This window comes from Malania oleifera, chromosome 2, assembly GCF_029873635.1.
Source record: "Malania oleifera isolate guangnan ecotype guangnan chromosome 2, ASM2987363v1, whole genome shotgun sequence".
Lineage (NCBI taxonomy): Eukaryota > Viridiplantae > Streptophyta > Magnoliopsida > Santalales > Ximeniaceae > Malania > Malania oleifera.
The window spans coordinates 80,466,875-80,611,053 of NC_080418.1; the positions used below are offsets into that span (position 1 = coordinate 80,466,875).

At 36.3% G+C, this 144,179-nt stretch overlaps 1 protein-coding gene and 1 pseudogene across 1 annotated transcript; both read right to left on the reverse strand.

The window, feature by feature from the left end:
• Window positions 1–26,602: 26,602 nt before the first annotated feature.
• On the reverse strand, window positions 26,603–28,653 carry LOC131148262 (uncharacterized; annotated as a pseudogene).
• A 17,826-nt stretch (window positions 28,654–46,479) lies between these two features.
• LOC131148893 (protein PAT1 homolog 1-like) lies at window positions 46,480–111,270 on the reverse strand. The gene is made up of 5 exons (XM_058098850.1): window positions 110,869–111,270; window positions 109,912–110,060; window positions 82,268–82,324; window positions 63,748–63,823; window positions 46,480–49,235 (listed from the first exon to the last, which is right to left on the reverse strand). The coding sequence occupies exons 1-5, from the start codon at window positions 110,921–110,923 to the stop codon at window positions 47,134–47,136; spliced, it is 2,439 nt and encodes an 812-aa protein (XP_057954833.1). The 5' UTR covers window positions 110,924–111,270; the 3' UTR covers window positions 46,480–47,133.
• Between the last annotated feature and the right edge of the window lie 32,909 nt (window positions 111,271–144,179).

Genomic DNA, 144,179 nt, shown 5'->3' on the forward strand with positions numbered 1-144,179 from the left:
GTTTCCCCTCCATTCCATTGGAGGTCTATAAAAGGACTTCCTTCGAGATAGAAATGGGTACATCTATGTGGGGGCAAGGAGAGCATTTTGAGTGATATAAGAGGGTCTTGTAAGGGTATTTATTTAGAAAGAAAAAAAAAGGAAAATTCATTTCCCACCATTCTTATTTAAGACATTTGGGAGTGACTTGAGAGAGAGGGGTCCTCACTTTATCTATAGTGTGATTCTCATCCCTAAGGTCAGTTCCTAACCCTTCTCCCTTTCAAATTCCATTCATTTCAATGAATGTTAGTATGTATATATCATGCATGAATGTTCCTTCATGTCTTTTGACTAAGATTTTTTTTTTTGTTTTATATATTAGTTCATATAATTGATCATGTTTTAGTAGTGTTAGAATGTTTGACTTTCAATCCCGCAAGAGAAAACATGCCAAAATGTTAAAAAAAAAAAAATGCATGCATTTACATTTTGTACATCAAACAGGACTGGTCTATTCAGAAGGTTGAACAGCCCCTTGGTATTTGAAAAAGTAGTTGTTAAGGCTACCAAGTGATCAATTGGACCTCTACAAATGGTCATCCTTCGAATCCAAATAGTGCATTTTTACACTTTTCTCTTAATGATTTTCTCTAGGATTCTTCAAGTTTTTAAAACTCTGCACTTAGTAGAGTGTAGTTGGTCGAGTTTGCTTGCTGTTGGATGATGGTTTTTATGGTATTTTTTCCATTAAAAACCAAAATTTTCACTTCAAAAGCAAATTTACTCGAACTTTCCAAAAAGTCTTCAAGTTTTTTAAATATTTTTCCAAAATTCCTTGGATTCATACATCCATGATGCAGCTTTTGGATGTTCACTAAGTTTCGAAATGTGACCTCAAGGTGGGTTTGTAGTTTTCCCACCAAGAAAGAAAAAACCACAAAGAGTTTTCAAGTTTTTACAATGGAAAACATTTTTTCGAAGCAATCTACTATGAAGTGGTTTGAGGGTGGAAAAACAAAAGATTCTCTAAGTGTTAAAACTTGATTTCAATATCTATTTTATAGAGCATTCATTGAAAAATCAATTTTATAGTCAAAATATAAATCATTTTTTCAATCAAGCTTCAAGTATCTTAGAGAGTTTTCAAGCAATTTCAAAGAGATTTCCTAAAAAATAGTCACTACAAATATTTTCTAAAAATTGTTTTGAAAATGTTTTTGGAGCTATAAGTGGTTTGTTGACTTTATGAGTCCAATCCTGTTTTGATAATGACAAATCACTTGGTATTTGATCTGTGCATTGAGATTGTGAGCAGTAACATTACTTAGCATGCACGGAAGGTGATTAAGTCATGGAAGCCACGAGGATTAAAGCATATACAACCTGGCATAATTCATAGAACTAAAAGAGTAGAAGAATGAAGATGCAGGCGTCAAATTCAAGATCGTCATGGGAATGGGTATTTAGAATTGATTATATTTACATATTTTATATAATAAAGCTAGAAGCTCAAAATATGCCCTACATATGCATCTTATGAAAATCTTCTAGGGTTAAACATGAACTTAGAGACCTTACTTTGAACCCCGAAATTTTTTTTATAAGAGATAACTCATTTTGAAACTAAAAATAAAAATTCTGAAGTTGGTCTGCCCAGACGACTAAGGTGTACCCTCAGAAGTCTAAAGATGCAACCTCATACGACTGAAGTTTTTACTTCAAACGTCTGAAGAATTTCCTTAAAAGACTGATGAATTAGTTCAATCATCTGAAGAATTAATTTTTGAAATACAGAACAGGCAAAACACCTTCAGATGTCTGAACCGTCAAGTTCAATCGTCTAAGCTGGTACTTCAGAAGACTAAACCTACAGTTCATTCGTTTGACCTTGTGTCCAGACTATAATTTTTCGTGTTTTAAGGAACATCAGACGTCATGGACTTAGATACCTTACTTTGAACCCCGAAAAATGTTTTATAAGAGATCAAAGCAAGAGAGCAAAACTGATTTTGAAACTCAAAATAAAAATTTTGAAGTTGGTCTGCCCAGACGACTGAGGTGTACCCTCAAAAGTCTAAAGATGCAACCTCATACGACTAAAGTTTTTATTTCAGACGTTTGAAGAATTTCCTTAGAAGACTGAAGAATTAGTTCAATCATCTGAAGAATTAATTTTTAAAATACAAAATAGACAGAACAACTTCAGACGTCTGAACCGTCAAGTTCAGTTGTCTAAGCTGGGACTCCAAAAGACTGAACCTATAGTTCAGTTGTCCGACCCTGTGTCCAGACTATAATTTTCAGTACTTTAAGGAACATCAGATGTCAGAACGTGAGAGCTCAGTCGTCTAAACCTACGGAAATTATAAAATTCTGAACTTCAGCGAGAAAACACGCGGATTATTTTCTTAATCTAATTGATCTAACGGTCAAAACTTAACCTAAGGCCGAGATTACTTATAAAAACAACCTCTAAACCCTAGTGCCTCACTTTTGGCATATGCTTGGGGAGCTTTGACAACCTTTTGCATAAGATTGAGAGACTTGAACATACTACTGAACTATTGCTTGTACTCCAACTGATACACATCTTGTTTTTGGGCGTTTTCTATGTTGATCATAATGATATTCACGCACGTATTTTGAAATCAAAGGTGGCATTGAGGTTTGAGTATTTTGAGCATTTAAATCTGATTTTGTGTTTCCCACATTCATTATTTTCATATACTTTTTGGGAGCATAAATCAATATTTCAGTATTGTATATCGATTGATTGAATAAATAGTTGAGAAAGTTATTTTTAAAATAACTAAATCTTTGAGATATTTTAAAACTATTTTTTGTTCAAAGAGTTTTTATTTGGTTATTTGATTGGAAATTCTAAGAGCTTCTTGAGACATATTTTTAAGGAGTATTTTTAAAGTATTGTTTAAATCTTTGCAAAATATTCAAAGTCATATTTATTCAAAGATTCGATAGTAACAAATTGTTTGATGGCAAGAATATAAATTCGAGCATTATTTAACATTATTTCCAAGGATCTTGTTGTCGAATCTTGCTTAAAGTTATTTGAAAATAAACCCTAAGATCTCCAAAGTTCTTATTTTTAAGAAATCAATTTTTGGGATGTATTGATTAAAAGGTAATTTTGTGAAGCATATCATTAATATAACGATTTCATCTTTACATTCATACTGAACTTCAAGTTTTATCATATGAATATGTGTTAGGATTTCTATTGTACTCACTAGATTGGTTAGAAGCAATATTGAGTTTTGCAAAATTGTAACTTCTATATTGTAATCACGGTTCGGGCTGTAAACCGACTTTGAGGAGAAAATTGTATCTCTTGTAAGCAGCAAAGTAGGAGGAAGTTGTACCTCTGGTAAGTAGTGGATTGTAAGGGAAGCTTCTTCCCGATTAAAGGAGTAAGTATTTAGTGGAATCCTTGAGTGGGTTGCTCAAGGCGAGGACGTAAGCCTAGTTTGCTGAACCTCGTAAAATCGTGTTTGTCTTCTCTCTTCCCTTAACTTTTTAATTTCCGCCTGCATTTCATTATCAGTTTTTGCATGTTTGTATGTTGATTAATATTACATGCACTTGATAATTAATTGGGCATAATTGAGTTTATTGAGAAAATTATTTGAATTAATTTCAAACCTCTGTGATTATTTTTTAAAACAATGAAATAGGGATTAAGCAGTAAAATAAACTTAAATAATTTTAAAATACCCAATTCACCTCCTCTCTTGGGATAACATCGTAATTCACAGGCTTAATTCCTCCATCAGGGGATATGTGGGCAATCTACCTTGGTAGATTCAGCCATAATAATAATTGGAAAAAAAAAAAACTCCATGTTTTCTTTGTTCATTTCATTTTCTTTTTTTTTTTTCTTTTTTTGTTTTATATGATTTTGATTGAGAATTTGTTAAGGCATAAGCAGTGGAATTCTTATAGGGCTTTTTGCCTCTACATGAATTCCATGAAAGCCTTTTTAAATGGGGTAAAAGGTGTGAGAATCTTGAGTTTTCTACAAATGGAAGAAAACAAAACCAACACAACTTGGTCGACTGTTTTCTAGAAGCGATTGACCACCTAATACAGCAAGCCTTATTTTGGGATATTTTTTAACTCTTTCTTCAAAATCCTCATTTTAAGTGGAACACACACTCACATAGGGTAAGTGTTGCAACCATTCTTCGAATGTTTGTTTTAGGGTGATAGGTCTTTCAAATCTCAAATTGAAGAGATTTGAAAGTCTATCTTCCATATTCACAACAGTACTCCTGATTGAATTTTTTTTTTGACAGAAATGGTTTTTCCTTTATTTTACCTTTTTAAAAAAACAAAATAAAGTTGTGACTTCATTTTAAATAAAATGGGTACGTAAGATAACTTAAGGGTGGTTATGTTACATACTTTGGTTTTTACAAGTGAATATGTTGGTAGCCTAAAATGGGTCTTCAAAATTCGATGTCAACAGCCTCCACAATGACGAGATTATTCAATATTTGAGTACTTGGTAATTAAGAAACATGAAGACTTCAAGATTATTGCTTAATTGATTTCAAATGGGTCGATAGGATGGGTGTGTAGAAGCGCCAATACCTTTCCCTCATATAAGCGTACTCTCAACCCTACTATAGTTATACAAATCCAAGACTATCAGTTCTTGGCTTAGGTTTATCGTAAAGATGAAAACTAGTAGAAATTTAAGTGAGCAAACAATAACTATGAAAAATCAAGTTTGGCGAATCCTAAATATTTTTGAAACCCAAAATCTCATTCTATTATTTTTAAAATTACTTGATCGATCACTATTTTGGGTCGACACAAGAATACACGTTGACAGCTTAGCAACTCCTCTGGGGACCTTAGAGAGTCAAGCTAGTTATTAACCATTGATTAACCTAAACTAAATTAATTAAGACTCTTTAACTCTTCAATTATGGTTTGTTTGATATTGGTTTTCTGCTTAACCCCTTCTTGCACACAATTTTACTAGCCATACACTCGGTTTGTACCTTTAGGTTAGATAGGGATATAGGAATGTTATCTTTGAGGGGTGCAAGCTTTCATGAGCAAGCAAACCATTCTGCTCATGCTGAACCCATTCCTTAACCTAAAACTTAGGAGGATCGAGAAAGCAATTAGCACCCAAGCTAGAGCAGTCAATTAAAATAGTCTCTAAACATTTACTAATTAGGGATAGAAGTAAAAGCCACACATAGTCTTTTCTTTCCTTAGGACCCCCTATAGGGATTTCTATGTGAAATTTGGATGTTTATCCTTTTGTATACTGCTTCCTTTCAATAATTGTGAGAGTTATCTCTAATTAGTCATTCTTTTGTGTTATCCCTTGTTGTATTCTTTTGGACTTAAACTTATGAATGATATTTTACATATCAACTTTCATCTAGATGATTATTTTCATTTTCCACATCATAGCTTATAAGGAGTCTTAGCCTCCATTGTAGGTTTACTTTCATCAATTTGGGGGGTTCCCCCCCCCCCCCCCCCGGCCTTTCAATTTCATAAGTTTAAGAACTCCTTCAACCACTAGTCAACTTTTGACCATGCATAGTCCCATTCCTTTAAAATAATTGAGATCAAAGAGCCCACAACATATCGAACTCTTAACATAAAGCCTTTGCTCATCAAAAACTAGGGGTTCCCCTTTACTTCTTCTTTTATGGCACAAGACATTCTTTCAATTTCTCAAAAACTCAAATTTATTTGAAAATATTTTTACAATAAATATTCTTTTAAAATTGAATAATGTTTTAAACTGCTTTTCTGAAAGCTCCCTTTTCAAGATAGTGCCCCATTGCAAGCATATTAATAAGTGCTCTCTACATAGCCCAATCAAGACACGCTTAAGAACAACACGCCAATCAAACATGACTAAGTAATCAAAGAACTCAAAAGTCAGCAATGTCTGGGACAAGTGTGTGGATGCCATGGAAAGGAGCATCAAATTGATATTAGAAATGGTGAAGAATCTAGACAAAGCAAAGGCACTGAAAATAGTAGCAGAACTAGGGGTTATCCTTGGTCAAAACCCTAATATTGCGTCACCTTCTCAAGATGCATCCCTTGAGGTAGGCCATCACCCATCTCACTTTTCCCCTAGCCCATCAACTGAAAAACCTTTGCTAGGTATCTAGATCCCTCCCCAATATATTGACATCCCTAACAAGGAAGCATCCAAATAGAGAAAGAAGCAATCTATCTCAAAAAGGGAACACAACAAAGTGGCTAGCAAAGTTAAGATCCTAGAGGAGAAAACCATAACAATTTAGGGCACTAAATTTCTGGGTCCCAAGTGTGTTTATCCTTACAAAGTTCAAAATCCTTGACATCAAGAAGTATAATGGGCAAGTTTGCTTGAAGATGCACTTGAAGATGTACTACTAGTGCATGACATCATACAAGACAAATGAAAAGTTGATGTTGTACTACTTCTAGAGTAGTTTTTCTAGATCTGCCCTCCGACCTTTAGTAAGATCAAAATCAAGTCAAAGGCTAGAGAAGTATTGAAGCATTCTTAAGGCACTACTACTTCAACATTGATGTTGCTCCTAATTGAGATGAGATGAGAAGAATGGAGAAAATAGAAGATGAAATCTTTAAGGATTACATACAGAGGTGGAGCGAGGTGGCTTCACAAGTTTAGCCTCCTTTAACTAACAAGGTCTAGATATCCATTTCTATTTTCAAGAGGAAATTCTTTCATAAAATGATAACATCTCCAATTACCGACTTCTTAAAATTGGTGTCTAGAGGAAGAAAAATAAAGGATACCATTTGGACTTAATGACTACTTGGAGGCACCGAATCAAGGAAAGGCTCTTTTTAGAAGAAGGAAGAAAATATTGAAGATGTTCACGTAGTGACTCAAGGTTTTTCTTGCGATCAGTCAGCTCAACGCTCTTATCAACAGTCTTAGTGCTTTGCAATGGATATAACCTCGGTGGTGTTTCTAACGAATCAAGCAAGCAAGTCAACCCCCTTCAATGATACTCCAAACAATAGGCCAAGGAGGGCTCAGATTAGCTTCCTACCCTGATCAAGTTTCTATCTGTTTGTGTGTATGTTATTAAAATTTCTTATTTTCTTTTCTTTATTATTTATTTTATCTTTTTATACTCCCATTTTCAATCATTAAAGTTTCATTTTAAATAAATTCTTTCCTTGTTGATACACCAATGGCATATCCTAAAAGTGTTACACATCACGCATACAAGTTACACTATAAGGGCAAGATAAAAATATCAAAATAGGCCCACGAAAAATGAAAGCTAAAAAAACCTCAAAATTAATATCCAATTGGAAAAAGACTAATTAAATGAAAAAGTTTCAACAAGATGGCAACCCCGAACTACAGAAGTACCTGATTCTGTAATGGGTATATAGGTAGCTTCCTATGAAACAAATTCATTCCATATCTCATTTGAAGCTCCAACAAAGAACATAAATATGTTAAGGGCAACAGGGTATTCATCGAGATTTGAAACTAATTTCCCTTCTTTTTATTTACCCTAACCCAAGCCTATGTTTGTCTGTATCTAAAAGTCCACCTTGGTCATGGTACTTAAAAATATTACGGAGAAACTTTGTAAAAAAGAGAAATAAATAAATAAATAAATAAATAAAGCTCGCTAGGTCAAAAAACTCGCAAGGCTACCTAGGAAAAAGTCAAAGCCAAAAGGAGATCCACAATGTAGAAGCACTTAGTGAGAAAATCATCACTCGAGATCTTAAAAGAACAACTATGTAGTGATCCTTGATTCTTATTAAATTCATGTAAATTTTTATTCAAGCCAAACACATCCAATTCTTTCTTTACCCAAGATTTTCCTACATTACCTGCTTTTAAAGTCCATTCTGACTAATGGCTAGCGGCTCATAATATGAAAGTCTCTAGTTGTGCACCACTTTCAAGTACATGTCATTCTTTTATCATGATTAGCATTGATTCGTGACCTGATTACATGTTGTGTATCATTCTTCAAGCCCCAATTGGGATTAACAAGCCTTGTCATTGCCAATAGATTCGCCTTTTCCATAAATTTCTTACCCCACTTTGAACCACTATCATATTATCTCGACATGTTTGTCCTATTTCTCTTTATCATTCCTATAGAGATCTGAAGAATTATAGTATTTAAATAATAAAAGAGGGAGAAAAGGAAATTTTCGAAGAATGCAAGTGGCTTATTGGGATCGTCGACGGGGACACCTGTCTCGTCGATGATAAATTACCGAGAGGCCTATTTGTAGAGCCTGAAATTCATTGATGATGAATAAAGGTTCATCGATGAACTCTCTACTTAGCCTTGTCAACGAAGTGACGTGTCTCGTCAACAAAGACTGGTCTATAAATAGGCTCAAATCCGATTTCTGCGAGGAAATCTCATGCAAAACCCTTTTCTCCCTCTCTAAACTTCGACTCCCTCACCTTCTCTTTAGAAATTCGGCTCCAATTCTCCCTGGTTCAACGATTAGAAGTTACCACGGTGATCCTGGGGAGATTCTCTACAACATAGCCGAAGCGAAAATTTGATTTGGGAAGTTTGGGAATCATCCTAAAATTTGGGTAAGTTAGTTAATTTTAGTTTTATTAGGTTTTTGGTGTTTCTAGACTGAGGAGAATATGTTAGGAAAGACAATACTGAAGTTTTGTTGAGGGAAATGTTAATTTCAAGGTGTTATGCTGGGAACATTGCAAGTGTAGGATTTGGTGTTTTGGGGGCTTCTCAATAAGCTAGGTAAGGGATAAACTAAGTCAACCTTCTTATGAAAATATATTTATTATTTTACATTATTTAATTTCAGATAAATATGTATATTGTAGAATTATGTTTGGGAATACTATTGTTGATCAGAAATATGATTTTCATGTATAATGTTAGAAATATGATTTTAAGAACAGATTTTATGTTTTGAATATTACCCTTTCTGTGGGCATGAGTAACATTTGCCATAGAAAATATGTTAATGGAATATTATGTTTTCCCAGAATAATTATGTATTACTAGTTTTCAGGAAAAACCATAAAACAATGCAAGAATTATGTTCTAAAATATTATGTTAAAATAGTACAAAGATTTCATGATTCAGTATGTTATGATATGTCGATGCAGATGCCGTGATTTACGTGATATGTTATGCCGGTGCAGATATTGTAATTCCTGTTGGCATAGATGCCATAATTATGCAAGATATGACAGGATTTATGAAACATTAATATGTCAGTTATTGCTATGGAATATGAAATAGCTATGTTCAGTATATGAAACTTAGTATATAATATCAGAACCCGGATGGTATGGTTTAGTTCAGTTTCAGGAGCACAGTACCGTAACTATATGTTCAAAATTATTATAGTGCTACCACATGACCAGTAGTGTGGGAGATGGCAGTTGATGTGGCTTTAGTGTAGAGCGGAGATGTTCCCCTGGTAGTCCGGGACCAAGAGGGGCAAGTCCATTGTACTTACAGACTTATAATTGATCTAGTATGGTCGGCTAGCCATTGCTAGGTCCCACCTTCGAGCTGCACAACCTAGTCATGTGGGGATAAGATATGACATCAGCTAGCTATCCATCATGTGTGTTACTTCAGTATTGTACAGTTATATAAGATGATTTTCATGTATAGAAATCTAGTATGCTTTATTATGATATGACAAATCATGTTTTACTCAATTCTTCTACAGTTAAACTTTACCAAACATGCTTATTATATTGTTTATATGTATAACACGAAAATACTCATAGTGCCACACACTGATGTTAGTTTATTTCCCTTACTAAGAGGTGTCTCGCCACAACTATATAAACATTTCAAGAAGTCTAGGTAGAGGAACAGATAGAACTCCGCAACAGTAGAGTCCGACTAAGCTACCCTGTTATAAAGGTGAGTTATAAAGCCAAGGTTGGATTTATTTTTGGGAAGTGGCCCTAGGCTACTTTTGGACTTTTATGGATGATTGTATACATATGACAGTTTTAGTAGGACTCTGGTATTGTGATTAGTTGTATAGTATGGTTGTAAATTACGTTTCTTGCTGCTTAGGTATCAAAGTTGCACTTCCTGTATATCCCTGGTACCCACGGGTCCAGGTTGATTATGTTTTATCAGTTGAACAGGATTATTATATTAAATGTTATTATGAAAAAAATATTATTATTATTTACGGTAAAATGGGCAGGTCATTACAATTCCCCCCATTTCTTCCTTATCCAAGTACCATCTTGAGCTAAGCAAGCGTTAAAGATTCTACTAACAGTGTAAAAACAAAGGAAAACTTAAAGGTCGGGCAAAATATTTAAACTTGAGGACTAGAGTTTGGACAATGAAACTCTGGCATAAAATTCATAAGTTCTCCCAATTACAAGTTTGAAGCTTGGTATCTTGATCAAACATGGATTTAACCAATATGTTGTGATGAGGCATTTCTTGAAAATGTTGGTCATTATTGTTTTAAAACTTTGGGGGCTCATTTGCCTTTTCAAGCTATTTTTCAAAAACAATAGAAAATGAAAAAAAAATATTCATAATTCTTCCATTGGAGGCTTGCTTGCCTTTTCAGTCCTTTATATGCAAAATTGAGGGGAAAAAAGCACAAAATTTGAGTTCACCATTATTGCTTCAAGCAAGCTTTGATCTTATTAATTCACCACTTAAGGGAAGATTGATTTATGTCATCATTGTAGGTTGAAACATCCTATTATATCCTTTGCATCCCATATCATGTGATTATCACTTCGTAAGTTGCAACTTTGAGTCATTGTCCTTACAACTATTTCGACTTTCACTATTGACTTTGCACATGGTTTTAAAACTTAGATCGGTGATCGACCTAGTGAAGATATTTGGTCGATCCAACCAGTCAAATCGATAATACATGCATACATACATATATATATATATATATATATATATATATATATCTATGTATGTGCGCGTGCGCGCATGTGTGAAAATCCATATATTTATATATAAATTTTTACAATATATTACATTCATTAAAAACAATATTGTAAATATATTGATAATAATCATTTACTAACGAATTATAATAGAACAATTAATAAAATAATTGAGATAAATTTATACTTTTTATTTTTTTTATAGTAAAATATATTTTAAACTCACTATAATTATTTTATATTATTAACCATACAAATATTAGAAGGTAGAGAAGAGTATGGTTTTAATTATTATTTATTAAAGAGTTAAACAGTTAAAAACATATTTAATATACTTGGACTACTAAGTTGAGTATATTTATTTTTTATGTAAAGAAAAGGACAACGACAAAGTTTGGCCAAGTGATTGTAGGTGCGTAGTTTCCTGCCTATGTTGTATGAGTAGGTTGACTCGCTGTTGGCTCCAGTTCAGGCCAATTCATACCAGTTCTCGCCGAGTTGACCGAGTCAATACCAGTTTGATGCCAATACAATTTCTGTATATTGATCGGACTGCCAAGGTGATCACTTTCTGTTAAACTTCTAAAACCAAACTTTTCATCCAAATTTAAAATCATGATTTTGCAGCTTAAAGTTATGGCTTCGAGCTGTTTTGCACTGTTGCGACATTATGACATCCACTTTGCACCTTATATTTGGCAGCTTCAAGTTGTCTTTACATGTTGCGACTTTGATTGTAACACGATGACATCAATTTTGCACCCTACATTTTGCAGCTTCAAGTCGCCTTTAAATGATGTGGCTTCAAGCCATTCTGCACTTTGTGGCATTATTGCCAACTTGCACCTTATATTTTGCAGCTACGTGTTGTCTTTACATGTTGAGGCTTTAATCCATTTTGCACTATGCAGAAATGTCATCAAGTTTATACCCAACATTTTACATCTTTGAACTATCTTTATATATTGCATTTGCACACTGCATTTTGCAGCTTCAAGTTGTCTTTACATGTAGTGACTCTGAGCTGTTTTGCACTATTGCAGAATTATCTCATAAACTTTGCACCTCACATTTTGAAACTTCGAGCTCTCTTTACATTTTGATACTTTGAGCTCTCCTCCTCAATCCAGTCTATGTTCTAAATCTTTCTCAATAGTCCTCCTCGAGTGTAGGAAATAGCTTTAATCACAGCCTCGCTTCTTAGATGTAATGGAATGCCTTTGATTGATATCCAATTTACATCCCTCTTTTCCCTTGGTATGTGATTTAGGATGACGAGTCTCCATTTTTGCAGACGAAGAAAACAATCTCAGTAGCACCTATCACCTGAGATTAGAATGTTCATGGCCTCTTCTTCACATTTGAATATGAATAAAAGTTAATTAAATGACCAACGCTATTTTGTTGCTGCATTTCCATTTACTTCTACGCCATTCCTTCAGTTCCTTCAAGTTACCCATATCATTGTCAAAGCTTCCTACAAGGCATTTTTTCAACATGGCTTTCCTTGACTCAGTGGTCTTATTGTCTGGATCAATGAAAATTCCAGATATCATTAAATGAATTTTGTAATCTCCTTCCTAAAAGTCTTTCCCATCTTTGAATGCTTATGCATAAGATCTACTTGGCTCCACTATTCTCCAAACATCTGCTTGCTTCATTTCTCTTTTTCCTACTATTGATGTTGAGTTTTTTACACCCTACTGATTGTTGTTGCTAATCTTCTACAATTTACCCATGTCTTATCCAATTTGAAATCGATGAAGAAAGTACCTTTCCTCTCTATTGTGTATGCTATTCTGAGGAAATCCCTCCAGACTTTCGATCGGCATTCCTTCCTTTGGTCCTTTTCAACATTGATCTCGTAGAAATTTTTTAGTAGCCAAGGAATGACCTTGTAATAACCCGAACCAAGAAAATAAAAAATAAATAAATAAAAATAAAAAGAAGAAAAGAAAAAGAAGGAAAAAGGGTTTGGCCAAGACCAAATCGTCGACGGTTTGGAGAGAGTCACAAAAATTGTCGACGGTTTTCCTGTAGGCAAACTATCAAGAACATTACACGAGTAAAACAGGTTTGGTAAGTGGCCAAACCATCGATGGTTTTAGGAAAACAATCGACGATTTCAGGAAAACCATCGACGATTTCCCTACGGGCTGAGTTACTTATGGGCTAAGTAATACCTTTTCTTTCATAACTCTCACATGTTCTCTCTCTCTCTCTCATTAGGGTTTTTGGAAGACTCTCTCTCTCTCTCTCTCTCTCTCTCTCTCTCTCTCTCTCTCTCTCTCTCTCTCTCTCTCTCTCTCTCTCCTAAGCCTACCAGATCACTCTCGGGTGCTTCTCGATTCTCTCTCCCTTCTCCCAGCACATAGGTGGTCGATCTTCGACGGATTCGAGCGGTTAGGTTTCATGATTTTGAAGGTTTTAGGTAGTTTCTTCAGGAACAAGGGGATTAGATTATGTCAATTACTTTTGGAATATGAACCATTTAAATTGTAGTATATGTTTACAGAAACAGTATTTATGATTTTACGAATGAATCAAATAGATGAAAATAGTTGTTTTGACTTTTATACGTTTTTAGGGAAAATTAACGTGAATGATTTGAACATCTCTTATTTTCAGTAAAATGTATAGTTTTAGTTAAATTAGACCTTGGAGATGCTTATACCCCCATGTTCAGTAACTTATATGATTCCTAGATAGTTATGTATATTTATGATTTACCAAATGAAAATTTGTGTGGCATAAGAACGATTTAAATGGTATAAATGAACAAAATGGTTAAATAATTATGATATAGTAGGATATAACGGCTATAAGCCGAGATGTGATGTGAAGCTATAGTCGATATTTGTTATGCCGGTTAGACATCGAGACAGTTATGTTATGACAGATATGATATGACAATTTAATTCTGTTTTCTGATAGAATAGACTTTGCTTGAATGATTGGAAATTGTGAAAATACTAGTATTGTTAAAGTAAGTATGGTAAAAAGGTCTCGGGGGACAGCAATACATAACGCCCCGATTCTCGGGATTTAGCCCGAGGGCTTGCTGATGTGAGGGAGGGAGAAATGTAACGCCTCCCATCAAGTGCCCGACGAGTATGGCTGGATTAAGGGACAGCGAGACGTAACGCCTCAATCTCGGCAAATGTGAACCGTGAATGGATTATGTAGAGTGTAGATTTATTAAACTGTACCATACTATCTATGATATGTTGTTGAATATATACATGTTGGTAGGTTTATTATGAATTGCAATAATATATGTATTATGAATTTTATAGTTACGATTCAATGATATGGAAGTCATTTAGTAAGGATGACATAAGAAATATTTATAGATAACTGTTGCAGTAAAACTCATCTGCCACACACTAACAATAATTTAATCCGCCTTACTAAGAAGTGTCTCACCCCATTATCTATCTCACTTTTCAAACCCTACGGGGAACCATTGCTGTGGGGCTGGGATTAGACTTTTGGGAGTGGTAGACAGAGCTGGTGAGCCACCAGCTATTATGCTTGTTATTTTTGGGTTGTAAAATATTGACAGGTAGTTTTATATATGTATCTGGGTACAGTTAGAACTCTCATGTTATGGTTGAGGTATTTTCTTCCGTTGTATGGTTGTATTATTAGTTATGATAGAAACACCCAATTTTCCCTGGTTAGGGCGGGTGGTGGTATTATGGTATCAAAAAATTTTATTTATTTTATTTCACAAATAACACCTTAAGCCCACGTGGCGGATGGGAGCATTACAAGTGGTATCAGAGCTTAGGTTTCTAGGTTCTGCAAACTATGTCAAATGATATTACCAAAGTATAGGTTTAAATTAGGATGAGGATAGGAATGGGTAGAATAGGAATTTTGAATTTGTTTCGTAAGCCTGGAGGCAAAAATCCCTTGATGGACTTCTGTACTTTTATGAATCAATTGACAAGTTCAAAAAATCACGACAATCCATTGACGGTTTTGTTTCTGAGCGGAGGAGCAGGAACTTGAAAACTAGAACGAGAATATTCAACTGGTACGATATGTAGTAATCTAGGGGGAGATGACTTAGGTCGGTACTTGAAATTTATTAAAGTGAGTCTATTAATATTATAATTGCACAAGGCATGTTAGGATATTAAAATTCTAAAATCATCTAGGTTATCTCTTCAGGATGGATCTTAAGGATAATAATACAAACGCCAGTGGAAGCAGTAACGAGGGGATATCGATTCAGGACAGTAATGGCTCTACAATGGCAATTTGGGACTTTACCCAGCAATTCATGACCGAGGTCATGTGGAGTTCCAAAGGGCGGACTATCCCACTACTGAGCTGGGGTGTACCATCGATCAGTTCACCCGCATAAATCCTCCCACATTTGCGGGAAGCATTAACCCGATCATTACAGAGAATTGGGTTCAGGAAATCAAAATGATTTTGGCAGTACTGCAATGCATAAATGAGCAGAAGGTCCTCTATGCCACATTCAAGTTGACTGGAGAGGCTGAGAGATGGTGGTAGGTAGTAATGCTGCTAGAGGAGCAGAGACTGGTACCGGTAGTGATGACTTGGAGCCGTTTCAGAGAGATTTTCTTTGACTGGTATTTTCCATCCTCCATTAGGAACGCTAAGGCGAAAGAGCTCCTAAATCTGACTTAGGTACAATTGACCTTTCAGCAATACGCCACCTGGTTTGTGGAGTTGTCATGTTTTGCTCCCTATATGGTACCAGATGAGTCTAGAAAGGCTTAAAGATTCAAGAGGGGCCTGAGGTAGAAGCTTTTAAAGCAGGTGATGGTGCTGTAGGTACAAGATTTCTCCACACTTATAAATAAGGCCACCGTGGCAGAGACAAAACCTACAAGGGGAGGCGAGGGTTTAGAACCCGAAGAAGAGGTCTATGTCTTCTAGTTCTCATACGGATGTGAGGTAGGGTCCTTGGAAGAAGTATGGTGATGGCGGAGGCTAGCGACGGGAGATGAGTGGTAGAGCATTTCAGGGTACCCCATCATACCATATCTACCCTACCATATCAGTATCAGGGAGGTAATCAGGCACCGCGCGGGAACTACTAGAGGGGCACGGCCCAGGCGCGGGTATATTCCTTAACTCTTGGAGACACCAAGAATGCAGGAGATGTGGTAACAGGTAATATTTATATGTTTTCAAATAAATCTATTGTGTTGTTTGACTCAGGAGCAACGCATTCTTTCATATCTCGGGGGTCCATTAAATTATATATGCAGGGTAGAGACACAATTGTTAGATGCCGAGTTAGCGGTGGTCACACCGACAGGGTCAGGTGTAGTGTGTAGCAAAGTGATCAAAGACTACCTAGTGGAGATTCAGGGAAGAATGTTGCCTGCTAACTTGATTGTTTTTTACATGCATGGTTTTGATGTCATTATGGGGATGGACTGGTTAGCATCTAATTACGTGAGTATTGATTGCCATAGGAAGGAGGTAGTGTTTAAACCTCCTAGGGACCAGGAGTTTAATATTGTTGAGTCGTTTGTGTGCTTTACACCACGAATCCTTTCAGCCATTCAGGCAAGGAGACTACTTCTGGAGGGATGTCAGGAGAACTTAGCGTTTGTGAAAGAAATGCCAAGGGAGAAATGTAATATGGAGGATATTCCCGTGGTAAGGGAGTTCTTAGACGTTTTTTCTAAGGACTTACCAAGATTGCCTCCTGATTTCAAGGTAGAGTTTGCCATTGATTTGCTTCCAGGGACAGTGTCTATTTCTAAAGCTCCATATAGAGTGGCTCTGGCAAAACTAAAGGAGTTAAAGGAGCAGCTTCAGGAACTACTTGACAAGGGGTTTATCCGACCGAGCATTTCACCTTAGGGAGCACCGGTGTTGTTTGTAAAGAATAATGATGAGTCGATGAGAACGTGCATCGACTACAGGTAAATCAACAAAGTGACAGTGAAGAATAAGTACCCGTTACCCCGCATTGATGATATGTTCAACCAGTTACAAGGCACCCTAGTCTTCTCCAAGATCGATCTACGATTCGGGTATCATCAGGTGAAGGTTAAGTCAGAGGATGTACCAAAGACAGCTTTCTGCACTAGGTATAGCCATTAGGAATTTATGGTTATGCCTTTCGGATTGACCAATGCCCCTGCAGCATTAATAGACCTAATGAACAAAGGGTTCCATGAGTACTTAGATCAGTTCCTGGTTGTGTTCATCGATGACATTCTAGTTTATTCAAGGAGCCCTAATGAGCATGTGGCTCATTTGAGATTGGTACTTCAGGTACTTAGAGAAAAGAAGTTGTTTGCTAAATTCAAAAAATGCGAATTCTGGTTGGAACAAGTTGCATTTTCGGGACATGTAGTGTCTAGGGAAGGTGTTTTAGTGGACTCGAGCAACGTAGAAGTGGTAGTTGATTGGGCGAGACCGAAGAACGTGCAGGAGATTACAATTTTCTTGGGTCTGGTAGGATATTACAGCCTGTTTGTAGAGGGATTTTCTAGACTATCAGGTCCTCTAACACGACTTACAAGGAAGAACATGAAGTTCAAGTGCACTGGTGAGTGCAAGCAGAGTTTTTAGGAATTGAAATGGAGACTAGTCACTACCCCAGTATTGACCATTCCATTAGGAGATGGTGGATTCGTGATCTACAATGACGCATCTCATAAATGACTCGGGTGTGTCTTAATGCAACAGGGAAGGGTCATCGCGTATGCTTCTCGCCAACTCAAGGAGTACGAGAAGAACTATCCCACGCCTGACATGGAATTAGCAGTTGTAGTTTATGCGTTAAAGATCTAAGGGCACTACTTATACGGTGAAAGGAGCAAGATCTTTACTAATCATAAGAGTCTTAAGTACTTTTTCACCCATAAGAAGTTGAACATGAGGCAGCGAAGATGGCTAGAGTTGATAAAGGACTACGACTATATCATTAGTTACCAGCGAGGAAAGGCTAATGTATTAGCTAATGCATTGAGTCGAAAATTAGTGGGTGCAACAATCTTAATAGTGGTAGTTCAGCATCGAATCAGGATGGACTTGGAAAGGTTGGGTGTGGAGTTAGTAGAAAGAAATCGCCAAGCATTCATTGCTAGCCTGGTAGTTTAATCGACCTTACGAGAAAGGATCAGAGCAGCTCAGACGAAAGATGCAGAGCTGGTAGAGATTGTGATTAGAGTGATTTGAGGATAGATTTTAATGTCTCAAACGATGGGGTATTAAGGTTGCACGCCAAGATATGTGTACTGAATGACGCCAAGATCAAACAAGTCATTATGGAAAAGGCACATCGCTCTCTCTATACTGTGCATCCGGGAAGCACTAAGATGTATAAGGATCTACGGGAATCATTCTAGTGGAATAACATGAAAAGGGCGACTGCCCATTTTGTATAGCAGTGCCTGACATGTCAGCAAGTGAAGTCCTAGCACCAGAGGCCAATAGGACTGTTGCAACTACTTCTCGTTCCTAAGTGGAAGTGGGAGCACATTTCTATGGACTTTGTCACGGGATTGCCACCAACACTTCATGAACAGAATGCTATCTACATAATGGTGGACCAACTAACGAAAACTGCCCATTTTGTTCCGATTAAAGTCAGTTACTCCATGAATAGGCTAGCAGAACTCTATGTTCAAGAAATAGTCAGAATGCACGAGGTTTAAACATATCCTAACCTACCCATTCCTACCCTAAGCTCTGATACCAACTGTGACGACCCGATATTTGCACAATGGAAGATCTCAAATATATTTTCTAGAGTACTAAAAATTTTTTATTACAACAATATCTCCAATATCAAATTTAATACATCCTTGGAAATTAAATAATATGCAAAAATAACAAATTTAATATTGAATCTAAACTACACTTTCTAACCCCACCCACGCTTCTGCTATGCTACTCTGATTTCAGTTAGGCTCCTCAGGGTATCGGAAACGTATAAAAATAATAGGGTAAGACACCTCTCAGTAAGTATGGACTAGATTATTATTAGTGTGTGACAAAAATGAGTTATGTGTAAAAATAATTTAATTACAGTTTTAATTTGATAAAAAATTTATTTGTAGTCTGTCAATCACATATATAATTAAATACTCGTGCTTTTCTTCAAAACACAATTTATACCTATTAAGGCCATCATCACATAAATACCCAATATGTACACAAGACTTCTTTCGGCCGATGCATGTCATGTTTAACCCCCATGACCAGGTAGTGTAATCCGAATACTGGACTTAGCCTTGGTTGGCTGACTAAAGATAAATTAAAGGTAGCCTATCTGTAAGTGCGATTTTCCTCACATCCTGATCCAAAAACAGGTGTGTACTACCCTTCTCAAGCCAAATCCACTATCCACCGCCAACACTTTCACAACAGTGTGTTGCACTAATACTCATCTGTACCTACGGTACCGAGCATCCACCACGCATCCGCCCCACCAGGACTCTTAAAACATATAATTGCAATTTATGCAACAACACAATATAGTGGTCTCATCATTTTCTCAACATGTGCTTTGTAACAATATCTCATCAATATATCCACTTGGCCACGTGATCACTATCGCACCATAGAATAATAATCTTATCATTTTCTATCATACAATTTGCATTAATCTCATCAATATTCCAAATAAAACACATATCAAATGTTTACCTTAAAATTCTAATTTTCTCAATTAGACAATAAAATTAAATACACTCATGCCACACAATTTGTTCGATAATTATAATTTCACAAATTGCCTACAAAATTTTCAAAATACATACTCAGTAAATTTAATTAAAACGCGAGTATAATCAACTTCTCGTTTTTAAATTTAATACCCAATATATTTAAATACCCAAACATGATCAAATCCCCACAATTTAATTTAATTCCAAAATACTCCCAAAAATCCAGGCATATGGAAATAATTGAATTAACATAATCAATTTAAATCAGTATTATATTTAAAATAAACTCTGACATAATTTAGTCCACTTACCCTAACCCTGGAGTGGTGTCTAGGCATGCGGATGATAAAATCTCTCCAGTTAAATCCTTGGAGAGCGAAGTTGGGAGCCGGGAATGATGTTCGTTTTTCAATTCATCCAAGAAATGCAAGAAAAAGTAAGAGAGAGTGAAGAGAGAGAGAGAGAGAGAGAGAGAGAGAGAGAGAGAGAGAGAGAGAGAGAGAGAGAGCGGGGGGAAAAGAATGAAATTCTTTCCTGAAGCTTCAACTTTACATATATATATATATATATATATATATATATACACACACACACACACACACATATATAATATTATATTATTATATTTTTATATTTTTATATTATATTATATTATTTAATTAATAATAATTGTTAATTAATTAATTAATTATATTTATTAATTTTTTATTTTTATTTTTTTTTAGGATTACTACACTAATCCTATATAAATATTTGGGGTCGTAACACTCAAGGCACTGCCTATTTATCCTCAACTCTATCTTTATTCCCTGTCTATTAGGTTCCACAATTTTCCTATAACTTGTTATCTGTTAGCCATATTTCCAAACAATATAACTATGTTGTGGTTTTCTTATCCAACTTTTGTTACTTGTAGGACTTAAGTTTGAGGAAGATTTTTGGCAAGGGCTTTGAAAGGGACGGGCTCTACTACTTTGGTGATCCGCCTTCCCGTCTTGCATCCTTTTCTGGCTTACAACATCTTTTTTTTTGTTTGATGTTTCTTCTGTTTTCTCTTTATAAACCTTGGATTTTTGGCATGCCCATTTGGGATATGAAAATTTTAAATATTTGAGTTGGTTGTTTCCAGAATTTAATAAAGCTTGCAAGAATTTTAATTTTTAGTGTGCTACTTGCAAATTATCTAAGCATGTTCGTTCATCTTATCAGTCTCACATGCACCGTTCTCTTGCAGCTTTTGATATTGTTCATAGTGATGTTTGAGGTCCCTCTCCTGTATCCTCACTCACTAAGCATCGATATTATGTCACCTTTATTGACGATTACTCTCGTTGTACTTGGGTCTACCTCATGAAAAATAAATCCAAAATTTTCACTCATTTTCAGGCTTTCCTACGAATGATTAAGACTCAATACAATACCATGGTTCGTATCCTGAGGTCTAACAATGGCCATGAGTCTCTAACAACTGATGTGTCCCTACACTCCTAAACAAAATGGTGTGGATGAATGCAAAAATAGCCATATCATGTCTATTGTCTGTATTCTTCTTCAGGGAATGCAAGTCCCCAAGTCCTATTGGCCTTTCGTCATTCTCACTGCATCCTATCTTCTCAATTGTACCTCGAGTAGTGCATTGCAGAATTTTGCTCCACTTCATCTTCTACATCCTAACAGGTCCCTTTTTTCCCTTCTCCTTAAAGTGTTTAGATGCACCTGGTTTGTTCATGACTAGAATTCTTCTTGAACCAAGCTTGATGATAAGGCCATCCACTGCATTTTTCTAGGGTATTCCTCTATATCTAAGGTATATCGTTGTTACGATCTTGTTGGTCGGCACACTTATCACTCTCTCGATGTCACGTTCCATGAGTCTACCCCCTTCTACACTGACTCCTCTCCTTCAATACCTTCGCCAGTGCCATCTCCACTTCCTCGACCTAAGCCTATCTTTCTCCCATCTGTACCAGTGCCTTCTTCTCTAGTGTCATCTTCATCTTCTGAGCCTCCTACCTCTGCCTCCACTGGGCAGGACCATATCTCTCTCATTCCACTTTTTTTACACTCGCCGATGGAGCCCTTTGGAGCCTCTGCCAGCATCTTCACTGAGCTCAGGTATGTCTCCTATAGTCCCTAATCCCCTTGCTCCCTCCTAACGGTATCCTTCTCGAATCCGTCAAACTTTTGATAGACTTTCTTTCGCCTATTCTACTGATTACCCTATCTCCCAGAATATTTCTTATCAAGATATTTCCTCGAGTTATTGAGCCTTTTTTGGGACAAGTTAATGCTATTATCATACCTCGCTCAGTTCATGAGGCCCTCCAGGACCCCAAATGGGTTGCAGCCATGCGTACTAAGATGGAAGCTCTACAGCAGCAGGATACTTGGGATCTTGTTCCCTTTCCTTCAAGTGCATGGGCTATAAATGGGCGTTCACAATTAAGCACCTTGCAAATGGTACTATTTACAGGTATAAAGCACACTTGGTGGCCATGGGTTTTACACAGATTCTAGGTCAAGATTTTCATGCTACATTTGCTAATGTGGCAAAGCTTACTATTGTTCACCTCCTGATATCTTTGGTGGCTTTTTTCACTTGGCGTTTATATCAGCTTGATGTCAATAACGTTGTCTTGAATAGTGATCTTACTAATACTATTTACATAGACCCCCCCCCCCCTAGTTTTTCTGCTCAAGGGGGAGTTCTTGTCATTTTATTTTGTTCATCATTGTCCAATTCCCAAGCGTAGGAAAATTCCATTGTCAAGCATAGTAAATCTTGGAGTCCCAAGGTCATTTCCACAGGGATTCAATTGGTAAGTTTAAGAGTTCATACGTCACAAATTAATTCAGAGTGAGAGGTGTGGGGATTGATTTTAATGAATACAACTGTCACTTGATTATAACAATTTAATTAAAGGGTTAGGCTTTAGATTTCATCCTAATCTCATCATTGGTAATCAAATCTCATTTTATAACTCAACCAACATCAATATACCTATTGAACTTGATCGGAAAATATATCTCTTGAAATGCATAGGTTTGACAAATGAAAATATTTTAGCAAACTTTTAGAATGTAAGAACAAAAAGCATTGGTTGTGTCAAGATTTAACTTGTCTACAATCAATCAAGAAGTTTACAAAACCAAAAGTTTTTAGAAAAAGATCATTGAACATTAACCAATCTTAAACATAAAATACTTGAAGACTAAGATGAGAATTACCAATAATAGGATGTAGGACTCCACCCTTAGCCTAACTTGAAATTTAGTTGGCCATTAGAATGAAAAGAAGATATACTTAAATTAAAAAATTTTGAATGTTTACAAGGAAATGAGAGAGAGAATACAAGAAAATGAGGTAGCCCCTAAGGCTAACACAAGCCTCTTATTTATAGGTTGAAAAACTACTACTTCTACTCCAAAACCTAATACAATTTATTAGTTACACTCCTATACCTACCACAAACACCTTCACCTACCAAAATGGTAGTTGCACTCCTTGTGTTGTTGAAATTTATTGTTTAATCTCGTCACTTTTCTTCTAACTCAATTTTGGATGGCTAAACATTGTAATTTGTACTTTCTTGTGAAATGCAAATTTGTAGGGCTTGAAGTCTTCTTTGAAATGCGACCAAGTTTACATAAATTGGACAACCGAGTCAAAAGTTATGACTGATTTACCAAAACTGCGCAAAACTACTACATTACTTCAATTGACCCAAATTAAAGCACAATTGGATGTTATTCAATTCTTCCAAACATCCTTCCTCACTTCACAAATTAGTACTTTGAATCCTTAAAGTCTTTGCAGCCAATCCATACTCCACCCGAGGGCTAATCAATTATTTATTGCAATTTACCTACAAATCACAAAAATCACACAATAAGTTCTATATGCATATTACGTAGATGATTTACTTATTTCTGTGCACTAAGATGGCATATAAATGTTCATAAATATGCAATATTATGTACTAATCACACCCCCCAACTTGCACATTGCTAGTCCCTAGCAATAATTTTAAAGAAAACTTCAAATAAAGTACAAAATTGGAAAATAAAGCCACTTTCGTAGGGAAACACGATAGCATTTAGCGCATGCAACAAGCCTGTAAACCCCTAGGTTCCCCCTAGTGGATGAGTTAAGTCTCGTGAGGGCTTGCAAAGATGCTACCCACAAACATCATTCATGCCGTCAAAAGAAAATAACAATGACTATAGTAAAAATAAAAGTAAAAGAACAAAATAAAATAAAGTAAACTACTACTACCTTAAAACAAAAAATAAAACTTAAAACAAGAACTCCCTTATCAACTTATGAATTTTAAACTAGTCCAATAAATAGAATGCTCAATTAATTAATTTACTTATAAGTAATACAAAGTTTTAGAGAAAAACTCAAATGCATCAATCTAACTCTCAATGTGTAAGTGAATTTAGCCATTAAAAATAATCCAAGTTATCCAAATGCAGATGAATTTAGATCATTCCATTTTTGGGTTTTGACTTCAAGACCTTACCATGGTATCTCTCAGAAATAAAATCTCTCATTGAAAATAGGGTAAACATCCACCCAAGAACTCATGTGAACAAGAGTATTTGACTAGCAATTTCAAGTATAATTCACATGAATAGAAAAACGGCACAGATGGAAACAAGTCTCGAAAACTGAGTAATGAATTATAATCTTGATAAGTGGCATGTTAGTGGCACATGATTCATTAAAATTATTCAACATTGAAACACACGGAAATTCATAGAATCAAAAAGGACTTTCATTGGTTGTAATGTAATTCGGGTAAAAAGGGAAGGGAATCAAAATTGTGATGGCTTTCAATGTGGCTTCGGACACTACCCAGGACCATCACAAATTCTAACCTATCCAAACACATAGTTAAATACCCAAACATAAAATGGGATTGAAGAAAACACACCATACAAGGTTGTAAACCTCAATCTTTAAGAAGTTATTGCTCAGGAGGGCTACAAATGGGGCATTAAATATGGCACCAACATGCTAATAATAAAGGGTATGCCCTGTGTGTGTTTTTTTTTTTTTTTTTTTTTTTAGAATGAACTCTTACCCAATCCTATGTTCCTTCAACGTTTACAAGCCACTATCAATGATATCCTTCAAACATTGCCAACCCTTGAACAATATTTTCCCACAAAAGATTTCCCTAAGCTGGCCAAGAATGGGAAAAACACTAACGGCTCAAAAACGGGTACAAATGATATTGAAAGTTAGAAGAATAAAGGCTCGAATTTTCAAGAGGGCCTAAGATCATGTTCTATAAATTGCCACAATTCAGTATTGAATAATAATAAGGATTAAATATATGTCACTAATAGTGGAAAATTTCTATATTGAATTAAAATTACCCCCAATTGAAAGATAGGCACAAATATAGTAAGAAGGTTTAATTCTCCACTCGATTTGTAAGGATTTCATTCACAAGCATTAATAACTCAAATATGTTTCAAATGGCTCGTAGACGTGCATAAGTGAGATGCCAAATTGATGATTAAGCATGTCTCAAAACAAAGTATTACACTAAGTCTATGAATCACATAAAAGCATACTAGAAATCAAACAGAGTTTAAATTCACTCGTAAAAAAAAAAAAAAAATCTTCTCTCTTTCCCACTTTTTTTCAAAAAAATGACTAATATCTCCATACCCCCCCCCCCCCCAACTTAAATTTTGCATTGCCCTCAATGTATATAGATGAAATACGAAGAAAAGATTAGGGAGAGTAAGGAGAAGGTATCACCTTGAGAATGAGTCTACGACATATCTGTAATTAATGGGTAAGAAAAAAGACAAAACACCAAAATCAAAGTAAATGTCTGGGCTGCACACGCCGGTAATCTTATCCTGACAACAAATTTAAGAACTAGGAAAGAATGCCTTTATTTGATGTGGTTTTTCTCTAGCCTTCTAGACCTGAATGATCTACCTGCAACCAATACGGACAGTAGGATAAGAAGACAGATTATCTGTCCTTTGAAAAAAAAAAAATCTGGAAAATGAGATGCAATGGTGCTTATAAATGGAAGTTAATGCACATGGGTTAGGCACTCAAGACATCAGTTTGATCTTGCACTCCAAAATTTCCTAACTTCTTTGTAAATGCTCTCAATCATCCCCATGGCAGGATCATCATCCAACCCAATTCCGAATCTGAATGTGGCACCAGATGTGACGACCAGTCCTAATGAGCTACTAAGATATATCCCTGGTTTATCTTATTTTTCACCTCAACTCCAAGGTGATGTGATGAAAACTGAAATGGTAATGGCCACAATGTCTGATACAAGTGCAGCTTCCCATGCGATTTCTCTAAGTGCTCAGGTGGTCACTTCGATATCTCACTTAACCCAACGTCTGCAGAGTCGGAACACTACTGTGAACCGCCTCCAAAATGAGATTGCCTTTCTGCTGCAGAAATCCCGAGAGGACCTACAAAAAGTAAAAGACTTGCGGCAAGAAAATAAAGAGCTGAAGCAAGAGGTCAATGAGCTGAGGAGGCTGGTGGAAAATTACTTCAACGATCTTGGGCCTAGGGTAGCAGGGCTGGAGGAAAGTTGGGAGCATTTCCAGAAGGAACATAAACGGCTCAAAGCCATGGTGCAAGGAAAGGGCAAGACCTCCTGCTTTTCAACTTGAGGGGGGAGGCATGACAGAGATTTGGTCTAAGGGTCTTTTCTTTTTCTTTTTTCTTTTTTTTTCTTTTTTTTTTAAAGAATAAACCAAGTACCACGGTGTGTAAACCTCTCCCCCCAACTTGAAATGTACATTGTCCTTATTGTCCAAAGTGATGACATGATGCAAGCCTGCGAAAAGGGGTTAAAAAGAACACGGGAGAACAAGAATAATTAAAATAAAAGAGAAGAAGAAAAAAAATAAAATAAAATAAAATAAATAAAGATACAAGAACATAAAAATAAAATAAAGAAAGTGATATATATACAAGACTACGAGACTAAATGTGGTCTAAGTTGAGGGGAAGTCCTGGTAAACAGGATCCACCAATTCCTCTCCAGTGTTAACACGAAGGAAATCTTCCAAAAATGGTTTTAGACGTTGCCCATTTACTTTGAAAACATTACCATCTTTGGGATTTTCAATATCCACAGTGCCATGAGAGTAAACCGCCCTTACTATGTAAGGACCTGTCCAATGGGATCTTAGCTTACCTGAAAACCAGTGAAGCCTAGAATTGTACAATAAGACCCTTTGGTTAGGTTCAAATTGTCTCCTCATAATATGTTCATCATGAAAACCCTTTACCTTCTCTTTATAAATTCTAGAGTTCTCATAAGCATCTCTTCTTAATTCTTCAAGTTCATTTAACTGCAAACGACGATGGTCACCAGCCATTCCAAGATTGGAATTCAAAGTTTTAATGGCCCAGTAGGCTCTATGTTCCATATCCACAGGTAAATGGCAAGCCTTACCATAAACTAGTCTATAAGGAGACATACCCAAAATGGTTTTGAAAGCAGTGCGATATGCCCAAAGCGCAATCTCAAGGACCAGTCTTTACGGTTGGGGTTTACCATTTTTTCAAGGATAACTTTAATCTCCCTATTAGCCAATTCTGCTTGCCCATTAGTTTACGGGTGATAGGCTGTTGAAACTTTATAGGCGATACCATATTTTTTCATTAAATTTTCAAAAGATCTATTACAAAAATGTAAGCCGCCATCACTAATGATTACTTTAGGCATCCCAAAATGAGATAAAACATTTTCTTTTAAAAACTTGATCACCACCTTGTGATCGTTAGTTCTCGTTGAAATAGCCTCTACCCATTTGGATACATAGTCCACCGCTAAAAGAATGTACAGATAGCCAAAGGAGGAGGGGAAAGGACCCATAAAATCGATGCCCCAACAATCAAAAATTTCAATAATCAAAATAGGGTTTAAGGGCATCATATTTCTATGTGTGATCCGTTCTAACCTTTGGCATCTATCACACCGCTTGCGAAATTCATAAAAGTCTTTAAAAAGAGTGGGCCAATAAAAACCACTTTGTAAAATTTTTGCGGTGGTTTTTCTTGAAGAGAAATGCCCACCACAAGCTCCACTATGACAGAATGAGATGACACCTTGAATCTCTTCATTTGGCACACATCTTCTCAAAATATGGTCTGGACAATATTTAAACAAGTATGGGTTATCATAAAAGAAACGCTTGACCTTAGCCAGAAATTTTTTCCTATCTTGGGCATTCCAATGTGATGAAAGTTGTCCAGACAGGAGATAGTTAACAATGTCGGCGTACCAAGGTAGGTTCGCCACAAGGAATAGTTGTTCATCCGGGAAACTATCTCTAATAAGGATGTGCTGTAGAGGGTAATCAAATACCAGTCAGGACAAGTGATCAACCACAACATTTTCAACTCCTTTCTTGTCTTTAATAATTAAATCAAATTCTTGAAGGAACAAGATCCACCGGATGAGCCTTGGCTTAGCATCCTGCTTAGAGAGCAGATACTTGAGCACAGCATAATCTGTAAAAACAACAATAGGTAAACCAATGAGATATGACCGAAACTTGTCCAGTGCAAAACCTATTGCTAGTAATTCCTTTTCTGTGGTGGTGTAATTCATTTGTGCATCATTAAGAGTTCTACTAGCATAGTACACCACACAAGGTTTATTATCTCTCCTCTTCCCTAGCACCACTCCAATGGCATAATCACTTGCATCGTACATAAGTTCAAAAGGCATGTTCCAATCTGGTGGTTGCATTATAGGCGGAGAAATTAACATTTTTTTCAGTTTTGAAAAAGCCGCTTCACATGCATTTGTCCACTCGAATGGAACATCCTTAGCAAGAAGGTTGCACAAAGGACGTGCAATGGCACTGAAATCTTTTATAAACCTTCTATAAAACCCTGTGTGTCCAAGAAAGGACCGCACATCTTTGATGCAAGTTGGTGTATGCAAATTTGAAATAATTTCTACCTTGGACTTCTCTACTTCTATCCCCTTAGCAGAAACAATGTGGCCCAACACAATACCTTGTGTCACCATAAAGTGACATTTTTCCCAATTTAAGACGAGATTTTTCCCAGGCATCCCTCAAATGAGTCACTGAAAACAGAGAAGTCATCCATGAAGACTTCCACAATTTCCTCAACCATGTCACTGAAGATACCCATCATGCACCGTTGAAAAGTTCCCGATGCATTACACAATCCAAAGGGCATTCTCTTGTAAGCAAATGTGCCAAAAGGACAAGTGAATGTAGTTTTTTCTTGGTCCTCTAAGGCAATCTCGATCTAATTGTAACCAGAATACCCATCAAAAAAATAGTAGAAAGAGTGACCAACCACTCTCTCGAGGACCTGGTCCAAAAACGAAAGCGGGAAATGATCCTTCCTAGTGTAAGAGTTCAATTTTCTGTAATCAATGCACACACGCCAACCCGTTTGAATATGAGTTGGACCATTATCTCTGTCTATATGGATGATATTATTGTTACAGGTAATGACTTGTCTGGAATTGCTCATATTAGAAAGGACTTAGGGGATACCTTTGACATCAAGAATCTATAACCCCTCGAGTATTTATTGGGCATTGAGATAGCATGCTCCCGCAAGGTCATTTCCCTCTCTCAACGGAAATATGTCTTAGATCTCCTTATGGAAACTGGTATGTTGGGATGTCAACCTACTTCTACACCCCTGGATCCTAATATTTCCCTTTCTGTAGAGTCTAGTGATCTATTGGCAGACCCTTCGGTGTATCAGAGACTTGTTGGTCGCCTCATCTATTTGACCAACACTCGGCTTGATTTGGCCTATGCAGTAAGCCTAGTAAGTCAGTTCATGCATTCTCCCCAGACTTCACATCTTTATGCCATCTATCACATCGTACGGTATATGAAGACCTCACCTGAACGAGATTATTCTATTCATCTTGAATATAACTAGGTCTTTCTGTGTTACTGATGCTGACTATGCTGGGTCCAAGACTGACAGACGATCTACCTCAGGTATTTGTACTTTCAAGGGTGATCATATTCTTTCTTGGATGAGTAAGAAGCAGACGGTGGTTTCACTTTCTTCTGCTGAGGCTAAGTACCATGCTATGACACAAGGTACTTGTGAGATCCTGTGGCTACGCTCTCTCCTATTTGAGATTGGCTTTCCTGTGACATACTCTTCTTTATTGTTTTGTGACAACAAGTCTTCTATATATCTCTCTTCTAATTTTGTTCTTCATAATAGGACCAAGCATATTGAGGTGGATATTCACTTCATCAGGGAAAAAGTTCAATCTAGGATTATCTCTCCCCACTTTATCTCCTCTAAAGGCCAGGTTGTTGATGTCTTCACCAAGTTTGTTGGCCCAAGTTTATTACAAATTGCTCTCCCCAAGCTTCGACTTGTCAACATCTTTGTTTCAGCTTGAGAGAGAGTATTGAACATAGTATATAGTTTTTAGTCCCACATCGGAATGTTAAGATAACCTCCCTCTCTTGTATAACTATATATACATCTCAAAGTTGTAAGCTAGACTCACCAAGTGATATTTACTTCCTCTTGTATAGTTAACTCTCTTTTACTTTCTTCTAATGATAAATGGATTGAGGAAAGATGACCGAAGGACTCTTTATTTTTCTATTCATTTTGTTGATCTTTATGATCTCCAAGTCTTGATTCTCCTCATTTTTTTTCTTCCTTTTTGTCTTTTAGATCTCCTTCTCAAAAGCCAACAAAAGCTTTTTTATAACTTAAGACTATGGTTGAGTTAAATTCCAAAAACTCTCATATTGCGTCACATGTCCTTCTATGTGGAATTTAGGCTAATGGACTAACACACTAGTCAATCTTGTTACTAGCTTATAACTCATTTTTCTTAATAAAACCCAATATATGTTATTTAGTAGGCCCAACATTATTTTTATTAATATTACCCTCTCTAATATAATTAGTCAATAATTGCATGTTTAACCAATTTAATTATTGAAATTTCTATGTCTACAAATGCCCCCACTTCAAAACTTGTCTATGTTTTGCACACTAAGACGGTGCTTGAAGTATCCTCATATTTCTTTCCCTTTCTTAATTTGCACATTCGTACATCCAAAAAAACACTCCAATGAAAATTTTCTCCTATTTGAATTCCCTAAATTTTCTCAATCTCCCCTTTACTTTTTGTTTACTTTTTTTGGATATTGCACACCCATCGAAATTTCTTAATCGGCACACTCACCTAACAAGAAAATAGTCCAATTATTATTTTTTTTCCTATATGAATTTCAAGAATTTTCTCAAACCCCTCTTTATTCTTTTTTATTTTTTCTTCTTTATTTGCATATCACATATCCATATGAATTTGCTCAATTAGCACATTCATCCAACAAGAAAATAACCCATTTAATTTTGTTCAGTTTGGATTTCTAAAGTTTCCTTAATCCCCTCTTTATTCTTTTATTATTCTTCTCTTTTGGATATCCCATATGTTGACTTTTTTAGTCTGATCACTATTTTAATTATGATAAACCACAGCATCTCATTTTTGAGTTTAGTCTTTGAACATATTTATAATGCAAAAGGCACAAATGAGGGATGTAAAATGGGAACCAATGAGTACCTAATCGAGCACAAATTATGGTGTATTCCATGGAGTATTAAGGAGTAGAAGCATGAAGATTTTATTTATTCTTTAAGTTGTAATAGTATTGGTTTCGGGAAGGTAGATGTGCTTTGTGGTATCTTTGGGATTTTTGGGAGGAGCTCGTAGCGGAGCTAGAAAGTGTGAACTTCATGCTGATACGTCAATACAGGGAATGTAATAGTACAGTTGATTTTCTTGCTAAAGAATGAGAAATGGAAAACAATGTAATCTATGAAGAACAACATCTTTTACCACGTTATCTAAAAGGTATACTTCGGATGGATAGGTTGGGTCTCACTTCCATTCGTCGTTAGTTCAAATTTCGAGTTTTTTTTTTTGTGTTTTTATCTAGGCCTTTTTCTTAGTTAGCATTGTTTAGATCTATTGTCCTAGTTCGGTAGGTTGTTGGTGTTGTTTTTGAGAGGGTTTTATTTTATTTATCTGTAATCTCCCTTTTGCTTATCTTGTAACCACGGTATTTCTCCGCCAAAAGTGAGGGCATATTAATAAATAATAGGAGGTGTCGCCCTCTTTAAAAAAAATTAAAAACATTTAAAAAAATTTTAAAAAAAATTTTTTTTAAAAATTAGTAATTAGGTTTTAATTTGTGTATGCATAAACATATGATTTGAATTGAAGCTCTCACAAAATTACCTAGACCTTAGATTGACCTTAGGGGCATAAACTTTTCATGAAAACATTTTTTTCAAAACAAGTTTTTTTTTTTTTCAAAAAACTCCTTCATGTTTCTTCCATCGCATTGATGAGCACATTTCTCTATCAATAACTTCTTATATTAAGAAGTTTCCAACATAAAAGTTGTGGTATTTTCCCTTAGCTTTATGTTGATACTAATTAAGTTCAATTTGTAGTTACATAGTAAACGTTATATGCAAAATACTAAAGAATGTTTGTAGTAGAAAAATTCCCTTTATGTTTCTTCCGTCTCATTGATGAGCGATTTTATCAATCAAAAACTTTTTATATTAAAACGTGTTCAACATAAAAGTTGTGGGATTTTCTCTTAAATTTCTGTTGATGCCAAGAATGTCCAATTTGGAGTTGTATAGAAAAAGTTGTTCTTGAAAAACTAAAAGATATCCACACAAAAAACGCCCCAATGGCCAAAAAACGGTTAGTTTTCAAATTTATTCATATTTTAATACCCCAATGACCATAAAACAGTTATATCTCCAATTTGCCTATAAATACCAAGTCTATACACTTGGAGAAGATAAGAGAGACACTTGGAAAGCCTTGTTGAAAATTTTTTATTCTTTTTCATCTTTATACTCTCTTTGAAGATCAAAATCTATTTTCTCCTACTCTTTCATTTTGAAAATCTTTTTGGGGAAATTCTTTTGGGTTATACAAGCAAGGCTTGAGCATATATTCTCTTCCATATATTTTTCTTGAGAACCTTCTTACTATTTTTTTTTTTAAAGGTCAATCTTGAAGAAATATTCTTCTCCTACTCTTCATTTTGAAAAATCCTTTGGAGAAAATATTTTGAGTTTTACAAGGTAACTTTGAGCAAATCATTCCACTCTCTCATTTTTACTTGAAAAATATTTTTAAGAGGAATATCCTTACTCTACCAAGCTTCAAATTTTATAAATCATTTGAGAGTGCATTAAGGTTTTTACATTGTACAACTTAGCTTATTGAGAAGCATTTCATTGTATGAAAAATTCATTCCTTATATCATTTGTACTTCGGTTCGGATTATGAATCATGGTGAGGTAGCTACGCCTCGTGTGGAAGCAACGGATTGTAAAGAGGTAGCTACGCCTTGTGTAAGTAGTAGATTGTAAAGAGGTAACTACGCCTCATGTAAGCAGTGAATTGTAATGGGAAGTTTCGCGCTAGTAAGAAGTGGATTGTAACGGGAAGCTCCGTCCTAGTTTTAAGGAGCGAATAGTGGAATCCTTGGGAGGTTTTCCCAAGGCAAGGACATAGGCGGGAGTTGTCAAACCTCATTAAAAACTTTGTGTTGGTGCTCCCTCTTCCCTACTCTATTTAATTTTCGTACTTTACTTTCCGCACTTGTATGCTTATGTTCAATTTGTGCTGAATGTTATAATTATTTTAAATATTTGCATACATTATTATTTGTGGGATTCATGCTTATTTAGAAAAACCCTAAGTTGTGTTATACTGATTATGGAATTAAAATAGGGATAAATTGACATAGAAAGAATTTTTAAATACCCAATTCACCCCCTCCCCCTGTTAGGCATACACCATAACTCTCACCATACCTATATGAATTTTCTTGGTTGGCACATTCACTCAGTAAGAAAAAAAAAATCCATTGGAAATTTTTTTATTTTCAAATTTCATATATTTCCTCAGTCTCCTCCTTATTATTTTGTATCTGTCGTCTCTTTTTGGACATCTCATACTCATATAAAATCTCTTGATTGACACATTCACCCAACAAGAAAATTGTCCAATGGATTTTTTGTATATACAAATTTCAAGAATTTCCTCAATGTCCTTTTTTTTTTTTTTCTTTTTTCTTCTCTTGTTTGATATCCCATATCCATATGAATTTTCTTGATTGACACATTCATTCAGCAAGAAGATAATCCATTAAAATTTTTATTAGAATTCCAAGATTTATTCAATTTTTACTTTAGCCTTATCTTATAAGACTTTTGCTCATTCCTTCAATTCCCTAGTGATTTATCTTATACATATGTAATTTTTAGCTAAAAATTACTACTGCACACCGATGCTAAGGGATAATTCAAGTGTTAGAAATGGTGTAGTCCAAGAGGGGGGTGAATTGGGTGTTTAAAAAAAATTTTTGCAAATGCTTAATAATTTTAATCACAATTTAGGCATGTGATCTAAGTGAGCAAACATAATCAATATTCACAACAAATATGAACAAATGTAAATGTGTTTAATTTAAAAAGATTGTACGTTCTAAATATGTAAAAGCAATCTCAATATATAATCGTAAAAGTACGAAAATTAAAGAGTATAGGGAAGAGAGAACAATACCGGAATTTTTACAAGGCTCGGCTATACCCGCCTACGTCCTTGCCTCAAGAAAACCACTTGAGGATTTCCACTATCTACTTCTTTCAACAAGGTGGAGTTGCCTTTACAATAGCCCCTTCACTCGGGCAGAAATACTCTTACAATTCCTCCTTCACTTGGGCGGAGATACACGTACAATCCCTCCTTGTAGGCGGAGATACGTCTCCAAGAAATATCCCCTTGCTTGGCACGATTCATGCCACTCCCCGAACCTGGTAGGGCATAGAGTGCTACTTTTCCATACATAAACCCTGTGATAATCTCTGATATCATAACAATAACAACCCGAACCCGAAGTGGGGTACCGGGTAGACCTGTCCATAATTCATTTAAAACATGCAACAGAAATACTTCATACCACAAAAACTATATCAGAGTACTAAACCTTCTCATATTTACCCATGTATCTCCAAACATTCATAATACATCGAAAATAAACAAAACATATCTATATACTCATATATGTACATGACAGTGTCTTACATCCACTTACTTTAAACAACACTATCTAATCCCGCCCCCAGAACTCTCTAGGCTTGATTGCTTATATTCCCTAAAATGTTGAAATTATTGGAGTGAGACACTTCTCAGTAAGACGGAATAGATTATCATCAGTGTGTGGCAACATAAGTTTTAGTGTAGTAAAAACATATCCATTAAATAATTAACTTTAACTGAGAAATCATGTAAAACTATACTCACACCTATACATTTGAAAATACATACTTTCTTTTCAAAAACATGCTTTTTCGTAATAATTTTTCTGTGTACGTAAATCATCATATATTTATTCCCAGAATGGACAGTCATATATCATCATGTAATAACCCCACATGATAGGGTTGTGCGGTTCAAAAACTGAACTTAGTCATGGCTAGCCTACCACCATGCTAAGTCAAATATAAAAGTCTATAAGTACGATTGACCTACCCAGCCTAGTCTGGACTCCAGGAGGTACTCTACTCTTCTCAGACCCAATCGACTATCCATCCGCCTACACTCTTAGAATAGTGTGGCTACGCTAACATATCATACTAGCAATGGTACTTTTAACGTAATTGGTCCATCAGGGTACTTATACCATATAGTACCATTTACAACATAAAATAGTAACATGATCTCATTTCACAATTCAGTACAAAACATGCCTTATTCACAAGTCCGTATAAATCCTGTCATGACTGTCATTTCATATCTTAGTATAAAATTGTCATATCATAATCAGTATAAATATCATAATCAATATAAAATCATCATATCATAACTGTCATATCATAATCGGTATAAAATCGTCATACCATAACTATCATATCATAATCAGTATAAAATCGTCATATCATAATTGTCATATCGTGTTTCGGAATAAAAATGTCGTATCATAATTATTCCTCATGCCACACAATTTGAGTGATAAATCATAATATAATTAACTACCCAAGAAAAACATATTTTTGCTGAAAACAAGGGAATGATCATCTCCATAGTTTTATATAACTTAAAATACATGTTTAATAAGAAAAGTGAGATGATTACCCTACTCACTTTAGTTTTTCCCAAATACATATATAATAATCCAAATCACCATATCCATATGTCTGAATATTTAGAAAAATCATATATAATGTTCATGTAATCACATACTCCTTTTTAATCGGTTAAATTTCCAAAACTAACTGACATAATATATTCCCCTTACCTTATCTCTAGAGTGGTGCCTAGGATGTCCAAACGATGAATCTGCTCCGATTAAAATGCTGAGGTTCAGAACTACGATCTTAAAATGGGGTTTGTTTTTCAATATGGCCTAGAAATGGAGAGAAATTGAGGTGAGAGAGAGAGAGAGAGAGAGGATTCGCAGCCCTAGGAAGGAGAGAGAAAATTTCCCAAAAAAAAATGAACTGAAGCCCTATTTATAGGCTATTGTACCAAACAAAATCGTCGACGGTTTGGTCTTTAACCAAACTGTTTTTACCACATTTCTACTTTAACAGCTCTCGGTAATTCAAAACCTTCGATGATTTTTCCTGAGCTCACCAAACCATCGATGGTTTTGTCCTGCACCAAACCAATTTTTCCTCTTTTCTTCTCTTTTGTTTTATACATTTTCTGGGTCTCTACAATTCAAACCCAAATCACGAAAGTAGAATGAAGAAACAAAGGTTATACAATAGATGCTCCTCAATAGAGCTAATGAGGAGCAGAAACATGAAGGGAATTTTGAAAAACTTGTTTTGGGGTTTTCATTCCAAAAATAATTTTAAAACTTTGAAATATTTTTCACACGTTTATAAAATGATTTTAACACTATGAAATAATTTTTGCACATTTTAAAAATGATTTTCAATGAAATATAGAGTGCCTAGGGTCCAACTAAGGTCACCTATGAGTTTCTTCACATAATCAATGAAAGTGTACTTACATAGGTCCTATTTGCAAAATATATGAAATAACTTCTTTAAATTCTTCAAGCTTGGACTTCATGAGTTCCATAAGTATCTTCAGTGCCTTCAAGCTTGGTCTTAATATACTCTATGTTCATAGCCAATTATCATCATCTTGTACGCTTCATGGCTTTCTGTTGACTTTTTCAGTCTAATCCCTGGTTTTGATAATGACAAACCGCATGTTACTAATGTGTATGTTGAAGTACTTAAACAAGTTAATCATTCAAAACACACACATGAAAGTGATGTGGTTGTTAGAAAGATCTCAATGAGCACATACTCCTGGTATAATTTATGGGAATTTGAAGAGCAAAAGAAAGAAGAAGAAGTTTTCATTGTATTGCTTTTAGTTTTTCAATTTGGTCTATAATAAATTGCATGACTTACATGATAGATTGCATAAACTCAAAAAGACCATAGAATGACTATATAAATCCTCAAGTAAATAGGCTCATAGCTCACTTTAGGGATTTAACTTAGGTCTATATTTGGGCCAAAATAAGTTTTGAACTAATTCAGTCGACCGAATCCTAGTGGTGTAAAATGCCTCAATTGACCAAACTGGGTGGAAGTCAACATTTTGACTTCACTCGGTCGACTAAATCTTTTTTAACGTATTTTTCTCAATCAGCCAAACTCAAACATATCCTTTCCCCAACAACTTAGTCGACCGTACCTCCAATTCATTTTTTATTGAGTCGACCGAACCATAAAGCATAGCAGACCGAACTCAAATATAGTTGACCAAACCTTGAAGGGTTCAAAAATCACCTTGTTTTAGTCAACCAAACCTTTAGTTAAAAAATGCCTCGGTCGACCAAACTTGGCAATTGGGTTGACCGAACTTAAAATATAGTCAACCGAAACCCCTCGGGTTGAACATTTTTAACTACAGTAAAACAAGGTTAATTTTATTTAACCTTCATTAATCTTTTCTAAAAAAACTCTTATGTCCCTCAGCGGTTATATTTTTATGAATGTCTATATATGCCGGTTCATTTGGAAAGATTAATGGTGGATTAGCAAACTTCATTAGCCAAAAACCTCTAAATCTCTAAATACTCATATAAGCTAAAAATCCCCCTCTTACTCATCCTATTTGCTAAAATCCTTTAGTAAGAGTATTATTGAGATTGTTAATATTAGCTTACACTCTCATTATATTTGTTTGACATTGATTTTATTGAGAGTAAGCTTGAGAGTTCCCTTGTGATTTAATTCATAAGTCTTCATTGGGAACACTCTCTAGAGCTTGTGAATCTTGCATTATTATTACATGTATTCAAAGGCTTGTCTTTGTGCTATTGTGAAATATTTTTTTAAAACAAGCTTAATATTCAAATATCTCTCATACTTATTTGATAAATTATCCTTGAGATATTTGCATGTGTTGTTGAGATCTTTGAGGATATTACTTGTGATTGATATACGTGCATATCTTGACTCAAAGATTCATTCATAACACACTCTCACATATTTCTTGATAATATTGACATTATCTTAAGAGTAGTTATATTTAGACTTCACTAAGCTTATACATTCATATCATACTAAAATGCAATTTATAGTTGTATTGAGCATACTGTTGTACACATCTGCTTGAATCAGAAGCATCTTTTGTACACAAATAGTATATTGAATATTTGTTGTATTCCCGATAGGTTGTTAGAAGAGGGAGACTAGACCTGTGAATAGTCCCAAACTAGTTCAAACCCGGTTAAGAGAACTAGGTGCACCATCTTGGTAAGGTATTGTAAACGGTGTCGCTCCACTTGTTAAGTGAGCAATAGTGGTAATCCTCGGGCTTGCGAACTGAGGCGGGGACATAGGCAGTATTGACCGAACCTCGATATAACATTTCTTGTGCCTGCTTTTAATTTTTGCATTTTAAATTTCAGCACTTGAATGTTTGCATTTAATTGCTTTAACATTTGATTAGATTTATGGTTATATAGAAAGACCCTAGTTTTATGCAATACTGTTTGAGAAATTTGAATTAACCTAGGAAAAAGTTTAAATTTTCACTTCACCCCCCCCCCCCCTCTTGGGAATACACTAATTCTAACAATTGGCATCAGAGTCTCGTGACATTGACTTAAACGTTTTTTCTAAAGACCGAGATGGCTCACATTGGTGTATCCCTATTCAAAGAGGGACGATCACGTTCCAGTCCTCCATTTTTGTGGTGTTGATTATACCACCTGAAAAATAAGAATGAGCATTTTTATAAAATCAAAAGTTTGAAGGGCCTGGCAATGATTGATAAGGGAATTTGTATTCCACTAAATGAAAATGATATTTGTTGGATGCATGCAAATTCAAATTTCATGGATTTGTTATATCGTGCTTTAAGTTCTAATGTGTTTCTTGATATCATAGCTTGTGCTAGCACTAAGGAAATCTGGGAACAGTTCGAAAAGAAATATGAAGAGACCCTGAAGAAGGAAGAGACCACCACTCCAGAAGTATCAACTTCTGATGTTCTGGATGTGGTGAATGATAAGGTAATTGCTTTAACAGTCGTAGAGGTATATGATTTTATCTCTGCCTCTATTAATGATTCTTGTGCTAATGACGTGATGTGTCATATGCTAAATCATCTATTGATAATTTTGTTAATGATATATGCAATGATTCTGATGTAAAATATTGCAATATATTGTATATTGAATCATCTGATACTCTTTGTGATAGTCCTGTTGAACAAGCATGGAATGATTCATATAATGATTGTGTTAAATTTTGTGATGAATCATGTGTTGAATTCAATGATGAAAGCATGGCCAGTAATGAAAAACTAGAAATTGCTTTAATGAAAATGCATAAATTTCTAGATAGGTTATCTAAGAAGAAAATGCTGTTGAAAAATGAAACTAAAAGGATGGAAAAGCAATTAGACAAATTGAAAGAGTATCATGTCATCCTTGAAAAGAAAAAGATTGAAAAGATATTGAGAATTTTCTGCTTATAGGAAGAAACAGATGATTATTCTAGAGTTATAATCAAAGCTAAAAATGAAAAGAATAATCATAATAAACCCTTAAGAGTCAAAAGAAATAAATCATTCAAAAAAAAAAGAGTCCATATTACATATCCCACCGTCATACCTCGTCAAGTAAAAATAAAACAAGTAAGCATAATTTGTCACATGCATATAAATTTTGCTTATCTTATAAAATGAAAACGTGTATCCAACTTAGAAATGCCAAAGGTATTGACAAAGAAATGATGTGGGTTATCATGAAGGCAAACCCCATAGTACCTAAGGAGAAATGGATTTAAATTAATATTACTTAATTATTTAATTCTTTCTTAGTTCTTAGGTTTAAGGGTTGTGATGACTATACGCTAGGAAGTGGCCTATGCTTAAAATTCCAAATCTTGGTATATGTATTCACTATACGCTATTTGCATACTAAGATCATCAAGAAATCAAGCTACATATCAATATGAATCCAATACATACATATCATAATGATTGGGTAAAATATGAAAATATTGGTCAAAGTATGTTGAAGTACAATCCACTTCCAAATGGACAAGGCATGTTTGCCTGGTAATTAATTCTAAATGCTCAACCCACGTTTTATTATGAACATCTTTAGTTAAGCACATTTTGTTCATCACTCTAGTCTGTGGTTTAGGGGATCCATCTTACGCTATATATTATCTAATCCTAAACTTACTAGTTTGTCTTAAAAGCCTAGACCAAAGCTTAGTCATCACTCTAAATATAAGCACCAGCGATAATAAAGTCATCCTCATTGTAATCAAAATTAGAGGCATCCACCAGGGGTTTATTCCCTTTGAGTGTAAATTGTAAGTCTTTTAATTTTGGTTTACTTCTTCCATAGGAAATCTTTACCATATCATGTTCACATCAGGTAGATATTTTGTTCATTCCTTGGCCTGTATCCTTGCTCATAATTATAATCATATCTAAAGGATACATTCCATTCTCCAAATAGTTGTATTCAAAAATTCATTCACTCCTAAACGCTCTTTGCTCAAACCTAGACATGATTACTAAGCACGAAAATATTTTGAAAAATGTCCACTCATTCTAAATACTCTTCTGAACTTAATGATAATTTAATTGTTAAGAGTATTTATTCTTTTTCGCTTCATAAGCTCTCAAACATTAAATCAAATCTATTAAAGCTTCATATCCTTCATGATATGTTGACTAGCTAAAGTGGTTGCACTAGGTTTCAAATCCAGATGATGAAATTAAATTTGAAAGAGACCTATGCACATGTAGTAAAAATTCAAAGTCATTCAATCTTATGCCTCTCACACATATTAAGATTCATAAGAAAAGAGCCAAACATAGGCTTATCACATCTAGACGAATATTCACTGTGTTTTTTTGGTCCAATAAGCCTAAATGCATCCATCACCAAGTTTAAACCATTGAAAATCTTAAGAACTTTGGCTAAAATATTTAGAAATAAAAAAGGCATAAGTTGAACATGTACTTAACTCAGGGGGAGCATTACACTTTCATGACCATATAAATTAAAATGCTCTCATTATCTTATAACATTTATGCCTACAATACTGCACTAAACTCAAATACTATCCTCTGTTCTTTACTATGTATATCCTTGGATGGATAGACTATATTTCATGAATTGTTGATTGCTACCTAATTGCATGCATAGTCTAGAATGTCTCCTGCATGGCGAATGCAATGATGAGAATTGCATATTGGTAAAAATTTTAGGTTGTTGCGTGCCACATATGATCTATCTTTTGAGAACAACCATTTATCAGGTACAGATTTTATGGGCAAAATATCCAATTTACAGATGGCATGCTGCCAAAATTTTGAAAATCTTTTTCATAAAATAAAACCTTGCACAAAGATGATTATGAAAGAATAAATGCTAAAATCTTTTTAAAAGAATGAGTGAAAACTAAATAAATATTAAACTTCATCCATACATAATCAACATATTCTTAAGGGGAGCTGAGCTCCAACTGTAGAAGGAAAACATAAAAGACTCATTTGCATAACATTTAGCTATTTAAGTATTGAGGCTCTTCTGAGAATCTTGAACATCATATCCAGTTTCTTAAAAGTCTATAAATTGGTATGAATTATTCTAAGTTATGAGTATCATGTCATGCCTTAGTATATTTTCTGATGCATTTGAAGGATCTAGGGAGACTATACTGGTTGCAATGCTTGAAATGAATTAACAAATATCCAGTATAGATATGATAAAAAAATTCTAATAGGTTGCTTATACTTCTTGGTATACTGAATAAATTAAATCTTGTCCAGTATAAGCAAATTTATTTCATCTAAGTTAGGATTTAAATCAAAAGGCGGAGCATCCAAAATTAAATCCTATTTTTTGCTCTCAGATTGTTTGGCTTAGATGTTGAATGAATTCATTGTGCCATGAGTTGAAATATATTGACTTTATATGTTATTTTGCCACAATCATCTGCTTGCCATATGATCCCTGCTTAACTTTCCTGAGATCTTTAGGATTTTTATGGTTGATTTTGTCTGGTTATATTAAGGATGTGCTAAAATGCTTAACCAGATGAATGTTGCTTACTTGACACTTAAAAATTAAAATTTCTTTTTCAGCAAGCACACCCCCGGTACTTCTTGATAATTTCATAAAGGGGATATATAGTTATATATATATATACACATATATGTTTATGTACATATATTTTTATTATTTGGAAAGAAACGGAGTTCTCTTTCGCTGCATTTGTTCGACATATTTTTAACCCTTTTTGTTGATGCCAAAAGGGGAAGAACTTTTATTGAGCAAAATGTATGTGTTGCGTATATGCATGTTTGTATTCGTACCTCATTGCTACAACTGAATGCAATTATTCTAAAATGTATTCTTTCTTTAATATGTGTGTGTTTTATTGCTTAAACTTAACTTATGCATATTCTTAGGGAGAGCCCTTATAGGCTTAACCTCATTTTGCTCTGATGCATTTGCCATCATCAAAAAATGGGGAGATTGTTAACTTTTTCAATCAGATCCCTGGATTTGATAATGACAAACCGTTTGTTACTAATGTGTGTGCTGAAGTACTTGAACAGGTTAATCATTCTAAACACACACATGAAAGTGATATGGTTGCCAAAATGATCTCAACGAGCACATACTCCTGGTATAATCAATGGGAATCTGAAGAGCAAAAGAAAGAAGAATAAGTTTTCGTTGTATTGTTTTTAGTTTTTCAATTTGGTCTGTAATAAATTGCATGACTTGCATAAGGATACTTGTGTGATGAACACATTATGCTATTTTGATTGTTCATATGGCACCCGAATACATTTTTCTCCCCTTCTATTGCACCACTAGTAGTCAATTTGATTCTATATGTCTATGGCAAAGATGATGTAAGGGTAGAGTTATACTTAGAATAAACAATCAGTCACTAGTTCCTACAGGCAATATACATGTCAGATCATTTGAGCAAGATTTGTGTTGAATTACTAAATAAGGTATTTCCTATCTATAACTTATCTAAAGTATGCTTGCAATTGTTAGTATATGTTTAACCATTCAAAATTTGAGACTATAATATTACAAAACAATTGGAAGGATCTTATTGGTGTAAGATAATCCTAGAAAATGATCGTTGGCTAATTATTAGGTTGTGATTTATTGTGCTAAGAAGAGGGTATTTCCTCATATGACATATAAGAATGAATATGCCCTTAAAGTGTCTTTCGCATGTTACCTATGGAGATGGTGTTGTGTTTTTATTTTTAAAAGAAGAAACGCATGTCAATTGTTCACCTATAAATTGTCTTGTAAGATCGTGTTATGTGGTTCAAGGAAACTGACAATCATAATTGTGGATGATTCTCCTAATGTTTTCCTTGATGTTCAACTTGAAAGTACCATCACTCATATTTGTGACTAGTCTTATTCCAAGGGAAACGTTGATTTCTACCTCTCCTTAACATAGTTCCTCTGTGTCAATGGAACTAAAGGACTATTACAAAGGTTATTAGATCTCGCATTTCATTACCACCGAGGTGTTAGCCTAGTGGTATAGGCTAATATTTCATGTCTTTAAGGTTAAAAGTTCAAGTTAGATGTAAATTGAAATCGTCTGCGAGAGTAGTGCCTTCCCTTAGAGCATGCAGAGGGGTTCTAGACCTTTAGTGATTTGGTGGTGTTGTGGTGGCAGTCCCAATCTCCTAGTTGGAGCTATAACTCAATCCAGACATTCTACAGCCTGGAGGGGTCCATAATCTTCTAGTTGGGTAGGAGGGGAAGTCCATAATCCTCTAGTTGGGTAGGGGGGGAAGTCCATAATCTTCTAGTTGGGTAGCTATAGCTCAATCCAGACATTCTGCACCTTTACACTAGTCATCATCCCCTACCCCCCTTCTCGCTGAGTTAAAAAAAAAATTGATGATCATGCATCTCATTATATTCAATACTTTACTAGGAAGTAACAAGGTTGTAACACTTCAGCTAAAGTAGCTTGCAGGGGTATTCAATAATCCGATCAATCCAAATCAGACCGACCCAAAAAATCGATTTCAAATGGTTTATGAGTCGGTTGGTAGTTTCCCATTTTGCATTACTCGATTACATTGGTCAATTTGCAATTTTCAGTTTTATTGATATTGTATTAATGTTAAGAGTCCTTTTGGAAGACAACAAACATATATTGTATTTTGTGATTACATGCGGTTAATAATATACATGTTGGTTAATAGACATAATTTTCCTTTAATTACTTCCAAAACCTTTTTCGTATTGTATTATACATACAAAATTGAAAATCGTAAGGTTATATTATTGTTGTTTTCTCTTGAGAAGTCTACTAATCTAAAATATTAACTTGATTGACACTAGTGTAAGTAGTGTTTTGACCATTTTCAATGTAACATATGTTATTATTTCGACAAAAACACTCACACATATTCCTTTTGTTTTTTTCTTTTGTACTCGAGACTTTTAAACAAGCTAAACCCCCAAGCACCAACCCAAATCAACTCACCTAATAATTCAACCAATCTAAACCGCATTCCTAATGGTTCAACTTCGGATTGATTTTTTATCAAACCGACAAAATTAGATTGGATAAAGTTTACGCTCAACCCGAATCAACCCAACCCATGAATAGCCCTGCTCGCCATTGGTCTTGTAGTCTATTGAGGGATTTTAAAATCTGATTGATAGATCACAGAGAGAAAAATAAATGATATATAGCAAACATTTCTAAACGTTATTCCTCGAGAAGTTGAAAGATGAAATTTTAGGGCACATGCTATCTAAAAATATAGTAGATTCAATAGAAAAGAAAGCAGTGTTAGGCTAGGACAGTAGGAGAACCATTTCAGACTTCACCTCTGTACTTGTTTGCTAATAGGGATCAAGGAAAGAGCTGACCTTACCTGGCCCTCAGGCTACGTTGGCAGGAATAACAATAAAAATAATTATTTGTCTCAAGATTTTTAATATTGATAATACAAAAGCATTAATAATTATAATAATAAGCCGTTTAAGTTTTGCACATGTAGTAATTTCAAACGAAGGAAATTGAAAATAGATGCACTTGGAAGCATTTGGGTTGAAGAAGCTCAACAAAAAAGGTCTAGGTGCCTAATTATTTCACTTCCAATGTAAACCAGTTTTGGCTTCGAATCTATGTAAGTCCGACACTGATCATATTTTCACAACATTTGGGCAAGTGCAAAGTGTAGGTTTGAAATTAAAATAAAATGTAAAATAAATTTATATTGAATAAATTATACTAAATCCATGGCTTGGACACATGTTCTCAAATGCGACACTAACATTTCGAGCTAAGGCTCACTCAAATTTAAAAATAAATCTGACCATGTACTTCGAGCCTTCATTTGGATGTGTGAAATTTGAGAGAAAAATAAAATAAGCATAATGTTGTAGTACAGTTTATCCAAATCAATACGATCTCAAACCTTAACCTTGAAATTCATGCTCTCAAACAAAGAATTAGCTTAAAAAGAAATTGCATAAATTATGAAAACCATACAACTCGCCCACCCAAACATAAAAATTCCAACGAACGGTTATCAATTCATTCATCTTCTATAAGCACATATCTACAATTGCAATCTAGGAAAATAAGAACAAATCCTTATTCCACATTCATCCATTGGGTAATTTAATCTTCATTGACAATATAAGTAGAGAAAATTTTCATGCAAGTTTTTCTCCGGAGTGGAGGGACCTATTTAGCTTTGAAAAATAAATTTCAAATACTTCTAGTTTTTCATAGAATTACAAAAATAAAAAAGAGGACACAATCATTTTTCCAATAGGATAAACTAGCTATACAAATGTTAAAATAAAAAATAAAAGCTTTAAAAATAGAGTGCAATTGTTGCGACTCTTAGAAAAAATAAAAATAAAAAAATGAAGCTTTTAATAAGCCCCAAGACATAGTAACAAGGTCGATTTTTGGGATGGCAAAAAGAAAGGCCTGCACGTCCATGTCCATATTTTATAGTATTAACATATGATTAGGAATAATTAATCTTAATCGATACATTTATATACTACTCCAACGGCTAATGAAAAGACTTGTTTAAAAAGCTTAGGCAGGGGGAGGAATGCTCCTTCCACATATTATTCGTAACTTATCAATCATTAATGTCCTCTCAAAATTTCAGTTTGTGCAAGCTTAGAATAGAAACGACAGGGTCATAAACAAAAGGAAATTAGCAGTCGGGTCATAGAATATTATGTATTGGCAATCTTTCAGAAAGATTATTATTAGAAAGGGCAAAAAAAAAAAAAAAAACAACGCAGGATTTAGACACTGGAAACAGCGACAATAATTTCAGTTACTGGATGATTTTTCTCATCAAAATACAGAAAACAGAATCATGTTGTATTCCCCCTTATCAACATCTGATTGAAACTAGCCCCATCTTGGTAGATATTATACTTTAAAGATGCATCCTTTTTTTACTTGGTAAAAAGACGACAGAAAATGAAAGAAAGAGTCTTGAGGGGTTCGCTAATGGACCGGTCTGTACATTCTATCCCCTATGCTTCCACTTTATGCGGAGTTTCACCTTAGAGCACCAAAATTCAGCTCCCCAGAAGAAAAGAACTTCCAGTAGCAAACTCCTCTTGAAGGATTGTCCATCACAGTACACAACACACGTTCTTCAAACCTGGCAACACTAGGGAGGGAAGGAAAGGACAGGAGAGAGCCAAGAGGGGATGAAGCTTGACAAGTTTTCCTTCAACAACCTTACGCTTCCACTCACCAAGTAATGTACCATATCTATATAAGATTGTGAAAGCAGCATGTCACCTCACGTGCAGAGAACAAGTACCGACTACTACATTCTTGTTTCCAAGACATCTTACATATAATATCCCACATTGATTTAGACCCTCACTGATTCAGAAGCTATCTGGCCATTGCTCCCACCCCGATTGTTAAGCCCAGTGATAGGCATTGATCTCTGAGCAAAATCCAACAAAAGCTTCCGCTGGTGCTCGTCAGTGTGAGGAAGACTTGCACGTAAAAGCTCTACAGGCATTTCCCTGCTTATGGCTTTTGTAGCCTCTGAACCAATTATTTCTGTGCTTGGCTGGGTCTGGCTAAATACTGATTGCACTATACTGTCATATTTACTGAGACAGTACTTGGTGAGAAGACTGAAAAAGGCATCAAATGAAGCCTGCCAAAGTGCACGATGAGAAATATTACAGTTTCCAGCTGCATGGAGATTAGTTAAGAGTTCAGTTGCCCTTTCAAGTACAGATTTTAAGACGATAGAGGCACCATCTCCTGCAGGGCTACCAATAGGGCGGAGTGGTGGCTGTTCTGAAGAACAGACTACAGCAATGAGACAGGCGCTGAGTGCATGAAGATCCATACCATTAACACACATAGAAACTGTTCTTGCAAGGTTCGTGATTGTCTCAGCTGCAGCTGGATCAAAGGGAAGACCTCCAAACAAATACCTCAAGTGACGAAAAATAGCCATACAAACCACTCGAGCTAGCTCTCCTCCAGGGAAGAGAAGCTGGAGGAACCTAGAAAGAAGCTTTCGGCCCTTCGGAAGAGACACTAACCGAAGGAACACAAGGTCATCCTTTGGAGCCAGTTCAACCGTGTGGCCACTTTTTCCAAGTGGATCAACAAGCTTTAGTGAGGCTGCCAACCCTTCAAGCAGGATTTGACGCCGCCTCCTGAGTTGAGTCCCACCATCTTGTGGTTGACTAAATTGTAGAAGACGGTCAATGTCATCTACATCAAGAAGAAGACAAAGGCCATCCTCAATGGCAATTCTAGCTGCAAGCATTGGTTCCTGTTCCAGGGGCTTCTCAGAGAGTTTCTGTTCGGCGCTTCCATCCCCAGGGCTAGAGGAAGGTAAGTCACCATCAAGGAGAGGCTGAGGCCTACGTATGGACAATGGAACCCTTGCTAGAGCATCATTCTGATGACAAGAATGTGACTCTGTACTACTACGGCCTCTAGAAGGAAGCTCCCTTAGATGAGCTGGGCAGAAATGGTGTTTCAACCTCGATCCAGCAGCTTTTTTCGAAAGACGAGCTTGGTGGTAATAATCATCTATGTAAGGGTCATTGCTATGTGTTGCAGAATGTTGCATTTTAAGAATACACTCTATTTCTTCAGCAGTCATATACTTGGATCTAAATTGTGGCAACCCACCATCACTCTTTTGGCTACTAGAATCCAAGCCTTGTTGACTAAATCGTATATTCTGTCTTCCTTTGTGTGTTGATTTAGGTCTATGATCTCTCATATCAGGCAATCCAAGCATTGGTTTATGGGAGGGTTCTGGAAGGGCATTAAATATTTGGGACTGCAATGCTGAAAAATGAGCCAATGATTGAAAAGGATGATGCAGCCTCTGTTGTTGCAGTTGTTGATGTGGTGATATTAATTGTGGGGAAAGCAACCCATTTTGACGAGGTAATTGTTGTTTCAAAATATTGTTCAAGAGGTTACAGTGGTCCATCTGAAATAGGCTGGCTTGGTTGACCCAGTGGTTATGCGGACGGTTATTAACAGAAAGACCAGAAGGTTCAAACTGAATATTTTCTCCATACGGCAACCCATGAGGAAAGCCAGCCAAATGAAGTTTAGAGTTTGACAAATGAGATAGGTTTGGTGCAGAAAAAGGCAGCTGAGACCCACCAGCAAGTGATGATGGAATATTCAGGTAATGTGAATGGTGTGGCGAAGCCTGTTGTGATCTGCTGCCGGGAGGGGGGAAGGAAGTGTAAGATGTTTTGGGTACTAGAATTGGCTCACTAGAGAAGTGGTGCGGCTGTGGTTGCTGCTGTGGGTATGACGATGCTCTGTACAAAGGCTTCGATTCTGCAAGATGTGAAGAAGAGGAATGTGGCTGTGACGACCATCTTTTGCCTTCCAGAGCATTGTCTGCATCAAACATTTGCAAATCTAACCAGTTGGAGTAATCTACCTCCTGTGCCCAATCAGTAGCAGATGAACCTGGAAGAAAACATGGAGTCATATGTAAGGCGAAAGAAAAATTAATGTAAAAATTCAGCCATAAATAAAAAAGCATAATCAACTTCATAACAGTGCTCTAAATTATGAAAATAGGTGAAAATGCTAAATACAGCAATATCATAATGGTTCTGAACAAGATGACACTGTTGTCCTAGAAAAACCCACTTGCAAGCCAAATTCTATAGTTCTGAACACAGCACGAGACTCAGAAGGCTTCAAATAGCTACATTTTTGGACAAAGGAATAGGTGCCAGGTTGAGTGCAGTCCACATGAGGCTTCTAATGGTGGGAAGGCATCATTTTCAAAAATGAGTAGGTAAAACTGGGCAAGTGTTTGAGGCTGCACAGGGGAGAAGCAGGTGTTGATAGGACAGACAGCTCAACTAGGCGTAATAAATCTTCCTCCGGTGAGGTGTCAAGAGAGCTTTCTGTGGAGACTTCTAAATGAGGAAGGCCTCGGTGGGGCAGAAAACAGCTTGCTAGAGATCAGGGTAAGGATTGAATAGGCAATATTTTTGCCTTCAGAGTTGGTTGTGCATAGATCCAGGAATAGCAATGCAGATATAAGGCTAACAAGGTGAGTAAAACTCAGATGATGAGGCCCCAGGGGTGGGGACAGGCTCAGTAAGAGAAGCCCTACTGAAAGAAATGAAATGATCTCTTTGGGTGAGTATACTCATAAAAAATATCCACAGAGGAATCTTCACTTGAGGAGTTCAGAAGTGTTCTAAGCTAGATTAGAGAAGGATAATGGAGGAAGCTATATTGACAATGAAAAGAGATTGGGGGATATTTCAGAACTAGGCAATGAGCATGAAGTGATTTTGTACGTAATGATGGTTTATTATTGGACGAGTTCTGCAAACAATTTGATTATGTTTCTGGTTGTTCTGAATCAATTGCGTAGTATTCGTATGTGCCTCCACTTGAAGGCTTGGAGGGTGTATTTTTTAGGGGGGTGAGTTGGCTGAAGAGTTGGAGAAGAGTAATCAAACCGACAAAGGTCGAGGTTAGTAGATAGATCCTGGATGGAATAAAGTTCAGTTGTATGATGGGTATTAAAAAAGGCAAAAAAAAGGACTGCATGAATTAGCAAATCTGCACTACTGTGTCAATTATGACGGGAAGTGTTTAAATAGAGATTTTCTAATTTAGAGCTCATTAGGTTTCATTTTGTTTAGTTTTTTCCCCCTTTTCCTGTTCCCTTTTTCTTTTATTTTTTTCTTTTCCTTTTTTTTTTTTTTTTTGAGGATATATTCTCCTCTTGGGCTGTAATTTGTCTCCCCTCTAGTTTAATATATTTCTATTTCTATTAAAAAATATAAAAATATAAAAAAATATAAAGAATAACTGTCCTCTGCCTTGAAGCTATGTACGCTAATCAGGAAAATAAAATTATTATCATATAAATGAAATGACAAAAAAGATATTATTATGAGTAAAAAAGAGACACCACTACGAGGCACCAAGAGGGAGCCAACTCAATTACCAAAAAAAAAAAAGTTTCAATTACAAACCAACAAGTAGGAAAAAAAAAATCCAAAGCATTTTGGTGATCTACAATACTATTTCCTATTTCAAAAAAAGAGGCATTTTAACCATCTAACTATCATCCTTATGATTGAATGTTCTACTTCCATCCACAGTCCAAAAAATTGTGAGGGATGAGTCTAATGCCTTTCTTGCTCTCTGTACAAGCCGCCAATTCCCATCCATGCGCACAGTCCCTTGTAACATCTGCCCACAACACAAAATCACAAGAGCCACACACTCCCTAGTTGATTTGCACTGGAGAAAAAAATTATTGGCACTAACTTAGAGAGAGAGAGAGAGAGATCCCTAGAGAGCTTCAAAGGGAAAAGGGACTTGATCTATATACTTTTGATGGCAGCATTATCAAATCCAAGATATCCAGGTGCGAGCTTTGGAAACGAGCAAACACTGAGCATGACAAAAGTCTTCATGACCAGTAAAAAGAGACCAAATAAAGTCCTAAACCCACCTGCAGTGAACAAATGCTCTTCTGCAAACACATCATATACAGTCCCAAGACACATCAAAACAACCCATTAGACACTAAACTTGGTCAAAGCAACAGAGTGGAAAATCATATCTCAAACAGTCCACAAGATTTCTTGAAACAAGACAATACACGGTCCAAAACAAAACAGTCGACTTTTCACCACGAAATTGGAATGAAAGGAGGTCAAAGCAACATATTACCAAATCAAACATCACAAAAGTGGTCCACAAGATTCCTTAAAACAACCAAACAGTATACTGTTGACAGCAAAATAGCGGACTTTACACCATGAAAACTTATTAAAAGGACAGTAGCCAGCAACTAAATAACACAGAATAATATGGAATGCTTCACAAGACAAAACCAACCCCACAGTTCCTATCATCAACTCATATAGCAGCCAAAAGTTTTGCAGAAAATGGAGCCTTTCAAACATATCTTGAATTTTAAACCCTACAAAGAGTTGCAGAACCTACTCAGCCGTAGGGGGAGCAAGAAAAAGCTAAGCAGAAAACATCACCCTTTGATCTCACAAAGCTCATCTCAGCAGGTGACCTTGCAGAGATCAACAGATGCTCTGCTGGTACATCCACAGGATTTTTTTTCAGAAATCCTTCACTAGCTATCGAATGATTATGGCAGATGAGAAATTGAAAAGAGAGGAAAAGGTAAGAAAATAAAGGGGAGACCCTAAGAGGAACTGATCAATACAATATTCCAATTGCTCTAATGCCATGTAAATGGAAACCAGATAAGGGAAGAAAAAAGCAAGAACAATGTTCACATGAAAGAAAGGAGAACAGAGGAGCTGCTCTCTTTGCGAGCACTACTGTACATATAAAGCATTAAGAATTACAATAATACCCAGTTGGACAGAGTAGGAATAGAAGAAACAAGCAAATTGATCCAAATAAGAAGACCCCCTTTTCAGTTCTAGTTTATTTATATTAGGAAAAAACTACAGCTGCTTCTACTATATTCTTCAACACTTCTTGATGCAGTGCTCGGCCATGAAAGCTGCTTCCTTGCGGCCAAACACTGTGTTCCAGCAGCAATACAAACAGAAATACAGAAAAAGAATCCAGACTAAATAGGGAACAGCAACAAGTGTCTCTAGGGTTTGTGATCACAAGAGAGAACTCAAGTATGAAATATTATCCTAAACTCCAAGAGAACCCGAGTAAGAGCTTTCAATCTCTGCACAGAAATGATCCCTACAGTAATTGAGCAGTAAATCTAGCCACTGATGCTTCTGCAAGGGAGAGCTCAAGTCCATCAAAAAGGTCTTCATAAACTCAGCATGGATATCAAGATCAATATTTTTCAACTCTTCTGCAATCCAAGTACTTTCACAGATTGGTTCACCTAACCACTTCACTAGGATGCGCTTATATTGATTACACCGTCTGGATTTTACCTATTTGATCACATACAAGCAACCTAGGAACAAGTTCATCTTGTAACTCAGCTGCAACTTCTTGCCCATAAAATCTCTTATATGAATACAAAAATCTGAAGCATTGGAAAATGGGACTTGTAACACTGGCCCTAGCTTAATTATGTAAGAATTTGTTCTAATTTTCTTGAGCAAATAACAAGGACCAAACTAACTTAAGCTTAGCTTATGTTAAGTAGCTCTACAAAGCCTGTTTTTCTTAAAATGCATAAAACAATGTCTCCCTCTTCAAATTCTTTAGCTCACCAGTGTTGATTGGCTGCAAGAGCAAATGATTCCTCACCAATTTAATGGATTCAAGTCTTGCTCTTTCATGACCTCAGCAAATATCTTCTAAAAGCCTCCCTGCCATTGCTTACCCACATCTCATCTGGCAATGGAACAAAATCAAGAATATGTTGGGGTTTTAGTCCATAGATTAGTTCAAAGGGGCCTTCCCTATGACCCGATTCACTGAACTGTTGAAAGGAAATTCAACTTCAAAACACTGCTGCTATGTGGCTTAAGTCTTTAAAAGAATGCAACAGTGATAAAGCTCTAAGCCTAGATGGCTTCACCATTGCATTTTTCCAAGCTTGAGTCAAGAGAGTTGCTGGGCAAAACACACTTTTGTTGAAGGGTGAGAAATCATGGTTGCTGCCCTCATCACTTCAGAGATATTGCTGACTTTTGGGAGCTCATGTCGAAACTTGTTTTTGTGCTGTGTGTATTGCGGAGTATGAACATTGATCTTTCATACACTAGGCTGCTGTGCAACCCTAGTGAAAGGAATGCTCAAGAGTCGGGACTGGGAGCATGAAAGCTCTGCTGTTCTCTTCGACTGCTTTTATAGAAATATGATGCACCATACTAACATTATGAACCTAGGTCGGGCATCAAGCAAGAACAATTATTACAAAGTTGGCTCTTCATATAAGAAGCTGGACCAGATCAAACACTGATCACGGTAGAGTCAATTTGACCTGGACTGAAGTTGATTATTTGCATGGGCAACGAATTTGAGCAGAATTTCAACAATTGATAAAGAGTGGGGCGAATTTGTGGTGAATATATGCTTTTTGTGTAAAGAAGCCAGCGTTTGGGGATTGCATTTTGCCATGCCACCATGGCACTAAAAACTTATGGGACTTCGTTATTGCTCTAATCAGCCAATCTTGGTAACAGAAGTTACAGCTCAAACTCTGGAGGAGATTTTTTTGGGTTGTATAGTCTCCCACCTCCTTACTTTGGATTCCTTCTAGTTCAGGAACGCCTTCATCCATCATAACACCTTCACCTGCCATAATCCACACTTGAGCTTCAAGTGAACTGCCTGGTTCCCCTCGCCAAGCTCTCAAGAAAATCCATTGCTTGTGCACAACAAAGCTCTCTTCCCCTCCAGTAACCCCCTCCAGACTTATTAGCTTGACCATCATAATGCAGTCCTCATGGCCAATGAGGTTGTCGAAGAAACAACCCAAGCTCTCTCTCTCAGATAGTGATACGCTATGACGATCCCCATTTTCTGTCAAATTGAGCAACTCAAGTCTTCTGCTAACTCAGAAATCAGGAGTCTTTGCTTAGTACTTGAGTTTCAAGAAGGTTGCAACTAAAATCTCCAATGGCGACAAGTGATTGGCATGCGATGGTCTACTTTGACGACCAGTCTCTTCTTTGTGACAATGGGTGTGTTTTTAGAGAATATTAAACAAAGTTCTGCTACCATCTTACTTCAATCCTAATTTTTTGGTTTTGAGTTGGTGGGGACGAGATTTTTTTTGGGGCGGGTGTTAAAGTCAGTCAAAGGGTTTTCAGCATGAATCTTATTGATGCTTTTGCATATCGCCTCTCATGAGTTGCAGGGAGATTTGTTTCCTCTCATACATCTATGGGTCTGAAGCAAGGGGGAGAAGACAAGTGATTTTCTCAAGCCTTCGGAGGAGAGGTCATTCGAAACTCGCAAGATGCTCTGGCAACTGGGAAGATGTTTACCAAGGGGCCTGAAGGTTGCGATTACAGGGATGTGTGTTCACATTTGGCAAGTGACAGAGATTTAAAAATTTAAATCTGGCACTGAGCTTATAGGATCCAATTATATTGGGTCAAATATACATGGGGCCAAGTAGATAGTGCACAAATGGGTTTCGAAATACTGACCAGATAGTCAAGGGCTTTTTTTAGTTATGGGCTCTTTCAGAATGGGCATAAGAGGTTTGTTCAGCAATGGGTTTCGCAAATCAAGAAGCCCAGCCCACCCTAGGAGGAATTACGGAGCCCTTATGGAATTTAAAAATTTGGGCTTGGAAGAGATCCTTCAAACAAACTCGAAGATACCTTCCAACCAAGATGACAAGGGCTATGTTGGGATTTTCCCCTTTTTTTTATTTTTTCCTCTTCGGGTTTTGGGGGGGAGGATCCAGCTGGGGTTCCTGCACAGAATGAAAAGGATGGTATGAAGGAAGAAGGGTCCAACACACACGCCCACAGCAGAAGGAAGAACGACACTCCACTAATGAGCTTCATTCCAAAATCTTGGATTCCCATTAGTAACCCTGTCTCTCATATACATCTCGGGGAGGAATGGAGGGCTGCGATAGAGGGAGAATTAGAGAAGGACTCACCCTTCGAATTGGAGAAGGGACTGTTGGTTGATCAGTTGAGAGCCAATTTTGATTTCAAAAGGGAGGATGGCATGTTGCAGTCATACGAGGGTGATTCTGAAGTTTAATGTGGGGAGTTAGTGGAGCAGAATGATGCTCTCTTAGAGGACACAGCAGACTAAGAAAGATTGCTGAATTTGAGCTCTAAAACTCCACAGTAGGTGAAGATAACAATCATGGCTCCAACAGTAAGGGATCCTTGTTAGGCTCCAACAGTAGACTAAGAAAGATTGTGTGAATTTGAGGTCTAAAACTAGGCAAGTTGGCAAAGATGATAATCAACACAGCTCCAACAATAAGGGATCTTTGCCCTCTTGAGCATCTTATCAACCCAGTGGGGATCATGGGCACTCCGTCTCCTATTGGGAGAGAGAAAAAAAACAAGTAATAGAAGATCCAATGGAGGATTCGAGTGCTTCTGGATCTAGAAAAGTTATTCCTCTCTTTTTTGCTCAGTAAAATCATCACTCTAATGTGGTGTGCCAAAGGGAGGGTGGGTCCTTTTGGGGGTGTGTCATAAAGCATCTGGGAAGGGCGTTGCAAGGATTGGGTCTTCCAACCCTCTTGGTGGGGGTATTGTTGTTTTGTGGGAAAGTCTTTCTATTTCTAGAGCGGACAACTTGGTAAAGTTTTTTCCCTTTGTCTTGGTTGAAGTAAGAGGTAGGGCGGGTCTCTTCAGTTTATGGTCCTTCTAGACCAACTCTTAGGAGTTCTTTTGAGATAATCATAACATGTTTTTGGTTTTTGTTCCCCTAGGTGGACTGTCAGTGGTGATTTTAACGTGGTTAGGTTTCCAAGGGAGAGAAGGGGGCAGGAAGAGTCACAGCAAGCATGCAGCAATTTGACTAGTTCATTAGAGTGTGTGGTTTAAGAGATCTCCCCCTGGGAAATGGTTCTTTTTCTTGGTCCGTGGGTGGGGCTAGGGTAATCACTAGTAGGCTTGATAGGCATTTTTTCTATAGTGAGTAGGAGGACAAATTTTCTAATCTCTCCCAAAACGTTCTCCCTAGGCCTACGTCTGATCATTTTCCCATTCTAATAGAATCTAGTAAGGTTTCTTGGGGTCCTACTCCCATTAGGTTTGAAAATTTGTGGTTGGATAACAATACTGTTCAGCTGTTGATGAGAAACTCTTGGAGAGAGCAAGGGAGAGTGGGTGAGAATGATTTATGTTTATAAGAAATTAAAGCAGTTGGAGGAGAAGTTGAAAGAATGAGAATGGAGGTGTCTGAAGATATTAGGACTATCAGTATTTTAGATAAGTTGGATTTGTTAAATAGAAAGGAAGAGGATGTTAGTCCCTAGGAGGGTAAAGAGCTGACGTGTCTTTGAAGAATGAGTTGGAAGATTTGATTTTTAAGTGAGAAGTTGGAGACGAAATCAAATTTAAATGGGGTAATTCTAGATTCTTCCATAGGTTAGCGAATGGGAAAATGAGAATTTGATAAGGGAATTGGATATAGTAAGGGGAAAGATAATGTTTTCTCCTAGTCTAATTGCCACTGAGATCACCGAATTTTATGCTAGCCTATATTCTGAGGAGGATGCCAATAGATCAATGACCTCAGGACCAGAGTGGAACCCCATTTCTGAATATCAGATGTGCTGGTTGGAGAGACCTGTGCTGAGTTTGGGATTGAGATCGATAAGGCTCTCGGATTGGATGATTTTAATAGGGCATTTTTTCAGGATTGCGGATTACAGACCTATTAGTCCAGTTTCCAGTGTGTATAATATTATCACAAAAGTATTAACTAATAGGTTAAGTGTGATGCTTGACAAGACCATTTCAAAGGCTCAAAATGCGTTTGGGGGTAGACAGATAGTGGATGCCATTTTGGTGGCAAATGAGGTGGTAAAGCATATTTGAAGGAGAAAGAAGAGGGGTTCATTTTTAAATTGGATTTTGAGAAAGCTTATAACAAAGTTAGTTGGAGTTCCAAAGATAATTTTTTTGTGAGGACGGGTTCAGTGAGAGACGGCGTCGGTGGATGAGGGGTTGCATGTATAATGTGTCCTTCTCAGTTATAGTGAATGGCAAACCTAAATCCTGGTTTAGTGCTTCAAGGGATATTAGACAAGGTGACCCACTTTCCCCTTTTTTGTTCACTCCAGTGGCTAATGCTTTGAGTTGGATGGTGGATAAGGCAGTGGATAGGGGATTGGTGAAAGTTCTAGTTTTCGTAGGGATGTAAATGAATTCAGGTTAGTGGAGATCTCGCCCTGATCCGCCAATATATGGGAAAATTTAGGAGCTTTTAAACAGATCTACAACAATAGTTGGGGAGATTTTAACAATCCAAGGCGAATTTGGGGCATTAAATGGGAGGTGTTTTTTCCTGACCTGAATCCACCTTGCCCCAATTACTACCAGTTTACAAGATGCCCTACCACGCCCTGCCTTGCCCCAGTTTTTATATTATAAAACAAATATTATATATATAATATGGGTATACTATGTAAGTAATGATCTTATGCCCAAACCAAATAATGACACAAATGAAAAAGGAAGGGGGCAACAATGGAATAACAAATATTAGGGGAAAAATGGAACTGTATTCAAAATAACAACTATTTGCTTTAAGTCTTTAGGGTTCAGACATTCAGATTTGAGACTAGGGAGGGCCAAGAGGTTGAGAGTTACAAGGGAGGAGCAGCCAAACCCGAGCAGCCGGTACCCAGTGGTGCAGGCCACGAGATTCAGCAGGAACATAGATCCACAGAACTGCAGGAACCTTGGTCTTAGCCTCTAAGTTCTCTCTTCTAGACAATTAGATTCAAATGAGAAGATGAGATTCATATTGAGTTGACCTATATCTTCAGCTACGCAAGCATACATCAGGCTAGGTATAGTGGAAATCAACAAATTTTTACAATTCATATAATAATCATATTTTTCATCAGTTTGGAATGAAAAATTTTGCAGGTGTTATTTTTAATATATTTGTCCAAATTATAGATTGGCCATTTGGGCTGTGGAAATGCTTTTAATTGAAGTATTCATGATCTCTCCCACCAATTGAGTTTGTGGGCTTTATTTTGAATCTAATATAATATGTGTTTGGATGCGGATGGATATCAGGGAAGCATTTGGATACTAATAGGAGGTGAGGCTCCGAATGATTCAGGGATGGGGGGTGGAAGATTTTCCCCAAAAGGATCCTCCAGCGCAATAGGTGAGGGAGGGGGAGAGGGAGGGCGAGGGGGAGGGGAGGGGCAGTGCAGTTTGGCAGGGCAGGGCTGGTATAGACCATCCTGCTCCAGATCCACCCCTTTACATCCCTAAGTTGTGAGGAGGGAGGGGGTGGTAACACACTTCAATTTTCTAATGACACAATTTCTTCTTAGATGATCATAGTCCTTTAAGAAGTATTTTGGGTCTTCTCCATATTTTTGAGAGGGTTTCAAGGCTTAAGGTTAACACGGGAAGAGTGGATTAGCTGCTATTAATGTGCCTGCTGAAAGAGCTAGGGAGTGGTCCTCTACTGTGGGACGTGTCTTGTTGGATTGAGCTTTGCCTTATTTAAGGGTCCCTTTGGAGGAAAATCCTAGATTGCATAATTCAGTAGTGAAAAGTGTAGCCAAGTGTTTAGACAGTTGGAAGGGGGCTCTTCCCTCTCTAAGAAATAGAATCACTCTTATTCAGGCTTCTTTGTCTAGCATCCCGCTATATTACTGGCCTATTTTTAACATTTCAGTAAGGACTGCTATTAAGATTGAAAACATTATGAGAGATTTCTTGTCGGCCAGGGTTGGGGGTGATAGGGGCCATTTGGTCAGCTGGGATTTGGCATGTAGTCTATAGATTAGAACTGGAGGGTTGGTTGGGTCTTGGAAATTTGGTTTATAAAAACATGGTTTTCTAAGCTAAATGGCTTTGGCGGCTTCCCCTCGAGGATTCTCCCCTTTGGCATAGAGTCGCTAGAAGCAAGTTTGGGCTGAATGAGAACAGGTGCGATACCAATTTGGGATTTAGGTGTTTCAAAGGGCCCGTGGAGATCTATCTCTCAAATTTATCGCCTCTTCACTCCCAATGCTAAATTTGTGGTGGGTAGGATTCTCATATTCATTTTTGGAAAGATGTTTTTTTTTTTAATAAGAAAAGAAGATATCATTAATAGAACGAGAATCTACAAAAGGGAGAATGAGAAATCTTCGGAAACAAACTAAGACACTCCAAGTCTAAACAAAAAACATAAAAGATACCCAAGCAAAAAACTCATCAAGTCAACGTGTTCCTCCAATCTCTTAGAAACTCTTGAAAGCTTGCCTCTTAAAAAAAAAAAACCAGACAAACAAACAAACAAAACAAAACGAAAACAAAAAAACAAAAACAAAAACAAAAATCCATACCTGACACACCACAAAGAGGTCAAATACTTTATCTTTTCCCAAACCAGCATATGGTTTTTTTTTTTTCCCAAAAAATATCCAAGCATTACATTCCATCCATAAACCCCATACATTGAGAAAAAAAAATAAGCATATGGTTTATTTTTTTCCAAAAAAATATCCAAGCATTACATTCCATCCATAAACCCCATATATTGAGAAAAAAACCACACTTCCATAAAGTTACCCTATCCTTTCTTCTGCTAAAGCCTGTGAAGAATATTTCTTAAAGGTCTTCCACCGAGGAAGAACAAGCCCAGCTTTCAACCATAACGCCAAAAAGCATGTTCCTTGTACTCCAAGCAAATTCACATTGCAAAAGAGAGTAAGAAATTGTCTCAAAGTTCTTGTAACAAAGCACAGATACCTCAGGAGAGAGCGCCTTCATAGGTCTCCTAATTTGCAACAAGTTATTAGCATTTATCTTATTAAGCACAACCAACCAAGTGAAACCCTTTATTTTGGGGAAAACTTTGCCTTCCAAATAGTAGTATAGCGAGAAAGAAGAGTTGGAACAAATCAAAAAAAAAAAAAAAAATTGCAATAGAACACCCTTGATTGGTCCAAAGACCAAGAATGAATGTCCCTCCCCAAAGAAAGGTTACTCCCACTCAATAAAGATAACAAAGATGACTATTCCACCATCTCCCTATCGTTCAAAGGTCTCCTAAAATGAAGATTCCAGAAAACTGAAGCATCACATAATTCGCCAACCAAAAAAATAATGTTTTATTTTGTTCAAAACTTTGATGGAAGAGACGAGTGAAAGAAGTAGAAAATGATGCATTTCCCAACCAAGGATCTTTCCAAAAATTAATATGAGAACCCGTCCCCACCTCAAGTTTAGCATGATGGATGAAAGAAGGATAGATATGAGAAATGGAGCTCCACAAACTCCCCAAACAGCATTTTGAATTAGCATTGGTATCCCACTCTTTCTCATCCACACCAAAGTTACTTCTTATTACTTTATGCTAGAGGGATGATTCTTCTATAGAGAAGCGCCAGAGCCATTTAGCTAGAAGAGCGGTGTTTTTAGACATCAATTTACCAAGACCCAAACCCCCCTCCTTTTTAGATCTACAAACCTCATTCCAACTCACTACATAGTCCCTATGACTGGCCCTGTTGAACCACAAGAACTCTCATAATCCTCTCAATCTTGCTAGCAATCCCTACCAAAATCTTAGACAAACAGGAAATATAACAAGATTCTAACAAGACAAGCTTGAATCAAAGTAATTCTACCCCCAAGAGAGAACAAGACTCCCTTCCAACCATCTAATCTCTGTCACCCTTTCTATTACTGGATTCAAAAAATCTACAGTCATGGGGTTAACACCCCAAAGAAACACCTAAGTCAGTCAAAGGACAATCCAATATACCACACCCCACTCTGTTAGCCCACTCCCTAACATGCTCGACTAGCACATTCATAGCCGCTAAACCACTTTACCCAAATTGATTTTGAGCTCGGACACCCTCTCGAAAATATGAAGAATACCCAAAATACTTCTAAAAGAAAGACTGCGATCATCTAAAAAGAAGATGGTGTCATCAGTGAACTGGAGATGCGATACCACCACACCCTCTCTTCCCACTCCCAAACCTCAAACCAAACCCCTCTCACCACCCTATCCACCATCCTACTCAAAACATTCGCTACAAGGTCAAACAAAAAAGGAGATAAAGATTCTCCTCATATAATACCCCTCAAAGCAACAAACCAAGATTTAGGCTCACCATTCACAATCACCGAAAACCACACATTAGATAAACAACCCCTGATCTGACAACGCCAACTCACACCAAAACCCTTTCTTGCAAAAATTCTATCCAAGAAACTCATATTCACTCTATCATAGGATTTCTCAAAATCTAGTTTAAAGACAAAACCCTCTTCTTATTCCTACAAATATCCTCCACCACATCATTGGCAACTAAAATAGCATCCACTATATGCCTCCCTCCTAGAAACGCGATTGATAAAACATCAAGCACTGCACTCAATCTATTAGCTAAGACTTTAGTAAAGATGTTGGGGAACATTGTTTTGTCCCCTTATTTTCCTCATCTCTTCCATTTGAGCTCAAGAAGAAATAGTGTTATTTCTTTTCATTCATTTTTTTTTTGAATCGAGTAGTGCTTTGGCTTCTTGGATGAGATTTCCTCCCTGTTGATTTTGTTAAATAATTGTCATATTTCTTTGAGAGTGGGTTCTTGGTCCTTGGATCCTTCGAGGGTGTATTCTTGCAAAACATTTTATGAGTTCTTGGCACATTCTAATTCTTCTTTTCCTCTGTATTTACTATTTGGAATGCCAAGGTCTCTGCCCCCCCACCCCCGAAAAAAAAATTCAAGGCTTTTTATTTGTCATTTGTGCTTAATAGAATCAATACCAATGACTTGTTGCATATTAAGAGACCATTGGAGGCACTTTCTCCATATGTTTGTGTGCTTTGCCCTAATAGTTCAGAAACAACCCCTCATCTTCTTCTGCATCGAGATTTTACCTAGAGAGAGTGGAATAAGTTATTTGGTTTATTGGGAAAGAGCAGCATTTGCCCCAGACTTAGTGGACTTCTTGGTTATCTCAATTGTGGGTTTTGGAAGGAGAAAGGACAGGGATGCACTACGGAAATGTGCTTTTTTCTCAGTGCAGTGGGAGTTATGGTTGGAACATCGTGCACATATCTTTTTTGGCTATGGGTATTTCAAGGGAGTGATCTTTGCAGATGTTCATCTAGACTGGAGATATCTGACGACTTGATTATGCAAGCTGCAAGTTTTTTTGTTTCTTATTCTACAATGGGCTATTCTTTTGTATTTGCTTCCTGGTTTGTCCCAGATTATATATAGAGAGATGTCTTATTCTCCTTTTTGTACATTCTTAATCTATTAATGGAATTTCTTCTTTCGCTATCAAAAAATCAAAAAAAAAAAAGAGAGAGAGAAATTGAAATCCTTGAAGGAAAGGATGCCTCTTGCAATAATAAACGAGAGATGAAGCAGTCACCAACTAGATCTTTAATGGCTTGGATGCACATACAATACCTTATCCTTTTGGAGAATCTGTCACATAAGAGATATTGGCCATTTAGTGGAAGTGCTTTAAGCATTTACTGTGTCTGCTATAGTTGTACCAGTAGAGGTCATCTGGTAGATGAATTGTCTCTGCCAAGCTATCAAGGGCAGAAAACTAACCAGGTATCCTTCACAAAGTTAATAGAGAACACAACTAAAGTGAAAACAAGAGAATGATAAGCACCATATCGCACTTTCCTACATTCTAACCTCATAGAAAAGGAGAAGCTACCATCTGACATGGTTGAAAGCAGACAACTGCCAACTGAGAGAAGTATAACAGTGATGCAAGATAGAACACTAAGCAATTAATCTGAGCAAACCAAGAATATGTTTATGAAAACCCCTTAGTCTCTAGATTCCTATGATACAATTACTATGCATTATGTAGCATAATCGAAATCTAACAATTAATCTGATTGAACCAAGAAGAATACGCATTCAACGAATAAAATCAAACCAGTAAAAGAAAGGTAGAAGAAAATATGGACGAGAAGAAACAACGAAATCAATAAGAATATAAAAATCCCACTGACCATGCCAGAATTTGTTTATTCATTTAGGAAAAAGAGCAAGACACAAAAAACAAATTTCCATTCAGTGTCAAGTTAATAAAAATACATCCCAAAAATACACCAATTTTCTAGTGTACTCTGCAGCATGCAGAAACCAAGCTATACAAGAATCCAAAGAAATTCAGCAAAATAACTCCAGTGAAAATCATTCAATGCATGGCAGCAGAAGGTTTATAAGGTTACCTCCTTCAAAACACATAATTTCGGGTAAAGGAAAGAAAATATGAAAGCAAATCCAGATATAGAGAACCCAGAAGAATATTAAACACCTAGCATAAGATAATGACAGACAAAAGAAATAAAAGAAAAAAAGTTAACTCACTTTCCCTTGAAAAAGATCCAGATCCTCGATCACCAATAACTCCAGGATTTCTTGGTCCACTAACAGCTCTGTTCAACTGTAAGACACAATGACATATTTAAAAACCCAAATCTGAAAAAATTATCTGGAGGAGTTATGCGATAGAAAAGAATTTATAATCATAAACAACTATGTGGGTAGTCAATGTGATGGCTACTTTTTACCTTAACATTCCTCTTAAACATTGAAAACCCTCGAACTAACCGATCGGAATAACAATGCAGGCATTAGTACAAAACATTTCATTGATTGACACCCAAAGCCTCCTTAATATACCATTCACGAGTAATGTAAATAACCCTGAACTTAAGTACTGATAGTTTGGTAATATATATGCAGCAGACTCGATGCATATCCACCATCAATGCAGACTGGCCATGAATTCACCTGCTATGAAGTCTAATGGAAGTAACTTCATGGTTGGGAGAACCCAGAATGATGTCATCAGGCTAGTGGACCTTCAAATTCAAAACTGCCAGCTTTCCCAAAACAAGGACCCAAGCATAGTGGTCAAAAGCGCACTTGAGGCATGCATAGGAGTGAGAAGCATTGAGGCAATGAGGCTTGCTCCTCATGGTGTCAAGGCTAGATGAGCTTTAAGAGGCGCACCAAGGACCACCAAGACACGTGATGCTGAGAGGCAGACCTTCAAATTCAAAACTAGCAGCTTTCTCAAGAGAATAATCCAACCCAAGAGAGTGGGAAGGTATCCTCCCTCTTTCCCACTTTCCATCAGATTTATTGTTTAAAATTTAACTTAATATCTTTCACTAATAAACCAATTTCTTTCCCAAAAGAATCCGTAGTGCATGGCCAGATACACAACTTTACCAACTATATAATTCAAAATTTTTTTCTAGTATCATTCATTGGAAAAACAACTTCTTCCCCAAAGTAACCCATAGTGCATGGTGAGACCTCACACCTAACCAACCATCAACCACTCCCCCACCCCCCCAGCTGCCCCAAATTTTCTTTTCTCCAAGCCGCCACCACCACCAAAAAACCTGCTCCATGTGCTCTATATAAAATGGCAATATATAGCCACATGAGTGCTTATTTTCCTGCTTTAGAAAGAAAGAACACAAACATCTGGGACAGAGCTTCGAAGAGGGGAGTTCGGCTCAGGTCATCCTGCAGGATTCTGGAAATGCAGCCTCTAGAAATGCTCACATTTCCCTGAGAATGCAAGATACTCCACAAACATGGGTATGTAGTCTTGGATTCCCATTGGAATTGACTGCCATTACAATCCATTGCTCCTAAACAAAATTGGCCCTTCTTGTTCATAATAATAATAATAATAATTACTATAATTATCATTATTATTATAAAAAAATTTGCAATCATTAATAATATTTTCTGTGGTATTATTTATTTTATTTATTATGATTCAACAGCAACAAAAAACCTCAAGTCCCACTAGGTGAGGTCAGCTACATGAATCTTTTTTCCACCAATTCACTCAATCAAGATTATTTATTATGATTATAGAATATTATATTATTATCATTATATATGCACATTAAAAGAATGTAAGTATATTATTATTACTACAAATTTAGGGGTATTATTAACATAACCAAATGTACATTCTGGTAATCTCATCCATGAGCAAACCAAATAAAAGAAGTATACCCGTCAGATAGTAATCCTACTCTCTGGCTCTACAAGGGTATTTGGGATTAACTCAATTTAAATGCTCCCTAAGGAGGTCTTCCATGTAAAGAAAAATTTTACCCAATCGAATCAATGGGAAGATGGTCAGAAAAGATTTACAACAGAAATTTCCTGAAATCATCCAAGATCCAAAATTTATAGGATTTGGATGGGCTAAAAGAAGCAAGCACCCTTTACACATTGATTGTTCCTCTCTCCTTCAAATTCCTTTAGAAATAAAAATTCCACAAAATAATATTCCCCTCAAAACTAAAAATAAAAAGTAATAATAGGACAATTATGGTGACTGAAAAGACAATAAAGACTACAAAAAGGAATGCATAAAGATCCAAAGGTCCTTCAAAACACAAACTCTCATCCTAGTATCAACATGAAATCTAACCCACAGAAGAGACAAAAAATCTGAGAAATAAAATTCCAAGGACTTGCATGAGTGGCAACAATGCTTCTTTGGCATCACATTGATTTTGATGGATCCCATTTTTGCTGTGGGAAACCCTATATCATAAGGATTAAAGCTCCAAAGGAAAATTCTATACCTATTTACAGTCCAAAGCAATGTGATGTAGAACAAAAACAGAAACAAAAACAAAAATCAGGAACACAGAGAGAATTGAGGGAGAGAGACTGAGAAGGAAGATATGAAGAATTGAGAAGGGAGAAGTTGATGAATAAGGAGGAGAAAGAGAGGAGGGCTGCTTGAGAGAGAGAGAGAGAGAGAGAGAGAGGAAAACTAAATTGCAATCTGATTGAAATTGATAATTGTTCTAATACAATACAAAGAAAGTAGTTATACACCCAACAATACAACTAGAACACAAAATTACAAAATAACCCTAATTAAAACGAATAATTACAAAAATAAACCAAAAATGTTTAAAATAAACACAATATACCTAAATAACTAACTTCTAAAATAAGCAGAAATTTTCCAAAAAAAGTTAAAAATATTGGCTACAACATAAACATCTAGAGTTCTTAATTGGTAGTTATCCATCAAACTCCTCTTGTAGAGAAAACTAGACATCAAGTTCTGAAATGCTGTGTAGTAGCTTTAACTCCATGAGTGGGAATAAAATCAAAACATATACGCAAAACAAAAGGGGGCACGATCTGCATTACATCATCAATCACCACAGGAGAGCATCTGGAATATCTTCCAATTGCAAGTAGAATAAAAGGCTGCAGTGTCATAAAACAACAACAATTCCAAACAAGTTGGCGGCTCAAGCAAATAAGCATTGGGTCCATTTTCTAGAATGATGGACAATATTTCACTGGACGTGTCTGGAGAAGATGTGGAGGGAGAGATGCGAGCATGGGAGCATAAATCTATTGAAATAATCTCAAGGAACTTTCAACAATACGATCCATGATTAAAGAATTTTCAACAAACACGGGAGCAACCAATTGTTCCTCACTCCTTGGGTTAGAAATGAAAAAATGAGGTTGGAAAGGAAGGCCATTGACAAACATAACTGTCCTAGCAGCAGGCAACTCATCTTGAAGTTCATTGCAAGTCTCAACACCCAAGTTTGGAGACAAGTCAAGGTCCATCTCTAGCCTAGAGGTAGCAACAGTGTTTACGGTCACTAAAAAATTTTCAACAAACACCAGAGCAACCAGTTGTTCCTCATTCCTTAGGTTAGAAATGGAAAACTGAGGTCAGAGAGAAAGTTCATTGACAAACATAACTATCCTAGTAGTTGGCAACTCATCTTGAAGTTCATTGCAAGTCTCAACGACCAAGTTTGGAGACAAGTCAAGGTCCATCTCTAACCTAGAGGTACCAACAGTGTTTAGGGTCACTAAAGCCAATTCTAAGGCCTTATTTTGATAAGAATATTTGTGACCTATGTCCACTCAAGAATTAGGAAATTGGGCACTAATAATATGCAGATCATTTATGTAGTCATGATATTCAGTTATACAACAATTGGCACAAGAACTTTTGGTATTCGATTATTTATCCTCAACAAGCTGAGTTTTCTCTAAACATCTTTGGTGGGCCTATGACTAACTCGTGACCATTGAGATATTGATTCAGATTGATGAAACTCATTAAGATAGAAAATGGTGTTATGGGTAGGTAGGGGAGAAATCTCTAAGCTTCCAAAGCCATGTGGAAAGTCCCTGATAGAGTAGTTGTACATTTTCGAATTTGCAAAATAATATGCTTTCAGATGTCATCAACCTCAACCCTTTTGTAAACATAAGCAGCACTCTAGGTTCCTCTCTAAGAGCACACCTATAAAGCAGGTCTCTAAATTTAAGGTAGTAATCAGCAAGGCTACAAGAAAGTTGCCCAAGACTACAGTCAGTCCATTAACTGCTCTATGTAAAAATGTCGGCTATACTTCTCTCTTAAAACATATTTCATTTCAGACCATGTGGCAATAGGAGTTTCTCCACCATAATATTAGTCCCTTTCGACTTTTTGTCAATATTGCTTTGCTAAATCAAGAAGTCTTGATTTAGTTCAGTAGATACTCTGGTATGCACACAATCCATACCAATTAAAATAATTCTGCATGTCATTGTCATCCAACCAATCTAAGAAAAGCGAAGGACTCAACTCAAATTGTATGATTTGTATCAAATGGAGAGTAAATTGAGTCAAATAATTAGGGGTAAAGTTTAAAGCTGAATTGAAGGAGAATCCAATGATTCTCACAGTGAATTGATGAATCGAATCGAATCGTGCGATTCAATTGATTTTTTTCTCTCACAGCACTTGCATATCCTACTGCTTTAAAGGCCAAGAAAAACCCAATGTTACGCCCATTTTTTGCACAATTTAGTTAATTGTGCCCTTTACGTAGCTTCTGTTCCAAAGGAAAGAAGAAATGAGATCTTTAGCCTTCCCTTCGGCACCCCTCTGTTCTCTCTTCAACCATTCCACTGTCCACTGCTTCTGCCATTGAGATTGAGCTTCAAAGGACTGCCAGTTGTCTCCTCTATTGTTCTGTTCTGCCATAGAAGAAAGATCAGAGAACCAGACGAGGAGCTGGCTATTTTTTCTGCCATTGAAAGAACAGTCGTGAGTCTTATGACATGGAGAACACTCAGTGCCAACTGCAGTGCAGAGAACCCGAAGCGGGGCTGGCCGAACATTCATCTGTACGGGCGTGTAACTAATAACTTAACTTGGTTGCCTTCCTTTCATTTTTTATATTTTAATCAGTTTTGTTTATACTTTTAATTTACTTTTTCTACTTATTTTAGTTGTTAAAGTTTTAAAGAAGGCCTATACATTAAAATATATATATATATATATATATAAAGTTCAAATCTTTATTGTTTTTTATGACAATTCTGTTAAAATATAGTCTTAAAAACCACAAAGTTGAGTTTTTATTAATATTTTCTTGATTCATTCTCTTATTTTTTTTTTTTAAAAGAATGCATACAATTGTCATATACTTAAATGTTAAATATATTGCATTTGCATCAACTATTCAACAATTAATAGAATATACTTTGTGAAATTTTATAATATTCAAGTATTCATTAATTATTAGTATTATACTTATATTCTATTATTATTATAGAAAACAGAGTTATAAATTTATAATAAATTAGTAAGTCATATAGTTATAGTATTATGTATTTATATTATACTTATTTAGTTGTTTCTTTATACATTTATATTATACTTCTTTAGTTGTTTCTTACACTTTTTGACTAAAGAAAACTCAAATTTGACTTGGAAAGTTTGTGCTTATTTGAGTATTGGAGTGCAGGAATTGGCTTCTAGTTCAAGTGCTAAGCCTGACAAAATGAATTCCAACACAAAGAGTGAAGATCCTACATGGGATCATTTTTCCTAAATCAATGATAATAGGATCCACTTGAAGTGCAATTGTTATGGCCTTGAAAGATGGGGTGGCATAATTAGAATGAAGCATCATTTTGCAGGGGATCATGATAATGTTGCTACCTTAGAAGAAATGTCTAGAAGAGGTGAGGGAAAAATGTGTGAATCTTTTGGAAGGAGTAAAACAAAAGAATGTTGACAATGAATAAGAAACTATTCAAGAAGTTTTTGAAAAACAAGAACAAGAAGTTCAAATTATAGGACGACAAAGAGAAGGTGCCATGGATGCTTTTGTAACTAAGGGCCAAGAAGTAAAGGGAAAAGGGTTTAAGCAACAAACCTTGAATGCATTGGTGAAAAATACGGAGCCGGTGGTTTAAAGCATTTTCCGGCTTTTACAGGGACATGCTTTACCATTCAACTTGGTGAAGAGTCCATTATTGGCATCAATGATGAAGACGGTTGGGGAATATGGAAAGGAATTGAAGCTCCCAAGTTATCACGAGGCTAGTGCCACATTTTTGAAAAAAGAAAGTTGATAGTGTCAAACAAACAATCGAATCATATAAGAAAGAATGGGTAAAGACTGGAAGGACCGGCACAAAACAAAGGCATCTCACAAATTTTCTTATTAATAGTCCTAGTGACACGATATTTCTTAAATCAATAGATACTTCAAGTGTGGTGAAGGATGCTTATAAATTGTATGAATTTCTTGACTCATTAGTAGAAGAGATTGGAGGGGAAAATGTGGTTCAAGCGGTGACAAATAGTGCCTCGGCTTACGTAGGTGCCAATGAGTAGCTAACGAAGAAGAGCAAACATATATTTTTGGCCTCCATGTGCAGCCCATTGCATTGACTTAATTTTGCATGATATTGGAGATTTTTCTATCTTTCATAATACAATTCAGAAGGCTAAGGGGGTGTGCGTCTTCATTTACCAACACATAAATTCTTAACATGTTTAGATAGTTTTCTAAAAAAAAAAAACAGAATTGATGAGAGTCAGGTTACAAGGTTTGCTACATCTTTTCTCACATTAAAGAGTTTTGAAGAAAACGAACCTACTCTTTGACCCATGTTTGCATCAAAGAAGTGGGCCATGTGTCACTATCCTTCTAGGTTGAAAGCAATGAAAGTGGAGGTCATATTATTGTGTGATGACAAGTTTTGGAAATCAATAAGGTATTGCTTGAAGTGTGTGAACCCAATGGTGAAAGCTCTGAGGTTTCATGATGGTGATGCAAAACCGGCAATGGGGTATGTATATATATATATATATGAAGCCATGGATAGAACAAAGGAACAAATTGCCCAAAACTTTAATCATCAAAAGACCAAGTATGAATGTCAGTAAGTGTTTTGAAGAAAACAGAGGAGCTAGAAATTTCAAGAAAAGAAAGAGAGGTCTTAGTTGTATGACTTCATATTTGTTGCTCTATAAGTAATTAGTTTATGAATGGAAGATGGAGCTTTAAAAATAACTGTCATATTTCAATAATTCTATAATGTCATATGATCATGTAGGACCAAGGAACTTGAGATTTGATCAACGAAGAAACAGAAAAAATGTTGAAGAATATGACATTGGGCTGATTGATGAAGAGGAAGGGGATGAAGAAGAAGAGGAACAAGAAGAGATGATTGTAGTAGACAATGAAGATGACCCTGCATTAGGGGAATGGGATGATGAATGATGATGCACAACATTGCACATTAGCAGTCTATATACTATTATCGATGGTTTAGAGTTTAGTTTGTTTCATTTTAAGCATATGAGATGTGGGTTTCTAGATATCCTTTTTGCTTTTAAAAATGACAACTCATGACACATCTTGGACTTATAGTTTTGTGGCAAACTACCGTAACTTGATACGTTATAGAGATGGGATGGAAAGATCATGGTGTATATTTTTGTATATCACTAGTTTTTCCTTTATAAAAATATATAGAGAGAGTTTAATAGATCATGGTAGGATTCAGGCCTACAAAACTTGCCTCTAATGGCAACCATCGTTCCAATTAACAACATGATTGATCCATATTTGTTGAAATTTCAATGGGTTTTGCTATTTTATTTTGTTGTACATAAGTGCATGTTATTTGGAATAATTTTTCAAATTTTGTACAGAATCTTACGATTCGATTCAATTCTCAATTCACGATTCACTAAATTGGAATTTCGATTCGCAACTCAAATCTCAATTTAATATGCAGAGGGCTTCAACAATCATCAAAAATAGGACACCTAGGTTTTATCAATTGATGAAAATTTCCAACTAGGTGGGAACTAGATATGTGGAATCAATTCATCATTTCTTTCTTTAAACCCAAAGACAAATATGGACTGATGCAAGTTCAAACAAGCACCAATCTGTTAAACGACAATAAATGAATTTCTATCAAATCCAAGTAGTATAAGTTTATAAAACCTTACCAAAAGTCCTTAGACACTCATAGATGCTCAAACTTGAAGAATGATGCTGGCACATTGAATTTGTTTTCCCAAGAATATGTATCAAATAATCAAAGTTGCATTTCTTCAGACCAACATCAAAATCTCACAAATAAAACTAATTTGTCATAGTAAGTCTCAAAATACAGCAGCTAAGCCTCAATCTGAATGCTGGCAGGCCTTTGAAGCTCGGAGATTTTGGCAATCTAAGACCAGGATGAATTTATCCTTAGAAATGTGAACCATATTTGATCACAGTTTTCAATCAAAAAGCAACAAAATTCAGGATAAAATCCAAAATATTGTGGGTGGAGTAAATTTCTTGCAGTTCTGGACGTAGGAGAAGACTTTGGAAAATTTCAACACACGCGTCACAAGCGCATGTGCCTCCAGCAAGGATCCTCCGGTGATGATTTTCTGGACGGTGGTAGAACCAGCAAGGTTGAATTTTGGAGGGGTCAGCGGATGGAAATTTTCAGGTGACGCATGGTCCTTACCAGATGAAGATGAAATTTTACGGATTAGTGTTTTACAGAATAGAGGAGCAGAACAGAACGAGAAGGGAATAAGAAAGGAAAAGGAAGAAGGAAGAAAGATAAGGAGAGGGATGGCCGCACACGCGCATGAGAGAGAGAGAGAGAGAGAGAGAGAAATAGATAAAGACCCAAATCTTCTGGGCACCTTAGCCCTTCAAAGAATGTAGTTCCAATGAAAAAGGTTAGGGGAGGGGGGGGATTCCAAAAGGTATGAGAAAGGATTTATAAGTGAATATACCCGAAAGGAATACGATGGCAATTTTTATATTGAGAATATACTGAATAGGCCGATGTTAGAGTCAATAAAGAAGGTTACTGAGAAAATTCCAACTGAGAACAAGAAATTGGGTGGATCTGATCAAGAGAGCACCAATAGTAATTCTGCTTGTGATGGCAGAGCACGATTAGATGAGGTTTGTGATCAATTGGGCTATGTTTCAGAATCTTCCACTGATTTACTGGGCGGCGGTGGAATCTCATTTCTGCTCAATATTTTAAAGGGTGTTCCTATCTTTGAGGATGATGTGACATGAAAGGAGAGAGAGATGAATGGACAGAATAAGGGTTGTATTTCGCCAACCCCCGATTTTCATGTGGAGGAGCATAATGGGAAGGACCTAGAGACACAATAACTGTTGGACATACTGTGGGACAAACTGTCTATGGCCAGGTAGGCAAGGAAGTCCATTTGTATGACTACAAAAGTAAGGCAGAGAAGGGACTGTAAGAATGAGCTAACTTGAAATTCTCCATTATTTATGATAAAAAGGGGTTCAAAATGGGATTTCTTAGTTTTCTTTAGTTAGTTCCTTCTCTCTCTTGTTTTGCGTTATATTTCTCTTTTTTGAGTATTATGTCCTCTCATGGTTGTATTTCTTTCTCTCTTAATATACCTTCATTTAACATAGATAAAAATTATGGCCCTTCTAGACATGTGCTTTTGATCATTCTTGGGTGAGTTTCATGTTTTTTATGGTATTTTATATCCTTCGTGGATTTTAGGGGGTGTTTTTCAGGTTCACACAAAAAACCTAGGGGAGTTGAGGTTTAGCACTAAAAGTTTTGATGGGTTTCTTAGGGATTGTGGATTGAAAGATACCTCATACATAATGTCATTTTTTCTTTGTTATATTGAAGGACAGATTAAATGCATAAGATGTACATAGGAGGAGCAAAATTGGAAATAATAGAATGCATAAAATCCCAATCAAGATTAGGGTTATGGGACCCCAAGTACCAATCTCTTGTTCCTATCTGAGAAACACTAAGCTAAAAATACTGTTGCCCCACTTTTTTATTCTTCCCTCCCTCTTCTCAAAAGAGTGAGAAGTGCATGGTTGTGAGAATCATGATTGCATGTGTCTCAGCGGATACACTTAAGAGCTTTGACACTAGACCAAAAGAGAATGGGAATAAATATTGTATTCTCCTATTCTATCTTCTTTGTTTTTGTAATCAAACGTGATCTAATTGTCGGTTTATGCATGCTCTCATTATGCCTTACTCTCCCACAAAAATCTTTGTTGACTGTTTTTGGGACAGTGCCACTGAACTAATGATGGAAAAAAGGGCATAAAATAAACTGGTAGGTTAGCCATTGTACTAATGATGAAAGTGACCATGCCCCTCTTTTATTTACTTTAGGAGATTACTCTTCCGCTCCGCAATTTTTTTCTCAAAAAATTTTAAACAAGTTCCCACATTCTATTTCCAAAATAATCCCAAATACACCATGGATGTAACCCCAAAATTATATCCCAAAACTTTTCCCATTCGTGATCTTAAGTTTACTAAAAATTGTCAAAATTTTCATCAAAATTTCCAATTTCACGACCCTAAATTGAAAGGGCAAACACTTTCAATTTAACGAATTTTCCATCAAATTTTCCATGAACCAACCAAAGTCTAACAAAAACGCAAATTTTTAGCAAAATTCACCAAAATTTTAACTATAGAATGAAATTTCCTTCAAATTTAAAATTGATGTTCAAAACACAAATTAAAACATTTCTTTTCATTTATCTTCACCTGAGCCCCTATAAATGTAAGGCTCCTCTGCTATAATCGGGGAGCCAAAGTTGTGAAAATAAATCCTTTGTGATTTTATTGGAGTTCTTCAGTCTCCCTGACCTCTGGTCAGTACTATCCTTGAGGTCATACTCTGGAGGGATAGCAGCATCATCTAAACTATTACCTTATCATCATCATCATACAAATTAGCCTTCAAGCATCAGCTAGTAAGCATCATCAAATAGCAGAACTCTCTCAAGATTGCTCAAAGGTATCTGTATCTGATATTCGTGTCAGATTACAGAGTAATAGCAAGTTTGCAAAAACTAGTTAGTCATCCTTTAAATCTGAGAGAACCTCAGCTATGGATAACCGGGTGAATATTGCAGTGCAATTTATATAGACGATATTATTATTTTTAGTGCAGGAAATAAAATTCAGCATTTGAAAGAAGTTACAAAGGTCATTGATCGATGTAAAGAAAAAGGAATCATTTTATCACAACCAAAAGCTATTATTGCAAAAGAAAAAATTGATTTTCTCGGATTAAGTATTTCTTCAGGAGAAATTGTTTTACAACCACATATTGTTGAAAAATTAAATCAGTTTCCAAATAAAATAGAAAACAGAATACAATTACAAAGGTTTTTAGGAAATATGAATTATATAAGTGATCAAGGTTTTTTAAAGAATTTATCAGCTTTATGAAAACCACCTCAGCAGAAATTATCGGAAAAAGTCCCTTGGACTTGGACTGATAAAGACAGCAATAATATTCAGCAGTTAAAACAAGCTTGTGTTAATCTACCCAGATTATACAATGCTTGTGATCAGGATTTATTAGTTGTTTCCACCGATGCCAGTAATGGTTATTGGGGAGCGGTAATGGCAGCATTACCGTATCAACTACTTCAGCAATATCAAATCAGCAATAAGAATGAGCTCCTAAAGGAACCTCATTCAAAACTTCAGCAGTTATTCAGCACACAGTCATTTGGATGATTGCTAAAATTAACCAAATATATAAGCGGTACTTTCTCAGATACCGAAACCAGATATCCCATCCATGAACTAGAAACCCTTGCAGCACTCAGAACCTTCAGAAAATGGAAAATTGATTTATTACCCAAACCATTTATTCTTCAAACCGATTCCAAATACCTTACAGGATTCCTTAAATACAATATTAAGGCCAATTACAATCAAGGAAGACTAATTCGATGGCAACTCGAATTAAGTCAATACGATTTTCAAGTACTGTTGATCAAGTCACAAGATAATTTTGGAGCGGACACACTAACAAGAGAATGGAAGGAGCAATAAAGACTATTGAGAACCACGTTCAGCAGAAAAAGCTTCAGATCCAGCAAAAGATGGAAAAAATACAGCAGCTGAAACAAGAATTGCAGAATCTAGAAGCAACTCTAGCAATCATGAAAGGAAGCACCATTGAAGAAAAAAGAAGCAACAGCGAAGAAGTATCTACTTTTCAGAAAGAAACAGAAAAGGCAGATGAACTTGCACGCAACAGCAACAGCAACAAGAAAAACTATTATGTCATCTTCACCAGTCCAATGAGAGGGATCTATGACGAGGCAGCACCACACATTTCAGGAAAGAATGTTACCCACAAAAAATACAGCACTATGCAGGAAGCTAAGGAAGCCCTATAAAAAGAGAAAGCATCCTACAGCACCACCATTCAGCAACCATCACCTAAAGCAAGAAGATTCGCCTCCGGCAAAAGTTCAGGAAAAAAGACAATGATTGGAAAAATCCCAACCATTGCCCAGATTGACAGCATTTCAGCAAGACATGAACTACTAAAAATCACTCGGAAGAAATTCAGTGATTATCTCCATATTCTATCCTTCTATAAAGATAGGCATAGAAGTTTAAACTTCTATCCTAAATTCAGGGATACAATAGGAGTAAAAGTAATAATTATGCTAGAAGCATCAGACCTAGCTACTTATGAACTATTTAAATTAGGATTAACAGATTGCATCTATCTGGACAATATTCAACCATTGAAGTATTTTCCAGAAAAAATGCAGTCAGTTATCGGTAATTATTTAAGCAGATTCAGCAAAGACAGACAAGTCTACTTAAAAACATATGGAACTTATCCCATATTTGACCTTTCGGCAGGGGGGGGGGGGGGGGAATGTTCCAAGTTACTCAGTAATCTAGTTAGGAATCAGCAACACTAATTATCCAGTCCTTGAACCACCAGGCAAGGAACAACCCAGCAAAGGAGAGGAACTCATAGAAAGAAATGCTACTCTCTATTCAGGAATTATTCATCATTTACAAGGTGTCTCAGCAAATATTCGGATAAATTACAAATCAAATACTTGTTTAATTTATTCGAAGTCCAGCACAGACATCAACACTGATCAAGAGGAACCATTCATGAAATTTGAGAAAGTTTTATTAGAAAACAAAGTTCCTAATCTTCCAGAAGACATCAGAAAGAAGTTTTGCAATAAAATAAATGAGGTACCCGGACATATCTGCAATTATTGTACCGAAGGAATCATTAAAGCAGATAGCAACTCAGCACCATCCGAGGACCCCACAGAAGACGAAGACCTGCTAGTGGAGGAATAAAGCAAGAACCCACTAACCGACAGGATGTAGACATTAAGCATCCACCATCAGCAATAATGTAGATATTTTATTTCAATATGTACGCCGAGGCCTGCTATTGGTTACTTTAACTAATAGTAATGGTTTTGGAATCTTATCTTTTATTTTGTAATGTTTAAGTCCGGAGTTGAGGTCCGCCTCAGCCCCTATAAATGTAAGGCTCCTCTGCTATAATCGGGGAGCCAAAGTTGTCAAATAAATCCTTTGTGATTTTATTGGAGTTCTTCAGTCTCCCTGACCTCTGGTCAGTACTATTGCTGGATAATAGCTGAGGTTCTCTCAGATTTAAAGGATGACTAACTAATTTTTGCAAACTTGCTATCACTCTGTAATCTAACACGAATATCAGATACAGATACCTTTGAGCAATCTTGAGAGAGCTCTGCTATTTGATGATGCTTGAAGGCTAATTTGTATGATGATGATGATAAGGTAATAGTTTAGATGATGCTGCTATCCCTCCCGAGTATGACCTCAAGGATAGTACTGACCAGAGGTCAGGGAGACTGAAGAACTCCAATAAAATCACAAAGGATTTATTTTCACAACTTTGGCTCCCCGATTATAGCAGAGGAGCCTTACATTTATAGGGGCTGAGGCGGACCTCAACTCCGGACTTAAACATTACAAAATAAAAGATAAGATTCCAAAACCATTACTATTAGTTAAAGTAACCAATAGCAGGCCTCGGCGTACATATTGAAATAAAATATCTACATTATTGCTGATGGTGGATGCTTAATGTCTACATCCTGTCGGTTAGTGGGTTCTTGCTTTATTCCTCCACTAGCAGGTCTTCGTCTTCTGTGGGGTCCTCGGATGGTGCTGAGTTGCTATCTGCTTTAATGATTCCTTCGGTACAATAATTGCAGATATGTCCGGGTACCTCATTTATTTTATTGCAAAACTTCTTTCTGATGTCTTCTGGAAGATTAGGAACTTTGTTTTCTAATAAAACTTTCTCAAATTTCATGAATGGTTCCTCTTGATCAGTGTTGATGTCTGTGCTGGACTTCGAATAAATTAAACAAGTATCTGATTTGTAATTTATCCGAATATTTGCTGAGACACCTTGTAAATGATGAATAATTCCTGAATAGAGAATAGCATTTCTTTCTATGAGTTCCTCTCCTTTGCTGGGTTGTTCCTTGCCTGGTGGTTCAAGGACTGGATAATTGGTGTTCCTGATTCCTAACTGGATTACTGAGTAACTTGGAACATTTTCTTTTCTTATTGAAACTAAACATAATACAAAAAGGATATGAATAGCTTTCAAGCTTTTGAAATTATATGAAAATTTTAACTTAGATATTAGCTACAAAATTTTATTGACCACTTATGTACAGATTATATGTATTTATATAATAAATAATTTCTAATTGATTAATGAATTTCATTCATACTAATTAAATATGTTTAATATCATTGTTATATTACACATTTAACACTTTATACAACATATCCTGTACTAGAAGCATTTTAATTAAAATATTTTTATTTCAAAATCTTGAATTATTATGTCTATCAATAATTTCTAAAGTTTCATAATAGAATCCCATGCTGTACTACAGGGTTGTTTGGTATCATTGTCAATAATTAAGGAATGGGAACCAGAAAGAAAAACTGAAAACTGAAACTAAAAACTGAAAGCTACCTGTTTGGTTCATATTTCCAAAACTAATTAAAAATTTTATATTTAATCCGTAAAAGTCAATGTTGGATATTAAAGTACAATAGCAACATTTTGACACAACAGTTTTGTAAAAAAATCACAAAAAAAACAAAAAATTAGCAACACAAATGCATTCACTTTATATCAACGAAAACAGAAAACAGGAAACATAAATGATACCAAATGGCCCTTTACAAATTTCAATCATTTTTGAAGTTGAAATAAAATTTTTCATTGGAACTTTTGTACTTCAGAAGCATTGAAACTTTAGTAAAAACTTGAAGTTTAAAACCTTGCCACTATTAAGCTCCATTCGGTCCCTTCTTCTAGTGGGATTATCTTGCTTATGTAGGTTGAGTGTGATAAACAAGAGGGGTGAGAACAAACTCTCCATCCCACCCCCAAAACAAAAACATCGAAAATCTCAAGGAAGAAAAAGAAAATTTCTCAATCCATCTATACCACTGATCTCCAAAGCCCATTCTATCAAGGACATAAACGAAGGATTCGTAAAAGCTTTTGGGTTTCATGTCCCCCAGCTGTTGCCCTTGCAGGAAAGGCCTCCCAACAGAAATTTCTATTTCCATAGCCTGTTGTGCAATAGCTGATAAGCAACTCCCGCACATAGTTTTTGGATGCAGGGACTGTCCCTCTCATTCAAATAATGTTTAGTTACTGTCCTATTGCTTCTTTTTCTAACATTCCAAACAATTATCTTTGAATTCTTCATTGTAAAATGATTGTTTTTCTGTCTTACCATTCAATAGCCCCTTTTCCGCTCCATTACGGTCATATTTGGTTGCAAATTCCAGTCCTTTTAACTCCCTATTGACCACCTCTCCTTTGGTGCTGCTGCTGCTTACCTCCCATTTTATTGAGGCCTTTAATTTCTTTTTTTCCTCTAAACTTCCTCAAATGGATTGTATCTGCCCTTCAAACAATTCAAACAAATCCGCAATTGATTTCCCAACGGCCTTCACAAAGAACATTCATACCTGCTCTTGGTAATGCTCCCTTTCAAAGCCCCTTCCCATTGATTTCCTAGCTGCCTTCACAAAACCTCAGAATGTTGATTGCACTAGGGTTAAAAATCTGGCACAAGGATTATAGTGAGAGCATAGTTTTAAAAATGAGTGCATAATGGATGTATCAGCCATCACATAATGGTATCGAAGGTGTCCAAAACTATCAGGGCGATGGGTTAGAGGTCCTCCAATTCACAACCATATCGGCTGATACTCTCCTTAAACAGTACTGTACCATCCATTGTGGACAGCTACAGGCTTCTACAGGTTACATTATCAGCCTTTGAACCTCTTTTTTTTCTTTTGCATTTTTTCACTTTCTTCCCCATATTAGAGCTTAGAACTCAATTTTTAAGTCGGTTTATTTTAGCTAGAAAATTTTGAGGTTTATTTTTTTTTATATAAACATATTTCTTTAATAACTAGCATTCATATAAACCTAACTTTTTCTCTCATTAAAATTATATATTTGCATATTGTAAGTTAGTAAGTTTTTTCATTTTTATTCGTAAAATATTTTTACAGCTAATATGGAGACAAAAGTATGCTCTATTGCTATGCATTTTTGCATTTGCTTGATATATGAACATTCTATATTTTATGTCTCCCTATATTTATGATATTTTTTAGTTAAACTTTACTTATAATCAATAAAGTACCAAAAGCATGCTTTTTCTCACCAATAGCAACTAAAGCAACTAAGATGACATCTAATACATGCAGTATATGCTATATTTAGGTTGATTTTAAATTTACTAAGAATCATTTAATGCATTATTATGTAGGATTCTGGGAACAGAACAGGTGAATCTTTATGTTTTTAACAAGTTTACTAATGCAAAAAAGAATTCATGGACACAGTGTCTATTTGATTATGTGATGTCCACAATAACCATGACCATTACATCTAAATCATTACGGTTAGTTGGTTACGATGATGGCTACTGGTTTTTAAAACCATGAGCAAGATAGTGATATGCAGCAATTGTTTATCACAAGATGACTGTTACCACCATATTGTCACATGCGAATCATAGTTGTGAAATTTTGATGTGATGCTGCTTTAATTGGAGATTGTCTGCTACTTCCTCAGAGTGCTGGAGGAGGATATGCAATTCATTCATTGATACGGTTCCAGCATATTGAGTTTGCGCCACTCCACTAAAAACTCGATGTTGAATTTTCTCTAGCCAGGAAAGGTTAAGAGGGCTGCCTTTGTAACTCGTATTCCAGTCTTTGATTTAAAAACTTGAGTTTCAGTTAAAATTTGGGAATTTTGAATACTATAGGAATTACAGTTCTTTTGGGTCTTTTTGATACTAAGGTAATTTGGGATTTTAATTAGTTTTCGGATACTTCATAATTTTAGGCTATTTAAGTCTTTAGGCTTTCCTGTTTGCCTATAATATAGGCTAAGGGGTGTAATAAGTAGTTTTGATTAAGTGAGAATTTGAATACTAATGTACTTGTTAGGTTACCACTGTACTGAAAAGATTCAGCCACTAGGTTGTGGGCCAATGATGTATATCAAGCTTTAACACTCCCCCACACGTGCAGCCCAACAGCATGTGGAGAGATACACAATAGATAAAACCCATTACAGGGAATATAATAATTTTTTAAACACGAAAATACAAATGCAGGCAATGAGACTAGAACCCAGGACCTCCTGGTAACCAGCTCTGATACCATGTTAGATTATCACTTTACCTAAAAACTTAAGCTATTAGGTTGTGGGCCAACAATGTATATCAAGCTTTAATAATACCTTTGCTTCTCCCTCTCTCTTCCACTTTCTCTTGTGCAGCTCTTCCTTCTCTTTTGTTATTCTTATTTGCTCCTATCTGCTTCTTCTCTCTTCTCTCTTCTCTCTCTTCCCCTTGCCATCCTTCTCCAGGAGAAATCCTCTACAAAATCTGCTGCAAACCAGCTAAGGTTCTCAAGCAAAGGAAACCGGTGGTTAATCATTCCTAGATTCGTCCAGTTACCCACTCAGGCATTCTGCTCTCAGTTCTGAAGTTAATATTTGCAAATTATGCCTATCTAAGAGGTATTTCTACTGTCATTGGTTGGAAGATTGTATCAAGCACTGCCTTATTTTCAGGGCCTTACTTGCATCATCATTAAAAGGCTTATTTTTCTTGGATTTTCACTTTTAGAGAACTCTTGTGTGACCATGACAGCAGTATTTCCCAAGGAAAGAAATTCTACTGACATCGAAGACCTCAAGTGCATTCAAAAAGGATTCACAGAACCGCCCCTTTTTTCACATCTGTATTCACATCAACCTCTTTTTCCATTTTAAGTCCGATCATTCCTACAGGGTAGATGTCAAAACCTTGAACTCTGCAATTAGCTCATAAAGGAAGGATTTTTAAGTGCAATAATAAGTGCAAAGATTAGTTAGTGCATTCCATGCTCTATATTAGAAAGTAGCAAACATACAGCCATTCCATGCCAATAAGCAATTGACAATTGGTCTACTCAACTCATGCCTACTAACAAAAAAGAACTTCCGTTTTTTTTAACAAGCCATTGGAAATAAACAACTTCTTAACAAGTGCTACCATAACAAAAATGTATCCCTAACTGCCAGGCAGCCAGCATGATCATAAATGTTAAGAAAGCTAACCTTTGCAAATGTACTCGTCAGATCATCAATATCGGATAATGACTCTAAACCTACACTCTGTCAATGAAAATAAAACATTAAAAAAAAAATTAGGATATGCACAGATGTTTCATAACAAAAATGAAGTATTAGAAGAATAGGAATACATACTGGATTTTCAAGACATTGAAACTGTAGAAGTGAATAAAGTAAGATTTGATGTGAATGTCAACATTATTTTGAAACACACAATTATACAATAGTTTCATAAGCAAAGTGAGGAGTTTCTGGGCCTAGGAGAGCTTTGGCAGTGCCTGAACATGAGCATGATTCAATTTCATGACAATGACAGCAAGTCGTGTATATTTTTATTCAGAAAAGAATGTGTTTGATATTTAATAAAAAATGGTTTTGTAAAGAGGGCATGACAAGCAACACACAAAATAAGCAACAGGCAAGTGGCCCCATAGTTTTCAAATCATGCTTCACTGTGTTGTACAGAATTGTAACCCATGCTAATATTTGTAGACAATGGACCTATCTAATATTCCATAAATGACATTCCCAGCAAGACAAATTGCGTAAAAACTACAGTTTACTCATTTAGATCAGATTTATTTTCAAATAATCAAGTCCACTCAATAGAAATCTCTGTAGCATTAGACTAATAAAATCCACTAAAAAACTGTAAAATATAAAATAATGAAGTTGTGGAAGATTATATTATATGTAATATATTGAATCAAACTGAACATTTTGAACTATAAGCTTTTCTTTCAATGGCATTCTTCAAATGTCTTCAATTTTTATTTAAGAGAAGAAATACTAATTTACCATTAAAATAGCACAAGTTTTTAGGCTCCATAATATTAAGCAACCAGCCCACCTCATCGGTTAAGTCCCTAGATGAGGGCCTGAGAAAAGGTTTTATTATCCAACACATTCACTCACGTGCAAGTTTGTTGGGCTTGATAATGTGAACTGAGCATAATCCCATCATTTACTAGTGCTAAAACTTAATAATAAGAATGGGGATCGAGACCATTAGGTCAAGAAACAACCAGTCTACTTAAAAATTCAAAGGCTCAATATACTGTAGCTGTGCTCTAATGTACCAGGTGGTCATACATGTCGCCAGATTTTAGCTTTTGGGCACATAATACCTGACGTATGAGCCAAGAAAAGAAGAAAAGGAAAAAAATATATATAACATTTTTTCATCTATTCTTAAAGAGACTATTTATGGATAAAATATTACTTCAAAGTTTTTTTCAGGAAAAAAAAAAAAAAAGGTTAAAACTGATTCCACACAAAAGAAGCTGGAAAACGTTACTGTGTCCATGTCTTATGTTTTCAGGAACTATCATGTCCTACATTTAATAAATCATCATGCATGTATGGCAACATTGCATCCACGTTGCCAGATTTTAGCTTTTAGGCATATAATACCTAACGTAAGAGCCAAAAAAAGAAGAAAAGGAGAAAATATAAACATATTTTTCATTTATTCTTAGAGAGACTATTTATGGATAGAATAATACTTCTAAGGGAAAACGAAAGGTGAAAACTGATTCCACTCTAAAAGTATCTGGAAAATGTTACTGTATCCATGTCCTAAGTTTTTAGGAACTATCATGTCCTAAATTTAATAAACCATCACATGCATGTATGGCCACATTGCATCCACGTACTATTTATTTTCAGGAAAAATCACATATTTGTGCCCATGTTGTATCATATCCATGTTTAATGATCATGCAAATGCTACCTACACCATAAACAGGGTCAACAACAAAGAATACCAATTTTATCAAAATCAAAAGCATTTCAGCATAGAAAATTATTGTTTGATCTATCAAAAGAACCCTTTTTTTTTTGGGTAAGAAGTACTATCAAAGAACTTTCTTCTCCTTATAAAAGCAAAAATACATATATCATCAACAAAAAAACAACAAAGTTAATACTCCGATAAAAATCAATAAAAAAATCGGTTAGCAAAGAAAAAGAACACATGGAAGATGAACAATGACTAAGAACAAACACTGTGAAATTAAGGTTTCCATGCAGAAAAGTCCATTTAAAGTCGACCTATTGCATGAGAAAAACAAGAAAAAGATAGAAACATGGTCTAAAGTACCAATTCTCATCACAGTTCCAAATGGCACTGACATGACTCGCATTGATAAAATGGCCTGGTTTTTAAGGAATTGGGGAACATCACAAATAAGCAAAAAATTGCCAAACAACATTCAAAACATCCAAAAACAAAATTTGGAACAAAAAAGAAGGAAATTGAAATCAATATAAACAAACATTGAAGAGAAAAATAAAGAAATACTACCCACATAATAGCATTAAAAAGGCCATAGGCGCACTAGCATAGGACAGAAAAGTATGGTATAATGTTCGGATTTCAAATACCCAATACAGGCCAAATAAACGTAAACAAGGAATAGAAAATAGGCTACTCAACCACCATAACCATAAACTTTTTCATAAAGTACCTAACTTTCATAAATCTTGGACATCAATGGGATCCCCAATCACATGTCATGCATTAATTTTGAAAAATAGGACAAAAAATAAAATAAAATACAAAAAAAAAATTTAAGTGAAAGTTCTAACCAACAATGACATGTAAAGTTCTTTCACAGTTTATAGATTTATTTAAAGCAAAAAATATTTTCTATTCTTTTATTTTCTTATCTTTCATTCACGTCAGGGTGGCAATTTCAGAAGTAGAAAATAATTTCGAACTTGATCAAAATACATATTAGGCTGGTTGCTTCACATCTACTAAAAATAGCTTAATCAAAGGAAAATTTCCCAAGCTTAACAATAACTGCTACTTGGCGAAGGAAACTTCTGTACATAAGCAATATTATAGATTTAATAAAAACCAATTGAAATTTTCTTTTCATTTTTCAACTGTTGTGGATGCTAATATCAGAAACAGAAAACAATTTGAAACTCCTTCCAAATCCATATTTCTGTAGATGCTCCAAATCTAACAAAAATAGCTTAATTTAAGGAAACTTGCCTAACCTAAACAATAACTGCTACAAATAATTGGGGTAGATAACTGTTTACAAAGGACAACTCTCTCCATGCGATAACAAAAGAAAATTTATTGTGTGTGTGTGTGTGTGTTGGGCCGCCAGGTGGGGTCGGGGGGGGGGGGGGTTGCAAAGAGAAACTAGAGGACAAGAGGTCCTCAAAACTAGGAAAAAAACAAAACCAAAAAACAAATCCTCTTTATCTCCTTATTTCCCTCTCTTTTCCCATTATTCCCTCCTTACTCAAAACTCCACCTAAACCGACCTACCCTGTACATCCATTAACCGTGCTCCTCAACAACCAAAAGCCAATCATTCTTTATGTCACATTGACAAGTTGCATGATAAATTTGTCACGAGTAATATGCATTATAAACATGATGCTGATGTGCGTTGAGTGCCATGAGTAGCATTAAAACTGAATGCTACCCTAGGAATTCCTTTAAGAAGCATGCCCATGCCATTGGCCTATTTTTCATCCTTATGAAACTTGGAACTGATGCATTTATCACATTAGTACTGCTTTTTTCATTGTGAAGGATTTGACATCTTATCGATGCACCTACGAGCCTCCTGCTGGGTCCAGAAAGCTATTATGCATGACAAGTTTGTGGATCCTTCTCAAGGCAGTTTTTTTACGATATTTGACTTAGTGAAGAGGTCACTCCCCCTTATAAGACCGTTCCTCATGGTGTATGCCTATAGATAATTCTAGACAATCTTATTCTACTCAAAGATTTACCAAAATAGGGATTTTTTTTTTTTTTTTTTTTGGATAAACAAATAAATTCATTAGAGACAGGAGAAAAGTACAACAAGAAAAAGGAAAATATTGGAGGATAAGATATCGACCCAAAACAAAAGAAAAGCAAAAATAAAAACTCTAGAAGACAAAAGTTACAAAAACAGGTCTATGCAAGCAAAGTAATCAAGCCTTGCTGTAAATCTGCCAGAGGAAGATGATCAAAGATGCCACTCACCAAAATCCACAGCAACACAAGAAGCACCACTCAAATTCAAATCAAATCAAGAAGGGTGTCCAAGTTCCTAAAATTCTGAAGTTTCTTTCTAACCAAATACCGCCAAAAGATAGTCACAGTTGAACACTACCACAAAGCCTTACTCTCCTTCCCCCTTAACAAACCCCTTAAAAGTCAAAGAGCAAAACACCACCCAGGAGGAAGGGCAAACCTTTCTCCAAAAATTCCAAAACCAAGAGAAGTAACAATGTAAGAACAAGAAAGAGCACGTCTCTCCATTCTTGAAGCAAAGAATTTAGGAATTTAGTTTAATTGCTTTGAAATTTGGATATTTTAGTTATTTAAGAGGTTTTATTCTGACATTCAATAACTTAGGGTTATTTTATAATTTTTTAATTACTTTGGGGTTACTTTCTAATTTTTAATTGTTTTTATCCATAGAGTATTATGTAGCCCCTTTTTTATAAGACAAAAAAAAATTATATTAACCCCCCTCAAAGTCCACATAAAAGCCCTTATCTTACAAGGAACCTTGGCGTTCCAAATGAAATGGTCCAAGGGAAAATAAGAAGGATTCAGACTTTTCAACAATTGGGTAACAAAAGATTTTGTGAAAAATGAACCAAACGAATCTCCAATCCAAATCCTCAAGTTACCACCCATTCAAAGAACAAAAGAATCCAGCATTTTCAACCACATATACTCAACCTCCCTCTTATTGAGATTTCTAAAGAAATGAAATCCCCAACAAGGACAATCTAAAAAGACAAGGGAACACAGATTAAAAAGAAAACTCACCCACCCAAGCACCTTCCATGAACCAAACATGATTGCGCTCCTTACACAATAGCAAGTAAGAAGGAAAAAGAAGTGAGCTAGCTAAGAAATAAATTTTCAAGGACTTATATAGGAAACAATGCCATTACCCTTACGCTACCATTGGGAGCAGGATTTCGAGCCTTGGATTTGGATTTGAATGGATTTAGACAAATGTACAACAAAATTGTATTGAATTTGTTCAAAAACCACATAAATCCAAACCCAAGCCTCAAAATCCATGCTCCCAAACACTACCTTAGTATCCCACCCATCACTATGCATTACGTACTTGGTTTTAATGTCCATGTGCTATAAAGAGTCAACCTCCAAGGGGAATCTCCAAAGCCAATTACCAACTAAAGAGATGTTCTTGGACACCAAGTTCCCAAGGCCCAAACCCCATCACTTTTAGCCTTCTCCCAACTAACTAGAGTCACTCTTCTCCTCCCAAATACCTAATCACAAAAAATTCATAATTCTCTCCAAAGGTAGACCCACCTCCACAAGAACCCTAAAAAGGGAAGGAAAACAAATGGAAATGTAAGAGAGAATACCACTGATAAGGGTGATATAACCCCTTAAAGACAAATAGGTCGTCTTCCAACCTTTCAATATGCTACCTACTCTCTCCACCACAAGCTCCCAAAAATAAGAGTTAGGATTTCCACTAAAAGCAAGACCCAAATAAGTTAGAGGTCATTCTAAATTATTACAAATGAGCTAAAGTAGCGAAAGTTTCTAAATCTCCCTCGCTCATATTAATATCACAACCTACCCTTGTACATGTAGATCTTCAATTCTGAAATTTTCTCAAAAATTTTTAGAAAAGTCAAAACCTTTCATAACTTCACAACATTGCCTTCAAGAAACGAAAGGGTATCATACACAAATTGAAGATGAGATACGACAATCTCCTCCTTACCAACCTTAAGCCCTTGAATCACATCAAGACCTTGAGTAGCAAGTAAATAAGGAGATGGAGGATCCCCTTGTCTCAACCCCAAGAAGCCTTAAACTGACTATTCATTATAATCCACATGGTTACCAAATATAAACAACCTTTAATCCCTCTCCCCACATAAAAAGCTTCTTTAAAACCCATTTTATCCATCACATGCTCCAAAAAATTCCAACTCACGATGTCATAGGCTCTTTCAAGATCCAACTTAAGTAAGACTCCACGCCCTTCTCTCTTCCTCAAATCCTCCACCACTTCATTAGCGATCAAAGAAGCATCTAAAATCTTATTATCCCTAATGAAAGCAGATTGTTCAAAAGTAATTGTACACCTTAACACCTCTCGCCACCTTTTAGACAAAATCTTAGCCAAAAGTCCTCACTTTCATAAATCACTTCTTTTTAGAGATGAAGGTAATGAAAGTAGAGTTAACGCTCTTTCCCACCACCTCATTCTGATGAAATTCATTAAAGAACTCCATAAAATAATTGCAAGAATCAGCGAGATTTTTCTTGGAGTCCTAGCACGAGCGCAACTAGCTTTTCTTCCCATCCTCGTCACCAAACTTCCTAGCCTCCTACCTTGCTTCACTAAAGAGTCATAGATCCCATCCCTTCATTCCTAATGCTTCATTCTCCAATGGAAGTGCTTGGCTTCTGCCAAAGCCCTAAAGACCAAAAAAATGTCAATTCCTCAAAAGTAAAGTTTTGCGATGGTTCTCTCTTTCATGCTTCCGCCCTTCCATTTCCATGTTTCTAGTTAGGCATAATGGAGGGAATTTCCACCATCCAAATCAAATGGAATTCCTTCATTTTGAGGTTGGATAAGGTAGGGAAGGTCGAAGCTCTGTTATTCTTGAATCTTGAGAAGAACTAAAAGTGCAATCGATAGGTTCGTCTCTCTTCAAAAGCTTCTACATGGTCTTCTCAAGGATTCTCAGCTCTTGCTAGTAAGTGGGGCAAGGGATATCGAAGGTTTCAAGGTGGGCTATGTTGATTATTGGATAGGGATTCATGTGACTAGGGCAGTGAATTTCATGGAATTGGGACATGGATGGAGGGGTAAGAAGCATTCCATATCGTTCTTGAAGGACTAAGAGGAAAAGAGTGGTCCCAAATTGGTGATGCCTTTGTTGCTGTGGAGAGTTCATGTCAATCAAGCACAAATGGAGTAGATAGTCAGAGGTTCTACGAAAACTGCTCCTGGAATCGGGTCATTGTTGGAAGTGTAGTCAATGGTGAAGGTCGTTTGATCTCTACAAAACTGCAAAAAAAAGGTTTGCGCCCACTATGAGGGAAAGGTTGCAAGAAATAGCTTTTCATGTACAACCGATGGTGTTGAAGGCGATGGTATCGGCTGAATAGTCAAAACCAGATGTGACTAGGGTTTCTTACATAGATGACGAGAAGACGATGACAGAGTTAGCTAGGGTTTCAAGCATTAAAGATGAACTAACGAAATTAGAGTGGGTTGGGCCTAGCTTATTGCTACTAACATTGATTTGGGCTGGCTACTTGAAAATAATAATCAAACTCCTTGATATGCTTTTTGGTTAAGGAGACCCAAAAGCAAGTTTTTGATCTAAAAATGGGTTTGAGAGGCAAGAGGATCTAATATAGAAAAGCAGATAGTCTAATCATCTAGGAAGGCCCAGGAGTCTTTACAGCCCTCTAAACATAAGGAAGCCTCTACGCCCACGATTTAGGATGATACAAGGGTTCATCATCCTTCAGAACAGCAACATGTGCACTAGCATCTTTCTTCAAATGAAGTACGAGATGATCCGACTTTGTGCTCTTCTTCAGATGATAGCTTTGATGGTCATGACAAGGGATGCTTTGAAAAAAGTAAAGTGTTGGAGACGGAAGGAGGAGAAAGGTATGATAAATTTGGTGTTTCTCCTCAGCCAGAGGGAAATGCCATTAGAGGGAGCTTAAGGAATGTTAGGGGGAAGTCTAGCTCAAAGAATATTATTTCTTATGAGTTTGAAAAGCAAGACTTCACATGTAGCTCGGTGGGAAATCAAGCTAGAAAGAGAGTCTATTTGAATTATTCGAGTAGTGGTCAGGTGTGCGCTCATTGCAAGAATATGCACATGGGTTGTCAAGGGAGGAAATCTAATGAATAATAGCGAGAATTATCCCGTCAGAGAACAAATAAGATTATAAAGCCAGAGGTGTATTAAGCAGTGTTTCGAAAGGCATTTTTTGAGGCACGCCTCGAGACGTTTTAGGCCAAAAACGCACCAAGGCATATGCGTAAAGCCTCAGCCAAAAAAGCGTACGCCTCAGCCAAAAAGCCACACTTTTTTATGCCTCAGATGCAAGGCGTACGCCTTTCGGTATTCCTAGGTTAAAACACAATTTTATAAGTCTAGAACCCAGAACACACTGAAACCCTATCCTCCCCCTCTCTCCCACGAAGCTTCTTCTCCACTGCTCAGTCGACCAAACCTGACGAAGCCTTTGCTCTCTCTTCGAAGCCTCTACGAAGCTCAACGAAGCCTCTGCTCTCTCTCGAACCCTCTTTTCTCTCATTCGAAGCCTCAACAAAGCCTTTGCTCTCTCTCGAAGGCTCTACTCTCTCTCGAAGCCTTTGCTCTCTCTTTCGAAGTCTCTGTCCAACAGGTCTGAGGTTCTCCTCTCTTGTCTCTGATGTTTTTGTTTCAAATTTTAATTGCTTAAATCTTGTTGCCCCTGCTGAAATATGTCTGAAGCCGATTCCAAGGGGCAGAAAAAGGATTTTGTTTGGAAATACATATAAGAAGTTAATGGAGAAAAATATTTTAGATGCAAATTTTGTGATCAACGTTGCACTAGGACTATCACAAAGTTTAAACATCATTTGGCTAGTACAAGGAAGGGAATGAAACCTTGCCCAAAAGCCCCTCAAAGCATGAGTGATGAGTGCAAGATTACTTTTGAAAAATTCTGAGAAGAAAAGGGTAAAAGAAATGATTTTCTTGAAGAGATTGGGCAGGGTCCAGGAGGAGGGAGTCAGAGTGCTAGGTGTAATGTTGGAGATTTTGAGCAACAAAATAGTGGGAGTGGCCATACTCCTAGGGCTAGAGTTCCAATGGATAAGTTTTCATTTTCATAGACCAAACAATCCACTCTAAACTCAAAATGGAAGAAGGATGAAATAAATGAAGTGTGTAGGAAAGTTGGTCCTTGTGTGTTCAACAATGCTTTACCATTTAATTTGATGGATGACGTATATTGGCATGTTATGGTGGATGGAATTGCTAATTATGGGCCAGGTTTCAAGCCTCCATCTATGCATGAGATGAGGACGTGGATCCTTAAAGATGAAGTGAAAGACATCGATGGCATGTTGAAAGACCACAAAAAAGCTTGGAAGGAATATGGATGTTCTATCATGGTTGATGGGTGGACTGATGGGTGTTCAAGGGTCTTGATTAGTTTCCTTGTAAATAGTCTTGCTGGTACATGATTTTTAAAATCCATCGATGCTTCTGATTCTATAAAAAATGGTGATTTGATGTTTAAGTATATGGATGAGGTGGTTGAGGAAGTTGGTGAGGAGAATGTTGTGCAGGTGATAACTGATAATGCAAAGAACATGATAAATGGTAGAAAAAAGCTTATGGAAAAAAGGGAGAAGCTCCATTAGACTTGCTGCACATTGTTTGGATCTCGTGTTGGAGGATATTGCAAAAATGAAGATCCATGCAAGCACAATCCTAAAGGCTAAGCAAGATGTGAAATTTATTTATAATCATTCCTATGTACTTGGAATGATGAGGACGCATTTCACCAACAACAAAGAACTCATCTGCCCTGCAATGACACGCTTTGCTACTGCATTTTTGACATTCAAAGCATTTACAAATAAAAAGTGAGGCCTTCAATCTATGTTCTCTTCGGAGATGTGGTGCACTTCTACATATGCAAAAATGCATGAAGGTATAAGGAGTTGCTCAACAGTTTTATTTGACCAACATTTTTGGCCTCACGTGGCGTATGTTATCAAGAGTGTTGTCCCTCTTGTGTGTGTTCTAAGGGAAGTTGATTATGAGGAAAGACCGGCCATGGGGCTTCTCTATGAGATGATGGATTCGGCAAAGGAAAAAATTGCTGCAAATTTTTCTAGAAATGAGAAGAAGTATGGACCCATTTGGAGCAATATAGATGATAGATGGACTCCACAACTTCATCGCCCTTTACATGCAACAGGATATTATTTAAATCCCCAATTGTGTTAAAAGGACAACTTCTCTGATTGTGAAGAAGTGAAGCAAGGACTATTTGAATGCATGGATAGAATGTTGTCATATGAAGAGCGGCTAGCTGCAGACATCCAATTGGATTTGTTTGATAATGCACAAGGGGATTTTGGGTCTCGAGTGGCTGTTGACTCCAGAATGTTGAGAAGCCCAAGTAAAAATAATATTTTAGTAAAAATTAGTTAATTAGTGGTACTTTATCCTTGTTTTTTCTTATGACTTGGAACTCAACATGTTTTTCTTTTCTTTTGTACCTGATTTGTGTAAGTGTTTTAGGAAAAAGACCCTAGAATTGATGAAGCTTGCTGTTCGTGTTCTTAGCATGACATGTAGTGCTAGTGGATGTGAGAGGAATTGGAGCACATTTGAGCAGGTTCTTAGTTCTTACTTCTTACAAATGCTATGTTATTATGGTTTCACTCAAATATGAAAATATCTTTTAATATCTAAAAATTTAAATGGCTTAAACTCAATTGTAGATTCATACGAAAAAGAGGAATAGATTAGAGCACAAGAGATTGAATGCTCTAGTTTACATCAAGTACAACACCAAAGTGGGGGAGAGAGCTATAAGAAGACGACAAAATTATGATCCAATATTGGTGCCGAAAGTAGCTTCAGATGATGAATGGATCACAGAGAAGGAAGAACCTATCCTCCCAAAAGATACTTCTTGGGCTGATGATGAAAATCTCCTAGATGTTGATGCTATTAGAGCTTTGCCTGTGGTACTTTTTGAAGGAGATGATGCTCAAGCAACACAAGCTTCTAGTAGCTCACATTCTAATCTTCCTAGCAAAAGGAAGATTAGTGATTATTGTGAGAACTTGAGTACATATATATCAATAGTCATTTTTGAATCTACTAATTTATAATTCTCCATTTCTCCTAACTCCTAACCTATAGCTTTATTGAATATGTAGGCGCTCAAGACAAAGGCAATAGGCCAACATTGTGCACAATTGAGGAAGACGATGATGTTGAAGTGGGAGAGGAATTTATTAGCGGAAGAACTCCTATTATAAATGATTTTGATGAAGATGAGGACTTTGATGAAGATCTTGATAGTTCCCTCTGAACTTTGTTGATTAAGATTTAGATTCTTAGAAATTAGAATCTTGGATGATGAGACATTGTGATGCTGTACTTTGGCTTTTTCTCTTCTTTTTGTAAACTTATGGCTTATTTTTAACATGCATTGTTTGAGTTTGTTAGCTAAAATTGGCCTATATGATACTTAAGAATTATGTTTTTATTTGTTTCTCCATTATTCTAACATTTTTTCTCATTTTTATACTATATATAAATTTTATTTGTTTATTATTTATTTTAAAAAATACAGTCCCAAAAGGCTTACGCCTCGCCTTACGCCTTCGCCTTTTAAAACACTGGTATTATGTATAGTGGAAGGGCCAATCGTTGAGAATGAAAAGTTGACTAAGTAAGAGAAAGGGGGATGTTTCAAATGGGGTAGTAAAGAGAGTGGTGAATTTGAATGCGTAAAAAGGTCTACTTTTGGACCATATTCGAGAACAGTCTGGATATTCCTATGATTCTTCTATTGATCATTACGAAGATCTATTATACATGCCACCTCCTCTTTAGAAGGTATTAATATGTTTGAATATGAGGTTCACAAAGACAATAAAAACATTAAGGATGGAATTTTGCCTGCTCTTGTTCAAGACAAAATTCCTGGGAAGGATATTGATACACGAAAGTTGTTGGATGACATGGGCCTCAAGTTAACTAATCAAAGAGGTAATGAAGTCAAGCTTGATGATGGCAAGTCCACGGTGAAGAAGGGTCAAAGGGAATTATTAGCTAATTTGAAGTGTTCAGTGAACTATTATAGGAAGGTTTGACGCAGGGATTTCTTGGCTGATTATTATAGTCCTTAATTTTTATTTTTTTTTCTTCTGCTATTATTTTTTTTTTCCTTTTTTTGAGTTTCCTTTTATTTTTATGTAATTTTTTAAGGATTTCGTATCCTCACTTTGATTGTATATTCTCTTACTTAATATTCTTTTATTACCAAAAAAAAACCATAATAGCCGCTTGGATCACTTGACAACTCGCCTAATTTGTTGGGTGGGAGGGGGGGGGGGGGGGAGCCATGGTAAAACCATCCAAGCTTGGAGCATTACCTCTCTCCATCTCAAGAACAACCCTCATCACCTCCTCACAAATAGGACACCAATCAAACCCTTTCCAATCCATGCTCAGCTAATTCAATATACAATCTTCTATAAAAGTTCTTGATCTCTTCCAAGTAAGTTTGGAATCATGCACCCCGTTTCCAAATCTAACTCCGAATCTTTAATAAAAATCCTCCTCCTCCTCCTCCTCCTCCTCCCCCCATTAGCCACCCAATGAAATAATTTGGTACAACAATTCCCCTCCTTCACCCACTTGACCCTAGAATTTTGTCTCCAACTAATGCCCTCATGAAACAAGATCAAATCCAAAACATCACAACGTGACCTCCTAATCTTGTCCTCCCCACCAAACAAACGACACTCCTACCTATCTAGGCCTTCAATTTCATTACAAATCGCATTATTTAACTTTTTCAAGTCACTGAAGTGTCTTTATTCCATGCTTTTGATTTGGTTTTCATAAAATTCAAATTACTCATAAATTTGTACCCTACCCACCATTGAACACCACCCTCTCTCCACCAAGAACTGACAAAACCCCTCAGTAAAGGGTGTGTTAGCCGCATATTTTCAAATCTAAACGGGGTACAGCCCAACTTCTTAGGATTAGTGTCTAGCAAACCCAAACAATGATCTGAAATTTTCTGAATAATAACCCCCTAAGCAACACTTTGGGGAACTGATCTTCCCATTCATCAATGCAGGAATTAGACAATTTACCCACATAATCAACCTCAAGTAAAATGACTGTTACTCAAAGCTATGTCCCTAAGCTTACAGTCACGAACAAAAAGAGTAAAACACACTCATGCCACTCGTCACCCTAGTACTCCCCTAACCTCTGACTAGCAAGGCAAATAACATTAAAATCCCCACCAACCACCCAATGCAAGCTACAAAAACCAGAGGAAAAAAAAAAAAAGTCAATTCATCCCCAAAAAAAAAAGCCCATTGGTCCATGAGAGAAATTAAACCAACAATTTTCATAACCCTTCACTTCTAACAACAAAATAAAAAAAGACGCCACCACAAAGTCCCTAATAGATGCTACCCTAGTATCCCACACAAAAACCAAGCTCCCAAAAGCTAGAGAGAGAAGAACTAACGCATAGTCTCTAAGCCTCAATTCCCAAAAAATCCTCACCAAAATACCACTCATCATCTCTACCTTGAACTATTGAAAAAACAAACATGATATCAAGGGAGACTCCTTTAATCAAGTCTTCAACCACTTTCCACTTCTTAGCGTGTAGCCCAAGCCCCAAACATTCCAAAAGATGACTTTCATTGGTTAATCTAAAAGCCTCTCTCATTTTTCATAATTCATTGAGGAAGCAATTCTTCTTATTCCCTACTCAGTATAGAGGATTTTCTCTTATCTCTTGTAGCCACTCCACTGATCCTAACCACATCAAGGAAATTTTTTGAACTCGCAATTGCCCCTCTAATCACCCAAAAGGTCCACAATTTGGTAACCCCCCTCATTAAAAAAAATGGTTTAGGAAGAATACTTTTGGTATTGGAAAATTTTATTAAGCAAGCCCCATGATTTTCACTACCCAGACTACAAAATTCATGCAGATAATATTCAAACACCGAATAATGGACGATTGAAGAAATTGTGTTGAGTTAAGCCCCCTCTCTTGAGGAAGGCTACGTTCCTAAAAAAGCATGGTCTCGTTCAAACACTAGCCTCCCTTCAGATTTTTAAAAGCAAAGCTTCACGGTTATGAAGAAAACCCACCCTGCATTACTACCATACACTCCACTTAGCCAAGCTGTCGGGATGGCTCCCATGATGCAAATGTAGAGAAGGTTGTTTGCCTCGATTGATCCAATGGCAAACCTCACCCCAAGACTCAAAAGAATTTAACAATTATGTCTCCCCATCAATTTCTTCAAGGATGGAGGCTTAAACGATCACATGCTAAGACCACCTTCCCTTTCCTCTGCATCTATTCATCCCCATGTGGTCATCATTTTTTTTGCCTTCTTGTGTAACTCCAAAAGGCACTAAACCACTAGATTTTAATTCAACGAAGTTTCTTCATGTCTTACGCCTTCATCACTTGCTCCTACTACTATAATCAATGCCTTCAATTACCTAGCCCTCCAAAAGAGATGACTCTAGGCATGCTCAAGTTCCTTCTCATGGGCTCCAAATCAGGAGATGGGTCGCTTTTGTTTTCCATCGGACTCTTTAAAGGCCTACAATTAATAGAATCTTTTGAATTGGACTTTGCAAAATTGAGGCTTGTTAACTATACTAACCGACTTTGGCCCACGGGCTATTAAGCCTTAAGGCCCATTTCTAGCTGTCCCAAACCAATCTAGTTTTCAATTCTACCGTGAGAAATAGGTCTTAGGCCGTCATTTGCTAGCAACATCCTATGATTCTTGTTATGATTCATCCTACCAAAATTGTGAGGTGGTCTTCCTTGCCTCCACCAATCGGAAAATTTTCATTATCGCTACCACAGAGCTTCAATTGGAAACTGAATGTCGATGATTATCACTAGCCAAAATATCCATTGCTTATGTTCAAATAGCCACAACCAAGCATGTGGTTTTCTTTGCCATTTTGTCCTTCTCTACCCATTTCCCCTTGAGGTTGTTTTGCTTGCCTCCATGCTCCCCTCTAGCAAGCAAGTTCTTCCACCTTGAAGCTTCCTTACCATCAGCCACGCATATCGGTTGGATGGCCCCTTTGTTCAGAATCTTTTTCTAATGAAATAAAACGATCAAATTCATTAGCTTTTAACCAAGCCAGCAAGAAATAGTTAAGAGCCTGGAGAGATTCCACTCGTGGAAAGAGATTTCAGAAACCAAAAATTGCGTAGCTCAGTCTCAAACCACCTTTGCACCTCTAACGAAAGAATGGCAAAATAGCTAAGCTTCTTGTTGGTCTTAAGAATGTTGAGTGCATTGCCTTCTTCCTAGAGAAGTTTTTTTTTATTGATTAACATCCCTCCCTCCCTTTCTAATGTAAGGGCAGCATCAAGGTTCTACAACCATAGGAGAGATTAGAAGAAATAGAAAAGAGGAAGGAGAAGTGAGGAAAAAGGAGATACTAGGGGGAAACTCATGTTCAATTCCAATTCAAATTTACCAACTACTACTTACAACATGGCTTTCACACACTATTTATAAGAAAGCCTCTTCGCATGAAATTACATATAAACCCCTAAAACTACATTACATTACAAACATACTCCTAAAATACATACACAAGTACTACAAAGAAGCCCCCTGAATACACATAATTCTATCTTAATTAAACTAACACATAGTAAACTACTAATTAAACCCAACAATTCTTGATCCAATTCTTCTTAAGTAGTCTCCAACATGGATCCTCCCAAAGCCTTGCTTCTTGTCCTACATTAACTTTCCCCTAGTTAGAAAAAATTTGGCCTTGAATTTTGAAATGTTAGAGGATCAAAAGTAAGAAGCAAACTTGGACAATTCGAAATCCAATGCTTGAATAAGACAAGAAACCACATTTCATTGACAGCTCCATAGACTTGAGTTGAGAATTTTAGAATTTGCGTCAATGACTATATCAAGGATGACAAACTCAATGATAGGAATGTTTGAAAGACTTTGGATGTCTTCAAACACATGCATTTCCTTGCTTGTCGTGTTTTCAAGTAAAGTAAATGTGACTGATTATTTGTCTTGGTCGATTGGTAAAGCAAACTTCAAAACAATTTTCTTCCCATTACAATGGAAGACATTTGTGTTCTCAAGCCCTTAAGCCACACCAAATCATCAAACAAAGGCGAACCAAGGAGTCTGTGGCCAATCTTCATAGGTAGGATATCACACCAAACATTAGCCAAATATTCACACATTTGGATAGGGAATAGAACCGGTCAATGTAGAAAGGAGACGACTAAGAAGTTAGTACAATAAACTAGGATTAGATTAGCAACTTGGAATATAGGTACATTTATGGGGAAAAGATGGAAATAGTGGCAAAAATGTTTACGAAGAAAATTAAATTAATTTCCTTCAAGAGACAAAATAGGTAGGGGAGAATGGTAGAAAATTTGAAAAATCAGAATTTAAACTTTGGAAAAAAGAAACATAAAAAGGTGACGGGAATTATTGTAGACATAAACCTAAACGACAATGTAATAGATATTAAAAGAATAGGAGATAGGATCATTAAAATCATGATAGCTCTAGGCCTAGAGATAATGCCATTAGTGTGTATGCTCTCCAAATAGGCATAGCAAAAAATCTTAAATTGGGAAGACATGGATAGTATTTTACAAGGGATACCAACTTCTGAAAAGACATTCATAGGAGTTGATTTAAATGGACACATTGCAAAGGATAATAGCTATGAGAGGATACATGGAGGCCATGGATATGGAAATGAAAATGAGGCTAGTGATGCAATCTTAGATTTTGCCATGTCTTACGATTTGGTTATACTAAATACTTGCTTTATAAAAAGAAAACACTTAAAAACTTTCAAGATTGGGCTTAATAAAAGTCAAATAGATTTCATCTTAACTATGAAGGGGGATAGTCTATCTTGTAAGGATTGTAAAGTTATTCTAAGTGAAAGTTCGACAGCTTAACAAAGTCCTCTTATTAGATATACAAACTAAAAAATGGATGAGAAAGAGTAACATAAATCAACGCAAGAGCACTAGGAGACAGAGCTTGAAGAAATATAATATAGCATGAATTCAAAGATAAAATGATCAAAGGGTGTGATTAGACAAAGGATAAGGTAGATGCAAATATTGTTTGGAATAAAATGGCAACCTATATCGTAAGGATAACAAAAGAGATTTTCGGTGAATCCAAAGGAAGATCCTCAACTAATAAATAAAGTTGGTGGTGGGATCAAGAAGTCCAAAAAGCCATTAGACAAAAGAAATTGGTACAAAATATAGCAAAGTTGTAGAAATATAGAAAATTTTGAAAAATATAAAAGGCGATAAAAAATGCAAAAAATACGATTAGTGAAGCTAAACATAGAGCTTATGATACTTTATATACCAGACTAGATACAAACGAAGGAGAAAAAGGCATTTATAAACTTGCTAGAGTTACAAAAAGAAAATGCAAATATTTAAGTGATGCAAAATGTATAAAGGATGAGAATGATAATGTCTTAACTAGAAGACATAATAGAGAGGTGGCAAAGATACTTTGACAAGTTATTTAATTAAAACCAAAATGAAAGATCAAACTTGGAAGTGACAAAGGAGGAGAAGACTAAAAATAGGAGATTTATTCATAAAATTAGAGTCCTTGAAGTTAAGATGGCGTTGAAAAATATGAAAAGTGACAAATCTATAGGACCCAGATAAAATAGCAATTAAAGTTTGGAAATGTTTAGGGAATAAAGGAATTATTTAGTTAACTAATCCATTCAACATTATTATAAAAAACAAGAAAATGCCAAAGGAATGGAGGAAGAGTAAGTTAATCCCTTTATATAAAAGCAAAGGTGACATTCAAAACTATAATAACTATCGTGGAACTAAGATTATGAGTCATACGATGAAATTATGGGAAAGCATAATTATACATAGAATAAGACTAGAAACGAGGATTTCAAAAAATCAATTTGGTTTTATGCCTCGAAGATCAACAACAGAAGCTATTTATCTTTCAAGAAATTTAATGGAAAAGTTTATGAAAAAGAAGAGAAACTTGCATATGGTTTTAATTTAACCTAGTGAAAGCTTGTGATAAAGTACTTAGGGGATCTCTTTGTTGGGTTTTAGAAAATAAAGGGGTATACAATACATATATTGAGGTCATTAAGGATATGTATCATAGAGTAATGACTAGCATTAGGATTGCAGGAGGGGAATCTAAAAGGTTCTACTTTAGTATCTTTTTACTTTAGTGATTGATGAACTTACTAGGAATATCCAAAAATTAGATCCCTTGGTGTATGTTGTTTGCAGATGATATTGATTGATGATAGTAGAAGCAGAGTGGAATCTAAGCTAAAATTTTGGAGAATCGCATTAGTATACAGGTTTTAGGATAAGTAGGAATAATACAAATTATATGGAATGTAATTTCAGTAATATAAGTGGTAGTGGAGAGAAGATTAAACTTGATAATCAAGAAATTAATAGCACTAATAGATTTAGATATCTTGGATCTATTATCCAAGCAAAAGGGGAAATTGAAGAAGATTTAGTACCTAGAATTAAAATAGGTTGGGTAAAAGGTGTGTTGTGCGATTGTAGAATACCTTAAAATTAAAAGCAAAATTTTATAAGACGGCTATAATGCCGACCACACTTTATGGTTAAGAATGTCGGGCAACTAAGAAAAAACATGTACGAAAAGTAAAAGTTGTTGAAATGTTAATATTAAGGTGGATGAGTGGTATAACATCAAAAGATAAAATAAGAAACGAGCATATATGCAATAATTTCGGCATAGCATCGATCTAACACAAGATAAAGGAGAGGCGGCTTAGATGGTTTGGGCATTTGAAACGCAAGCCTAGTAGAGCACTTGTGAGGAGTTAGTTATTGTTTGTGGAATGAAAAAGGGTAGGGATAGGCCTAAAATAACTTGGAATGAGGTAGTGAGGAAGGATTTAATAGCCCATAATCTAATAGAGGAAAACGCTCTTGATTGGGTGAATTGGTGGAACCTTTCATGTAGCCAACCCCACCTAGTGAGACTTAAGGCTTGTTGTTGCTGCTGTTGTTGTTTGGATAGGAACCAAACATATTTCACAAACATGCATGGTAGAGTTGTCAACCCAAGATATAGCATGAGGCTATAAGTGAGGTTCCGTACAAAGCTCCTTTCAAGTGACCCATTTATGGAAACCACATTCATTGAACATCTTCCATCAATGATGATTTTGCAAACCTTTTCTCCACATTTGAGAAAGGTGTTGAAAAGCTTGAAATTGTGCCCAAAGTTTGCCAAATGGCATTCTTTTTTCCTATAATTTGTCACCATTTTGCTTAATATACATACACACACACACACACACACACACATATATATATATATAGCATTATATCACCAACAGCCCTTTAACACAATTTCCCACAAGCCTTTCTCCCAATTTCTCAAAACCTATCTTCAATTCACCTTTGATATTGATTGCTGAGCTTAAATGAAACGAATTCACAAAGAGAACTCATAAATTACAGCAACAAAACTTGATTTTTAATGCCGGAGTGACAATTTCTAGGGTTTCATGCCAAATTATCATGCTTGCTCACAATATATTTAGTCCGCAATCAAAATATCTCCTCTCCGGTCAAAATATCATGGAGAAAGCCCAAAATGTAATGACTGAAGTAATTTCTCAAGAAACTAGAAGCACATGAAGACTAAGGCAAAGTCCCACTCACAAGTCGCCAGCACGTCGTGCACATAAGTCGTCAGCAGCAAGATTTCAGCGATGAAACTTGGATCAAAGGGGAGATCAGGGGATAAGAAGTTCAAAGCACAGGAGGTTAGGGTATTCGAAGAACCAATGGCTGGAGATGTTTGACCATCATGTGAAGATTCCTCCAATGTTCAGACGACGATGAAAATTTGAGGGGAAGGGTTTCAGAAGTTTCTGTATTCAATGGAAATGGGTGGTGCTACAAAATGGTGGCTGGAAAGTGGTGCTGAAGAAGAAGGGAAAGGGAGGAGATACGAGGGGGGAACTCACGTTCAATTCAAATTCAAATTCACCACCAACTGCTTACAACATGGCTTTCATAAATTTATAAGAAAAAGCCTCTTCACATGAAATTACATATAAACCCCTAAAACTACATTATATTACAAACATACCCCTAAAATACACAAATACTACAAACAAGCCCCTAAATTACACATAATTCTATCCTAATTAAACTAAACACATAGTAAACTACAAATTAAACCCAAAAATTCTCGATCCAATTCTTCTTAAGTAGTCTCCAACATGGATCTTCCAAGGTCTTGTTGCTACCTACATCAATTCCCCACCCTCTCACTCCTCCCTCCCTCCCTCCTCCCTCGTCTCTCCCCTTCCCCTTTTCTGTCCTGCATCAATTGATACCGGAGCCTCACTACAATCCAAACACCCAACAAAACCATCAATGTCATACATAGCTTGTCATACAGAGCTTCCCTTCAGCAAAACTCCCAGAACCTTAACCTTTTCCCTTTCAGGAAAAAAATGAAACAAAAACAAAAACAGAAACAAAAACAAAACAGGAAAAAACAGGAAAAACACACACACTACTCCCCTTCAGCAAGTGTCTTAAATCTGCAGAGCCCTTCAACTGAAAAAACCAAAAATTTGTTGCTGCTGCAAAGAACAAACAGAGAAGAAGTAGGACACAGCAGGAAAACAACACAAGAAAAGGAATTGCAGCTGCCAGTTCTGAAAATTCAAATAAAGTTCCAGAGAGGAAAAGGAACAGATAGGAAAGAGAGCTGCTGCTGTGAGGCTTTGCTGTTAAAATCAAAAATTTCACCCAATAACTTAGGCAGGGATTATATAAAATATGTATTTTTTGGATAGAAAGAATTTACAAGCTTTTATCCAGCATTCTCACCTGAAGACTGAAGGGAGGTGTTGAAGGGAGGTAAATCATGGATATCGCCCTAATTGCTTTAGAAATCACCCCAAAAATAGAAAAGGTGTTGTATACAAATTTGATATGGAAAAAGATTCTGACCATGTTTGTTGGGATTTTCTTTCATGTGCCCTTAAAAATAGAATATTGGGAACCTATGCTGCAAATGGATTCAGCAGTGCATCTCTACACCATTCTTAATTCTCGTAACGGCTGCCTTTCAGGTTTCTTTCACTCTTCCTGAGGATTACAATAAGGAGATCCCCTATCCTCTTTGCCATTCATAACTATTATGCATGTTCTAAACTTCTTGCTACCAATGCACAAGAATAAGAATTTTAAAAGGGCTAATGGTGCAATAAATAGCACGAAGCTGGAAGTTTCTCGCCTTCTCTTTGCAGGAATCAACCAAGATTGCTTGCAAAATTCTTAATATGATTTCTTTGCTATCAAGTCAATTTGGGAATGAGCAAACTCATCCCCATAGGAAATGTGAATGAAGGCACTTTCTTGGCTGATCATGGGTTGCAAGCTCGGAACCTTTGTATTGTCTTGGTCTCCCTCCATGTGCAAAGTTTAAGGAAAAAAGGATCTAGGAACCTGTAATTGAAAGATTTGAAAAGAAGTCAGCCATATAGCAGCAAAATTCCCCCTCAACAATTGGAAGACTCAATCTCATCAAAGGCACTCTTCCAAACATCTCATTTTTAACTTCATGTCCCTCTTCCCTATTCCTTGCTCTAGGAATAAAAGAATTGGAAGACATTCAAAACAAAAAAAGTTTTCTTTGGGTAACACAGGAGAGTTTTCAAATTCCATTTAGTTACATGGGAAGTTGTTCAGAAAGCAATTCCAAAGAGGTGGCTTGGAACTCAAATCTCTCATGCTTTTCAATATGGCCCTCCTTGGTAAATGCCTTCAAAGATTTATAAATGGGAGAAAATTATTATGAAGAATGATTATTGCCCCAAAGTAACACCTCTATCACAATGGATAGGCATCAAAAAAAAGCCCAAGTGTTTGGAAGTGGATCATGAAAGGATGGGAGGATTTCTTCACTCTAATCCACTTCCATGATAGGAACAAGAACATTTTCTTTTGGCAAGACAGCTGGTGTGACACACCCACTCATAGCTGCCAAATTCCTGCTTTTTAAATCAAGCCTGCAGCAAGATACTCTAGTATGTATGCTGATAACTCAGTCAACGGGGTTGTTTGGAACATCCCCTTCGTAAGACAAGCCAATTGGGTTCTTGATTCTTTTGGCGACTTTTACAGGTGCTTATACAAAATGTCCCCAAATTGATTCAATCCAAATGAGCCTGTATGGAAGCTCAACAAAAATGACAACTTCATTGTCAGTTCCTTCTACATGCAGCTGGACAACGCCTCTGAGGCCAACCTTAAATTCCCCTAGAAAGTTGTTTGGAGAACTTTTGTGCCAACCGAAGTTGCTTTTATTTGCTTGAGAAGCAACTTCGGGGAAGACCTTCACTCTTAACAACCTCGAGAAAATGGGTCTCACTCTGGTCAACAGATACTTCCAATGCAAAGAAGACACTGAAACTGCGGACCATTTACTACTACACTGCCCTCGTGGCCTGGACCAGTATTTTTTGGAATCTAGCTACTCTTTATAGGCCAACACTGGATCACTGCTGAAACTGTGAGGAAAGGAAAATCTGGGCATGGAATGAAAGGTTATAAATAACCACAAACAAGGGGGGGAAAAAGCCTTGTCCTTAATCCCACTCCACTATTTTTTCGATAGTGTGGAGAGAGAGAGAGAGAGAGAGATGTTAGAGCTTTTCAAGGAACAACTACCTCCTCCCACAATCCTCAAGGATAGATCACATTAATAAACAACTACTAGAGTCAACTCATTATCAAAATAACTTCCCTCATCCATCTCATCACCCCATCACTTAGTAATCAAAGTCAAACCTCCCTTATAACCCTTCTTCAAAAAGCCACTCCTTGTATCAACCAGAATCTCCACAAGAAAATTATTAGCCTTTATAGAACTTTGTTACTATGCAACTCTAGATTAAGGCATTGTTTGAATTTTTTGCATCTCAAAACCTGGTTGTTCCCTTAGTCAGATATCGTCCTTTTACTAAAACTAGCCAATGAAGCATGTTTTGGAACATTATTAGAGTTCATCCAACTCCCACTTCTATTTTATAGGATTACATCATCCACGAGATGCCCTTAATATTGAATCATGATCACCTGATCACCATAGTATTCAAAGGCACACCTGAGATATGCTAGGTGCGACATGCATTTGGACGAGAGGGGCAATAGCAACTCAACGAGACAAGCCAGCCAGCATTCTCTCAGAAAAAAAAAATTCTCAGCATCTCTTCACACAGGCAGAGCTGCTATCAAATGCCAACCCTAGATTCCCAATGCCAACTCTCAAGCTTTGAGTGAAGACCGCTCAAGGTCTTTCTTCTTCTTCTTATTCTTCTTCTTCTTCTTATTCTTCTTCTTCTTCATTGACTACGTCTCTCTCATTTTTTTCTTCTTTCCTCTTCTTTTTCTTCTTGATCAACAAAAATCAGTGATTCTGCTTTCTGCTGCTTTCAGCTAGAGCTGTGAACCTCTCTCTTCCTTTTTCATTTTTCAATTATTCTTTTGCTGTGGAATTTCCGCTACTTTTGCCTAACATTCTGCTCTGCTGCTCTCAGACTTCTTCTTTTCTTCTTCTTCTTCTTCAGGCCAGCCGTGCTGTTCTCAGTCAGAGCTGCAACCCACTTTTTTATGCTTTTTATTGTGCTGTCCTTTTTTTTTTTTTTTGGAATTTATGCTCCATTTCCTAAAATTTCTGCTCAAATGCTCTCAGTCCTCTTCTTCTCTCTTCTTCCTTCTTTCTTTCTTCTCCTTCTTGACTGCTCCACTGCTCTCAGTCAGAGCTGCTCTGGGGCCCCTTTTCATTTTCTTTTTTTCCTTTTTTTTCTTTTTTTTCTGTTTTCTTTGGAAAATGTGTTTTTATTCTGGAAGCATTCCTTTTTCTTGACAATTTTGCTTCCATTACATTGAATTTCTGGCATGAAAACGAGAGCTGTTTTCAGGAATTTCTCAGTCAGAGCTGCTCCACTGCTGCTTTTGCTTCCTTTTTTTAAGTTCTCCCGCTTACTTCTGCTTCTAATATTGAATAATGTGTTATAATCAATAAAACATAGGGTATTCAATAACAATTTTAACAAATGTCCCCCCTCACCTTCATGAAATGTGTGCCTTCCTCTTGCCTTGAGCTTAGTGATGTAGGACAGGTAAGGGTGGCCTATTCCTACAGTTTCAACCCTCACAAGCAAGCATACACACTCAAACACTTCAAATTAAGAATTCAGATATTCAAACATAAACACAATAAATCAGAGGATATTTCACATGTTGGGAAATTTTTGAAGGGTGTATGATGCTGTCCAAAATTTAGTCCCAATTGGTTCTTTCACAAAGGTATTAAGTTAGATGCAGCAAGGATGTTATTTCAATATTTCAAGAATAAAATTCTAAGTTTAGAACAGCAATATTCCATAATTGATTTCAAGTTAGCAAGCTGAAATATTGAAGTCTATGGATGCAAAGGCTTATCAAATATGAAATTTCAGAAATTGAAGATAGGGCTTTAACAAGATTTAGTAAAGGTTCAAACAGATACTGATTTACCAAAAGTTTCAATGGATGCTAGACATTGCTCAACACGCAGCTGGATCACACCAGAAAATTCCTAGGAACAAGCTTTGAAACACCGAGACGAATGCAGCAATGTAATGGAGGGGAAGTGGCCGTGTGGGGGGGTATTTTGGTGTGGCCATGTGGATGCGTTGGAGGATAGTTAGAACTCGTCTGAATTTCTTCGTGCACACTTTGAAACATGAATATGTATGCAGCAAATGAAATGATGGATTGGTGGTCTTGGGGTGTAACTTGGTGATGGCCGTGTGGGTGATGGAGGGAAGTCGTGAAGGTGGGATAGGGATGGAGTCGCTGGATAGAATAGTGGTCTCTCACCACCTAATCTCCGAGGAGAACGACATAGCCTCTCACTACACAATCACAAGGATTGGACAAAGCTAACAAGCTTCAACAAAGGAATTTCCTTTCAATATCAATACTTTTCTCTCTCTACATAAAGTTCTTACAATGAAGGGGCATATATATAGCTAGCATGGGGGGACAAAGCATTAATAAGCTTAGCTAGCATGGGGGGACAAAGACATTAAACAACTAACAATTCCCACACAAACATGAGACACACAAATAATAAAGACACCAACTTACTAGACACATTAATTACTTTTACAAGTTCCTAACAACATAAATGTTCCAACTTTCTAGACATAATAAATACTAATACAACTTACAACACACACAACTTACTAAGACATGCACATGCAAGCAAGCAAGTTGACTTAGACTTATTACAACTTTAAATATGAACATATGCCAAAGAAGAGGCACAAATCCGTGTGGGGCCCAATGGAGCTGTGTGGGGCCCACATGGGTCTTCTTGCTTCAACACTTCTCTTGGATCTTCAAATAGGGTCTTCAAGCACCTAATAGTCTTGAAATGAAATGTCCAAGCAAAATATAATAATAAAGTCTTTTATCAAGAGAATTCTTCAAATCAAAGTCTTCAAATAATCCATGCAAAACCTACAAACAATTATGAACTGATGTGGACATCGGGAGGTCGTCCACATGTCATCATGTCAACAAAGGAAACGTGGACATCTGGAGGTTGTCCACATATCACAACATCTGAAAATGATATAGGTAGGGCATGATGATCCCCATCACTTAGGCTCCAAGAAGCCTTTGCACCTGACTACCATGTTGATCACCTTCAGATGAATTATTACTCTGTTGGAATGATAAATCCTAGTTCCATGTTAGCACCATCCAACCCTACCCATTCCTCATCTAATTAGACTTTGTTCCCATAGAAGAGCCCCTCTCACCATCAAGCACTCTACTGACTTGAGCCAACAAACCATCTGCAGATGATTCACTTCCCAATTTAGGCTGGTACAACAACGCCATGTACTTGAAGATGCACCATTATCCCAGCAAGTCGAATCAGCCCACAGTTCTAGGCAACCCACCATTTGCCCCCTTTTGTGCATTGAACTGGAAAGGCTGCAATCAGAGGCAGCACAATTGCTAACTCTCATTTTCATTCCACGTTTGGCAGGTTCAGCTGCAATTATTTTGAGCAGGTTGGGTCTGGCCATTCAAATTAATACACAATCAGCCTTTAAGTTCTTAGACTGAGCACTGGCCTGCCTCTTTAGAGGGCTGAAACTAGACCTCAGTCACATCAAATTGGCCTTGCCATTAGATCGAATCGTCATTTAACATCTACATTTCCCATAATGCTCTGGAATAGCTTGATAATTTGTTAGTCCACCACATAACAGCTTAAAATTTTAGGGGAAGTGTCCGCTTAACATGGTAAAAAGCACTACTTCAAGAAGGTGCTGAGTTCAAGATTTGGCATTTCCTGTTCTATCTGCTATAGTGCACTTTGTTCTCTTTGTTTTTGCCTCTTCATGTGTGAATTAGCAGCACACAATGGTGGTATTGAGTAGCTTGACATGCGCTTGACCCACAAGTGACAACTTAAGCTTTTTCTAAAGTAGTTCCTTGACATAATAGCTGCCCTATACCCAACACAATAGTTTAATCCAGAGGCCCACTACAGACCATCGTCATCCCCTAACCAACCCAGCTATACCCTGGCTGCATCTACTACCCCCCCCCCCCCAAAAAAAACAAAAAAACACAACTACTAGTTGTCCCTGCTCTGCCAGCACACATAAAGATGTCTCTTGACCAGAGCCTTCACAACCTCTTTCCAAGAATGAATACCTCAATGCAAGTCTGAACCATTATCTTTGCGGGCACATCAAATCCCTGCCCAATAGATTCGACACTACCATCTATCAGACTTCTTCCACGACACTTCCCTGGAATAATATTGATTCCAGAACTTTACCTCACTTTTTAGCCCAATTGCCATGCAATAATATGCCCTCCTAAATCTTATTTGCAAAAAATTCTCCCCAATTAACCGAACATTGGAAATAACCTGTAAGAAAACCATTTGCTGCCTCCAAGGATACCCTTAACAGGCAATGTCTAACTGGATTCTTCTCGAGTACAAGGAAGAAACCACTATTCCTCACCGACTCCAGTCTCAGATAGAAGGGAAATCCATTTCCCTTTGACAGTTTGCCGGAATTTTCATCATGACAAACAACGACCATAGTAGAATGAATTAGAGAGAGAGAAAAAGATACAGGTTTATAATGTCAACTCCTCTTTTTAAGCATTCATGCACTAGTAAAGTTAAGTTAATATGGTGCTAATACATCAAATAAATGGTATATATACCAAGGTATATGACATGCTTGAAAACAATAGAAATATCTAGTTAAACTAAAACATCAGTCTAAATAAAAAACTATCCCATAGGGAAAACTGAGCAATAAACGGACGAATGCTAAAATACATTTATGTATATTTAAAATACGCTTGTTGCACCCACTAAAGCACATGCACACGAGAGAGAGAGAGAGAGAGAGAGGTGACATCTAGCCTATGAAGGAAATTATCCATACAGTCTGTAAGTGCATGCATGGACAGACAGAAACACAAAGTAATTTACTATAAAGCAAAATTCGGATTGCACTTTAGACTTCTTTGTTCTCAAGGGTTCTAGCCTACAAGCAGACAGAAAACTCAAAAGTAATTTATTATACAGTAAAATTCCACACTGCAGACATACCTCTTTGCTCTCAAAGGGAAAAAGCAAAAGTAATAATAATAGTAACTTGAAAATGCTAGCAGAGCAATCAAATTTCACCTCATCTCTCTCAAACAAGTGGTACTCATCATCAGCGGGTCCAAATACAGGCATATCATCTCCATCATCTTCCAAACCCCCCAACTCCACTTGCTCCACCGCATCATGACCAAAAAATGCATATTGTGATGCGTCAAAAAGGGTATTGTCTGCACAATAAGGGAAACAAATTCATAAGATTGAACCTCTAATTCTCATTGATGCACAAAACTTATAGATACAACAGCAAAAATACAAAGAAAATGAAACTTAAATTTAGCAAACCAGTTGTTTTAGTTGCATCAGCTCAATTTGATGGAAATATTTTAGCAATATAAAACAAAAATCTAAATTTGAAAAATTATAACTTTTTTTCTCTAATATTTGGCAACAACCAAATAGATGTCCTTATCATGTCAAACTATTATTCAAATGCATTATAAAAATAAACAAGAAATTTCAGGAGACGCCACTCTTACTAATGTTCTGCAACTTGTGTCTCAATTGAATGGAATGTTATCATTAAATAAAAATATCTAATTCAAATATCATAATTCGTTCTCTTACCAACATTTCTCAACAATCAAAAGAATTTTCATATCAAATGAAACTATAATTAAAAGTACATAACAAAAACGAGACTATTAATTCCAGGAGACGCCAGAAAATCAAAACTGTAGTCACCGAAATCATGAAGACATAGTTGAGCTCCGTTTGGTTGCTCTGAAAACTGGGGAAAGAAGAGAAGATGGAGAAAACCCTCAAGCGTTTCCTCACTCAAACTTTCAATTAAAGATAAATCTAAGACCCAAATTCGTTTTCTTCCTCTCTTTTAATTAAGAAACCAAGCAAGAACACCAGAGCGTCTAAAAACACAGATCAGAATAACAAATCAAGAACATAAGAAAATCATGAAAAAACAACAAGGAAAAGAAAACAAACGAGCAGAAAATTTGGGAGCAAGCGCAGTGAGCTGACCTGAGGAGCTATCTGGGAAGTCCTTGGGATCCTTGATACCATCAGATCTCTCCATATGTACAAACCCAAACACCAAACAACAAAAAAACAAAACAAAAAAAAAAACACTTCAAAAGCAGCTAGCTAGAAATCAAAAGGGGCTGCTAGGTATGGAGATACAACATGGAAATAGAAACCACAAAAGGCATAAATAAGGGAAAACAGAACCCCATCGAGAAGGAACTTGGAATTGTTGGATAGGAGGAGGAGGAGGAGGATGAGTGAGGTAGGAGGGTGCGAGGGCTGCCTCTAGGTTTGGCAAGCAGACGGCATGTAAACCCCTCGGGAAGAGAGGGGACGTCTGAGGGCATCGGCTGAAGTTATCGCTGGGGACGACTTTATGCAGTCCATGTGCGCACCGTGGGGGGGAAAAAGACGGTGGGAAGAGAGAGAAGAAAATGGCAGAGAGGACAGGTGCTGCATTTTGATTGGATGAAATTTACAATAATGTCCACGACCTGAAAATTGAGGTGAAATTTTGGGCCAAGGATTAAGAGCATGGGGAACCTCTTGGTGGTCCCAACCCCACCCACGCTCCTTTTTTTTGTTTTTATTTTTTTTTCGTAAAAGGAAGAAAAAAAATTGGTGCTATTTAATATTCTTTTTGTTCCCACTTCTTCTTCTTTTTAACCATATGTTGCATTATTGTAACAATAAAATTCATGTTTTGAAAATAAAAATAGAAATTTTAATACAAAATTCATGACTATACCCCAATCAGGTGATGCTAAACTTTCTAAATACATGAAGTAATGATTGATGGAAGCTAAATTTGTGCAAATACCATGGGCATAAGTTTGATTAGGAATAACAATTGCTTGAATGATATTGAACATAATGTATAGTTTTTAGTCCCACTAACCTCAGTTTCTTGTATAGTTATGTATACATCTCAAAGTTGTAAGATAGACACACCAAGTGATACTCACTTTCTCTTGTATAGTTTTCTCTATTTTACTTTCTTCTTGGTATCATAACAAGATTGGGTTCGTTGTTTAAGGTTTGGATTCTCAATTGAGTCGTATGCTCTGCACTCGTCACGTATGTGGAGCTTGTGTATTAGAAAGCTTTATTGGTAGTAGTAGGTTGAGTCGTATGCTCTATACTTGCCACTTTTAGTAAATCTTGTACATTAGAAAACTCAATCTACTATTTTCCCGGTGACTTAGTCTACTTTTCAGCGCCCTTTTTCGGCAACTTTTAGCAAATTTCTCGGTGCCTTTCAGTGACTTCGGCAACTTTTTCGGCGACTTTCTCGGTGACTCCAGCAACTTCTGGTGACTTTCTCGATGTTTTTTTTTTTTTGCCACTTTTCAACATTTTTCCAACCACTCTTCCGGCAACTTGTTTTGCTTTGCTGCATTGATACTTTTGTAGCCTATCCCTCTTCTTTACAATGGCTACCAAGGACAATGACATTCCACACCCTGACTTATCTTTGACTCAAATTGCTCATGTTCAGAAGGTCACCAGCATTCTTTTAAATGGCGGCAACTTTCATGCCTGGTCACACTCCCTTCGCCTATATCTTGGGGGTCGTGACAGGGCTGAGTGATTGTTAGGATTGGAGTTTCTCCTTTCTAATACTGATACGGCTCGCCAACAGTGATTCATTGACAATTGTGTCATCTTGGGTTGGATATTTTGCTTCTATGGAAGATTGCCTCTACAGGATGTTCATGTTTCACGATATTGTTCATAGTCTTTGGTTTGCCTTGACCAAAATGTTCGCCCACACAAGGTGCGAGGCTCGGATTTTTTAGTTTTATCAAGAGCTCCACCAGGCAACCCAGACTTCTTTGGGTTTATCTATGACTAACTTCTTTGGCTATCTCCAGTCTCAGTGGGAGGAGCTCCTCTAGTATGAGCCACTTTTTGAGTTTCCTATCGAGGTAGCAACTATTGAGACAAAGCGCCAGAATCGTCGGCATACCAATCAGTTCTTAATGGGTATAAAACCTAAGTTCGAATCACTCTGGACTCTTATTTTGAACACATTCAAGTTCTCTCTTTGTACGAGGCATTTGCAATGATTGATGGTGATGATCGGCGAGGACGTCTTCTCCCTGGATTTGCTTCTTCTAGTGTGCTCGAGCAGGTTGCCCTTATAGCCTGTTGATCTTATAGGTCATATCCCGTTTTGATTATGACAAATCCAAGGTATCTCACAAGTGCACTTAGTACTTGAATTGGTATCCTAAGCCTGAAGGAGCTCAAAGATCAATTCATTAAGGATATGGCTTGGCATCATAAAGGACAGAGAATGAAGACATTTTCATTTGTATTATGCATTTATTTGGGTCGTAATAATGCGCTTTTATATGATGGGAATGGTAGCTAAAATTCAACTATATATCGACCTTAGGAAACACATCACTCTCACAAAAATCCCTTGCCTAAATTACTAAGCATTTATAAAGATTTTTGCAAATAAGCTTAAGGTAAAAAAAAAGGACCAAATTCCAAGTTTTAACTTAGCTTGGTCGACTGACCCCACCATGCACAAATTGGCTTGGTCGACTAAACTTGTCACGTGAGGCACGTTCTCTATTTGCCTCGTTCAACCGAAGCAAAATATGTGCATTACCCTTAGTCAACCGAAGTTCAAACTTGACCTTTCCACCTACTTGGTCGACCAAACATATAGTTCAAAATCATCCTGGTCGACCGTGTAACATCCTGAACCCGCCAAGTGGGGCTCGGGGTGTTATGTGATCCGTTCACTTATCTCCGATACCAAAAATACCATTCATGCAGTGGAAGTAATTAAACATTATCCATTAAAATACTAGAGTTCTATTCTATACAACCAAAAAGTGTATCCATTCACTTTATATTACATAGCCAGTAATTTAAACTTAACTTTTAAATACTTAATATCTTACAACTACTCACAATTACCAAAAACTAAACCCCGCCCTGGAGCTTGCTAAGTCCGATCACTTGAAGGACTTGAAAAGTTAATAACTCGCTAAGGTGAGACATGTCTCAGTAAGGATAGAATAAATTATCATCAGTGTGTGGCCAATGAGTTTAGTGTATACGTAAAATATATTTGTTCGTTAATCAACAACTATCGGCTAATACACTTATATACTATAATCACACACACATAACTAATATTTATAGCGAAAGTTCCCAATGATTGGGGAGATTACACTCCCATACATGTTACGCCCCTTTGCTCTAATACCATTTGTAACTCTACCCTTTTAATTTGGGTGAGGCTACAATTGATACTTATCAAGGCACTCACCTTACTCAATAAACCCTCGAGCGGAGAGTTTTACTTTCCCCTAAATATTCATACATTTAAATTCACCTATATATACCCACACACATTCAACATCAATCAACTTTGCTAAAGAAAATTAAGATCGCTCATATGCAAAATATAGAGCTAGTAAAGATCGGAGATAAAGTACAGAGTCGACAGGAAGCCAATTTTACTATTTCAGGTGATGATGCTCTGAGGTTTGGTACCAGACTATGCGTACCTGCAGATATTGAAATTAAAAAAAAAAACCATCTTGGAGGAGGCACATCGATCCTTGTATACAGTGCACCTAGGAAGCACTAAAATGTATAGGGATCTTCGGGAATCTTTTTGGTGGGGCAATATGAAGAAAGAGATAGCTGAGTACGTAGAGCAATGTTTGATGTACCAGCAAGTAAAAGCTAAGCACCAGAGACCGACGGGACAATTACAACCACTTCACATTCCTCAGTGGGAGTGGAAACATATTTCTATGGATTTCGTTACAGGATTGCCACCAGCACTTCATGGTCAGGATGCTATCTGGGTAGTCATAGACTGGTTAACAAAGACTGCCCACTTTCTTCCCATCGGAGTTGGCTACTCCATGAGTAGGTTGGCAAAGATATATATATACAGGAGATAGTGAGACTACATGGAGTGTCTGTGTCCATCGTCTCTGTTAGCTTTGGTGTATTCCCAAGAATGGGGGTGAATTGGAATTTTAAAATTTATTCATAGGTTTAGCCAATTTAACAGCAATATATTCGCAACCTAGGGTATGTCTATACAGTTCAAAATATGCAGATAAATAAAACTTGCGAAAATTAAATCATGCGCGGCATTCACAATATAACATACACGTGCAATAAATAAATTACGGAAAAATAAAATGTACACACGATATGTTATCAGGATTCGGTCAATACTGCCTACATCCTCGCCTCTAGCTCGCGAGCTCGAGGATTCCACTAATGCTCACTTAACGGGTGGAGCGGCACCGGTTACAACTAAATCAATTCACGAGGCTAATCTCAAACTACACCTTACCAGAATGGTGCACTTAACTTTCTTAATCGCATCTAAGCTAGTATGGGACTATTCTAGAGGGCTAGTCTCCCTTTTCAAGCCCGTGCCAGGAATACAACAAATGTGTATAAAATTTTACGTATACAGAAATGTTTCTTACACAAGCAAATATGTACCACTACGCATAAGTACTAATCAATGCACATCAATAATATAGGAAATATAAGCTCAGTGCTCTATGTGTGCAATCAACACTCAGAATAATGATTTTATCTAATCAAGTACAAGAGTGTGTTCTAGAACTATCTTTGAAACTATGTATTACTATATCTCAATCACAAACTTAGGGTTTCAAAGATTACTACCAAGGGTATTCTTAATATCTCTAAACAATACTTTCTCAATATTCAAACACAATGAGATATTTAAAAGTAAGCTAGTAAAAAGATTTTTGCGCACACAAAATACAAGCCCAAATGAGTCTCGCAATAACAATGCAAAGACCCACTTAGCTATAGGATTTTTTTTCACACAAGGTTTATCAAATTAAATAGGTAGAAAAATCCTTACTTAACTCTCAATATGAAAATCAAATATCTCAAACAAGATTTTAAAAAGCTTAAGCACAAGAGATATTTTTGAAAAATAAGTTTGTCAAAAGTATTTATCTTCACAACACAAGACAAGCTTTTGAGTTTTGTAGTGAGAATGCAAAGACTCACAAGCTTAAGAAGGTTTCCCCAAAAAATGAATTTATGAACTAAATCACTGGGGAAATCCTTTGGGCTTAACTCTCAAGAAAATCAACAAAGCAATCACAAGTGTGAGAGTATAAGCTAGCGTAGGATGTCTCAAGATACTCTTGCTCAAAAGGATTTGGCAATAGAATGATCATATGGATGAGTATATAGGTTGTGTATGAAGAAAGGGCACTCAAAACTTTAGAGAGAATTTTCTTAATCTAACTCCCTAATCTTATCTTAATTTTAGCAAATGATCTCATATATATAGACATGGAAAGAATTATGACCGTTAAGGACACATTAGTCATTTTGGAAAAAGTTTAAGTGAGGTTAACAAATTTTAACTACATTTTAACCTCGGTAATTCTTGCCAACCCAAGAGCACCGGTCAACTGAACTTAAGGTTCGGTTGACCAAGTGGCTGGGTTCGGTCAACCGGGAGAAATTTGAACTAGAAGGATGGTCGACCGGACTTGAAGGGTTCAAGGGCGATTTTCCAAATCCACGCGGTTCGGTCAACCGGGTCAATTTGAAATAGGAGGTTCAGTCAACTAGGTGGTTGGCATTTCCCACGTAGGGGTTCGGTCGACTAGGACGTTGCCCATATAAACTTGGTCGGTTGACCGAGCGGTCAACTTGTTGACCTGGGGATGTTTGGTCGACCAGGTTATGCCTATATACTTTTGGTCGGTCGACCAAGAGGTCAATTTGTTGAGCCGGTGGGAGTTCGGTCAATTGAACATGTCAATTTCGGCACTTTCGGTCCTTTTATTTTTAAAATATTTTCCCTAGTCATATGATGATTAACTTTAAGGCAATGGGGAACATTTTCATGCATAATAATGTCTTATGGCCAGTCTAAGGTCTTTTTGAGGACACCGAAAAAATCCGGTGTCAGTCGACCCCTAAGGTATTTCTAAGGTCTTGAGCTTATAGTCCTACATGCATGATATGTAGATTATTACAAACCTTTTCTTAATTACGATTACAGACCCAAATAGAAATTACAACAAATAAATATCAACTAGGGTCTTCATTTTTCTCTGGGTTTTCGAGTGTCATCATATGATATTACCAAATAAACCTGCACATCAACTCGACAAATATTAAATACCTGAGTATTTGTCATAATCAAAACAGGTTATGACCTATAGGGTCAACAGTCTCTGACTGAAACTCATGGTTCACATCACAGTTTTGGAAAAGTTTGCAAAAAGCTATGGGTACATAACTGACATTTAGTATAACCTTTCAAATACTGATAGACATATAGAGAGGACGATTCAAATACTGGAGGATATGTTATGAGCATGTGTATTAGATTTTGGTGGTAGGTGGATCCAGTACATGCCACTAGTCGAATTTGCTTATAATAACAGTTACCAGACTACCATTGGGATGACACCATATGAGGCGTTATATGGTAGGAGATGTTGATCCCTATTATATTGGGATGAAACTAGTGAGAGACATATTTTGGGGCTAGAGATGGTTTAGCAAACTTCAGAGAAAATCGAACTCATCAGAGATAGAATCCAAACAGTTTAGAGTCGGCAGAAAAGTTATGCAAATACTTGTCAGCGAGAGTTGGAATTTGGTGCAAAAGATCATGTATTTCTGAAAATTGCACTGATGAAAGGGGTGATGAGGTTCGGGAGGATGGGTAAGTTGAGCCCGAGCCCTAGGTACATTGGGCCATTCGAGATACTTGATAAAGTGGATCTAGTTGCCTAAAGGTTAGCCTCACCACTAGTTCTATCTAGAATTTATGATGTGTTCCACGTATCGATGTTGAGGAAATACATCACAGATTCCTCCCATGTGATTAGTTATGAGACACTAGAGCTAGGAGATGCCTTGTCTTATGAAGAAATGTCAGTGCAGATTTTAGATCGGAAGGAACAAGAATTGCACACAAAGAGGATTCCACTGGTAAAAGTATTATGGCGCAACCGTGCAATCGAGGAGGCTTCGTAGGAATTAGAAAAACAGATGCGCCAGCGATATCCACATCTGTTTAGTGGAGATCAGAGATGAGATATTAAGAGTAGAAAAAAAATAACAATGTATGTATTGTTGACTTGGATAGTGTAAGGTAGAATGGTTAATATTTTTTGTTTCAGGTTATAAATGATTTTGGGATAGTTTTATTTTTCTTTAAATGATTGTAATCTCCCAGAACTCTTTCTTGTAACCACGATATTCTTTCGCCATAACTGAGGGTAATTAATAAAATTGTAATGTTTTCTTTAAAGTTGGAAATGTGATAGATAGTAAATTTCGAGGACAAAATTTTTATAAGGAGGGAAGAATGTAAAGACCCGAAAAATAGAAATGATAAAAAAATAGAAAAAAAGAAGAAAATGGTATGGTGAGGGCAAAACCGGCGACAATTTTCTAGAGTGCTAAGAAAACCGTCGATGGTTATATTTTTATCGCGGCTAGGTTAAGGATAAACAGTGAAAACCGGTTTGGTTAAAGACAAAACTAGCGACGATTTTTTGGGAGCCTAAGAAAATCGTCGATGATTTTTCTCTAGGAAAGAATAGTATATATGGGTTGCATGTCATTTTCTTTTAGAATTACAAAAAACTCTCTCTCTCTCTCTCTCTCTCTCTCTCTCTCTCTCTCTCTCCTCTAGAAGTTGCGAACACTCCCTCTCTCTCTCTCTCCTTGTTTTCTCACTCGAAACTCACCCCATCGACGATCAGACTCCGTATTTAAGGCCTAGCGGTAGACTCCGTATTTAAGGCCTAGCGGCGATCCTCGTCAATTTGACCGAGGCAGAATTATGTTTTAAGGATTCTAGGTACCACTCCAAAGTTGAGGTAAGGGTGTTAAATGTTGGTATTTGATTTATTAAATGAAGAATATGGGTTAGAGATATTTAAATGAGTATAATTGTGGGGTTAAAGTTGATTAAACTGGGAAAAAATGTAAATTTCAAGGTTTTGGTGCGAACGCCGCAGGCACGGGTTTAGGGTCCTTGCGGGCGTTTCCTCAGGGAATGAGGTAAAAGTAATAAATGGTTGGTTGTTTGATGTTTCATTGATTAAATGAAGTATGTGGGTTTGGAAAAATGTGAATGTGATATTATTCTGGGGGATACATAATTTCAGGATTTTTGAGTTCTGAATGTGGTAGGCATGAGTATAAAATTTTAGCAGGCCTCTCGATAATGAGGTAAGGGGAATAAGTTAAGGTTAAGCTAGATAAATTCAAAAATTTTATCAATTAAAGTATAGCATGTGTTTATGAGATTTTAGCATATGATTTACTGAATATTATAGAATATAAATTTAGAGTATGAAATTTGGATTTTACATCTGTTGTATATTTGTGAAAATTTAGAAATTTGGGTTATAGGAAAGTTTTACAAATGATATATATTATTTTTATATAGCAGGAAAATATAGTTTTTCTCGTACAGATTATAGTATAAGAATTTCATTTAAAATTGTGTCACATGAGAAATCTCAAATATAGTACAGAGATTTAATACAGAGTTTTATATAGCTGTTATCGAACCATGACTATATACGACTTTTACATAACCATGATTTATAGTTATTACAGAGCTATGATTTACAGTTATTATACTGAATCATGGTTATTTCAGTTTATACAGAATCATGGTAAGATAGTAATATAAAGACATAGTATTATATAGTATCAAATCCTTGATGGACCCGAACAGATTATAGAGCACGGTACCGTAGCTATACAGTATAGATAGTGCAACCACACATCTTAAATAAAGTGTGGAATATTTAGTCGATTGTGCCTAGAGGAGAGACGAAGGTTCTATGGCAGTTAGGTCCAAGTTGAGGAGGCCAATTGTACTATAGAGGTTTATAATTTGACTTAGTGTGGTAGCCCAACCAGAGTTAAGTCCAACCCACGGGCCGCACAACCCGAGCATGCAGAGTTATTTCATGCATGCAGTTATCCATCCAGGGAAGCTTTCACAGTTATATAGATAAATGTATATAGTTTTACGGAGAACATGAACTATCTATTATAGGTAAAAGTACGTTTAAATAGAAAGCTCATTTTAAAAGGCATAGGTGTGAGTTATGATATGTTTTACATTGAAATGTTATCACAGATATAGTTGAAATAATAATTATGTTATTCAAATAAAACTCATTTGCCACACACTGGTTATAATTTATTCCGTCTTACTGAGAGGTGTCTCACCCTAGAATTCCAAACATTTCAGGTGATCCAGATAGACGAGCGTAGCGAGCTCTGAGATAGAGGGGACTTTAGTACTGCCTTAGCTACAGGGTAAGTTTTTGAGTTGGGAGTTGTATTTTTGGGTATACCCCTGGGACAATGTGTTTCTTTTGGGAGATGTATATGTATATTTTGGGAAATGCTGAAACACTTCAAAAATAGCTAGCTAGAAATCAAAAGGGGTTGCTAGGTATGGAGATACAACATGGAAATAGAAACCACAAAAGGCATACATAAGGGAAAACAGAACCCTATCAAGAAGGAACTTAGAATTGTTGGATAGGAGGAGGAGGATGAGTATGAGTGAGGTAGGAGGGTGCAAGGGCTGCCTTTAGGCTTGGTAAGCAGACGACATGTAAACCCCTCAGGAAGAGAGGGGGTGTTTGAGGGCATCGGCTGAAGTTATTACTGGGGACGACTTTATGCAGTCCATGTGCACATCATGGGGTCAAAAAGACGGTGGGGAAGAGAGTTAAAAGAAAATGGCAGAGAAGACAGGTCCTGAATTTTGATTAGATAAAATTTACAATATTGTCCACGACCTGAAAATTGAGGTGAAATTTTGGGCCAAGGATTAAGACCATGGGAACCTCTAGGTGGTCCCAACCCCACCCACGCTCCCTTTTTTTTTTTTTTTCTTAAAAGGAAGAAAAAAAATTGGTGCTATTTAATATTTTTTTTGTTCCCACTTTTTTTTTTTTAACCATATGTTAGCATTATTATAACGATAAAATTCATGTTTTGAAAATAAAAAGAGAAATTTTAATACAAAATTCATGACTATACCCCCAATGAGGCGATGCTAAACTTTCCAAATACATAAAGTAATGATTGATGGAAGCTAGATTTGTGCAAACACCATGGCGTAAGTTTGATTAGGAGTAACTCTTGCTTGAATGATATTGAACATAGTGTATAGTTTTTAGTCCCACATCGAAATATTAAGATAACCTCACTCTCTTGTATAGCTATATATACATCTCAAAGTTGTAGGATAGACACACCAAGTGATATTCACTTCCTCTTGTATAGTTCTCTCTCTTTTACTTTCTTCTTGGTATCATAATAAGGTTGGGTTCGTGGTTTAAGGTTTGGGTTCTCAATTGAGTCGTATGCTCTACACTTGCCACGTATGTAATGCTTGTGTATCAGAAAGCTTTATTGGTAGTAGGTTGAGTCGTATGCTCTGTACTTGCCACTTTTAGTAAATCTTGTACATCGGAAGACTCAATCTACTATTTTTCCGGTGACTCAGTCGACTTTTCTGACGACTTTTCAGCACCCTTTTTCGGCAACTTCCAGTGACTTTCTTGGTGCCTTACAACGACTTCGGCAACTTTTTGGCGACTTTTTCAGTGCCTCTAGCGGCTTCCAATGACTTTCTTGTTGTTTTTTTTTTGCCACTTTTCGGTATTTTTCCAATCACTCTTCCAATGACTTGCTTTGCTTTGCTGCATTGATACTTTTGTAGCCTATCCCTCTTCTTTACAATGGCTACCAAGGACGGTGACATTCCACACCCTAACTTATCTCTTGCTCAAACTGCTCCTGTTCATAAGGTCACCAACATTCTTTTAAATGGCGTCAACTTTCATGCCTGGTCACAGTCCCTTCACCTATATCTTGGGGGTCGTGACAAAGCTGAGTGGTTGTTAGGATTGGAGTTTCTCCATGCTTATACTGATCTGGCTCATCAACAATGGTCCATTGACAATTGTGTCATCCTGGGTTGGATATTTGCTTCTATGGAAGATTTCCTCTACAAGATGTTCATGTTTCGCGATACTATTCATAGCATTTGGTTTGCCTTGACCAAAATGTTCACCCACACAAGGCGTGAGGCTTTGATTTTTTAGCTTTATCAGGAGCTCCACCAGGCGACCCGGAATCTTTAGCTATCTCCAGTCTTAGTGGGAGGGGCTCCTCCAGTATGAGCCACTTTTTGAGTTTCCTACTGAGGCAGCAACTATTGAGGCAAAGCGCCAGAATCTTCGGCATACCAATCAGTTCTTGATGGGTTTAAAACCTAAGTTCGAATCACTCCAGACTCATATTTTGAGCACATCCCCAGTTCTCTCTTTGTACGAGGCATTTGCAATGATTAATGGTGATGATCGGCGACGATGTCTTCTCCCTGGATTTGCTTCTTCTAGTGTGCTCGAGTAGGTTGCCCTTGCAGCCTGTTGACCTTATAGGTCATATCCTATTTTGATTATGACAAATCCAAGGTATCTCATGTGTGCACTTATTACTTGAACATGTATTTCTTAGATAGCACAAAGAGTGGAGGTACTGTCTAAGCCCGAAGGAGCTGAAAGATCAATTCATTAAGGATATGGCTTGGCATCATAAAGGGCAAAGAATGAAGACATTTTTATTTGTATTATGCATTTATTTGGGTCTATAATAATGTGCTTTTATATGATGGGAATAGCAGCTAAAATACAACCATAAATCAACCTTATGAAACACATCACTCTCATGAAAATACCTTGCCTAAATTACTAAGCACTTACAAGGATTTTGCAAATAAGCTTAAGGTAAAAAAATAGAGGACCAAATTCCCAGTTTTAACTTAGCTTGGTCGACCGACCCCACCATGCACAAATTGGATTGGTCTACCGAATCTGTCATATGAGGCACGTTCTCTCTTTGCCTCGATCGACCGAAACAAAATACATGCATTACCCTCAGTCAATTGAAAGTTCAAACTTGACCTTTCCACCTACTTGGTCGACCGAACATATAATTCAAAATTATCCTGGTCGACCGAACCTCATAGATTGTCAACCAGCCTTTTGCCTTGGTCGACCAAACCCACGAAGGGTTCAGAAATCGCCCAAATAATGGTCGACCATCATGCTTCTTGGTCAACTGAGGTAGGACTGATAATTCAATTTTTATACAGGTTGGTCGATCGACCCTTGCCCTTGGTCGACTGAACCTCTCGGGTTGCCAAGTTTTTACCACGATTAAAAGGGATTAATTTTTACTAAACTTAATTAAACTTTTCCCAAAATTCCCTTTGAGCCCCCAACAGTTATATTTTATGGGACATCTATAAATACCCTTTCATTTGTTCAAATTAAGAGTGATTAGCACTTTTGATTAGCAAACTTTTCTCTCTAAAATTCTTTTGTTAATCTTAATAATTTTTACTCACATTCGAGCAAAAATTTTCACTCTCTTTCATATTGTTGCTTGCATATTGTTTTGAGTGAACTTAGATCTTACCTTCTTCATTTGCAACTAGTTTGCATCTTGAAGTTAGGATTGAGTATATTTTATTGTGAGGCTTTCTAAGCATACACAGAAGCCCAAACTCTCTCCTATCAATATTGATTGTTGAGGGTTAGCTTAAACGTTTTTTCTATAGTATTTTACTTATAAATATATAATTGGAAAAAACCTTTCATAGCTTGTGATCTTGCATCCTTGTTGCAAGATTCATAAGCTTGCCTTGTGATTTTAACAAGATATCTTCTAGCAAGCTTAAACCCTAATATTCATTGTGCTTCATATTTGAAAAACTTTACTGAGATATTTGCTTTGGGTTGCTAAGATTCTTTGATTGTTCATATTGAGAATATACCATCTAGAATCAAAGATCTCACTCACTCACATATTCATATATAGATATACATAATATTGTGAGTTGATATATTGTATTAACTAGATCTCACTCAAGCTTAAACTCCCATCATCTGTGAGCGTATTGTACTGAACTGTTGTACGTATCTGCTTAGTGTAAGAAGCACTTCTACTGTACACAAGGTTTATACTGATTATTGTATTATAGGGGTGGTCTGAGGGGGTGATGATCTAGCCTATAAGGATTAGTTGTAAAGGTTGGGGTCAGCTCTGTGAATTTAACCTAAGGTTTCCCTTGTCATGTAAGGAAAGGGTGTTGTAACCGATGTCACTCCACCCACAATTGAGCATTAGTGGAATCCTCGAGCTTGCGAGCTAGAGGCGGGGACGTAGGCACAGTTACCAAACCTCGATAACATATTTGGTGTCACTTTTATTTTACTTGTTTTACATATCTGTGTTTGCTTTAATATATTTATCTGCTTGATTCATTGCACAGATGTTTGGATACTTTTATGTGATTGGTTGAGTAATACTGGAATTGCTTTATCTGCTTAACTCATCCAAACATCCACGCATTGGTTGAATTGGAATTACTTAGAAAAAGATCCCAAGTTGAGTTTTACTGAGTTTGAATATTGGCCTAAATTTAAAAATATCCAATTCACCCCCTCTTGGGATTACACCAAAGTCAACATAGCTCCTACTGGTGCTAGGTATGTTGACCGCAAGACTCAATTCTACCAACAATACCAATGGAATAATCACACCATTGAGCACTGCTTCATTCTCCACCCTGAGCTGCAGGAGCATTACTCCAAACAGGCCTCTTATAGTCATGACCATGGCAAAGGTCAGGGACCATCTAACGTTGGAGCTGTTGCAGAATCTCTTCCTACACCTCCGACTTCTCTTACTCCTGCACCTGCTACTACTCTAGATTTCTCTCAACTCCAGGATTAGCTTACTCAGCTTTAGTCTCAGATTAGCCTCTTTGCATCTGCTGCACCGACTGCATCCTCCTCTACAGCCACCTTTACTGCAGGGAATCCTACTGCCCCTTTAAGTAAGTCTGGAACGCTCGATGACATACTCGTTTTGTAATGACCTACCTATTTTACCATAATAATATTTTTTTTCTTTCCATAATTTTATTTAATATAATAATCACGTTCAGGTGTTAAAACATAATCAACCTGGACCCATAGATACCAGGGATATACCTGAAATACAACTCTGATACCTAAGCAGCAGGAAACGTAATTTACAAACATATCATATAACCAACTACAATACCAGAGTCCTACTAGAACTATTATATATATACAATCATCCATCAAAATATCAAAAAGCAACCTAGGGTCACTTCCCAAAAATAAAATTAACCCTAGCTCATCAACTCACCCTTCTGACAAGGTAGCTTAGTTGGACTCTACTGTCGCGGAGCTCTATCTACTCCTCTACCTGGTTTTCCTGAAATATTTGTTTAGCTGGGGTGAGACACCTCTCTATAAAGGAAATAAACTAACATCAGTATGTGGCTCCATGAGCATTTTCGTGTTATACATATAAACAGTATAATAAACATCTTTAGTAAACTCTGTCTGTAGCAAAACTGAGTAAAACATGATTTGTCATATCATAATAAAGCATACTAGATTTCTATACATAGAAATCATCTTATATAACTATACAATACTGAAATAATATCCATGATGGATAGTTAGCTGATGCCATGTCTTACCTCCACATAACTAGGTTGTGCAACCTGAAAGCGGGACCTAGCAATGGCTGGCTGACCATGCTAGATCAAACATAAGTCTATAAGTACGATGGGCCTGCCCCAACTAGTCACGGACTGCCAGGGGAACAACTCCACTTTACACTGAAGCCACATCGACTGCCATCTCCCACACTACTGATCGTGTGGTAGCATTATCATAATTCTGAACATGTAGCTACGGTACCGTGCTCCTGAAAATTGAACTAAACCATACCATTCGGGTTCTGACAACATATAATATGTTTCATATATTGAACATAACTATTTTGTATTTCGTAATAATATTTGAGATGATAATATTTCATGAATTCTGTTTTATCATACATGATTATGGCATCTGCGCCAACATGAATCACAACATTTGCGCTGGCATAACATAACATGAATCACGACATATGCGCCGCCATATCATAATATACTGAACATGATTTTTCTATACTGTTAACATTATATATATAAAATCATGATTCCTATATTGTTTTATAATTGCCATGAAAGCTATCATATCATACTTGATTTGAGAAAACATATTTGTTGACTCTATGAGTCCAATCCTATTTTAATAATGATAAATCACTTGGTATTTGATATGTGCATTAAGATTGTGAATAAGACCTATATTAAGCATGCATGGAAAGATAACAAGTCTTGGCCATAAAAAATAAAACATACATATCTTGGCAAGATTTATCGAACTCAAAGAATACCAGAATGAAGATGCAAACACCAAGTTCTAGAGCGTCATGGGAATGGGTACTAAGATCTCATGTATTTACATTTTCATGTGATTTAATTTGATGCTCAAATCATAATCTAGAATGACCTTAGGACTCATGCATTTCATGAACATCATTAGGGGACATTCATGGACTTAGAAAGATTTTTAAAACCTCGAAAAATATTTTTATAAAAAAGCCAAGAAAGAAAGCAAAATAGATTTTTGAACTGAAAAGAAAAAATCTGGGATTTAGGAACTTCAGACGACCGAACTCAGTGGTCAGTCGCCTGAAGTTGCCACTTCGGTAGACCGAAGTTAACCTTAGTCATCTAAAGAATTTCTTTAGAATACCGAAGATTAAGTTTTGTCGCTTGAAGAATTTATGGTGAAACACAGAACCTGGCTGAAGCACCTCAGAAGACTGAACTTAGACTTCAGTCATCTGAACCCGACACTTCAGTCGTCTGAACCCCAAACTTCAGTTGTCAGACCCTATGTACAGGGTATTTTTTTTGAAGCTTTAAGGAACTTCAGTTGTCTGAGCCTTTGACCTCAGTCGTCTAAACTTGCAAAAAAACTTAAAAATCTAATTTTTAATGAGAGAACTCGTGAGATATTTTTTGATCTAACGGTTGAGATTGATTCTAAGGGTAAGACACCTATATATTGAACATCTAAACCCTAGTACGTCAGCTAAGATCAAAGAAAAGAGAAGAGAACATTGCTTTTGAAAGAGAATTGAGAAACTTGAGCATATAGCTATACGATTGCCTGCACTCTAGCTCATACTCATCAAGTTTGGGCAAATCAACTCAGAAAATCAATGGGGATTCATTTACACATCTTGATTTCAACTTGGTATTGAGGTTTGGTTAATCCATTTAGTGTTTTCACGAGTTTCTCATATCATCATCGGTTATTGAATATCATTAGAGAGATTGATCTTGAGTTTTCATTTACATATAGAGAGTGTTTTTGACAAGTTCATTTCTTAAGAAAGTTTTTCTTTGGCCATTGATTAAATAGTTATCATTCAAGTGTGCTCTTAGTTAAAGACTTGATATTTTGGATACTTTAAAACTATTTGATTAGATATCCTTAGAAGTTCATAACTATATATATATATATATATTATCGAAGGATATTTTATGAAAATCTTATATTAAGTTTTGATCTTTGGTAATCACATCATATATATACATACATTTAGTTGCATATTACAAAGATTATATTGTGGTTGAAAACTTGAGAGAAATATTATTGTGACAAAGTGTGTTTCAAATCTTTGCAATCTTCAATTTTTTTTTTCTATATTCAAAGATTTAACCTAAGTTCTCCAAAGCATTGATTCATATAAATATTTTTGGGAGATTTGATAAAAAGAGATTTTGGTGTTGAAGCATATTCATTCATTAACGATTGTACCGTTACATACATTCTCAGCTTCAAGTTTTATCATATGATAATGTATTAGGAATTTCAATTATACTCACTAGCTTTTTGGAAGCAGCTTTGAGTGTTTTACATATTTCATTGTATTCACGATTCGGGTTGCGAACCAAGTTTGAGGAGAGAAATGTATCTCTTGTAAGCAGCAGATTAGGAGGAAGTTGTACCTCTTGTAAGCAACGAATTATAAGGGAAGCTCCGTCCTAATTTAAGGAGCCGATATTATAGTGGAATCATTGAGTGGGTTGCTTAAGGCGAGGACGTAGGTCAGGTTGGCTGAACCTCGTAAAAACTGTGTTTTCATTCTCTCTTCCCTTATCTTTTTAATTTCCGAAACGCACTTCATTACTTACATTGCATGTATGTTTGTTGAATAATCTCACACGAACTTGATAAGTAATTTGTTAAATTTAGACATAGGGACTAAGTGGTGACTAAGTTTCAAAGAATTTTTAAAATACCCAATTCAGCCCCCTCTTGGGTTTACACCTAAATCAATAATATTATTCTGATTATTGGCCTTACAAGGCTTAATATCCTATTTTGATGCTAACAAACAAGTATAACTTAACATATTTGGATAAGTGTTGTTATTTTCAGGACTAAATGAAGAATGCAGGGATAAAGAGTTCATGAGAGCTTGTACTTCAAAAAATTATAATTATATCAAGCTTGAGGCATGGATTCAAGAATAAAAAGCCAAAATTCAGCATGGAAAACTCAAAACTCAAATGAAGCTCAAATTTTGAATACTATATCTTGAAAGTTCACAAGGATCAAGGAACATGAAAGCCTTATATAAATGCAAGTGATCCAAATTGAAAGCTCAGAGAAGTCTAGAAGATCAGAAGTTCAGTAAAGAAGATCAAGAGACCTTAAAGCCATGAAAATGTTAAAACAACTTAGGTCCAAGTCTTTGTAAGTACTTCTAAAGTTTATTCGAATATGAAGTTTTCATTTTGAAGCTCTTTAGGCAAAGAGACTTAGAGACCTTAAAATAAAACTTGTAACAAATATTTCAAAGTCAAACAAATTCATATTCCAAGATTAATTGAGCAAAGAAATGAGAATTTAAAAAATCTGGTTGAAATGCAAAAATGTCAGTTGACAGACGACTGTCTGTTAATGGACAGACGACTGGCCAATTTAGAGTAGTATAACTAAAGATAGATGCCTGACAGACGACTATCAAGGTTTTGACAAACGACTGCTAGTGCAAAGTGGGAAGTCTGTGAGTATTCTGCCAGACGACTGTCAACCCTCTGAGTATATTGAAAGCTTGAATTGTTCATGGACGGACGACTATCACCATATGGACAGACAACTACTACCCTATTGAGTTGTATTATAACTACATTATTCTGGTGACAGACGACTGCCATCTCTCTGCCTATGTTTTTATAGTTATAACTATTGGACAGACGACTGCCAAGACTTCACAGTCGTCTGGCTCGCAACATTTTTCAAACTTCCAATGGATGTAGTTTTTGAAATTCAAAATTTTGGAAGCTTAAATAATTTTAATATTTGGAAACAACTCTAAGTATTCTTGAGGAACAAGCAAGGAGGTTTTCTCCTTCTATAAATACCTCAAGATACATTGTTTTTAAAAGAACAATAGAGACACCAAGAAATCAAATTCTGCAAATATACTCTCTCAAGCCTTCTCAAATTATGAAATTCTGAAAGTTCTTCAAAGCACACATCACTCATGAAATCAACTGAAGTCTTGCTGATCTTCTCACCAATCTTGTGCTTAAATTGCTAATTCTTTCATCTATTGGAAGAACTCTACGGTGATACAATTCTGGAACTTCAATTCTGAATTTCATATTTTGAATTTACTTTGAAGTATATTAGTTGTGTTGTAATTGTTGTACTAACCAGCTCTTTGAGGAGCAAGTTCTTTGTACACATCTATTTGATCTTTATCTTGTAGTTTGACGATTCCAAGGGTTGTTTGGATCATTGGCTAAGCAAGGGGATATTGTTTGGAGAGGCAAGCTCTAGCCTACTGAAGGAGTGTGTAAAGGTATTGTTCCACCTAGTAAAGGAACATGTTTAGTGAATCCTTTGGTGGTTTGCCAAAGGCGAGGATGAAGGCTGGGTATAAGCCGAACCTCGTAAAAATCTCCGTCTCACTCTTTCTTTCCTTACTCTTTACTTTCAGTACATATACAATTGCGTGGATGGTTTAAATTTGAAATCATATATACTACGTAAATTTGGAAATCAAATAAACTTAAAGTTCAATTTTGATTTGGGTTGTGGAAACCAAAAATGGAGTACGTTGGTTAAACCATTCTTTGCGAAAACCATACGAGAGTACGTTACTTGGTTAAACACTCAAAGATAAATTAACTGAAAGTTTATTTGAATTCTAAATATTTGGAAAGAGTGATTGAATTTTATATTGAACACTATATTGAATGTTTAATTAGTTGATTGTTTAAAAGAATATCAGTTATTGTGTAATTGATAAATTAAACAAACAAGTTAAAAAATTGGTTAAAGAATTAAAAAAGGTTAAGAATTCTCGAAATGAATTAAAAGGCAGTTTTAAATTCCAATTCACCCTCCTCTGGGGAAGCTATTCCTAATTTCATTGATATACATAATTATATGAAAATTTAAACTCATGCCACACAGAAATGGGTAACATCCTGAATGTAAAATCTGTTCCAAAATCATAATTTCTAATAAAATATGTTTAAATCATATCCCTGTTCATAACAGGATTTCCCCAAACATAATTATGTAATATATATAATTTTTTGAAATTTAATGTTATAGAATAATAAATAATTTCATGAAAAATTCTTACTTAATTTATCCCTTACCTGGCTTACTGAGAAGCCCAAAAAATACGCAATCCTACACTTGCAGTGTTCCCAACACAATATCCTGAAATTAACATTTTTCCCAATAAAAACTTCAGTATAAACCATCTAATACCTTCCCTCAACCCAGAAATACCAAATACCTTAATAAATATTAAAATGATCAACTTACCCAAATTTTGGGATGATTCCCAAACTTCCCAAATCAAATTTTCGCTCCGGCTATGTTGTAGAGAATGTCCCTTGGATCACCGTTGTAGCTTTTGATCGTCGAACCAGGGAGAATCGGAGTTGAATTTCTAGAGAGAAGGTAGAGATTTCGGATTCTAGAGAGAGAGAGAGACTGTGGCATGCAGGAAATTTTGTGCAGGAATTGAGTTTGGGACTATATATAAAGTGCTATCCATGTGGCACTTAGCGACGAGCCACAACTTCTCGTTAACGAGTCCAAGCAATAGTGTCGTTGACGAACGCCTACTGCTCATTGATGAGATTCAAGCCTTGAAAATGGCCATCTTGGTAACTTCTCGTCGACGAGACATACGTCCATGTCAACGAGCCCAAGAGCCCTACTCATCGATGTGACGTTACTAAAATCTCATTTGAAAAATCTTTTTCTCTCATTTCTTTTATTATTTAATTACTATAATTCTTCAGGTCTTTACACATTTGGATACTAGACTAAGGGGTGAACAACCATTTGACTGGTGAGGCATTTTTCATTACATCCCATGTCCCTTCGTTGGTTTGTACTGTCTTCATTGTCGATGGTACCTCTCGTTCCATTCATACCCAATGTGATGACTGGAATATTTGCATTGCGGAAGATCTCAAATATATTTACCAAAGTATTAAAAACCTTTTATTACAACAATATCTCCAATATCAAATTTAAGACATCTTTAGAAATTCTAGAATATGCAAAAATAACAAATTTAATATTTAATCTAAATTGTGCTTTCTAACCCCACCCATGCTTCCGCTACGCTACTCTAATTTCCACTAAACTCCTTAGGGTATCTGAAATGTATGAAAATAATTGGGAGAGACTCCTCTCAGTAAGTATGGACTAGATTATTATCACTGTGTGGCTAAAATGAGCTTTAGTGTAAAAATAATTTAATTACAATTTTATTTGAATAAAAAAATTATTTGTAGTTTGTCAATCACATATATAATCAAATACTCTTACTTTTTTTCAAAACACAATTTATGCCTATTAAGGTCATCATCACATAAATACTCAATATGTACACAAGACTCCTTTCGGCCGATGCATGTCATGTTTAACCCCCATGACCGGGTTGTGCGGTTCGAAGACTGGACTTAGCCTTGGTTGGCCGACCAAAGCTAAATCAAAGGTAGCCCATCTGTAAGTGCGATTTGCCTCACATCCTGATCGGAAAATAGGTGTGTACTACCCTTCTTATGCCAAATCTACTATCCACCGCCAACACTTTCATAATAGTGTGGTTGCACTAATACTCATCTGTACCTAAGGTACCGAGCATCCACCATGCATCCGGCTCATCAGGACTCTTAAAACATATAATTGCAATTTATGCAACAACACAATATAGTGGTCTCATCATTTTCTTAATATGTAATTTGTAACAATATCTCATCAATATATCAACTGAGCCACGTGATCACTATCATACCATAGAATAATAATCTCATCATTTTCCATCGTATAATTTGACATAAATCTCATCAATATTCCATATCAAACACATATCAAATATACACTATAAAATTCCAATTTGCTCAATTTGACGACAAAATTAAATAAACTCATACCACACAATTTGTTCAATAATTATAATTTCATAAATTGCCTGTAGAATTTTCAAAATACATACTTTGTAAATTTAATTCAATCGCGGGTATGATCAACTTCCCATTTTTAAATTTAATCCCCAATATATTTAAATACCCAAACATGATCAAAGCCCCACAATTTAATTTAATTCTAAAATTCTCCCAAAAATCCAGGCATCTGGGAATAGTTGAATTAACATAATCAATTTAAATCAGAATTATATTTAAAATAAACCCTGACATAATCTAGTCCACTTACCCTAACCCTGGAGTGGTGCCTACGGCGTGCGGATGATGAAATCTCTCCAGTTAAATCCTTGGAGAGCGAAGTTGGGACCCAGGAATGATGTTTGTTTTTCAATTCGGCCAAGAAATGCAAGAAAAATTAAGAGAGAGAGAGAGAGAGAGAGAGAGAGAGAGAGAGAGAGAGAGAGAGAGAGAGAGAGAATGAGAAAGGGGGGAAAAGAATGAAATTCTTTCTTGAAACTTAAACTTTACATATATATATATATACATATATATACACACACATATATATAATATAATATTATTATATTAATATATAAATAAATTAATTAATTAAAATTATTTATTCATTTATTTTTTATTTTTTTTAGGATTGCTACACTAATTCTGTATAAATATTTTTGGGGTCATTACACCCAAGGCACTGCTTGTTTATCCTCAACTTTATCCTTATTCCTTGTTTATTATATTCCACAATTTTCCTATAACTTGTTATCTGTTAGCTGTATTTCCAAACAATATAATCGTGTTGATTGGTTTTCGTATCCAACTTTTGTTACTTGTAGGACTTGAGTTCGAGGAAGACTTTTGGCAAGGGCTTTAAAAGGGACGGGCTCTACTACTTTGGCGATCCGCTTCTTATCTTGCATCCTCTTCTAGCTTACAACATCTTTTTACCTTTTGATGTTTCTTCTGTTTTCTCTTTAAAAACCTTGGATTTGTGGCATGCCCATTTGGGATATGCAAATTTTAAATATTTGTGTTGGCCGTTTCCAGAATTTAATAAAGCTTGCAAGAATTTTAATTTTCAGTGTGCTACTTGCGAATTATCTAAGCATGTTCGTTCATCTTATCTGTCTTATATGCATCGTTCTCCTGCAACTTTTGATATTTTTCATAGTGATGTTTGGGGTCCCTCTTCTGTATCCTCCCTCACTAAGTATCGGTATTATGTCACCTTTATTGATGATTACTCTCGTTGTACTTGGTTCTACCTTATGAAAAATAAATCCAAAGTTTTCACTCATTTTTAGGCTTTCCTATGATTGATTAAGACTCAATACAATACCATGGTTCATATCTTAAGGTCTAATAATGGCCGTGAGTACCTCAGTAATGAGTTTTGTGGTAAGTTGTGAAAATAGGGCATTCTCTAACAGCTGATGTGTCCCTACACTCCTGAACAAAATGGTGTGGCTTAACGCAAAAATCGCCATACCATGTCTATTGTCTATATTCTTCTTCAGGGAGTGCAAGCCCCCAAGTATTATTGGTCTCTCGCCATTCTCACTGCATCCTATCTTCTCAATCGTACCCTGATTCGTGCATTACATAATTTTGCTCCACTTCATCTTCTACATTCTAACAGGTCCCTTTTCTCCCTTTTCCATAAAGTGTTTGGATGCACTTGGTTTGTTCATAACTGGAGTCCTTCTCAAATAAAGCTTGATGATAAGGCCATCCACTGCATTTTTCTAGGGTATTCCTCTATGTCTAAGGGATAGAACCTACCTCTCTAAGCAATATTCCCTTGCTTAGCCAACGATCCAAACAATCCTTGGATTCGTCAATCTACAAGATACAAATCAAATATTTGTGTACAAAGAATTTGCTCACACAAAGAGCCGATTAGTACATCAATTTTCAGCACAAATATACTTCAAAGTAAATCAATATAAAAAGATTGAAGCTCAATTGAGTTTAGATCACTAAATATATCTTTCAAGTATTGAAAGATTCAGACTTTGAAGGCTCTTCTTCGGAATTCATATCAGCGCCAACTCAGTAGTAGAAGTAGGATGAACACAAGAGAGATTGAGAGTTTTTAGAGAACTTTGATTGCTGGAAAATTTCTTAAGTTTTGAAATCTCTGAAGGTTGGGGCTATTTATAGATGTTTTAAAGGTAATTCCTTGCCCCCCAAGTTTACTTGGAGTAATCCTCAAAATTTTCAAAAGAGTAGTGCCCAAGAAATTTATTTAAAAAATCTTCTCGTTGATAATTTTAAAAACTGTGTCGAGTGGAAGTCGCCTACCATAGAGAAAAATGAACAACCCAAAAGGCTGGCAGTCGCTTGCCATAACACAGGCAGTCACCTGGCTTGACCACCCAGGCGCTTGGTAGTGCTCAGGCAGTCGCCTGGCACCCTACTGCCTCCTATGTTTATTTCTTTTAAAATGTGGCAGTCTACTGCCTATATGGGCAGTCACCTCGCTCTCAGATTTCACTTATTTTTAATTGAAAAACCTTTCTTCTTTTAAGACCTTATTTACTTTGATTTTAAAAAATATTTTAGGGTTTTTCTAAAAATTTATTTCTTAGTTTCTTTTGATTTATAAGAGCTTCAATTCAGTTTATATTGAAGTTTACATGAAGTACTTACATAGAGACATCCTTAAAACTTTATTCTTTTGATCTTCAAGTAGGTCCTTGTTCTTCCATGATCATATATCATCTTTTGAGCTTTTGATCATCTTTTTTTCTTGAACCTTTTGTATAGTATATTCATCATTAGCTTTATCATCCATTTGAGCTTGAAATTTCTTTAAGTTTTGCCTTCTTCTTGAAAGAATTTCACTTAAAACAAACTATATGAAACTTATTGTAATTTGTTATCATCAAAATAAGAATTTTAAGCTTTGTTAGGCCAACAATCTCCTCCTTTTTTATGATGACAAATCTAGAGCAAAATTAGGAAAATACTCCTTAAAGTACTCCCATTTTTAATAAGAATTACGACTCATGGCTCCCCCTTTCAATAAGCATGTGTTTTCAAACATAAGTATTAAGTATGTGTCAAGTATCATCAAGTGTGCATCATATATTTATCAAGTATGATCACCAAGTACAAAGCATATCAAGCATATCAAGTACATTCATATTACCAAGCATGATCAAGTACCAAACATATTAAGTACATTCATATTTCTTTTTGCTCTCTCTCAAACACTCTCCCCCTTTGGACATCAATCAAAAAGGAAAAGAGGGTGATACAACATAAAACATAGGTGATACAACATAAAACATAGTGGAAATTTGAAATACAAAGTACTTAAGTTCTTACAAACACAAAAATGCTATCCAGGTAAATACATAGAGATACTAATACATAAGCAAAGATATTAAAACATCACAAGGATTAAGCATATCAATTTGAGGCTTCCTTAAATCCACTTTCATCTCCTTCTTCTTCTTGTTCATCACAATTTTCAGTAGATTCATCATCACTAGATGGAACAGAGCTAATATCCATCAGAGTCGTGCCTTTGGAAGAACTAGCCAAGTGTTTCTCAATCTTATCAACACGCTGAACAAGGTTTGAACAATGAGTTTCCATAGTGGAAACTTTCTCTCGAAGAGTACCAAGACGAGTTTGCATCCCATCGCTGAAGTTCATATAGTGGTTGTAAAAGGGAAGGAACCAATAGGGAGTTTCTGGGTCTAGCTGTACTGAAGTGGCTGGCATGGAAGGCTGTGAAGGTGGTTCAGATGTAGTGTGACGATGTCCCTTGTGAAACCATCCTTGAGTAGTTTTCTTATATCTCATACACTTAAAAATTGTGTCAGAAAAGATGTCGTAATGGGTTTTGCTAACGAAGTTGAATGATGGTGTGAGAACGTTAAAATTTGCAAATACCATATTTAATATCCCATCATATGGTAGAATGATACGAGGGGCATCAACTTTCATATTTATCCATTTGATAAGTAAACTAGGAAGATCCAGCTTTTTCCCTTTAAGAATACACCACATAATAAAACAATCTAAGAAAGAAACATGGTCATGGGAACCAAATCGAGGTAGGATATTATACGTAATAAGTTTATGCAGGATTATAGCTTGGAGATTGAGTTGTTTGTAAATGGGTGGATGCCCAAAGGAGATGGGTGTATCAGTTATGACAAAAGGCAAAAATTCCTCTAGAGTGAATCCTTGGGCCATTATCCATTATTTTTCAACAATCTGTACTTCGAAATCTCCCGGCTTAACTCAAAGAATTTTTCCTAAAGATATGGGAGTAAGATGAATACTCTGCCCTAGGAGATTTGTTTTTATCCCATTGTCAAGTTTCTCCATGTTAGTGTAAAAGATTCATACCACATTTGGATAGTACCCTTTAGCTTGATATGTGATAAATCATTCCCATCCAATTTCTTTAAAAAGTTATAAGATTTCAGGAAAATCATAATGGAAGAATGTGATATCGAGTACTTTACCTAGAATTGGTTCCATTGAAGCAATCTGATTTCGATAGAGAGTTTTGGCGTGAGGAGTTACTAACCACTTTTTACTTCATCATTGTTGATTCGTGTGGAGGAAGAGGTACCCTTGTTAGCAACTAATTTGGTTCGAGGCATGTTTGCTTTGAAGGTTGAATTTGGTAAACCCTAGAAATTAGGCGAGATGATGTATAGGTTGGGTTTGAATCAGAATTTTGGATGGATTTGGAGGGGAAATAGATTTGAAGAAGAGTAGGAATGAGAGTTTTTGGGGTGAGAAGAGAAGGGGCAGGCATCTGAGAGTCTTTTAAATGGCTCAGAATAGGGTTTTAAGCTTTTACCCGCCGTGGGGCAGTCACTTGCTACGATGAGGCAGGCGCCTGTCAACAAAAAAACAAACCAAGTCAGGAGCATGACAGTCGCTTGTCACCCAAGTGGCAGTCGCCTTCCAAGTAGATTTCTTTTCAAATAACTTCTCGAACATGCATCATTCCTAATTCTCGTCTAATGAATATAAATTGATCCTCTTTTTGTATTGATATTTCTTAAGATTTTCTTAAGTTAAGCCTTGTAAAAAATCAACCTATGATTTTGGCCATCAATGCCATTTTGAATTTGTTATAATAAGCTCTTAAATTCATCTTTAAGTTTTTCTCTTTCAACTAGTTTGTTTGTTGATCTTGAATTAAGTTACTTTCTCAATTTTTAAAAGGGAATGACTTAATCCATGGAGTTTTTCATTTATGAACTAGTCTTTCATCTTGGTACCCATACTTACTTGGGTCCACTTGGTTTCATAAAGGATGCTTCCTTAATTCTCCATACTTGTTTAGTTTTCACACCCTTTCTCTTGAATGGACATTCAAACTTTATATGCCCATAGCATATGATGTTAGTGTAGGCATTAGAAGATGTACTAGTATGATCTTTGGATTCTTTTGAAAAATAACCCATGTAAAGATTCTTTTTCTTTTTATTTTTAATCCCATTAAATCCAATATCTTCTTCATTTAAGGACATCCTTTGTAAACTTATCATTTTGTCAAAGTTTACTTTTCCTTTTGTAAAGTTATAGATGATCTTTTCTTTATCTTTAATCTGATTTTTGAGATCATTTATCTCTATCTCTTTCTTGTCGTCAACCTTCTTTAGTGATTTCTCTAATTCTAGAGATAATTTTCTTACTTTATCCTCTAATTCAGAAATATATATATATGTCTTTCTTATATTCTGTAGAGGATAGAGATCGAAGGTCTTCTATCATTTTCTCATTCTTGCTTTCTAATTCTTTGATTTTCAAGTCTTTTTCTTCTTCAACAAGATTTTTGGATTATAATTCCTTTGTTATAGCTTCATTCTTATTTTCTATTTTCTTGATTCTTAAATCCTTTTCTCTTTCAGCAGTTCTAAGAGAATCTAATTCTTTCATGGTACCTTCATTCTTATTTTTCATTGAAGTATTTTGTTTAGTTACTTTAATTAACATATTATACACTTTGAATAAGTCATTTTGAAGTTCTTCATAAGATGACATGCTTTCATCATTGGATTCATCACTACAATAATTATTTGAAGATTTAGATGAGGAGCTTTCCTCATCATCCCAAGCCATAAAGCATGTATAAGCATCCTCTTGGTCACTTGATTCATTTTCTGAACTACTTGTACTCATCATGTCCTAAGTAGTCGCTTTCATGGCCTTTTTCTTTTTCTTTTTAGGCTCTTTCTTAAATAGAGGACATTCCCGTTTTAAATGTTCAACTTTGTTGCTATTATAGCATGTAGGAGTTTTACTTTTAGATTTATTTTTGCTTATTTCTTCTCCTTCTTCATCTGATTCGGAGTCTTGATTTCTTCTTTTAAATTTGTTTCTCCTTCTTAGTATCCTTGCTAGCTTTTTAGATATGAAGGCTTCTTCATCTTCATCCATTTCACTATTTGAGTTTTCTTTTAAGGCTTTAAAGCTATTGATTCTTGGGCTTTGGTTTTTCCACTCTTTTCATTCATTGCCATTTCATATGTGAGTAAAGAACCTACAAGCTCATCTAAGGAAGTGGTTTTCAGATTTCTTCCTTCGATTATGGCAGTGGCTTTTGGTTCCCATATGGTTGGTAGCCCTCTAAAAATTTTCCTTATCATTTCATAAGTAGTGTAGGTTTTTCCTAGTGCATTTAGTGAATTTATTATGTGAGTGAACCTAGTAAACATATTAGTTATAGATTCATCTGGGTTCATCTTAAAAGCTTCATATTCACTCGTGAGCATATCGATCCTATTATCCCTAACATCTATAGTGCCTTCGTAAGTGACTTCAAGCTTGTCCCATATTTCCTTAGCTGATTTGCAAGCCACTACTCTATTAAATTCCTTGGCATCTAAAGTACAATATAGAGCATTCATGGAACTAGAATTTACTTACAGCATTTTATAGTCTAAGTCTGTCATATCAATTTTCTCCTCAGGGACTTGTTTTCCATAAACTATCTTAGTGGGAATTTGGTCACCATCCATAACCACCTCCCATGCTTTCCAATTCATAGTTTGGAGATATATTTGCATTCTCTTTTTCCAGAAGGTATAGTTCAAACCACAAAAGATTGGTGGCCTAGTTGAAGATTGTCCCTCTCCAAAGGGTGCTACGCCTAAGTTCGCCATTATGATCTTTTTATAGCTACTAATTAAGATTTGCTATAACCCTGCTCTGATACCAATTGAAAAGTAAGGTGTAGTCCCAAGAGGGGGGGGGGGATGAATTGGATTATAAAAATTTCTTTTAAATCATTTTAGGAATTCTTAATTTGTTATTGATTTTCAAACTTTCAGCAAAAGCTTATTTCTCAATTCAATTCACCATAGCACAATCATTCAACTGTCCAAGTAATCAACCATCCAATCAACCAATCACAATTTGAAAACAAACAACCAAACCAAAATTAACACATACAACACTTTGGTAATATAAAAACTTAAAATGGCTTGTTTGTTTATATAAGCCCTGTATATATGAAATTTTGCACTTGCTGATATAAAGCCCTGTATTGATGGATTTGCTTCTTCAATATGATGTGCAATATAACATTCAATCAACACAATATCTACACTCTTCCTAACATTCAAAACTCAACTAAACTCTTATTGGGATGTTAACCAAGTAACGTACTCCTGTATGGTTTCCGCAAGATATGGTGTAACCAACGTACTCCTTTTCAGTTTCCGCAACCCAAATCAAATTTAAACTTTAAGTTTACTTGATTTCCAAATATACGTAGTATATATGATTTTTAATTTAAACCATCCACCCAATTTAAATATGCTGAAAATAAAGACAAAGAGAAAGAGAGAGTGAAACAGAGATTTTTACGAGGTTCGGATTATACCCAGGCTACATCCTCTCCTTTGGCAAACCACCAAAGGATTCACTAAACCTGTTCCTTTAATGGGGGGAACAAACCTTTACAACACTCCTTGGTTAAGGCTAGAGCCCGCCTTCTCCAAACGATATCCTCTCGTCCGGTCACTCCTTAACTAGGCTAGCCCACCTCTCTAAGCAATATCTCTTTGCTTAACCAACAATCCAAACAATCCTTGGATTCGTCAATCTACAAGATATAAATCAAATATTTGTGTACAAAGAATTTGCTCACACAAAGAATTGATTAGTACATCAATTTTCAGCACAAATATACTTCAAAGTAAATCAATATAAAAAGATTGAAGCTCAATTGAGTTTAGATCACCAAAGAATTTGCTCACACAAAGAACTGATTAGTACATCAATTTTCAGCACAAATATACTTCAAAGTAAATCAATATAAAAAGATTGAAGCTCAATTGAGTTTAGATCACCAAATACATCTTTCAAGTATTGAAAGATTCAGACTTTGAAGGCTCTTCTTCAAAATTTGTATCAGTACCAACTCAGTAGTAGAAGTAGGATGAACACAAGAAAGATTGAGAGCTTTTAGAGAACTTTGATTGCTGGAAAATTTCTTAGGTTTTGAAATCTCTGAAGGTTGGGGCTATTTATAGATGTTTAAAAGGTAATTCCTTGCCCCCCCCCCCCAAAGTTTACTTGGAGTAATCCTTAAAATTTTCAAAAGAGTAGTGCCCAAGCAATTCTTTTAAAAAATCTTCCCGTTGAGAATTTTAAAAACTGTGTCGAGTGGCAGTTGCCTACCATGACCTGGTAGTCGCCTGCCATAGAGAAAAATGAACAACCCAAAAGGCTGGCAGTCGCCTGCCATAACACAGACAGTCACCTGGCTTGACCACCCAGGCAGCTGGCAGTGCTCAGGTAGTCACCTGGAACCCTACTGCCTCCTATGTTTATTTCTTTTAAAATGTGGCAGTCTACTGCCTATATGGGCGGTCGCCTGGCTCTCAGATTTCACTTATTTTTAATTGAAAAACTTTTCTTCTTTTAAGACCTTATTTGCTTTGATTTTAAAACATATTTTAGGGTTTTTCTAACTATATATTTCTTAGTTTCTTTTGATTTATAAAAGCTTCAATTCAATTTATATTGAAGTTTACATGAAGTACTTACATAGAGACATCCTTAAAACTCTATTCTTTTGATTTTCAAGTAGGTCCTTGTTCTTTCATGATCATATATCATCTTTTGAGCTTTTGATCATCTTTCTTTCTTGAACCTTTTGTATAGTATATTCATCATTAGCTTTATCATCCATTTGAGCTTGAAATTTCTTTAAGCTTTGCCTTCTTCCTGAAAGAATTTCACTTGAAACAAACCAGATCAAACTTATCGTAATTTGTTATCATCAAAATAAGAATTGTAAGCCTTGTTAGGACAACACCCAATTTATTTCTTATCATGATATTTCCTTGAGTTATTAAGCCTTTTTGGGACAGGTTAATGCTATTATCATACCTCGCTTAGCTCATGAGGCCCTCCAGGACCCCAAATAAGTGTCAGCCATGCGTACTGAGATGGAAACTCTACAACAGCAGCATACTTGGGATCTTGTTCCCTTTCCTTCAGGTGCACACATGGTGGGCTATAATTGGGTGTTCACATTTAAGCACCTTGCAAATGGTACTGTTGACAAGTATAAAGCCCAATTGGTGGCCATGGGTTTTACGTAGATTCTAGGACAAGATTTTCATTCTACATTTGCTATTGTTGCGAAGCTTACTATTGTTCACCTCTTGATATCTTTTGCGGCTTCTTTCACTTGGCCTTTATATCAGCTTGATGTTAATAACGCCTTCTTGAATAGTGATCTTACTAATGCTATTTGCATGGATCCCCCCCCCCTGGTTTTTCTGCTCATGGGGGTGTATTTTGGAAAGGTGTGTAAATTGCGCAAGTCCTTATATAGGCTTAATCAATCACCTTGTGCATGGTTCAAAAGATTTAGTGATGTGGTTCTCTTTATGGGATTTATTTAGTGCCAATCAGACTACACTTGCTGCATTAGGCGTCTCTCCCATGGTCCATGCACCATTATCTCTATCTATGTGGATGATATTATGGTTACATGTAATGACTTGTCTGGAATTGCTCATATTAGAAAGGACTTGGGGGATGCCTTTGACATTAAGGATCTATGACCCCTCCAGTATTTATTGGGCATTGAGATAGCATGCTCCTGCAAGGGCATTTCCCTCTCTTAGTGGAAATATGCTCTAGATCTTCTTATGGACACTGGCATGTTGGGATGTTGGCTTGCTTCTACGCCCCTGGATCCTAATATTTCCCTTTTTGCAGAGTCTGGGGGTTTATTGGCAGACCCTTCAGTGTGTTAGAGATTTGTTGGTCGCCTTGTCTATTTGACCAACACTTGGCTTGATTTGGCCTATGCAGTGAGCCTAGTAAGTCAGTTCATGCATTCTCCCCATACTTCGCATTTTTATTCCGTCTATCACATCTTTTGGTATGTGAAGACCTCACCTGGACTAGGATTATTCTATTCATCTGGAATATAACTAGGTTTTTCCGTGTTTACTGATGCTGACTATGCTGGGTCCAAGACTAACAGATGATCTAGCTCAGGTATTTGTACTTTCAAGGGTGATCATATTCTTTCTTGGATGAGTAAGAAGCAGGCGGTGGTTTCACGTTCTTTTGCTGAGGCTAAGTACATGCTATGGCACAAGGTACTTGAGAGATCCTGTGGCTACGCTCTCTCCTATTTTAGATTGGCTTTCTTGTGACAGACTCTTCTTTATTGTTTTGTGACAACAAGTTTGCTATATCTCTCTCTTTTAATTTAGTTCTTCATGAGAGGACCAAGCATATTGAGGTGGACACTCACTTCATCAAGGAAAAAGTTCGATATGGGATTATCTCTCCCCACTTTATCTTCTCCAAAGGCCAGGTTGTTGATGTCTTCACCAAGTCCGTTGGCCCAAGTTTATTACAGACTGCTCTTTCCAAGCTTCGACTTGTCAACATCTTTTTTTCAACTTGAGGGGGAGTATTGAACATAGTGTGTAGTTTTTAGTCCCACATCGGAATGTTAGGATAACCTCCCTCTCTTGTATGGCTATATATACATCTTAAAGTTGTAAGCTAGACACACCAAGTGATATTCACTTCCTCTTGTAGTTATCTCCCTTTTACTTTCTTCTCATTATAAGTGGATTGCGGAAAGACGACCGAAGGACTCTTTATATTTCTATTCATTTTGTTGATCTTTACGATCTTCAAGTCTTGATTCTCCTAATTTTTTTTCTTCCTTTTTGTCTTTTAGATCTCCTTCTCAAAAATCCAACAAAAGCTTTTTTATATCTTAAGACTACGGTTGAGTTAAATTCCAAAAACTCTCATCTCGTGCCACGTGTCCTATGTGGAATTTAGGCTAGTGGACTAACACACTAGTCAATCTTGTTACTAGCTTATAACTCATTTTTCTTAATAAAACCCAATAAATGTTATTTAGTAGGCCCAACATTATTTTTATTAATATTACCCTCTCTAATATAATTAGTCAATAATTGCATGTTTAACCAATTTAATTATTGAAATTTCTGTCTACAAATGCCCCCACTTCAAAACTTGTCTATGTTTTGCACACTAAGATGGTGCTTGAAGTATCCTCATATTTTTTTCCCTTTCTTAATTTGCACATTCGTACATCCAAAAAACAATCCAATGAAAATTTTCTCCTATTTATATTCCCCAAATTTTCTCAATCTCCCCTTTACTTTTTGTTTTCTTTTTTTGGATATCGCACACCCATCGAAATTTCTTAATCGGCACACTCACCCAACAAGAAAATAGTCCAATTATTATTTTTTTCCTATATGAATTTCCAAAATTTTCTTAACCCCTTCTTTATTCTTTTTATTTTTTCTTCTCTATTTGCATATCA

What these genes read in the sequence shown, in the direction of transcription:
- LOC131148893 (XM_058098850.1), bottom strand. Translation starts at nt 110,923, where the DNA reads ATGGAGAGATCTGATGGTATCAAGGATCCCAAGGACTTCCCAGATAGC. An exon ending in ACTTGTTTGAGAGAGATGAG is followed by an intron (nt 82,325 to 109,911) that starts GTGAAATTTGAT and finishes TTTCATTGACAG; the next exon opens with AGTGTAGGTTTAGAGTCATT. An exon ending in TGACGAGTACATTTGCAAAG is followed by an intron (nt 63,824 to 82,267) that starts GTTAGCTTTCTT and finishes TGTGTCTTACAG; the next exon opens with TTGAACAGAGCTGTTAGTGG.